The sequence below is a fragment of the Esox lucius genome, chromosome 2, assembly GCF_011004845.1.
Source record: "Esox lucius isolate fEsoLuc1 chromosome 2, fEsoLuc1.pri, whole genome shotgun sequence".
Lineage (NCBI taxonomy): Eukaryota > Metazoa > Chordata > Actinopteri > Esociformes > Esocidae > Esox > Esox lucius.
The window spans coordinates 10,893,419-11,037,597 of NC_047570.1; the positions used below are offsets into that span (position 1 = coordinate 10,893,419).

At 39.9% G+C, this 144,179-nt stretch overlaps 1 protein-coding gene across 1 annotated transcript; it reads right to left on the reverse strand.

Annotated features, from left to right (window-relative positions):
• Positions 1–14,695: 14,695 nt before the first annotated feature.
• cdh11 (cadherin 11, type 2, OB-cadherin (osteoblast)) lies at positions 14,696–76,024 on the reverse strand. The gene is made up of 12 exons (XM_010902022.5): positions 75,591–76,024; positions 30,064–30,575; positions 27,230–27,524; positions 26,339–26,458; positions 25,317–25,484; positions 23,811–23,998; positions 20,241–20,494; positions 19,205–19,341; positions 18,494–18,615; positions 18,222–18,339; positions 15,858–16,109; positions 14,696–15,427 (listed from the first exon to the last, which is right to left on the reverse strand). Exons 2-12 carry the CDS (start codon positions 30,301–30,303, stop codon positions 14,931–14,933), a joined length of 2,391 nt encoding a protein of 796 aa, XP_010900324.2. The 5' UTR covers positions 30,304–30,575; positions 75,591–76,024; the 3' UTR covers positions 14,696–14,930.
• Between the last annotated feature and the right edge of the window lie 68,155 nt (positions 76,025–144,179).

The window sequence follows — 144,179 nt, forward strand, 5'->3', positions numbered from 1 at the left end:
GGGATTTGCCACATGACTAGAATTTGAAAAGGATATACAAAGACCCAACTAATTAGGAATAGATGACTGAGTTCCAATGCAACAGGGGATGAAAGAACCGTGCTAGTCAAAGCCTCTGTATACAAATCATTTTAACCCTCAGAAGAAAAGAAGAACATATAGCAGCATTAATAAAGAAATAAGGTTGCAGACCCCTGAAATGGAAAGGGTTATTCATATATTCAGAATATGGTTGGTTGTCAAATAAAAAGGTGTGTCAACACTTTCCCTGTCACATCAATAAACAGAGATTAGCTCAATGGGCTGGTGGGCACTTTGTTTGAATCTAGCATAATGGCGTTGTGGAACTAAACCTTTTCAATTGGATTGAAATGATTTTGGATCGTTCATAGCTTACAACCAATGTCCCTTTAAAGTTGTCTTGAACTCAGAAACTGCTGGATTATACACCCAGATTGGAGGCATTTAACAATTTAGCACAGCAATAGCACGACTGCTTTCAGTTTCAACAGAAATGTCTATAATCTCCTTTGCTGTCTCGCAGCATAATATCCCTACCCCCCTTGGAGATAGGCATAACAGCTTTTCCTTCTACATGTTTTGTGAGAGAAAAAGCAGTTGGACAATGAAATGTATGGCAATGCTCAAATATGAAAAATAGCTTTTCACAAATGGGACTCATTTTCACCATGTCATTCAACAGCTTTGTTTAAGTCATTAGCACCTGGGTCAGATGAGGTAGCCTGAAATCAATCATGCCGTGTTTTAATTCTGCATATTTTATCAATGATGGATGATTTAGTTCACCTAATGGTTATAAATGCATTGCCAGCTCTAACCACCAACACACTCCGTTATTCCTTTGCTAGTTATAAAGTTAGTCATCCATATACTTACACATACCTATAGAACGTTTCTAAATTAGGGATTTTCAAATAATTATTCTGATTCAGCTAATTAGTAGTAGAGGACTGATTATAGTTGGGTTACAACAAAAGTCTGAACCAGTAACTCAAAGCCAAAACTATGACAAAGTAGGGTCAAGTGAAATGAAAATAGAACTCTCTTTCCACAACAGATTATTTGGTGTTAACATGAAAGCATAATCTTTTCAAAAGGTACATTTCTTCTTTTTTGGCTGGTCATACTAAATAATTTCTAATATCTTGTTTTTGTTTGCAAATGTAATTCCACCTAAGCTCATTGTAGACTCCAGATTAATTTTAGTTTTTAGGACTAGACATGAATAATAATGAAAGAGCTGTGGCGGCGTAATCACTGGGGCTTTACATATAGTGGATTACCCTGATGGGTACAGTACATTGGGAAATATATTGATAGAAAACGAAACATAACTCTCCAAGGGACTGTTTTCCTGGGGTTGGTTGAGGACAAAAGGTTATTTCTGGTTAAAGACCCAGCGCAGTGCTCAGACATAAAACACTGAATGTTTGCAGAGATCTGCTGTCACATCTGATAATGAACCTTTATGGTTTCACGTTATCTCAAAACTGTGACGGATCTCAGCCAGGGTAGATGCGTATTGGATCTGTGTGTGGAACAACGATATTACAGTTCCCTGTTTACGTGCATACTGTATGTTCACATTTTGACAGGAAGTGCCACCGCTAGGTGTAGTAGTACAACACATGCAGCTTTGAGTGAAGTCAAGTTTTTCTAGGGATTCATGGTTGGGAATGATGGCGTGGTGAAAACAGCACTGACTTGGACCCCAATGTTTTCCAGTTTGAATCACTGTATACTGCTGTGCGCAGTATAATTTTTTCTAACCTTACCCCTAACCTTCTCTCCTGAATGTAATCCTAACCTTAACCACACTAAAAGCGTTATCAAACCTGAACCCTTAGAGGAAAGGTTCGATATTTTTGATTCGGGGACCTTTTTTCTGATTATCTAGCCTAATCCTGGACTGCAGGAATAGTATGGGGAGGTACTGAAATTCTTACTACTACGGAGCATTGGCACGATTTTCATACTGTTGGGAATCGCCATGTCCGTTTTTTTCCCTGACTGATTATTACATCCTGATATGACAGCCTGTCTTCTAGACAATTTGCTAGATTTCATTTTATTAACACAGAAGTGGACTAAACATTCTCTAAACATTTTGCTAAATGTCCGTAAATTGTGCTTGTTGCTAGCTAGTAAACTTCAATGATGTCACCACCACAGTTCAGCTGTTTTGAAACAGCACTGTGCTGTTAGCTTGAGTGCGGAAGTTTACAGATGCTGTGAGGTAGTGCATTGTTTACAAAAAATAGTTTGCTTTCACGTAGAATATAACCATTGATACAAAGCTCGATTTGGCACAGAAAAATTCAGGAGAACATTTGGAGACATACTGTATATCAATACACCGGGTGGCCTTCCCATTTAATAACACAGAATGTATCATATATTCTCAAATGCTGCATCGGCCCTGTTCAGTTCCAATTTAGCCTAGAGAGAAAAATCGTAAACTCTCAAAACTGTATTAATTCCAAAAAATGATGTCTCCATCGTCCAGGATTAAGCTAGATAACTCGAAAACAAGCCCCAGGATCAAAAATAGCAAATCTTTCCTTTAAGCATTGTTTCTAGTGCAGCACTTCTCTCTGTGTACATCCACGTTTGGGAGTTGACGTCACCAATTCTGATGGAGTCTCCATATAGAACTTAAGTATGTGAACCTGAACACCTGACTGGGCAGTCCATACTATTGTGCATAGATGAACATTTCAATTAAAGAGACTGTCGGTCTCAGCATTAGCCTGGGCCCTGATCGATGTGCAAAATATTTCAAGAGCAGCTTAAATCCATCTCCGCAACATTTGCTTCCTTCACTAGTCAGACTGCTGGATCTGCCTATTGAACTGTGTTTCTGTGGAATGATCGGTTAACCTTTGTTAGAAATCCAGAATCCGTCTGGGGTGTGAAGGTAAAACAGCAAGGCACTGCACTGACACAACACCTTTGCTGTCTCAGTTGGGCAGGCCTCCCTCTGTCCAGTAAAATTCGGGGGAGTCACAGGGTTGGTCGTTTTCCCCTGGGTGTCATTGATGGGCTCTTTCTTTCCAGTTTTGCACCTCCTGGAGCTTATGCGGCTATACACTGGACTATTCTGTGTGTGGCAATACTCGGCCTTGAGTTGTGCGTTTACGGTGAGTGGTGTGTTTACGTCACTTTGGTGGTTTGGATCAAGGCTTGATAGTGGGGCTATTTCTTACCAGGTTGAGACAAATCCTGTCTCAGTCCAAGTATGTGCACTGCTTCAGTCCCGTTCATCCTATCTTATATCTTTGACTCACACAAATTCTCACTCCAACTAATCTGAGATCCAGGAGAATGTTTTTGGGTTGACCTGGCCCAACGACACCTATCCGTCCCTGCCGAAGTGACCCTGGGTGTCTTCCAGAGCTAGATTCTACTGACACCTTCTGTTGTTCTAGCACAGGTCATATGCAGTCATCCTGGACCTCGGGCTGCAGCCGCTGGCTGTAGGCCACCTTGTCGTGTTGCTGTGTTGAGCTCAAACTGTTATTACTTGCCTAAAATGAAAAGCCGACTGACATTTACCTTTTCTCCCTGGAATCTGACCTGTTCGCACTCTATCACTTAGATTATTTTGAACACTTGCTTATGAAAGCCAACTAACATTTACATTTTCTCCTGAGGAGTAGGTATTCTTGACCTGCTGGGCATCAGAATATATTGAATATTTCATACAAGGTTACCTACTCTTAGAATCTTGAAACTAGGCCCAGGAAGGCATGGATTGGAATGTGTCCACTGATTAACTTCGTGGGCTAAGTGGTTGTAAAACATCCCCTAAATCCACATTTTAGGTTATTGCTCTCTTTCTGCTTTGTCCTCAGTCTCTCTGCATGCATCTTTGCTCTTGCAATCTAAAATCTCTGGAGGACTGCTATCTTTGATACTCGTAATGCAATTGTATACTTGATCTGTTACATTTACTTGATAACTGTTAAGAATTGTCTATAATACTGCTCCATATCCAGTTCCACCAACCTCCACCCGGCACAGCTAGAATGAGCAGCAAGTAGAGCTCAAACTCAGGAACCGTCTGTCGTGTTTAGAGTTCACAAGACTTCCCATCTATTGCCCTCAACCTTTTAAGTATTTTTTATGTTACTATTTTCTTTGTTATTTTCTCTTCTCTGGGCTGTATTGTAAGGGCTCACTTGTGAATAACTGTTCTCAGTGAGTTTCTCCTGCCTAAATGAGATGATAATGCTGCTGAAGCACAGCAGATATTATCAAAATAAACTTGATCGATGGATCCTTTCTCGTCTTCACGACAACTAAAATGTCTCAAAGTTTCACGTAGGAAAAGTTATCAAAGAAGTTGATGAGATTGTGATTTTACATGTGTGCACTGCACCAAAATCAGTTTTTCACATTCCGATTGGAAATGCTAATCTGCATATATACACATGAAAAAATACTTGTTAGAGTGCCTATGAATTGCAAAATATGAGTGAAACAATCTTAAGGACATTTTATTCACAGTTCCAAAACCCTGTTTAATTTGGCTCCATGCACTGATTTTGTTGTTCAGTAAATTACCTTGAGTCAGCCGTGTAATGAATGAAAACAGATAAGGGCAGCCTTAACCTTTAATGTATTGTTTACTAAATAGAAACTAATGAATTTTGGAAGAGATTGATTCATTAATCATTTATTAAACCATGTATGAAATAGGGTACTCAGAAATCTATTTGGGCAGTGATAATTGGCAGGGCACAAATATGAGTATAAAATGGGCACAGAATCGACTTTAAGAAGAAACTTTTACCAGATGTGTAAGAAAATTTGTTTTGAGTAAGGAAAAGTTTAAATGCAAAGGTTGGCCGTTCTTGAATTGAAGTTTGGTGTGTTTAATAGGAATATAGCGAAGGATGAAAAAAAAAAAAAAAGTTAAAACAATGTTTACTGTTCAAGCCCATCTTTCTTACCTGGTGGACACTATGTCCTTGTGTTCCAAGATTCAGTGAGGACATTGGATGTGTAGTCTATCTGAAACCTCAACTAACTAGTATATAGAGGAGGATGGTCTAAATGTAACATTTGTATTATATTGAATTTCTGGTAAAATGTCCATTATAAGGATGCTTCCATTCTGCTCATCCTTCTCAGTTAAACTAAGATGCTTCATCAGATTAATTAATTTAACCAAAAAAAGTGTGTCAAGAATGGTGTTTTTGTTTTTAAACACATCAGTATGTAGAACAAGAGAATCCATATAATTTATGATTTATTTGTAGAATTTAATGTGATGGACCAGGGATCACATGTGTTCCAGATAATGACAAATTGCAGCAATGGTCCTTATCAATCCATAAAAAAAAAATACAATTATTGTTCCAATGCAAGACAATAAGATGTATTCTGTGAAAAACATGTATACAAACTTGATGGTAAAAGACTTCTCAATTCGAATGCACCAAAAACAAAAGAGCCTTCTATTTGCTATATGCTTGAGTAGATCTCATTAGTTTGAATAACACATCATAATTCTATGATGAGACTGTGTTGATTGTAACTTTCTAATTAAATTTGTGGAGCATGACCATATAATAAATTACATCAGTCCATTTGTCTGAGATATTGCATCAAGGTAGAGGGGTGGAACCTGAATGCAGATGTAACTCACTATGAGTAGAGAGAAAACCCGTGGTGATTACCACAAACTGCCTGTTGTGAAGACAGAGAATGTTCTTTCAGTGAAAGGGACCTATTCCTCTCCACAAGGTTCCTGGAATCACTGTGTGGCCCCACGCTCTCACATAAGTCCCTCTTTTTCAACTTCATCTCATCATTGTTATCTACAATGGTGGGCTTAGCAAGTTTAAATGGATCTGAACAAAATAAATGATAAGGGGAAAACATGGCATACAGGATTCCTGTATCTCCACATCCTGGAGATAATACACATTGCCTCCTCTAGGTGTTGAGGATTTAAGTTGTGTTACGATGACCGCCACTGGCCAATGCCAGCTGATGAAGTCTACTCTCTTATCTCAGCTTTAAAGACGGAATCCATCTGATTAAGCAGAAAGTTTTTTTTGCGAGAGCCACATCTGCTAACAAGGTGCTGTTATATGAATACGCAGCTGAGGAAGTAAATGGTTGAGATCACTAACACATGTATTTTCATGCTTGTAGATTTCCTTGATGAACAAAGTCCAGCTGGCGCGGCACATGACATCAGACAGTAAGGAGCCAAACGGCACAGATGTTAGATGTACATGACCAGTCCTGAAATGCAGATGTTTGTCTAGTGTTTTGGCGGTATACATACATCAGCCACAATTTGATTCACTACATACAGTACATTTCTGTGCGGTGTAACTATTGTCAAACTTATTTACACAAGCTACGGAGGAAGTGGTTGTGTTGTAGTTGTGATATTTACGGTTCTAAATATAGTTTATTGTTATTTTTCCCTCTGATTTGACACAGGGGTAAGGTCTGCATGTGTTCCTTTTGATAGCCTAGACTAGTGTGTAAGGAACCAGTCAGATATGAGATATTCAGGTCACAGCTAGGTGGATGATATGATAATCTGATTGGACCTACATACGCAGAGGACCCTTTCTCTGCACCCAGACTGAATCTGGGTGCCAGGCTTCTGATGAGTTTTACCTAAGCCAGAGCTGTGAGAGCATGGTGCCAATGGGAGAGTATTCCTTTCCGCAGTCCGTACATATCGGGGCTCACATCACCGCCATAGCCCAAAATGAATTACATCACCTTTGGAACAGTTTTGACCAGCGCACAGGCTCTGATCATTATCCTCTCCTGGATCATTTATAGTGTGTTACATTATTAGGTCTGTTTACATTTTGAAGTACTCATTCTACATTTTGTTTCACAGATATACATTTATTTCCTGATCACTCTTGTTGACCTGGTTGAACATGACTCTTAATGGGTCAATAGAAAAGATCAACCAAGAAAGTCCCACCCAGTTGACTATATTAAAATGGTGGAAATTATGACTAAGGTGAAACTGCTTTTTGTTGAATAGAGATTAGATGAGATTTGACTTTATTTTCCCCAGAGGGAAATTCATTTTCACAGCGCTGAACATCACAATCAACACTATACTCCACCCAACGAACAACAGCCAGGAATACATAGGGTAAAACACAAACAACACAACAAACAACAGACAGGACAATGTATTGTGTGCAATGTATTGGAAATATAGAAAACTGCAGTTCTGAGCTCTCAGACTGAGTGGGAAAGCTTTAGACTTTCAGCACTGACCTTCTTCAATCACCCATACCTCCTCTTCAACCACCTGACTGGTATTCTGTCTTAAAACCACATTCTGCATACTGTAATAACATTTACTACATGCATACTGTTGACAGTGGCATTAAGAGATATGAAAAGTACTGGAGAGATAATTTAAAGCTCCCTTGTTGTCTTCTTGCATATATTTCTTTAACATTGCTTGACTCCTAATATATCACTGTGGGCTTGTTTGATGAAAGAAGTCAGTATATATGTTTTGCAGGAATTATTTAATTATTTGTAAGCCTCTTTTGGCAGTTAATGTAATGCTCAATCTGATCATGTGGGCATTAAGAAGAGAAAAAGGATATTTGAAATGGCAGAAGTTTCAGTCTTCTTTTAACAGCTCTTCCAAAAAAAAAGAGGGGGGTTATCATTTTTACAATTTCAGTGTAATTTCATAGTGTGGAAATATCAAGAAAATAGGGAAATTGACTGCACTAGGCCTGAAGAATTGATCTCTATCTCCTCACTCTGTTTATGAGCTTGCATTCACACCAACTCCAAGCAACATTTTCTTCTGAAAACAGGCTAAAGTACCTTTACAGACGTGACCATGTCTTACTTGATGTGATATGGCTTACACTTAAACAATGTGACTCACCACTACTTATTTTATTAAGGATTAGACAATTTTGGGACCTTTCTTGATTGGATGACTTTGAGTGATCCAATCTTGTCCACTGAGCAGAAAGTGCTGCTCTGGCCCCCCCCTTCACCCCCCACCTCAGGGTGTGATTAGATGTCGTGGTGGATAAGAGTACTTCCTGTCTGCGTCGTGTGCTCAAGCATTTGAGTGAACATTAGCGCTCTGACAGTGGGGCCTGATGGCCCGTCTCTCCACTGTCCACATGTCACGACCTGCATGCTTTAGTGCTCTCTCACAGGCAATTGACTTTGTACCAGATGCATTCTAGCACAGTGCAAGGATCCAGTTTGATCACTGTGATGGTTTTCTACACAGTTAAAGTGCGATGGCTGCCTCAGTTGTCATGCGCCGGTTGTCATGGGTATGAGAGCGGGGCAAGGGGCAGGGACTTTTTCAAATTTGATCTTGTCTATAATTCTGCTAATAATTGTGTTAGAATTGTATACATATTATTTCATATTTGATGTATTTAAAAGAGTGCATGGTTCATGACGAGTACATAACATAACAGGAAAGGATCCAGGGGTCAGGTGTCTAAATTTGAGGTTGGGTTATTTTAGTCTCACACGTACGTTGACAGGTAGAGATCATTTGTCATTTTGTCTGTCCTTGAACCACAAAGGCTGTGCCTTTGGTGTAATTGAAATAAAGAGAACGCTGTATATGTCGTATAGGTGTAGGAAATAATAGAATCTTGTTTTAATTAACCTAATTATAAGTGTTAATTTTAAAACAGCCATTTAGAAATTAGGTTAAAATTGGGACTATTGGCCAACACTTCAGAGACATTGGTTCAGTCAGGATATCTGGTGGATTAAAAGTAGATATCATCTCTAAGGTTAAACACATGGACATAACAAAGGTTGATGAATACTACTCTGAGATATCCTTGTTTTTAATCAATACATTCTGGCAGCCAGAGGCATTTACATGTTCAGAAAAATATGCAATTGTAGTTTTACACGAGACTTTAATCAATATTTGAATTAATAGCCTTATTTCACAGACTATCATACTTGATAAATGTTGTGCAATACACCATAACTAAATGCCTTTTAGCATACTGGTTGTATCAAGATAATCACAAATTCAGTTTCATCATATGAATGTAAATCATGTTTCACAACAGTCCTACACATGAAATTCTCTGTTATATTTTTTTGTGTATTGCTGCAATGACCTTACTTTTCTACCACCAGGTTAACGTGTAATCTCGATCAAAAAGGTAAGGTGTACCGTGAGGAATTAAAGAATTACATAAGTAATCATTCAAAATAATATGGAGTGTAATTAAACTCTACAATGTACACTTAAATATCTTATCGCATGAATGTCCACTAGTACATTATTACCTATTTCAAATTTTTGTGAAATCATATCTATGGAACCAGCCCCATTGCACTAGCATTCACAGTAAATCTACTTATTAAGAGTTGAAAAGATATATGTTTTAATTAGCTATACCTCTAGTGAGTTAAGCCTGTGAGACAAAAAAATGAAGTAAAATGTTAATCAAAGTGGCAAAATAATCCTAATTGTTTTTCTACAGGCTCTCCTGTGTAGGTACAAAAATAATTATCTAAAGTTCTTTTTTTTTTTTTACTAATTTTGCATACTAGGTATTAGGTTGGCCTACTTACATGCTCCCTTGCCATTTGCAGCTACACATTAAGTGGTTTTACCTGCTTTAGCCTACCGCTCCATGTTCATGTTAACTTGGAACAGAGCAAAAGTGGCTAAAATATACTGTATACCAGTTCAGCCTGAAACTTTACATCACATAGCAAAACAAACTTTACAAAATAAAAATATCAAGAGCTACTGCCCAATATGCCAATATCCCAGTATTCTAAATAACCACAGTGTTCTTTAACATATCAATAACTGTGATACAAGTGGAGATCATAAATCATCACATGCTGCGAATAATTTGATCCCATCTTGACCTTAAAAGATGAGCACAGCATGTAACTTCAGTAGCACAACAATTTACACTCACATTTTATCTGGGTATATTATGAGAATAATCTTTCATGAAACATCATTATGATTATGATTATTACTTTGTCTGGATTAAGGATCCAAAACCAGCATGAGCACTACCTGCTCTTTGAAGAGTCCCAAGAGGTTGTTAGAAACTAGAAAAAAGAGACAGTATGTACTTTCCTGTTGTCATTTATTCATGTGAGCCTGTAGCTTTTTCAGGCTCGACAGCCCATGTCTACAAACCACCCAAAGAAGTCATGGGTTATCCTCTTAAATGCAGTTTCAAGCCAAGAAAAAAAACAACTCTGAATTGAGTTATTATTGAATTAGTTAAGTATTATAACAGTACATTGGTTATTTGTGAGCACTATGTATCTGAATGTGATATATTGTGTATACAAGAAAGGGTAATTTATTGTTATGTTACATGTGATATATTCATGGTATCAAACACAGTACTATGTTTATAAAATGTATTTCATTGTGTACCAAACTAACTGAAATATTGAATGAGATATTTTTCAGTTTCTTATGCCTTCCAAAAAGGGATGGATACAGTGTGTGTTTATATATTCAAAATATAATGAATTAAATCAACATGTTGAGGTACTGCAAAGCAAATATTGTAATTACACTACTTTAAAATGATGGGGGGGGGGCTGTCTATGGGAATGAGGCATTACCAGCTGTGAACTTTAATTCATAATTTACAAAACTGGTCAATGGAACTCTGCATCAAAATGTTACAATGGTAAAATATATGATATACATTTTAATCGGTTTGCTTACATCTTTTGCACATTTCACATGGGTATTCTTTGATTAGGCTATAAACTATGTTTATGCAACCTAAAAAAAAGAATGTGCAAATGTACTATATGTTCATGCCAAATACAGTATATATCTTTATTTTATGGATGCTGGGAATGCTAATATTCTGATTAACACCTAGGGTCTGAAAGCAAAGGGACAGGACAACAGAGTTTTTCCCCCCTTGTTGAGTCAGGGATTAGAATCGACGACCTTTCTTATACTGGTTCACTATAGTAGCATTGCAAACATTACAGTTAGATAGCATTTCGAAATGAAGATACTTGGGCTGATATTTGCAGAAAACAGCAGTTGGCTGAGAAATCAAATACACTTGTATGATGTTGTTTGCAAAATTATTGTCTTGTTTGTTGCACTTGGATGTGTTTGCTTGATTACAGCATGTGTCAAACTCACCCAAGTTGGTGTGCATAAATAAAAATTTACCTCCTATTCACCCTCTCTAGTTTATTAACAGTCAATAACTATAGCCAGTCAGCATCAAACATTCCTAAATTATGTGATACACCAATATAAATATAATAAATATTAAGGAAAAAGTCTTGATTTAAAGTGCAGCTCTCCAGAACTTGGTGAAAATGTTTGACTGGTTTAAAGTCATGAAAAGTGTTTTTTTCCAGTATGACTTACTATAGTGAAGTACACATTTAAAAATGACTTAGTATATTGCACACATTTAAACATGATTCTATTAGAATACTATTATGAAATAAAAATGTGTGGTGAAAAACACTTGAGAACTTCAGTGCAGACATGAACTGTACAAAAAATAATGGCTTATGATTGCTTCAAAATGTGAGTCATTATGCCGAACACAATGGAGCTGAATATAGAGAGGGGCTTGCTCAAGCACTCCCGATGCTCAAAAAATATAATCACATGATTATTGCATTATGTAACGGCAAATCAACACAGGGATGAAATGAATGAAGAAAGATTAAATAAATCTGCTGACTGTCAATGTTACATTCCTTTTCTGAGGTTACTCAAGTATAGCACAATACATCACTATCTATGAACAATTCATTCACAGCCATTTGCCATGATCAGATTTCATGTTGCTGTCATGTTGGTCATCCATAATTTATTACTCTCATCTGCTGACAACAGTAAAGATGATGAGTTAGCGTTGCATTTGTAGTTAGTACTGATAAAACCTCTAAATAAAAAACTTCCATGATTTCCCACATAATATGCCATTTATAGAAGGTAATCCTGGACCCCTGGAATCGCAGAATTCACCATATCTTTATCAATTTGGAGGATCAATTAAGAGCAGCTTTTTCTGAATTGCATTCAGTTGAAAATGTCTGTTGTGTACATATACACACGTACACCCACACACACACGCACACACGCACGGTGGCTGTGCTGAACAAGTGCATACTAAAAGCCTAGATAAATATTACATACTCTAGCTATTGTCCGAACTCACTCCCTCATTCCTCCGTCCCCAAGTGGTGTTTGGGAGCGGACCGCAGTGGCAGCCATGTCAGAAAGGAACTATTGATGCATGGTAACGGGAGAAGAATTGGATACATCTTTAAGGGTCAGATGAGAGACAACCCTGCTGCGTGCCGGACCACATCATCTCTTCGCCCTTCAGCACACGGTGGAGACAGAGAGGGCAAAGGTGCTGCCCAATCCCTAAGAGGGGAATTAGAGAGGACCTCGGGGGGCACGGGGGCGCCAGATAATCACCTCGGTGGCTGGGCTAATGGAAGGAGAGTTCAGCCAGAGGCTCTCCCCAGTCTGGGGAGAAGGGAGCGTGGGGGGGAGGGCCACCCACAGACTTTTGATAGGTATTGTTAAGACCAGCTGCCCACATCGATGCAACAAGGCACCTGCTCCACACACCTCTCCCTCATGCCGCACATCACATGAAGATTATGGGCTCTGTAGTGACACGTCATGAATACACTGCGTTGGTGATCCGGGGGGCAGCGTTGTGCGGACTCGAAGGCTGTTTTACATGGAGGCTTTTCTTTCGGTTTAACATTCCCAGGTACAACGACGTTTCGGCCCGAGGACACGAAAGAGGATTAAAATCAGTCTCTTTCCTGGAAGGCGATCACATTAGAGGGATAAAAACAAGAAAATGATCGACATTCATCTGAGGGCCAGAAGTACAAACATTGTAATTTCATTGAAGATAGCATCAGTTAACCAGGGACGCTGCCTCATGCCGCTTGTACATTTCAGATTACTCTCGTGTTATCATCCGCTCTGACAAGACGACTGTGCTTTAAGCCTTAAAGCAAACATGACAAAAGCAATATCAGCCTGATTAAATGTGCTCCATTGCTGTCTTCATTCTGGCTACAGCTTGATATGCTGGACTTGTTTTTGCTCGAAAGATAAAATGGGTCAAACGTAATCTTGCACACTCAAGATTAGAATGCATAGCCCAATGTCAATGGTAAGACTGGGGAAATACATACATAAACAACCATGATATTGAAGTACGCACCTTAGACTATCTGAGTTCAGTCATTTCAAGGTCAAAAGGCTCTCACAGTGATTTTCGAGTTCACTCTAGCAAGGCCCATGTGAGAATAACTGAGTGTTTCTCAGTGTCCCCAAATCAGATGCTGATTCCCAGGCACACTCAAGAATCCGGTAGGGGATGGCTGTGAGCTTGAGAGTCAGGAAGGGGATGGTTCTGAGGTTTAAAAGGAGGTTGAGTGTCCTTCTATTTACCTCCAGGTACCTCCCAAGGGAAATAGTGGAAAGTCTTATTGAGGTGGAGTGTATGTAGTTTGTCTGAGTGTGTGTGTGTGTGTGTGTGTGTGTGTGTGTGCGCACGTGTAGAGTTTAAGTTTTTTCCAGAATCATCCAGTACACACTGAACAACATCATAATAGATATGATCACCAGGGAGAGAACAGTATTCTCTTTTGCTCTTACAGATTTATCAACGCCATCAATCATTTTATAAAAAGCATTTATTTCAAAGTTTTTCGCTTCTTAGATTGAAGCACATAATAAAGCAACAGTACAATGTTCATAAAATATAAGTGTGATGCTGAAACATTTTCTTACATGTTGAAATACTGATATCTGCATGTATACTAAAATAAGAACTTTTAAAATTTTACAAATAGGTACCATAAAATCGACATAGAAATTAGGCGTCATTCACTGCGACAGGACAGATTGCTATTTTCTCAACCAGGGAGAATAACATACGGCAAACAAAATGAGAAATGAAAAGAACAAAATAATAATAATAATAATAATAATAATAATCATATTAACAATATAATAAAAAAAGATTTACAAGAACCAATTGGCGCAAGTTTGATCCTCAAGAGACATATTTGCACATTGTACTGTACATACGTTATATGGACTTTAGCTTGCTTTAGGATATATTTTTCAAGTTACAAAAAATGCACTGCGATGCAAGAGTGTCCATTATTTAAGGCGATTTTTGAGCTCACAGGTCTTTCATTGTGATTAATCATTGGTGATATTGGGTTGGAAGTGGGGATTTTTCTCTGGATTTGTGAAAAAAACACTGTCTCTTTTTATGTTGAATCCATCTTCCTCAGGACATAAAAAACAGCATCTATTTACGAAAGATACTCCGTCTACAAGATGGAGGTGCTACAGGAGCAACCAGTCTCAGTTTGTTGTTATTGTTTTCTCATAGTTTTTTCATAGATATAAGGCAACCATTTTTTCTTCTCCTTTGTGAGCTCATTCACAGTATCAACAATTCCATGTCTCTCTGTGAGCCACATTCCTATCCCAAACCTGTAGTAACCTACAAAATGACAAAAAGTGAAATACCGAGTGTTATTTGATTTCTCACCACAAACATTACGCATGTCTTAATTTTCCATACACACCAGTATATTCCACAGAGGTGTCTTTTTTATTATGTTTTCTTTTTTTTATCTTTCTCTCTCTCTCTCTTCTGGCTCCCCCTCCTCAATACCCTCTCTCCTTCCTTACCCAACATCCTCAACAGATTTCTGGTATACCGCAAGTATACTTTAACCGTACAAACAACAAAGTTTACTATAACTAGAAATACTTGTGGTAAACTTATAGTAAACCTCAAATACCACGCAAAGTCAGTGGAAGGTCAGAGGGCACAAGGAGCTGAAGAGGTGCTCGGGGAAATTAGTGAATGTTAAGAGTTGTCATCGGCAGAGTCTTTCGTGCCGTAAAGGTCGGCCAGCTTCTTGAAGCGCGGGCCCCAGCTTTGGAGGTAGTCGTAGTCCAGATCGGAATCTGTGGTCACCGACTCCAGGGAGCTGAGGGATCCGGCAATGGAGCCCCGGCCCTCGTAGCCGTAGATCTGGATGGAGTCATATGGAGGGGCCGTGGGGTCGTTGTCGGCGTCTGTGATGCGGGTCTTGATGAAATCGTCCACATCCACACTGTTGGCCACGGGTCGCCCGCCGGGCCTCATGGGGTACTGGAACTCCGGCTTGATGTCCTTACGCGGCAGGAAGCCGTTGGCGCCGTCGGGGTTCTGTAGCGTAGCGATGTCGAAGGCCTCCGTGTCCTCTTCTCCGCCGCCTTCGTCGTCGTAGGTGATGATGTTCTCACGGATGTCCTCCTCCTCGAAGACAATGAGCGGCTCCTTCTTCTGGCGGCGCAAGGCCACGAACAGCACCACAATGGCTGCCAAAAGGGAAACAAACAGCTGTCAGTGATTCAAAGAGAACCGTTAGCTCTCAACGCGCTTAAAATACCTTAATAACTATTTAACATTCCCTCATTGGTTAAGCTTTTACAGATGAGTGTCAGAGCTGTGCATGAAGTAATTTGAATAAGACCTACAAAAATACACAGTATGTTGAATTACAGGTGGTACATTTTTAAACAGTATTAATTGCAAGTAATCCATTCCGAGTCTACGCAAGAAATGACACACACACACATACACGCACACACACGCACACACACACGTTATTAATATTCCATCAAGCATCTGGTCTATAAATACTTAGAGCTAATCTGGAAACACTAAGGTCGAACCACATCAAACATTTGTTAAACGTTAAATCAACATCGGATTCAGCGCGATGCGATGTCTCCTTCCAGGTCTTACCTAAGAGAATGACGATGCATGCCAGGATGGCGATCAGGGCTCCGGTGCTCAGGCCTGCCGGCAGGATGTACGGCTCCACGTTGCAGGACAGGATGGTGTCCTTACTGTCGCAGCTACACACCCGGATGGTCAGCGTGCTGGTGCTGCTCATGGGGGGGACGCCGTTGTCGTTGATCTCGATGGGGAGGAAGTAGACGTCCTGGGTCATACGGCTGAAGCCCCTCCGCGTCACATAGATGCTGGCCGTGCTGTCTGCGGGGCGAAAGAACGAGACCGAGAATCGTTTTTTTCGCTGTTGTTTTTTTTCCTCCACCGGGCGGGGAATATTTCAGGGAGTGTCCGGACTGCTTAGTACAATCATGGCTATAACTAGAATTTTTACTTTGCCAAAGAGTTGAGAAGGCAGGAGAACAGACGTATAGCCGCGGAGGAAAAGCAATGAGGTGCGAATTTCCAGATATTAAATTCATGTTTAATATTGTGAACATTTATCAGCTTTTGGAAGTGTAATCAAAGCTCCAGTGGAGGTAGCTGCTGTATCGGTTTTATTAGAGGCTAGGAGAGGGTGGAAGGATGCCAAGTGCACTCTCTTGACTCAGTGCAAGGTCGCACTCGGAACAGGGATGGAGTGAGTTCATTTAGGTCCGTGTGGCTTAGTCATTTTCCATCCTTCTCTTGGAGCGGTGTCCTCAGCCCACCATACCTCTGTCAGGGATAGCTTTTAATGACAGAGCCACGGTGCATATACAGAATGGATGGGTGGACGGACACCATCAATCCTGCCCTATTCATTATAGGCCTGTTAGAGTATCTCTTTTGGTCTGGGGACGAGTACAGATTGAGGCTGTGAGTACTTGGAAATAACCTATATGATATGAACGAGGCGGTAGGGCCGAAACCCTTTACAGGAAGCTGCTTTTAATGAAAATGTCCCTCTTCATATTGAACTTAGTAAGTCTCCGTACGTCGGTGTAAAATGTGCAAAGTAAGAATGAAAACCAAAAGGCGAAACGTAATAATTAGTAGGCTATCCACAGAGCAGTAACTTACGATAATAGCCTGTGCTGCAACAGACAGACGCAAACTCCGAAAATCACAAGGAAATACATTGATAAATGAAGATTGGAAAACTGTCCATTTGAAAGCATGTTTGGCACCAGATAAACCGCACAAATTGGACGGGCTATAATCTGTTCTGCTCATATTCTGGGCTTTCAGAAATGACTGTTGAAAACCACTCATTTTGACTCCCATTAAAGCAGATCAAGCGGGTGGAGAGCCATCTCTCTCCATGCTGGCTGTTCAACAGTCACTGCAGCATGGCTTGGAACAGTCTGATAGGACTTTATTTGGGGATAAGAATTTCCCATTAAACTGCAATTAACACATTCATTGCCCCTCCGTCACAGAAACAGATATGCTTGGAAGTGTTGGTGATTACAATGCAGCCGGGGACAAGCATTAAAGCAGTGGCGGGGATAAAAAAAAAAAGAGCTTAAGTTGGCTTAAGTTTAAAAGAACACTATTGATGGATGCATGTCGTTACGAGAAGTGTCATGTAATTGCTTGTCTCGCCGATGACAATGCTGTCTGAACCACTCGCAGCAGCTGCTGAATGTCTCAATCACAGTCATTACGATAACGGTGTCACGTGGCTCCCAGCAATCTCTACCGGCATGCAAATCTCATCCGCCACTTTTACACAGTCGGTACTCCATGATTAACTGTTGCTTCTCATTTTCTTCGATACAGGCCTGTGAGTTCGGCCAGCGAGGTGGATGTCATCGGTCATCACGCGGCAGTCATCCGTGTGACGACACCCCCCGGGGGATATATAACATCGTACCTCGTCTATTTAAAACAGAACGGGCCTCTTTCCGACCAGATCCACTAACCGGCCGCTCCATAACTTTGACTGGCAGCCAGGATGGGGCTTTGGGATTAAGGATTTGATGAGTCGCCAGGCAGCCAGGAGCCCCAAAACACAGTAGGGACACAGAGAAGTCTCCCTCTCCCACCTCTCCAGTCCCACGGTCAATTAGAGAGAGAGTGATTTAGGGATAACTAATGAAATTGCAAGCTCTACTAACTGATCCAACAGGCTCTCTCTCTACAGCATACGACGGTTCAGAAAGGCAGAGAGACACGGGAGTAATTAATGGGTGGGTAGAGACACTATCGGTTCAAGCTTCAAATCAAGCCTTAGCCTGCAAACACCTACTGTATCACATTAGATACATATGCCTCCTGAATCCGGGTCTGATTTTATGTGGGACAGCGCCTTTAGCCACTATAAAGACAATTAAAGTGTCCAAATAGAACTTGGTTTTCACGGATGGAAATAGAATGTTTGAGCCCACCCACCTCTGTTGTCTTTGAGGGAGAAGTTCTGGTTGTTGACAGCCTCTGGGGCAATGCTGAAGTGAAAGTACTGTCGGTGGCCAATCTCATCCTTGTCAACTGCACTCACTGTCCCTATGAGCTGAGGGGAAAAAAAGCACACACAGGGGTTAGTACAGGCCAAACAAGTCCAAAAAATACCCACAAAACATGTCTTTGTATGCGGTGGAAATTATAAATGAAGTATTTCTTTAATGTGACTTAGTAAGATATACATTTGGTGTAATTAGACATACTTTGCCAGGGGAGACATTTTCACAAACGAGGACCTCATAATGGGTTGCAAACTCAGGGGCGTTGTCATTCACATCTTTGACTTTGATGTTGACACGTACTTTGGTATCTTGGTGATGTCCCCCTGTGCAGATTGACATAATGAATAACAAACAAATTATGAATTCAGTGCTCATGCATGGGGCTCGGCTAGTGAGAAAACAAAATATTCTCCATCTGAAAAACACCGCAAACACCATAAAGATACAAAACAGTATGAACCCATTTTTTGTACAAGAAACAATGTAAGCTGTTGAATGCTTAGTAATGATGCTGTCAGAAAAGTGTATCATGCATAATACATTGGACCTGTTTCCCCTATAAAGCTTCAGAAATACATTTCTAATGTATCATATTATACCAGATAGAAGGAAAATATTTGAAACAGATTTATTTCAAAACCAGATTGAATCACGTGGAATGGATTCACACAGAGTAAAGCGACTTGGATGTTTGTTTCTGATTTCAGGGATGTGGATGTTTTGCAGTAAGTCTAGCTACTCATTTTACTCATTGAAAGGAACTGTGTGGTCATCTTCTCTAAAAACATCTTGGCGGCTGGCGACTCTAAAACCACATAAGAGCAGGGTGGGAACACGACAGTTCCCGGATTGGGAGAAATGGCATTCACAGCTCCTCTGTAATTTTCCAGCCACGGTGGAGGGTTGGCCTACCAATCTCAGTGGCGCTGACAGAGATGTTGTGCCAGGGTTGTGTCTCACGGTCCAGTGGTCTGGTGGTCCTGATGATGCCATCCTCTGGGCCGACACTGAAGAACTGTTCCACGTCGGTGTAGCGGGGAATCATGTACCTGCAGTCACAGGGGGGGAAAGTAAACGAGTATTCAATTAGGGCCGGGTTCCTATGAATAAAACAAAATACTAATTAGTCTTGTTCCGTAGGATGGCAATCTAGCCCGGTATAGATTGATGTGTTCAATGGAACAATGTTTGATATGGTAACAAAGTGTGAACAAAGAAACACGACTCCATGTGAATTTAAATACGTGCAGCCGCAGAACAAGAAAGCAGGCTATTTATTTCCCGTACTAGTTGAATAGGACCCTGCAGTATTTCATGGAGCGATGAGGGCTTGGAAACTGAAATCATCTTCTATATATCAACATAACACTGGCAATTCCTAACAGACAGAATGGATTATTACACAACGGGCCTGGGTGAGGTTGATAATCAGACAGCTGTTCTAAGAAACCAAAACAAATAAGTAACATAGGGACTGAAAATGTGTTGTCTACCAGACAGGGATGACAGTGTGTTATAAGTAGTCTACCAGACAGGGATGACAGTGTGTAATAAGTAGTCTACCAGACAGGGATGACAGTGTGTAATAAGTAGTCTACCAGACAGGGATGACAGTGTGTAATAAGTAGTCTACCAGACAGGGATGACAGTGTGTAATAAGTAGTCTACCAGACAGGGATGACAGTGTGTTATAAGAAGTCTACCAGACAGGGTTGACACTGTGTTATAAATAGTATACCTGACAGGGTTGACACTGTTTTATAAATATTCTACCTGACAGGGTTGACACTGTGTTATAAATAGTATACCTGACAGGGTTGACACTGTGTTATAAATAGTATACCTGACAGGGTTGACACTGTGTTATAAATATTCTACCTGACAGGGTTGACACTGTGTTATAAATAGTATACCTGACAGGGTTGACACTGTGTTATAAATAGTATACCTGACAGGGTTGCCGGCTCCATCAGTGTCTTTAGCATGTACACGACCCACCACGGTCCCATTAGGGGCATTTTCCTCCACCTCAAAGTTGTAGCTGGTTGCAATGAAGGCAGGCGGCTCGTCCGCATCCTCCACCGTGACCTTTACCGTGGCGGTGTCTTTATAGGGGCCCCAGGCGATGAAGCGAGGGTCCACGTGTGTGTTGGACGCTTCCACTCTCAGGGTGTACGCCTTTTTAGTCTCATAGTCCACAGGCTGGAAAGAGGAAGCAGGGAGGATTTAGTAATAACCCATTTAAATGGTCTTCCCTAAAATGACAGGACATATTTGGGGTTTTAAATGGTCATCTGAAGCCAACTATGTCTCTTATATAATTATTGCATCACCCAAAATGACTGACTGTATAATCAAATATCAGTATGGCCTTGAGATGCTAGCTAGAGGGCGCTGTTGCAAAGGGAAATGGTGGTCAACGTCAGCCTGAGCCTGCTACAATACATTCTTTACTCAGACCATATCTAAGTCATAGACTCATTCACCACCAGTTAATTTAATTGCAAGAAAATGGAAAGACATCAAACAAATTGCGCTCCGATATAGTAAATAGTACCATCCTACATCTTTCACACATGCGCCTGTTTTCTTATTAACCTGTGTCACCCGTCAGCGCTCGCCCCCACAAACATTACCATTTGAGACTTTTAGGGACCTGAGTTGAGGGGGTGGCATGTAAGAATGCTCTCACACATGCACCCATCAGCCCAACTCCTCGCCTGCCCACATCCCCATACACACACACACACACACACACACACCAGCTGACAAACACACACCCTTTATCTCCCTCTGCCTTTATGGTGATTGATTTGAAGTTGTTTTCCTATCTCTGCTTTCGTTCATTCCTTCAGTCTTTCTTGCATGTCTTTAATGAAGCTGCCAATTGTGGAGACAAACGTGACCCAGTTCTTTTCCCTAGCAGGTTGGAGACTGTTCCTCTCTGACATTGTCTCCCGATGTTATGGTCTCCCAGCTCTCTAACTCCTTCCCTCCACCTCTATATCTCCCTCTTCGTCTTTCTTCCCCTGTGTCTCCTTTCCTCTCTTTTCTTTTTTTTTCCTCCTGCTCTCTCTCCTGTCTCTCATCCTCCCTGCTCTCTCTCCCTTTTGCGCTCTCTTTCTCTCTCGGTTCCTTTATTTTGGCGCTCAATAATTTGCTGGCTGAAACTAATCAGGGGTAGATAATATTCACAATAACGCCAGACCTCCACTTAGCATTCAGCTTGCGCCTGTTAGCACGCAGTTGAAACAGAATACTTGATTAAAACCCTGGCAATTCTGTCAGTAATTTCGACTTTAATTTTCAACATGCTTTGAAGAGCAAAAGGTGATGATTTCCCGAGAGGTGTATCAGGGAGGCATTATGTTATTGAGAAGAGCAGGGCTGAATCCATTGTTGCCGGCATTCTGTATTGTCTCTTCAACCCCCGCCCCCCCCAACACACACCTCCACACCCAGCCTCATCAGCAGGCAGAATAGGCTTATTTGGGGAGCTGGATCGTTGTATTTCAGTGAGTAGAACAGTGTTAACAATTACAATGCCACCCCCACCCCCCCACACACACACACAAACAAACACACACACACCGCCGCCCTCTCTACTCAAACCATCAAACAATTATCCCTTCTGATTCAATCCTTTACATTTCCCCAGCCATTTTTATTATCTGGCAGTCATAACACTTATTACGATTGTTGTGGGGGCTCTCTGTTATGGAAATAAGAGAATATGCAATCGGTGGGCACGTCTGATCCCGCTTGGATTCAAGCGGCCATAGAGGAGATTGTTCACACGGCCATTTTCAGCGTTTCAATGGCACCAGTTGTGGCTTCTGCAGGCATGATTAACGGCAACTGTAGCGTTTTTCAGGACTCAGAGTAAACAGCGGTACTCACACTCCGCTGAACTGTGATGCCAAAATTACCCAGTGTACGTAAACCCTCGAGGAAATCTGATTACTTCTCTGACACAGATGCTAAAGTCCTCCCTCTTCATAGTTTGGTTCTTTTTTGTCGTTGTTATTGAGAAAAGCAGAGAGGGATGAGATTGTCGTTGGTCTCTGAGTGTCAGGCGAGACTGTTACAGGCAGCTGAGACCTTGAATGATAAAACCCCACCAGGTGGCAGTGGTACATCTAGGCAGCTGATGACGTGTTGAGACTGGGGACGGAAGAAGCATCAATCTGTCTCCTCTGGAGGCCTGGCTGAGGTCCTCTTCACATTTACTAGATATTTCCGTGGCGAATGGTCAATTTACATGACATTTACCTCGCATGTGAGTAAACTTTTCAATTTACACTGCGACGGGATTGAGTTGAGGATTCATATGACGTTCTTACCTCCCAGCTGTAAAGTACCGTAAATGTCACAGTAGCCAGTAGCTAGGAGCTTATGAATTATATTGACAAGTATTCACAAAGAATTGTACAGCTCCACCAAGATGGCTCACAAGCTGTTGTTTCCAACAGGAGGCTACTGAAGCAGAGTGGGCAGAGCTATTGAGATTCTATTTGGCAATATTGGCACGTTCTTGCATGTTTCAGTTAGGAAACACCTGCTCTCTGAAGTGTGCATGTACAATAAATCAATTCTCTCAGCAACAACACCATTTTTTCTAAACATTGGCAAAGGAGGAAGAAAAAAAGGATAGCTAAAAGCAAGTTGCCACTGAAAACATTGGTACATAAGTAAAATCACTGTCTGTGACAAGCTGCTTTATATTAAAGCCTCATCACCCCAAATCATTTCAAAACTACTCTAAGATATTAGCAAAACGTCTACAGCTACGAGCCGTTTCAAAAACATTGCTCTTCTATTGTAATTCCTACCGTAGGTGTGCTGGGCTTAACGTGACAGTTCTGTGTACCTGGCCCTGCTTCGAAGGGGCGAAACGTTTAGGACAGTATCTGCAGGCAACTGATGAGTCGCCGCCAGATTGCATGTTTAAATTAAAGGAAAAGGCCTATCCGAGAGAATTCTGCTGAAACCTTGAGTGAATTTCTCTTAGTGTGAATCGGCCTTAAGCATAACCAAGGCAGACTGGCTGCTCCAGACACAATGGTGCCAGGGAGCACCCAGAGGCAGCCCAAGCATCGTGCAGTGCAGGGACTGACCTCTCCGGGTCTGTAAATGTCGGCATAATCCCAGCCCTGGAGCACAGCGGGGCAGTAGCGCCGCGTTAGCGGTCAGCCCGCAGTCAGGCTGCTCAGATGAGATGCCTCGGCCAGAGAGCCAGCCATGAAAGTCAGTGCTCATCCCCCGACATAATAAGAAAGTGAGGCGGTGTCATTGCAATCACAAACTGGAACGGTGAAAAATCACTCCTCTCCTTCCACCCCTCTCGTCGCTCCTCGACGTGGTGAGCTGACTGGCAACGAATAAGGCAATGTAATGCTGTTCCGGAAGACCTTGTTCCATACACTCTCCTTTCACTCCCTGACAATACCTTGACCTTGATGCTGCCAGACCTTGTGATAAAATAGTCATTTTCACTCCACCTTTGCTCCCTTCTCACCTTCCTGAGTTTGATAACTCCTTCGCGGGTGTCGGTGTCAGTGGTAATCTCAAACACAGTCATCCCATCACCATCGACGAAACGATACGACACCAACCCGTTCTCCGCCAGGTCTGGATCTTTGGCCTTCAGGCGGCCCACCTCCTCACCAGGGACCTTGTCCTCCGAAACCGTCATGGCGTATACACCTGCACGGAGAAACCAAAGAAAGAATGACTAACTCAGACAATAGAATTAACGATATGGCAATACCTTACGTCTGGTTTTGACTACTTAGATGACAGGTTTTGTGTGTGTGTGTGTGTGTGTGTATGGGGTGGTGGTGGTGAGAAGTGCATGCACTGGTCTGTTTGTGTCTACAGGGGTACAGACACCTGCTGGAGGCCGGAAGGGCAGTAGGACCATATGGCTTTCCGCCCTCTCTGTTCCTCCTCCTGAAGTGTTCAGAGCCAAACGCTTTATATGCATTTATAAATAACTCTGGTATGAAAAGGGGCCTCGGAAAAAAAGGCCTAATGATATAAAAGCCGGCAACTTCAATAAGACTACATCAAAATAGGGGATTTTTTTTCAAAGACATTGTTATTGCATCCTCCAGTCGACACTGGCTCGGACAATTAAATATTAATGCGTTATAAATGAACACGATATAAGAGGCTGCACAACGACTCAATAAAACCTCAATTAAAAATGAAGATGGGTGGCCTAGGTGGGTCCAGTGATCTAAGCCTCTGCCTCCAGTATGGTGGATGGGTTCAATTCGGGCCTTCAGCAAAAATATCTATATTTTTTTGTGTTAATGGAAAGAGAGAATTGTCCATCTGATAATAAAATAAATTTAAATAATTAAAATAATAAACATTGTCTTACATAATGAGACAATTCTCACATTCTAGAGTTTAACGCATAGATGTAGCTACGTTTCCATCCAAGAGCCACTGCCGACACTGCTACATCCAAACATCAATCCTTGTAGTAAGGAAAAATAGGCAGGGCTCTTTGGGAACAACTTCAGGCTCTGCACTCAAGTAGTTGGTGTAAATGGGGTTTAGAGCTACATAAATAACCACACACACATACACACACTTCCCCTCTCTGTCAAGCACAAACACAGACAAAAACACTGTAAATATTTAAGAAATCTTCATTGCGCTTAAGAGACTTTGTGCCATCACATTTACTATGAGTGCAGTAAAAACTTTTAATAATGCAGTTTTAATATTTCCTTATATCCTCTATGAAAAGCCTTTCTCATTGTGTCTGGAGCCAGCAGCGATCCATATTCTGAAGTGTCAATGCTAATATACAAGCTGAGTCGTGAGGAGCTGAGCGAGTGCTAGACTGGCTAAAAGCAGGCCTGTCAGAGACAGAAAAAGAAATAGAAGGACACATAGGGAATGAAAGAGATGACGGGAACCTCTGGGTCCAAGATCCCTTCAGAAAACAGAAAAAGAAAGAGAAAATTGAGGAAAAGTGATCAAACAGGAGATGGGGCTCTTCACTTACTCTGAGGAAACTTTGGTGGGTTGTCGTTGACGTCCGTCAGGGTGATTTTCACTTCCGTTGTCCCTGACAGCCCCCCCATGTGACCCCCCATGTCCTTGGCCTGGATGACCACGTCATATTCCTGCCGCGCTTCCCTGTCCATGTTGGGCAGAGCAGTCCGGATTATCCCTGGGGACCAGCAAGGAGGAAAAAAGGTTTTAATTCAAGAGGGATCTGCCCGTGACCTTTCGGTCACCTACCATTTTAAGGCCAACAGGGAGGTGGCTGGGAATGATGGGTCATCACTGACACACTAGATTAAAGTGTTACGAATACCATTACCACCTCAGTCCTCAGGCTCCTGCTATTATATTGGGATAATTAGCTTGATATTAAAAAAAAGTATTTGTTTCAAAGGAAACTGCAGAGTACTACAGATAAGCAAGCGCACATGCTCTTGATAGAGCTGATTAAAAAAAAAACGTGTTGAAGTTTTTTTTTTTTTTTTACCACAGTTTGTTCTTTTTTTTCTGTGAGCAAACTGGCACTACTCGCGTCGCGGGAGAATATGATGGGATGGTTGTTCTCTGGTGATATTTAGCTGAGCCTGTGCATGGAACGTAGATAAGCCCAAAACAAATTAGAAATGTGAGCATTGGACAGGATCCAGTGAAATATCCAGCTTTGGTTTATTAGCAGGATTTTCTTTACCCGATCTCTCTCTCTCACTCTGAGCTTTCCCTGTATAGCTGGGGTACTCCCAGGATGCTTACAGTTGAACCAGGATATTGGTTGCCTAATCTGTCCGCAAGTTAATTCGGTTTGGCAAAGGACAGGTACACTCAAGCTCTGCTTAGAAAACTCCCAAAGCATGACAGGCTAACGCTTATAACAACCCTTAAAAAAACGACAGAATTGCTGTTTAATTAATCATAAGACACATGTAAATGCAGTGCATTACAGTTTGGCTACAGGAAACACGTCAGCGCATTATCTGTTTCGTGGCTGTGTGAGAAACGATGCAGGAAAGAGAGAACGGTTACCTGTTTGTGATTCCACAGAGAAGTAGGGCTGGCCCTGAAGAATGCTGTACACCAGCCTGGCACTGTTCCCGTAGGTGGGGTCGTCCGCATCTGTGGCTGTCACCTGCATCACTGATGTGCCTGAACGACACGAGAAACAGCAGGTATTACTGCCGGTGTGCGGTGGATGTGGTAGGTGATTTACACTGCCCTGATTATTTTTAACACCATTTGGCCGGCGTAATAGCAGCTCTGCAATGAGGATGTAATTATGATATTTAGCAAGAGCCGATTGCACTTCTCTACAATGGAATACCTGCTGTACAGCGCCTGATACACGGCGGGCCATTCAAGGGATGTACTATTCTTCAGTGTAAAGGAGGTGCAGTTAGCAACCCCCCCCCCCCCACCCCCCCCACCCCCAACCCGTGGCTATAATGTCCTTAAGTGCTCATGGTTATGGGAATCAAAGCCTAGCTGTTTCATCTGTATTTTAAATACCTCTCCCTGCCAAAGGAATGTATAGGTATTTTAGGGCTGGCCAGTCCAGAGTCAATAGTATGAGCCCCTGATGCACCATTCGTGTTGTCAGCAGGTGGAATCGCAGGTTATTAACAAAACGTTCCTCTGTGACAGGGCAGCATTAAGGACGACGAATTAGAGGGAGTAAAACCCCCCCGAAACCAGCTCACACTTGCAATCACAACAGTAAACCTCCCGGGGAAGAAGTACACACCAAAAGCTGTTTACAACAACAGCCAAAACACTTCAGACTCAGTCTCCTCTGGTCCGATTTCAGTCATTTTGAATAATGCATGGCAAACAAGCTGCTCAATGGCAAACAGTCAGCGCGAGGCAGAAGTCGACAAAGGATCGGGAGCCCTTCACGGTCTATTCCCCGGACAAACTCACCAACGTTGGACATCTCCGGCACCCTGGCGTAGTACGGTCCATGTAGGAACTCAGGCGGGTTATCGTTGATGTCCTGGACCTTGACAATGAACTCAGAAGGAGGCTCCAGAGGCTTGTTGGTGTCACGGTCCACAGCCTGGGCAGTGAGGGTGTACTGAGCCTGCTCTTCCCTGTCCAGGGTCTTGGTGGCATGGATATTGCCTGTCTTGTCATCAATGACGAAAATGGTGCCAGCACCCTCGCCTGAGAGAATGTACCTACAACTGCCATCTCCAGCATCAACATCTGAGTGGAGCTGGAAACCAAAGGGATAGGTGAAAATGTCAGCAGTGTACACCAGTGCTAGTCAGGGCTTTTATTTCTGATGGGGCAGGACAGGCGTACCATGGCAAAACATGTACAATAAAAGGATTACTTTTGAATCGCCAGCCCTCAGAAATAAAAAAAAGAAATTGCACATAATACTTGGAGGTTCATAATATTTGGATGTCCTTTTAAAAATCAAACATACTGTTACAACATATCATAAACTGCAAAACAAAAGAGAAAAACTTCAGCTGAGAAAGAAATGCTCAAATTAGGCTTAGCAAGAGGCTGGTTGCCTAAGCTTAGCAAGAGCAAGAGTTGCATGTACCGAGACAGGAAATTCACAAAACAAGCTAAGAAGTCTAAATCAGAGGCTATGACAAATCTGAACGTCTGATATTCCTATTTTCAGACTTTAAAAATCTTATTGTCTTATTCAAAAATCCACTAGGTGCAGAATTTGATTATACATTGAATTTGTATTTTGCTGTTTTGTTCCTTGATTCAAGCATTTTATTTGTCATTAAATGTTTTTTGTTTGTTTATTGGTTTGTTTGTTTTTGAAGGACTTTCAAGAAAGTATTTCTTGCAGTCTGTAGAGTGAACCAATAGGGACATGGATAATGAAAAGCACATTTATTCCAGGCAATCATGTAAATGTGTTTACATTTAAAAGAAATTAGCTCAGGCCAACAGAAAACTGCTATGAAATTATTATTCTTCAACACAGAAAATCAATGTACAGTATATTTACAGTACTTGATAAAGATTAGGTGAAACACAGCACAGTTACAATTAGTCAATTATCAGGTGGTTAGCCACAAATTCCTGTGTCACTGTACCTCCAAATTCACACTGTTGTCACACCTTTGGAGGTCTGAGGAATATTAGATGAACTAAAACGGCTTGAATGTGAGATTTCTCCCAGTAGTAATATCTCTATTGGAAGTGACATTTCAAGTACCCTCCCCTGAACAAACTGTCTCCTACATGCCCTTCGACATTATGATATTTTTACCGTAATTAGATGAAAACCTTGAGGAAAAACTGAATTCTGTCTTGACAGAGGTACGCTCCATATACAATAATGACATGCATCATCATATTTTGATGAGGTTTAAATCAGCTGCCGTCTTTCTGTTCAATTAGTTGGAGCTCCGCCCAGACAAGACAATTGATTGGTTTAACATGCCAGGTGTTACTGATATACAGTGGGATCCCTCCTATATTAAAAAAAAACATTCTTCAGTGGAATATCTCAGGCTTCCCCTTTAGTGAGTAATGATTTTCAAAAAGGCTTGTCACATAGCTGATATGTTCATTTGTACAACTGAAAACATGCAAACCTTCAATACATTTCCACACGCTAATACAGCCAAATAAACTAGTGAGATTAAGGCAAGAGTAATTTCATGTAGTCTATTCTGCTTACAAAAAGCCTCCATTTAACTGTTTGTAATTATTCTTTTATTACCATTATCCAGATTCAAAGAATGAAGTTGGCCTATCAGATGTCAAATAACCTAATTATACCAACATCACTGGTAAAAAAAGGGACAATAAAAGTACAAGGAACAGCAGGGGTTTATACTGAGATAAGAAAACAAATTAATCCATATTCTAGCCCCTTTGCAAGGCATATGAATTGTTAGAACTGATACCAGCTATTGCTAAAGTTATACAGACAATGAAATGGCTTGTTTTTCGGTCTTGACAACCAACCCTGATTATATTTCAATATATCTTTTGTCCTCTCACCAGAATCATTTACACATCTGTGCTTTCTGTGCTTAAAATCAAACCAGGTGAAAAATGAAGTTAGTGGAGAACAACTGTGACTGTGCCGTCTGCCCTGGCTGCACTGCACTCTTCCTTGGGGGCGTAGCTTTATAAAACTCACATTCAATCACCTTAGTCCTTAACCTGAAGTAAACCAAAAACAAGTTGTCACATTGCACAGCATGGTGGTGGGAAAATAATGTTTCCCCCAGAAGAAATTGCAGTTTCAAAATGCTTTGGAGGCCCAATTGAAAGGTAAACAAAGTGAATCTACACAGGGTTCATTTGAAAATAAAGGCATTTTCTTATAACGTGTGAGAACATCGCGATGTGGCACATGGCCGTCACAGGTGTGTATCACGCCTCAATGCATGTGAGCTGATAGGCCTGAATATCAATCCATTAATAACCATAAGGTACCATATCGTCACTGCTGGAATTAGAGAGGCAAATTTACTGTAGGTCCCCATTTGTAATCATAATTTCTACGGACCCATAAATCGCCCGTTTCCCAGACGTCATTGTCTTTGGGGAATGCTTTGTTATTAAAAAGGAAATCCAATTTATAACCTTTAATCAAGTGGGCCACTGATTGCTTTTGTGTAACAAATTGAAGATTTTGCAAGGTCCCCGCTGGTAATGGAAACCCTTGTGACTCAACAGCGGTCAACAGATAGGGAGGGGGAAGTAGTAGGATGGAAAAAGAAAAGTTGGGAGGTGACGAGACATTTTAAAACAGTAACCCTTACCCTGCCCACTAACACTGGATCCGGCCCTGTGTACTCCTCAATGACAAAGAACTGGTTCCAGACCCAGCCTCTCTTGGAGCGGTGTAGGACCTGCCCCTCCTTGCCTGCCCTCTCCCGGTGCCTGTGGAGGGAGAGGTGGCGTCGATGGCCGCGTTCCAGCGGTGCCGAGGACGCCGCAGCGCTGCACAGCACAGCGCCCAAGCTCACAAGGAACACCTGCAGTCCCAGTCCCTCCCACATCCTGCTGCCCGTTGCCTGCCCGACCCGCGCTGCCCTGCCTTCCGGCTCGTGTGCCTGTGTTCCCAGAGAGGCACGATCCAAGGGTAATCCCGGGGAAAAGCTTCCTCTGAGATCCTTTCTGGATGGTGGCTTCACTCCGCTTACTCTGTAGCCTGGGGACTTGGACCCTAAACCTCACCGGATCCTTTGGTTTTGTTTCATGCAGTTACTCATCACAACCCCCTTTCTTTTTCTTCCCTCTCTTTCTCCTTCTTGTCCTCCCGACGTAGGCCCTGAAATGAAAGAAAAATACAAGTAAATCACCAGAGACCAAGCAGAGTTCTGTACAGCAGTAGTTATCGACAGCCCACGCTTCAACCGAAGTAGTAATTGACTCCTCTCTAAATCTCAAAGTATTAATTCATTCTGTGCCTCTGTATCTTTCTCTAATTAAGTGACAGAGGTTGTAAACATATTGCTCTTATTTAATTAGACATCAAGCCACTGGTGTTCCAGTATTAAAACGTTCCCTGAGTTTTGTCCCTTGTAGCATTGCGTTAGGTGAATATGAAAAACTGGTTCCATCGAGACTCAGATTTGTTACAGCATCACTTCATTTTACATTCACTGCCCATACATTTATGGTCAACAAAGGGACAATATGGGTTAGGACAGGGAACAGTGTAGGGCTGATTTCCTAAGTCACAACTGCAAAGAAAGCATGCTTTATCACATGTCAGTAGATTATGTTACACATCCAACAATTAGCCAGATGAGGTGCCGTCGTCAGGCCCATGATTGGCTTTCATCACTTCCTGCTTGGTTGCTCATGGACAGACGGAGGAATAAGTGGACTCGTGGGGGATTTTCTCATCCAGTGAGCTGCAAACAACCTTCAGACTCAGCAGTTCAGCAATGACACTAGCGGGAAGCCCGACCGCCACGATAATGCTTAACACTGCTTAAAGACGCCTTTCACTAGAGCCGGCTAAACACGGGGTCCAGGAGGAAAGATGGGGGGGATGGGGGAGAAAACAAATGTTCAGCTTGTGTGGCAGAGTCCATAAATAAAGTCCAAATAAAATGCACCCACCAGTGAAGTAGGGAAATGGGTACCCTAACTCAGTCGGACCTCTCCTCTGTCAGCCCCCATAATGAACGCCTGATAACGCTTCATGCTTTCCAGTGTCGCGACGGTAAATTGGCAGCTACTCCGGAAAAAATAAGACATTTTACGCTCCCTTTTGTTATTGACTGGCCACCAAAATATCAGGAAACTGTAGGTGCAGGAGGAGTTTTATTGCTTCCTAAGCATCATAATTCCGTTTGGGTTTCCCTTTTAAATGCCTCAAGAATCACAAGCATTAATTCCTGTCCAGAAATTCCAAGATGGCTCCTACAGGCCCACTCTGCAGGGGAACATTTAGAAAAGAACAGCTAATGCTCTCATGCTGACATGGCAGAACTTCCTAGACCAAATCGGTTATTTTAAATCTGTGTCAACTCAAATGGAAGGAGTTAAGGTTCAAGCAGCAGATGCAGTATTAGACAAAAGGCTATTCTTGTTTAACAATGAAATTATGTGACTAGCATCTGCTCAATATTGGATGGACTCGCACATATTTCAAGTCTACATTGGTTCAAATGAAACGCACGCCATGTTTGTTATTCTGTTTAGAAGATCTTTTTTTTGTTTTGTTTTTATTGCTGGAGTATTTTTTTTTGTCATGCTGTATCCTCCAAAGAGTACCACCCCTATAGGTAAATGGGGCATGCCACCAAAACCTAGATTTGGAAAAACACTGAATAAACAACACACGACGCAAGCATAATATTGCTTTAATATTGCCAATAGAATTATTTATTTTTTTGTTCTTTCACTGACATTTGTCATCATGCCCATTCGGTGTTCTCTGCCTGGTTGTACTAATTACAAACAAATGCAAACAATTGAGTGATCTCGCCGCTTGGAATATCAACCCACATGAAGTCAAGTATCAAAGCATCCACATCTGAACTCAGCAATGCCTATTCACCAAGACGAATTCAAGAGAGTTCTAACACATGATTCACCTAAAGATCGATCTCTATTTGCTTCCTTCTTGGCCTAGACAGATGTGCTGAATAAGTGGTCTAGTCTAAAGTCACTCATGGATGGTGATTCACCAGCGATGCTAAATCCTCATCTGTTACTGTAATTCAGTGATTGTGAGTCACTTATTAGCGGACGGCTAGACAGTTAAGTACTGCTCTGGTGTGGGATGGTGAGAGACACATCAGCGCATAAGTGAATAAGGAATATATATCAGCAGCATCTTGAATATTTAAGATTATTTTATTTTTGTCACATTATCTAGCAAGCTAACTTAATAACTTCAAGTAACTAGGCTATGCAGACATTTGGAGGACATAGGGAGGACTGAAACACAAAAGGATGCATGCGGAAGATCAGTGTAAACTTCAAGAAAATTAGTAGGCCAAGAGGCCTACTGTAACAGCCAGCCATGGCCTTTGCCGTGTCGGTCATTCTGTTTCTATGTTCTGTGTGATTCAGTTCTGGTGTATCTGTCTCTATGTTCAGTTTAGCGTCCCTTAGTTTATTGGTTTCACCTGTGTTTGCCTCTCACCTGTGTCCTGTTTCCTCGTTACTCTGCATATTTAGTTCAGTCCTCTGTGGATCATTGTTATATGTCGTGCTCCTGTCTGTCCGGTGGTTTTGGCCTTTGTGGTGCAGCCTATCGGTTCTGTATTTTTCCAGCACAGAGTTGCTCGTTTTGTTTGAATTATAGTAAACCTCCTCAGTTAATCCTGTGCTTGCTTCCACCTCCCTCCATTAAACGTGTCACCTACTTAACCTTAGGAGCAATAATAGCTGTATGTTAAAGTGACATTTGTGTGTTTATGGTCAAAATGCTCAATATATTTTCTTCCCTACATTTCAACCATTGGTAGCTGTAACTCATTGCACTGCTGTCAACACAAATAACTACAGAAAAAAGTAGACTAATCACAATAGGTCTTTTCATGGTTTGAAAGCCCTAAAGCATCTACAAAATATTGTCAAAAGGTGGATAAGTCATAGCTGCAGGCGCTGATTTATAAGTGGAGGTGTAACATAATCACGCTCAACTTGAATAGGGAAATAAAGGTTACATTTTGCGTTACTTAATGAGTGGTAAGGAAATGCCGCAGCTAAAGGGGAAAATTACTTTCAGAGATACCAGAAATACCAGCTACAAATATCCTTGGCCTTAATTTTGTGCATGACTCCGGCTCCACTGTTCAACGGCAGCCATGGCCAGTGGTGGAGGGGGGTGTCTGATGAGAAATGCAGTGACCTGACAGTAAGGGACAATTAAAACAATCCCTCCAGTCTGTTCTAAAAGGAGCCAGTGACTTCACACTATCACAGCCATGAAGAGAGATCAGGAGTGAGGCACCGGGCAGAGGAAACGTCTCTTTGACAAACAAGCATCTTCGGCATCCAATTTAGGAGTGCCGTAACAGCACAAGTCACTATTTTAAATCGGAAAAAGGGGGAAATGGAAAAAGGGAGTTATTAGTTCCACACTGATGCTTAATATTGTACACCAACACACCATTATGACCGTAAAAGGCGTACAATTCTTCATCGTTTGATTGAGCAGCCACTTTCAGTTGGGTTGTTATTGTTACATTCACCGTAACTCAAACCAGTAGTCAAAATAAATATCATTAGGCAGTGCATACCAGCTCTTTCAACGCAGGGCTAGATAAGGATTCTGAAAATAATCCTGTTTCGGAGGATTTTCCCACAGTAGAAAAGGGAAGTGTGGGGGCCAGTCCAACGGTCTAAATAAGTGAAGAATATCTTCAACCTCTGAAGGTGCATGTGGTGCTCAGGGTTGGCTTTTATAGCTGGGAGATTTGTTCTTTGCGGTGCAATTTATTCATAAAGCAAGAAACGCAATGACTCCCCCGTGGTTATCGGAGGAAGACAGGACAATGTTGAGGGCTGACACAGAGGAAGGTATGGAACTGCGCTCCAACCTGAAGGTCCCTGTGCAGAGACATTCATCTTATTTACGACTCAAATTGTATTGCTTTCTTACGAGGACATCTACATAGTACATATTTCAGGATGTTGTGTATCCCCGGCAGGTTTGTTTCTTCACGCGTCTTGTTGTGGAGGCAGGTTTACTCCAGGAAATACATTATGTGATTGGTCGCATGCTCAGAAGGATCTCTGACCAAGGTTAGTGCTTGTCTCTATCATTAAACCTAACCTTGACCCCGACCCTTAACCCAACCTTTACCATAAACCTAACCTCAACCCAGAGGCGTCGCTAGGATCATAATACATTCGGGGCTTAGTGCCCCCCCCCCCCCCACGCCCCCCCCCCTTGTGACAGAAAGTACAGGGTTTTGAATGTAAATGCGGAAAATTTCGATGTACACGCTAGTGATGTCTACATTGCCATAAAGCGCGATCAGAATTACAGATTTATAGATTAATAGATTTTATTTTTTTGGTCCATTTGAGGTCCGGGGCTATTCATAAAAGATCCGGGGCTATAGCACCGGACACCCAGGCCTAACGACGCCACTGCCTCAACCATTATCTTAACTTCTAATAGTCAATTTGGTATTACTTACGTAACCACAACTCCTGCTATATTCAATTAATCACATTAGTTTGGCCAGCTTCTTTTGCGTTCGTGAACACTGGTCATTATGTCTGTTCTGTCACTGAAAGAATGGACTTTATTTATATGACTCATCGTACAAATAGTATGCATACAACTATCATGAGGTATAGTGGGCATTTGCTCAACTTAATAATATTGAGAAAAGGCCCGGGAAACAAAGAGTGGCTAAAATAAGCCTTTGGCTCAACGTATTGCACTGCCTCCTATACAAGAGCCTCTTAGGAAATGAGCAAGGGGCCCCTCTTACCCTGCACAGCAGAAATGTATTTTATTTATGTTTCTTTCCCTCTCTGTCATATTCTATCGTGGCGGTTACATTCTTAAAGTCCAGTCACACATAGGTCTAGATGGAATTGGTCTAAAGCAATAAAGGTGATTCATGTCTGAGTAGATGTGATATATGCCCTTGTCTTCCAGGACCGTGGAAGTTTCACCATAAGGTCCTATCACTGTGGCGTGCCCATGTATTGATGGTGTGAACGGTGTCTGCAAACTGTTTTTTTATTTCATTTCGTTTTTTAGGGTGCAGTCATTACACAATGAGTATCCTATGCAGTGTGGGTAAAGGAAATAGAGAGGAAAAAGTGTGTGTGAGGGGGGGGGGCACCAAGAGACGAAGAGACGACCAGAGTCTATAGTGTTACAGATGGGGTTGCTGAGAGGGATGGAGCAGCTTTGGAATTAATTCTCCATGTGCTGCCTGCATCCTGGCCTTCCCATTTCATGACCAGCTTTGAAGATGGAGCAGAGTGGAGGGGAGTTTTAATGCTTGGTTTACAGTGTGGCTTCAGGGGACGTAAAAGATTGGAGTTATTTCTCCTCTAAGACTGGCATGTGTGTCAACCTTGGACTATTTGAATGGGCCTCTGTAGGATCCCATGGCATAATTACCTAATCTACATGGAATGAGACGCCATTTAAACATGTTACTGCCATGAATAAGACAGCAACTCTAAGCAGTAGGCGATGTTACCTTCACAGACGTAAGCGTTGTTCTATGCAGATTAGGCCATGTTTGCTATCAGCACACCATATTGCTAGACAGACTAGGTAATAATGAAAAGAACCACCCCACGCAGTTCTCCACATGCGCCACTTTCATGAGGAAAAATAAAACAGGTGTGCTGCAGTCTGTGTGCTGTGCAACAGGCGAGTGGTTTCCTCATCTAACGCTATCTTTTTTAGTATGACCTCTGTCTCCACCTGAGGGCTTGTTCTATTACTAGGAATCCGGCCTTATATAAAAAAACAAAAAACATGTGGAAAACCTTAGTAACACAGACCTTCTTACAGCGTTGAAAGAAAGTGGTCAGGGTCAAGTGATCAGGAAAGATGGTTTGTGTAGCTCTGTGATCTACTAACACCGCAGGCAAGAGATGGGAAGGCTCTTTGGTTATCTTTCATTCAGCTTCAATATTAAGGCGGCCCGACCGTGAAGAAAACACCTGCTAGAGTCATCACAGATGACAAGGTTATCCACATTGTCCAACGACTTTGAAAATCCCATCCTCCGATTACCTATTAAGGCGATAAAGCTTCTGCAATTAAATACCTTAGAACCAAGTAGTACATCACTGCGTTGACAGCCTAAAATCTTTGAAAGCAGACATAAGAGAAGGTGAAACAAACAGTCTACATGATACAACTCCATGGAAAGTGTCTTTCAATTTTGGAGAGGTTTCTGGTTACCGTGGGTTGTTTCCTGTGGCCTTAAATAGCTAAAAAAAACTGAAAAGAAAACAACGTTTGTGCTACCAGGACGTAACCTGACTCTTAATTGCCATTCAATTACAGAGACTAATCGGTGTAGGTGTTTCACAAACAAAATACCCAGTCTGGCTTTCTGCACTGCAGAGCATGAGCATTTGTATTCTAACAGGTGAGTGATGCCCACACTTTTTTTTCTCCCCCGGAGCTGCCGGAGTCATAAATAATATGCTAATGGATTCATCCGCGATGAGAAACACAGCTACAGGTGAAGGAAGAGTGCATGTACTGGAGTAACCGTTACCGCTGCTGCCAAAGCCTTGGCATGCCGTTGTTCATGTTTCCGGGGGTTGCCTTTGCTCACAGGGACAGCGAGAATCCATGAAAAACAGCCGATTACATGGAAAGCAGCAAGTAATTTGCCCTAAGACGAAATAAGGGAAAGCAACTGATAAATAGAGCGAGGCGAAGGTTGCAGAAGACGCAGCTGAGCTCCAAGCGCCTGTAAGAGTCTCGTAACTGAGGAGGCCGGCTGAGGGACAGAGATGGCGGAGGAGGTGGGTATCACAGAGGAGCTGCACTCAAAGTGATGATATTCCAGAATATCCCTAGGCTCCTCGCCTCCTCTCCGGTGCGCTCAGGAAGGCAGCGTATGCCCTTGGAGTTGAAAGGTTTATGAACGAGTATCAGTTTACCGTGTCAAACAAGGCTCAGCACTCCGGTTCAGTTACCTTGCCTTGAACTATCTGAAGGTCAGAGGCCCTGCACAAGTCAACCACACTGGTTCTTTTGCGTACCTGGCTACTGGGTTGTTGGGGTGGGGGGGTGCATTGAGAGGGAAATGTATAGGTAGGATGCCCCTATCAGTCTGCAAAACGTTGTAAGGGAAACCAGATGAAGAGGAAGATTATATTGGAAAGCCATTTGTTTTTGTTAAATTAGGAGATTTATCTTTGGCCAAAATAAAGCCAAAGGAAGATACAGCCTAAATTGTACGGTACATATTGGTTAAAAAAATGCAGGGTGGTTTAGATGTTTATGTGGAAAACTTGATTGTCAACTCTTCTAAATATTTTAGGGGTTGCAAAGACAACGCTGTACAACTGGATAGGCTGAGAAAAATAGAAAAACAGAGGAGAAGAAAAACTATTAAAATACTAAAAACAGTAATGAACAACAGGCAAAGGGCAGAATAAGGTTCAGTGAGGCAAACACAAAGTAAAGCAAAGAGAAAATCTATTTCTGTAAATTGCTAAACTTGTAGGATACAAACAAAGTTAATCCATCTACATTTTCAACATTTACTATAATCAACTAAACTTTATGGATGTTGCAATTACACAATATTTTCATTAACATAAGAGTTTGCATCATAAAATGCTAAAAAAATGTCAGCTTGGAATCCAGCTTTCTAAACTGCTGAACAGAAACTATTAACAAAAAGCATTTGAAACGGAAATTGACTAATTGCAAGCACCCATCACAGATCTTACATTTATTGTGAACCTAAACGGAATGTACTCTGTAAAAGTCTCAGCTACTAACCACAAGCAGTCATCAGGAGGTAATTTCACTATATGCTTTGTTAGCACCTGCAATTAGTAAGATGTAGGATTTCTCCTTTTGAGTCACATCAATAACATCATAATTAGGTATTTGGTTTTTACCACGTCCAATTACTAATATGCCATGTTGCTGTGTACCCAAGAATGTTCAGGACTGGATATATATTTTAAGAAATTCATTGAAGACATCTGCATATCCTCATCTATTAAATCACCCACAAGACACTTCAAACATATCTTTAATCTGTTAGGTTCATAAATTCAGTCTCTTCCTTTTTGTCGAGCCATGAGATACTCGTTTTTATAAGAAAACAAAAAAAAATAGAAAGTGGCAGCATACCTCTTTGATATAGCTGCACCCAATCTATGAAACAATCAAACAGTTCTTTTCCAAAGCCCCAAATTCCCCAGCCTTTTCCTATTCTTGGAAATGAAGGAGTAGCTGGAGTTTCAGAAGGCTCAGTCCAGTCAGCCAGCCAAGAATCTAGGGAGCAGGAAACTGCGGTGTCTGGACTTGATTTGAGGCAAAGGGAACATAACATTCTTTGGATTCTTAAGGTTAGGGGACAGGAGACAAACGGCCACAGATCCCGACCATTATGGGTTGAAGATGACACACGAGACGAAAGGCTCAAAGTGAGACACTGAAATAGACCGTCTGGGGTTGGTGTTAGTTAATTCGGTCTTGAAATGCCCAGAAGGAAAATGGAGACCAATTTTTTAAGTAGTATACACAACAGCCAGGCAATGAATGCAGGGAAAAAATACCAACTTATTTTTGGGGGAGATCCCCTTTCACTCAGTAGCAAAGACAGTCCTTTCGATCATTTCATACCTAAACTTCATCTTTTTTTTTCATACAAATAGTCAATACATACAGTGAATAACTGCCATCCCTCACAGCAAATAAAAGCTCAATTGTTTTACAGTATAACTGTATCTGTGCAATGTATTGCTGGAAAAATTTATCGAAAGCTTTTCTATTTGAACTGTCTATATTTACTGAATAGCAAAAATTGAATTAATGGGTAAATCTGCAGTTGAAAAAGTATTTTTTCCTGACACGGTTGGCCTGAGCTGTAGAAGAGCTAGGGATATTGAATGATATCAACATTACAGTTTTAACCATGTATGGAACATATGCAGAGTTTCTTCACATTTACGTTTTTAACATTTTTAAATAAGTGTACATTTAGGGAACTGGTGGGTTTCAAGAATCTAACACAGGCATCTGTGGGTACATATCGTACTAATGTACCAGCAAAAAATAAAATTAAATGTGCCTTAACAATTGCACATTGACGCTTGCATTTTCAATAGGTTTTTGACAACTTGTTTGCTCTTGGGAAATCCTAATTAATTGGTTAGTTTAACACTGAAATTATACCTAACACTAAACACAGACTAATAATTCAGACATAGCCATCTCCAATGCCGACAGTCGGGCATTGTTAAGTCATTTTAGCCGACGCTAAAAGTAACTAATACGTCTGTGGTAATGAATCTGCCAGGTTGAATAATGACATAGAAGACAAGAACCGTCTACAATGTGGCTTATGTAGCAGTATAGTGTATCAGCACAATCCATAAAGGATCTCATAAACCCCTTGGTAACACTACAATGTTTGGAACCCACAAATTACAAGGAACAAGAGGATACACCCCCCCCCCCCCCATTGCTATGCATGGTTTGGTGTTTGATGGTGAACTACCATAAAGGCTCAGTCATGCAAATCACCTTTGTGGTTTTGACTTGTACTGTACACCGCCTTTGCAGCACTAGATTCAATTTTTTTATAAATACATGCTAAACTGAAAATTTCACAGCCACTGAACTGGTTTCTATCACGGCCAAGAGCAACAGACCTGAAACTGTCTCCATGGTGGCTAGACAAACACAGGGGATGTCAAGGTGATGAGCGACACAGATAAAGGAGAGAGTGAAAATAAACACGATGAGCAAAGAGAAAACCCAGAATGTCCATGGCAGCTTCGGTGTTTCACATTTCCCCATAATCCACGAGGAAGAAAACAATGCCCATTCACAGAAAAAGCTTTGTGGATGTAATGCATAACATACGTTTGCAGATCAGTGTTTAGTTGAACCACGATACACTTTGTTAGCTGGCAGCTACTACCTGGGCTCACGGGATACTTTGTGTCATCATTATGAGGAAAATTAAACACACTCAATGTGATGGCTGAAACAAAATATTCATGAATCACATTAATAATTCGGTGTCGAAAATGTGTAGTCTATTCATCCAAATGTTATACCATTAAAAAACCATCAAAATTATGTAATGGATTCTACCTCCAAAACACAACCATGCCAATTATCTGTGCAAATAGAGATGGGACTGCCCCAGTCGTAACCGACCATATCCGCCTTGAGGAACATTATTATGATGACAGCAGCTGATAGGGTTAACCCCTTTGAGGGAATCAACACGTGCCGAGTGGCTAGTGGGAGAAATAAACAAAGGGAAGAAATATATAAACAAAGACTTAATCCCACTTGTTAGCAATCTTACCAGGTCTTGGCATTTAAGGCAGGCCACCATTAATTAGCAATACTTCACGTCTATTCGCAAGTAAGAACCCCATATATCATCTATTCCACAGACGCAGGTTAATGAGTCATATTCCAAAGTCAATTACTGTATAACTCAAGCCTGTGGGAGTCACCATTGAGGAAATTACCCATCACACTCTCCTCTCACAGCACATTATTGTGGGGACTAATTGGAGAGAAAATGAATGATGGCGTGTTGCTACCTGTCTCTAAAGATCCTGTAAAGATCGAACAATGGTAGGAAATATGCAAATTTTTTAAATGAGATATTGACAGAGATTTTCAACTCCATCAAAGTCCTCAAAAGATCATTATATCAATTCAGTAGTGAGGTATGAAAAGGGGGTATTTAAACGACGCCACATAGACCAATAACGGATGAGGGCCCCACATAATCTACAGATCAGCACGATGTGCTTTGCCTAAATCAACACACAGACTCTGCGTCTCAACGTGACAGAGAGAGGGGAAAGCAAATCTATACTACACACTACAGTGCGCTACAAAAACCTAAAGCACGAATGGACACATTGATAACACAACAATGGGGAATATTTGTATGCACCCTAAACCTCAGTCTCTGAAGGAGTCTACCATGGTTATTACTGACATAATGAAAACATTCACAGTTCTGTGCAGCCTGTGACAACATTAACCTTTGGCAGTGTTTTGAGGCGGCAGGCGATCTAGCGTTATCATAGGGTCTGTCTCCTGGAGCCCCAGAGCCCGAGGCAAGGTATTATCTGGGTCTAATCCAACATTTAATGCAGCATTACTGGAGCCGTATCTCGGCCATGGCTTTATCCGTCCCCCTTTATATGAAGTGATCTTTTTTTTCTGCAGTGAAAGGACGGAAAGGGGGGAAAACATGCCTGACAGGGCATTCACCCTCCACACAAAATCCGCCATTTCAGGAACTGCACAAAGGAGACAAAAAAATAATATATAGACCTTTCTTGCTTTGACCACAGCAATCTAGGCCCCCATGCACAGGGCTATGCTTTTTCCCATAAATTGCTCAACTTAATAAGATATTAGTATGACAGATATCAAAGAAAGAAGGGAAATCCTATTTTTCATTCTTGAAAGTAGAGAAATTATATTGTTAATCCTCCACGGCTTACATTTGTTTTCGGTATCTGAGTTTGATTCCTTTGGGATTTATGAACCATGGTAATCCCACACAAAGTGAGTTTAGCTCTTTTTTTCCTCCCCATTGCAGGGACAGCATCAATACTGTGTTGAGCCATGTCACCGGAGCCTGGCAAACATTTGTGGAGTTTCTGGGTTTGATTTGGGCAGCCAGAGAGAATGACAATTATTCCAGGTGGCCTCAATGCACTGTCGACCAGAGTATCAAGACATAATTTCACTGTTTGACCTTGCTGTCAGGTTTGGATTTAGATGATGGATTGTTACAAGTATTGCAATGCCCTAAGTCCCAAGAAATACAGAAACCCATAATGAATTGGAGCACTTTGAGGAAAATTACTAAAGAACAATGGCTATTGCAAAACGAATCACATCAGTCTGCTACATGCTCAGCTATTCAGAATAATTTGCACAAATTGACAAACTGTTACTTGACAAACTAAACCATGTGTATTGATTTGTTACTTTTCTAGCCATCATTTTATCATACTTCCAGGTGAAAATAAATACTGCTTCTGGGTATAAAGATCTCAGCAAATAAAATCCCAGTTAATCCCCTTTTTGCAGTTCCTCTCGATTGATTGAGCACCTTTGTACAAGCAGAATTCACATTTTCAAAAAAGTTAACCTGCAGGTCCAAACTGAAAAACTGTTGGCCAAAATGTCTAATTCATAATAGAAAAAATGCACAAAACATGCAAAACATTATGTAAATGACCAAAAAGTACTTACATCAAAACATATTCAACTGTTGCACAATGGCTCAATAAAATTATGGCTCAATAAATAACTACAACAATACATTATACCCTAGGTTAACCCTCTTTTATATGTGTACCATTTGTTGATAATATAATTATAGTATGTACCATAACATATTTACTGTTTGGCAAAAATGTGCTTAGCAATGACAGTGTGTGTGTGAATGCAATGAGAAATCTGTTTAGCAAAAAAAAAAAAGAGAATACTTTTGTGCTAATTGATGTTGGTTATCCTCAAGATCCAGTTTAATCACAGTTTTTCTCAATTGACTTCACATTTCTCCAAACTAAGGTTTGTGTACTCAAAACAGTTAACATGGCCATTTAAATTAATTATGAAAAACTGCCCAATTCCATTGTGGAATGGAGTGCTGCCTTTTCAGATTAAATATTTATATAAAAAAAAGTATTTTCATCAAAGCGACAGAATTGTCATCTATTGATTAGCTAATGTGCTTTGGCATAGCCACACAGGAATGCAAATGGTAAAACACTTTATCAGAAAGTTCCACAATCCTTTATAAACGGATTCTATGAAGTTCTTTCAATGTGTTTAAGGGTTTTTCTTAACTGTCAGCAAAATGTTTCTAAACATTTGTGTTATACTCCAAGAACGTAGACGTATTGATTTCTTTCTTTAAAAATAAATCACAAAAGGTTTATTGTTGTAACCAATTAATGAATTAATCAAACCTTTCATATCTGTCAGGCCATTGTATTTAGTCATAATCACAATGTCTGTTTTCTTGAGCCCTGCACTGAGGGAAAAAACAGTGTGAATGTTATATCCACCACTGGCTTGACTTTTCTGTGTCTCCATGTCATTTGGGTTGAAGTCATACACCTACCATCTGCAGGAGGAAAACAAATCCTGGGTTCAGAAATTGAGACTATGGTAGCTGTAACACCATAAAAAATCTTGGTTGCTTTCAAACCAATCACGCACTAGTGTTTAATGGTGGAATCGGACATAGTCCCGAAGCACCACAAAACTGTATCCGTTCTGGTTGTTCCAGGCCTTGTTCTTCTTGTAGAATGAGTGTATCGTTGAGGGGATAAAAAAAAGAAACGTACTATTTTGTTTGGCCCCAAGACAACATGGTGGATCACTACACCCCATTCAGTGAGATTGTTGCACAGATGGTAACGTTGCATTCACGTTGACCAGGGACATTGATCTAGGCACACTGACCAATCAAATTCCTCCCTCTCCTCTGATTTTCTGTGAGATTAAAGTCACTGTAATTAATATAAATCCATTCAAAATGCGTTGGGCTAACTCCACAATCCTCCTAAGACGAAATAGCAATGAGGAGACAATATGTGATGAGCAGACTTGGAATTTCATAATTTTAGTGGTCAGGCCATTTGGCCTTCAGTGACACAAAAAATGTTTAGGGCACAAACGCCACATGTCAGGGCACGAAGGCCAGTGATTGAAATAAGAGGATATGGAGCATAAAAATAAACAAAAATTTCTTCTAAGAAAACAAACAAACATCCATGACATCAAATTGACAGTTAAGTAACCCAAAGGTTAAAATAACCTGAGTTACACAAAGTAAACTGCAAAGTACCCTTTAACATCACAATAACCTGTGTTAATGAGTACTGCCTAAATAAACAAATAGAGTGACTTATTTGTGCACAGAGTAACAGTTTTTTTATATTTCACCACAAATGTTGCGATGTAGAGTTACAGTGGATATAAAAAGTCTACACACTACTGTTAAAATGCCAAAGATAAATCATGTCAGAACTTTTTCCACCTTTAATGTGACCTATATAACGTGAACAATTGAATTAAAAAACAAACTGAAATCTTTGAGGGGGAAGAATTTACATTTAAAAACTCACTATAATCTGGTTGCATACGTGTGCACAACCTTAAACTAATACTTTGTTGAAGCACCTTTTGATTTTATTACAGCACTCAGTCTTTTTGGGTAGGAGTCTATTAGCATGTCACATCTTGACATGGCAAAATTTGCCCGCTCATCTTTGCAAAAGCGCTCCAAATCTGTCAGATTGCGAGGACATCTCCTGTGCACAGCACTCTTCAGATCACCCCACAGATGTTCAATTAGAATCAGGTCTGGGCTCTGGCTGGGCCATTCCAAAACGTTAATCTTCTTCTGATTAAGCCATGCTTTTATGGATTTGGATGTGTGCTTTGGGTCGTTGTCATGCTGAAAGGTGAACTTCTTCTTCATCTTCAGCTTTCTAACATACACCTGAAGGTTTGATGCCAAAATTGCCTGGCATTTGGAACTGTTCATAATTCCCTCCACCCTGACTAAGGCCCCAGTTCCAGCTGGAAAAAAACAGTCCCAAAGCATGATGCTGCCACCACCATGCTTCACTGTGGGTATGGTGTTGTTTGGGTGATGTGCAGTGTTGTTTTTGTGCCAAACATACCTTTTGGAAATATGGCCAAAAAGTTCAACCTTGGTTTCATCAGACCATAACACATTTTCCCACGTGCTTTTGGGGGACTTCAGCCAGGCTTGGATGTTTTTCTTTGTAAGAAAAGGCTTCTGTCTTGTCACCTTACCCCATATCCTATTCTTATGAAGAATACAGGAAATTGTTGTCACATGTAGCACACAACCAGTACTTGCCAGAAATTTCTGCAGTTCCTTTAATGTTGCTGTAGGTGTCTTGGAAGCCTCCCTGACCAGTTTTCTTCTCGCATTTTCATAAATTTTGGAGGGACGTCCTTGGTAATGTCTCTGTTGTCCCATATTTTCTCCACTTGATGATGACTGTCTTCACTATGTTCCATGGTATATCTAATGCTTTGGAAATTATTTTGTACCCTTCTCCTGACTAATATCTTTCAACAATGAGATCCCTCTGATGCTTTGGAAGCTCTCTGCAGACAATGGCTTTTGCTCTGAGATGCAACTAAGAAAATGTCAGGAAAACCCTACTAGAACAGCTGAACTTCATTTGTGATTAATCAGAGTCACTTTAAATGATGGCAGGTGTGTAATGACTTTCATTTAACATGAGTTTGAATGTGATTGGTTAATTCTGAACAGTTATAAGAGGGTGTGCACACTTATGCAACCAGGTTATTGTAAGGTTTTCATTTTTCCCCCTCGAAGATTTCAGTTGGTTTTTCATCTGAATTGTTCACATTATAGGTCACATTAAAAGTGGAAAAAGTTCGGACGTGATTTATTTTTGTCTCATTCTATTACATCACAAAAACCTGGCATGTTGTGTAGACTTTTTATATCCACTGTATGTCTAACCTAACGTAACTGCTCTGATCTCTCAAAAAGCTTTCAGGTGTATTCTCCCACTCAGAGTTCGGAACTTTCCCACTTCCCAGTTGCTCATGAACGCACCTTCGTAAACAGAGAGGTTTGATCCAGTTAAGCACTAAATAAGTCAACTATCTATCAATCAATAACTAGCTAGTTTCCTTGCTGATATGCATGTAGTCCGTTCTTGTGGCTGCTGTCCGTTGCGCTCCTGCTAGTGGCTTTGAATGATGCAATGTGTGACGCTGCTTCCAAAATAATCAGGTAGTGATATTGATTGGTTGTCCATGCTGAAATCATCATTCTGTGCAAACTACAATGTAACTTTTAAGTTCAGTTTAAGTTTCCACCCAAACTTACAAAAAAACAGACCGACTGCTGACCACGAGACTTTGACAATAACGGGCACAACGACCCTGGCTGTTGTGGCCATCATCAAATTCCTACCATGGTGATGAGTGATCTAAACTGTGCTCCCTGCTAGACAGAGCATGTGTTTATATAGGACTAGGCAAAGGGTGGCTTCTATTTTTGCTTCTTAACATTACAATATGTATTGGCTCAATGCCCGAGGAAGTCTGCCACCAGGTTCAGAGGCACTACTCTCTCTGTAGGAAAACAATGGCTCAGCTGGCGCAAAGGAGTTGTTGCCAGGAATCATGTGTTGTCAGCTTCATTACAATTGTAATACAGTTATTTCATGGAACACACCATACGTGAATGCAGACAAACTGGAATCGGAACTCCTTCACTCTTATCGGGGTTCCTCTCAAAGGGCACTCGGTACACCTGCTTCATGCAATGGCATTTCTCTTAAGGACACGATCAGTTGTCACCGCACCGCATCGCTGAATGTTATGAAAGACTTGATCGTCTGGGATTCTTCTTTGCTGTATTTCATTGAGACAGACGGTGAGACAGTCTATATCATCATATTCCCACGTCTCAGAGAAAAGCAGCAGTGTTGTCCACTCCAAGGCGGTCTCTGTTCCATTAAGAACAATGTATGGGAAAAATACATTTAGCAACTAGTATAACTCGCCCTGCCTCATATAGTCTATGTACAAGTAGGAACTGACACTGGGTACAGTAATGCAACGTCCACAGTGCACTTACCTGTTCACTCTCAGGAATTTTCGAACGATCGAAGCTAAAGCAGACCTGCTCATGTTAGGCTGAACTGTCCAGACACTCTGAAGCTGAGATCATGGCTGATGAAATAGTCAACTTGAGTGGTTCTCAACCCATGAGATTATTTTGTGCGCCCTCTTCCTCTCCACCCTCCCTCCTCCCTCTTGTGTTCTCCTCTCTCCTTTTCCTATCTGCTCACTTCTCCCTCTCTCGTCAGCTCTTTCTACCAGTTTCCCTCTTCCTCTTTCACCTCCTCCCCCTCTTCCTCTCTCCTATCCTCCTCTATTTGAAATCTCTCTCTGGGTTCTTCGATTGTTTGTTATACATAGGCATGTGCTGATTGCTGTGTGAACAAGTTTCACTTCCTGTTTTGTGTGCTTTACTAAACCAAATGACAACAATTGGATGGCAGTTGAGCGCATGCCATGTAAATATGACAAGGTGGCTGTTTCTGTTTGTTGTGTTCGGAAAAAAATAGTAAGTGCATTGTTGTGTTTTGTGTGTATCAATCAATCAAAATGTTACCATCAGTTTTGTTAACGTTCATAAGGGTTTAGGTGTCTCAGTTAACTGTTGGGAAAACATGGACATTTGTTTGGGTGTTTTGGGTGAAATCAATGAAAATGTACAAGGATTCTTTGCTATACTGTCAAGGGTTCAAATGGCTCTGTTAACTGTTGAGAGCATGAACCTAAGTTTAGAGAAATGTGTCACCAATGAGAAAACCTTTGATGTATCCCAGTAATCAAGAAGATTTAGTAGGGTTGTAACGACAGATATAACTCATACCCAACACATGTTTCCTAATTAAAACACTAGGCCTACATACGCTACGGATACACTGCAATCTTAAAACAACTAAATCCTACACACTTTAACGTGTAATCAAAATGAAAATCTTAATTTAGGTATTTGTCCATTTGCGAGGAAAAGCAACGGACACAGCTGGCAACTAATTGTGTACAAAGATGTTATGAAGTGGTCTGGTTGACAAACCTGAATTGGAGGATCCTCCATCATCATTTAAATCCAAGTATAATCTATGTATAGCCTAGGCAGCTGCCAAAACACCACAGAGCCTCCCATCTGCACGCAAGCAGCCATGGGCATTTCATTCTGACTGGCCAAATAAATTACAAAGATAAAATACCTTGAAATATATATATTATGAATATCCCTGTTGCAGTGTTATGAATATCCCTGTTGCAATGTTACAAAAATCCCTGCTGCAAATGTTATGAATATCCCTGTCGCAATGTTATGAAAATCCTGTTGCAATGTTACCAACATCTCTGTTGAAATGTTATGAAAATCCCTGTTGCAATGTTACGAAAATCCCTGTTGCAACGTTATGAATATCCCTGTTGCAATGTTATGAAAACCCTGTTGCAATGTTACCAAAATCTCTGTTGAAATGTTATGAAAATCCCTGTTGCAATGTTACGAAAATCCCTGTTGCAACGTTATGAATATCCCTGTTGCAATGTTATGAAAACCCTGTTGCAATGTTACCAAAATCTCTGTTGAAATGTTATGAAAATCCCTTTTGAAATGTTATGAAAATCCCTGTTGCAATGTTACGAAAATCCCTGTTGCAACGTTATGAATATCCCTGTTGCAATGTTATGAAAACCCTGTTGCAATGTTACCAAAATCTCTGTTGAAATGTTATGAAAATCCCTTTTGAAATGTTATGAAAATCCCCGTTGCAATGTTATGAAAACCCTGTTGCAATGTTACAAAAATCCTTGTTGAAATGTTACAAAAATCCCTGTTGCAGTGTTACGAATATCCCTGTTTCAGTGTCATTAATATTCCTGCTGCAGTGTTACGAATATCCCTGTTGCAGTGTTAGGAATATCTCTGCTGGAATGTTACGAATATCCCTGTTGCAGTGTTATTAATATCCCTGCTGCAGTGTTACGAATGTCCCTGCTGCAATGTTACGAATATCCCTGTTTCAGTGTCATTAATATCCCTGCAGCAGTGTCACGAATATCCCTGCTGGAATGTTACGAATATCCCTGTTGCAGTGTTATTAATATCCCTGTTGCAGTGTTACGAATATCCCTGTTGCAGTGTTACAAATATCCCTGTTGTAGTGTTATGAATGTTCCTCCATTTCAGCAGATTTCCAACAGATAGCACCAGCACTTTATAAGGAAGCCAAAGTTGCAGTTTTCAATGAATTGGCTCCCTGTGTTGCACTCATCAGGTAAAGGTCATCACATTACCCCGGAGTAGGAGATGAATAGTAACCTACCATGCAACAGACACACTCCCTTTATAGTCACAAGTGAGCCTCTCACAGACACAGGCTGTATCCTGGGGCATTTGTAACCAAGTGAGCATCTCACAGACACAGACTGTGTCCTTGTGCATTTGTAACCAAGTGAGCATCTCACAGACACAGGCTGTATCCTGGTGCATTTGTAACCAAGTGAGCCTCTCACAGACACAGGCTGTATCCTGGTGCATTTGTAACCAAGTGAGCCTCTCAAAGACACAGGCTGTATCCTGGTGCATTTGTAACCAAGTGAGCATCTCACAGACACAGGCTGTGTCCTGGTGCATTTGTAACGAAGTGAGCATTTCACAGACAAAGGCTGTGTCCTGGTGCATTCGTAACCAAGTGGGAAGATAACTCGAACAGCCTTCCAACTATTAATTACTAGCGAAAACCTGGATCATCCTCAGCTCCCACTTGTCCCCACATGGTGATCAGATTTTCAGCTACTAGGGAAATTACCTATATAACAGCAGTTCTGATGGTTTGATGCAACAAAACATAATTTATAAAAAGCAATTCATATATATATATATATATATATATATATATAATCTTCACCCTATAAAATGTTTGCAAGCATGATAACTGTACTTATTGTTTAAGGCTAACGCTGTTATTTGGCTATTGGCTATTACCATTTCTCAACAAGTTCAAAGCACATGAACGCATACAACAGGTTCAACTCCACAACTGGTAAAACCCCACATGGTTAAAAAGGCAGCACCAGACTAGAAACTTGAGAGGCCCAAAATGACAATTCTGTAATAACAGACAATGCCAGGAACATTGTGACTGGCATTTAATTTTCTTGCTGTACCGAAACCGAACTGAACCATGACCCATACCATATGGTTTGATGAGCAGGTTTTGTGAGCCGTAACGCCTCTAATACTAATGGCAGTCAGACAAGGTCTCAAGACAGTGAATTTAATCAATCTAGTGATGAACTAAAAACGAGCCAATAGAAAATCTAGTCATTGCAAAGCTATGAGTAAACCAGTAATTTGCATCTGAAAACTCTTACGTTAAGTGCCTTTGTCCCCATTTTCTTCACCCATCAGTTAGGCATCTTTGAAGAATAGAAGTAATCTGCATATTTTAAGGAGCTAGGGCTGTAATAAATGTCCCCATATCTGTGATGCATCTGGCTTTAGGACCACGGGTCAAGAGGTGAAGCTAAGACGGGAGGCCTTCTGTGGGGGTCATTAGCATAAAACTACCTTAGCTTGGAGTAAAACAGCCTCCATTAGTATATTTCTCTCTGCAGGACTTGCTAGGATTATAGACACTGATGCTCTGACATCAATTCACCCGGAATACAATGATAACAAATAGAAAAAAAATTATAAATCTTAACTGTAAGGCATTTACATCTATAATTGTTTCAACTTGATATAGCTGAGCAAAAATGTTATAAAACAAGTCATCAAAATTCTGAGTTATGTAGTGTGCTAATTATTATTTTTTTAACTAATAAAAGAGGGAGATATGAGAAAATGTTAAACAGATCTTAGAGCATTCCTGTGTACATAACCTTAGATCCTTGATATCCTTTGTCTGCTGTTATGGGCTAATTAATTCAATTGGAATAAAAGGTTTCAATCAGGGGTTCAAGTCTGGAGACTGACATGGCCACAACATGGCCCAATACTGGAAAGAACTGACAATCCAAATAGTGTAATGATGTCAAATGAATTATTTTGTAGTATAAGTGCACTGAAGCATGGTATGCTCTCTCTAAACAAACCAAAATAATCTGCATAGTAAAAATGTTCCTTTAATTGAGTACAATTGCATTCTCTAGTCTACACAGTATATTGGGCTTGAATTATACCAGCTTTCAGGATAATTTTACAGCCACAGCTTTGTGGCATTGAAGGGGGCAATGATGCCAATGTTTCAAAGTTAATTACACACACGACCAATATGGCTAAACGGGGCCAAAATTGCACCCCCCTCTCCCCAAAATGGCAGAGTAGAACGACTGAGTTAATCTATTCTGCAAGTCAGATTAAAATGACTGTCACACAATGCCATGAAGAGATGCAAAAAGGACAAAGCTAATTCCTGAGGCACAACGTTCAGTCTTTCCCCCAGATAACCATTTCCAAAGTCCTCTACATTTGATGTGACTAATTCTAGTCACACACACGCACCCACGCACATATACGCAAACACACACACACACACACACCAGCACATATACACACGCACAAATACACAAGTTAGCATCTCAGGACACATTCCTAGATTACTCACTTAAACTATTATCAAATGCCCTTGTACTTCGTCCACAATAGCATAATCAATCACCAGATTCTTATGGTAAACCCACTGCAAGAAGCCCGCAGAAATATCCTAATGATGGCTTGTTGAACACAAGCAGATATTTGTGTACACCTGCCCACATGATCTGTTCTGCGAGCGAGAATTTGAATGTAGACAGAATAAATAAATAAATATGGAAGACATTGCCAAAGTCAATATAACATCAAAGTAAGACAACAATAACCGTCTTTAAAGAAACCCGGCTCTGCAAACGTGCTGCAATTCCCTGGAGACGTGTGCATGATGCCATCACTGACAGCTCCGTATGGGCTTGATTTCCCCCACTTCAAATGAAACGTGTGAGAACAAAATGAATGAATAAGCAACCACTAACAGCGTGTGCCTCCATACATAACAAGAGCAGAAGGTAATAGAGTGGAATGTGAGTAAATCCCCACAGAAGAGACTTTATCCTTGACACATTGATTTGGGGAACCAAAAACAACAACCCAAAACCTTCCAACAAGCCACCTGACGTGAAAGACTATCGAGTGGGGAGGGACATAGGCGTTCTTCGATTCAGAATCAAAATAAACAGTTTACAATCTCTGCTATGCATTTCTGGACCAGGAATATGGTGGCGTGAAACAGGTTTAATGATATCCAGCAATCAGAGCAGATCAGCGTAATATCAGTCCCCGGCAGAAAACTATTTTCCTGTTGCCCTCTCTCCTAGAGAGGGAGCAAAAATAAGGTCATCGGAGAGAAAATCAGAACGTCAGCTTTGACAAGCATCATTCACCTACTCTTCCTTTCAGAACCACAGGGCCTTTTGATAACAGACTACCCATTGTGTAGCTTCTATTTAACACACCCCTTGAGCTTTTGATAACACCAAATTAAATCATCAAGTAATCTGTTCTGTCACTGTTCAGAAGCTGTTTTCATTCCTGTTCCTTAAAAAACACTCAATATGTGAGAGGGAGGGTAAACCCACCTCAAACCCACCTATCCCTTAACAACACCCTGGCTGCTTTCCTTTTCTTTTCTTTTTTCTTTTTTTTTGTAGATGAATCCTACCACCACAAATACACACACACACACACATACACATTGGTAATGAGTAATGAGTTCCTGTGCCATTTCTTTGACCCCTCTCCATCTTTATCGAAGATACTCAGCGTTTTACCATGGGTGAACAGAAGATCACCCAGCCGATGTAAGTGAGTTTGAGTGTGTAATAACAATGGGAGAGTCAGAGTGGAATTGCACAGGTAATACATTTGGAGTTCAGAGGAACACGAGTGAGAGTAAAGAGAATGGGATGAGCTAGGACTGGATGAATGGGGGGGAGGGGGGTCCACAGAGCCTGCATCTTTTCCTTTGCATGTTGACATTCAGAGCATTGCTGCAGATGATGTTTATGGATCAGCTCTTGAATATGTATTTTTCAGATTATGGGCCTTTTCCACCAAACCGCTGTCCTTTATTTCTTTGGATAGAGGTCACTGGCCTTCTTGGTGGACGATCACCCTACTTGTGCCCAAATGAAATCTCTCCACTTTGCCTCCTTGACTGGCAATTCATTCTGAAGGAGACACTCACACTGCATCGTATTACCTGTGGAGAAAACTCGCAATTGAGGGGAATTCAATATGCTTTTAACATACATTTAGCCTCAGCAGAGCGGGTGTCCGATTCAAAAACAATGTTTCACCAAGGAGAAAAAAATAAACATCAAATCATTTAGGTCCATCTTTAATTTCGGGGGGAAAGAAAAAAAAAACATACTATTTAGTTTCAAGAGTCAGAGCCCATGATTTGGTCTCTCGCCAGTGCTGACTAATAGGATTTGTAACGCCAGATATTAGATTGCATCTATCTATCTTCATAAATCTTGAAACTCCATTGGGGTAGAGTCGCCTACACACTGTGGAAAGGATCAACGACTATTTAGATGTTGGTACTTGTGTGTTTATGATTTTACAGCTCTCTCAGTGGGAGAGATGCATCCTGGGATATAATTGAAAGCCATGCGATTGGCTGCATATGCATCTGATAGACAGGCGGATAAGCAGTGTAGTGGAGGACGCTTGAAGAACGTGCCCTATTTAAGATAAAGGAACTGCATTTAATGAGATAAGCCCTTGGGTAATCTGGCATACTCGAAATTCCTGAACTTTGCCATACACCATTTCAGTATTCAATATACATGTTGAGCTTACATGATTTGCATTCATATTTTCACCATTTTCTCCAGATGTAAGATGCCTGTATCTAAAGCCAGTCTTGAGCCATTGGTCCTAAAGACATCTTCTTTTGATGATAAGGAAGTGCAATTTATCTTCTTTGCTTTTTTGTTGTCATTGGTAAGTGACCTATAGTATCCCTCCTTTTTATGTGTCTCAGTACTCAAAGGAGCTGGGCTACTGAATGGTTATCTTGATAAGAGTAAGCCCTGAGCTAGATGCACAGAGACAGCCTCCAATGAATATCAAGTGACATGAGTCAGAGAGAAAGCAGCGGCGAGACTCTTCCATTAGAGTCGCATTCTCCATTTAAACAACCATTACTTCACAGCATAGTGGCCAGAGGTGAGGTGGGGGGTTACTGACATACACACGCTGTCTCATGCCAAATTAAAAGAGGCTCCGGCCTTTCTTTGGTGAATACTAAACACCGCTTGGCGTGCTCTCTATGCCATTGATTCATTCCCTCCGATTGGACTTTCAAAATTTGCCCGCACACGGCAAACTCCCCACAAACCCTGTTACATGGGTGAGAAAAAACAAAATCGATAACCTTGAGTCATTTGATAAATAAGGCTTTGGCAGGGGTTTATCTACAGGTATTAAGAGTCATTGGTGCGGACGAACCTGGATGCAGACAGCGTCTCCCTCCCTCTCATTCATCACTGCTGGCTGCTTGCCTCCCACCACATGCGCCCACTCACTGAGGGGACCGGGAGATGTAAGTTTGTAAGTTCTGCTCTGCCACTAATGACTAAATCCGTCATTTTCAACCTTATGAGGATTTCTGTGCATTCTGCCTACAACTCCATCATGGCTGATTAGTTCCGGTGTGCTAGATCCAGTGTGAAATAAGCTCCTCGCTTTCAGACTCGACCTCCCTCACTCCCTGTCCCCTCTCCCTTCCTTTTCAGGCTCAATAACTCACTTGCATACGTTCTCACTTTTCATGTCTCACTCCTTTTTCATGGCCTCTTGATTATTTCACAGACGACAATGTGAAATAATTCATAACATAATGAAAATGGTTTGAGCCAGCCAGCGCGACTCCTCCTCACTATTTTAATAATGCATCATTCAATAATTTTCATTCAACGTTCCCTGCTCTCCAGCTTCTAATGGTTAATAATCGTTGCATATCAAACTTCTTTTATTCAGCAAAATAGGATAAGTTAAATTGGATAACTTCTGAAGTAAACATTTTATTATCTGTATGAAAAAAGTTATAAATGGTTCAATAAGGGCACAGGTTTGTGTTATTAGTACAGAATATCATGACTGTGTGGACCCCCCTTAAAGAGTAAAAATATTGACTCTCACTCAAAGCCCACACCAGCATACATTACATTTCTCATTCAGAGAAAACAAAGGTCATGTAGTACAACGATTAAGGAGGTAAGTCATTATTTTTAGTCAAAGCATTTGGCCTTGAAATGACAAATCTGAATGTGTCACTTCAGATGTTTAAGTGAAATCACTTCTATTACATGGATTAGTGAACATTATTTTCAGCTTAAATTTGGGGGTTCGTTTTTTTATTTAAAATGTTGCCACCAGCAAGTTGGGCTTAAAAAAAAAAAGCCAGGAATATGGAGCCAGAATGTAAATTGTGGAATTCCCACCCATATGTAGTACAAAGTTAGCTAGCTAGAACGCCAAGATAGCTACATGTGAGTTATATACTAACACTAATCACTGGAAGTCTGTTTTCTGTTTAGTGGTTAGACAGTAATCTGCTAAGGCTATTTAGCAGTGTAAATGCATTGTTCCTGCTATTACCCTTGTAGAAACAAAAGGGCAGACATTCAATTTCTCCAGAACGATTTGATCTCTTTGGATGTGCATACATTCTCATTGTGTATAAGAAATAGTCCAGGCCGCACCAATCTATCACAAAGCAGTTCACACAATGCTTAATCAAATAATAATTAATTGGCAAAATAAAAATAAATTACTTAATTGGTTTCAATGTAAATTCCCCTTGGTAATCGGTTGGAATCAATAAAAATAATTCTGACCTTAAGGGTCAAGACAATCAATTAAGCAGTTATCTTTGACTTACAAGCCTCTCCAAACTTTCTATATCTTTATTTTCTTATCAATCATTCCTGACATCCAGAACTGCCACTAGCCAGACATTCAGTAATCTGTTACTTCCCCCCTGAAACCATGTACAATTATTTTAGCTTTCAAATGAATTTTCCAGGCTGCTTTGGCGTATGTCATAGCTTTCGTCAAGAGCCTTTCCCCCGCACTTCTACTATGTAATTGACAAGCCATTTACGTGGGTCAGGGGGCGGACTGGCTGCGTTTGCTGCATTCTTAGGGCTGGAGAAAATGGGCCTTGTGCCTCTCTGGTCAACTTGATTCAACATATTATAAAAGCAGGGGCTCGCAAAACCCAGGTACCACCTTAACCCAGCAGGCCCAGAACATACGCCTCCGTATCAGCCAGAGCAAGATCAAGTATAAAGTGCATTTCTTTTAATGGGCTTTTTTGAAAAATGCCAGGTGCAGAGGAAAAATGATGCCAGTTTAGTATCAATGTCATATCTGTGCAAATCCATTCAGAAATCTCAGTCGGGGCCAAGCAGTTTCACTTTCTAATGGCTTTAGCAGACATCCACATTCCTGTCTGACCCAACTCTCACTCTTTCCAGCCCCCCCACCCTATTCCTCCATTTCTTGTTCTTTCTTTACCTCAGTCTTTCACCCTCCTGTGGACCCAGGTGCTGCTTTGCTTGCAGAGCAAAGGCTGGTGATAAATGGCCACATCGGTTGCCACATGCAGCTCCAGCTTCGGTCCCTAATGCTGCCACACACAGAACCACAGGTACACCGCTGTCCTAATCAACACATACAAAAACCCAGGAGACTCAAATAAATTCCCACAACTAAGACCTCGACTTCAAGTGAGACAAAACTGCTCATGCTGTATAAAGTGCCAGTGGTCCAAGAGCAGTGCTGTTTCATGGCTATTGAACAGGGATGTCCATGTGTTCTCCTGACAAAAACAACTGATATTTTATACTAATTTTTTATTGCTGCTGTACACCTGGCATATTTATAGTTCCAATAGGTGAGACTCTCATTTTCTGCATATTTCCAGTATGTGATGATGGCTTTGCCTAAACAGCTCCCAGAAGGCTTGGGAGAGTACAAAATGGAGATGTGTTCTCTGACGCACATCTCGCCAAGCTGATCTGCTTGTAATCACAAGCTGCTCGTCCAACCAGTAACTGTTGCAAACTACAAGCCCAATGGACGACTACGATCAAGCCAGAAAGCACCCGACCTGCCATAAGGAGTCGCTAGAGCGCAACGTGCCAAGAAAATCCTACCCGACATCCGCCCCACCAACCCTGGATGGTGTTGAACCAATTTCTACCTCCAGGCTTCTGGGATGCAGTGACAGGATTCAAACCCTGTTCACAATGACGCACCTGTACTGTGAGGCAATGAATTTACCACTGCGCCATTCAACAGCCCTGGACTGGTGAATCTTTACATTGTTTATGGAGTTGTGTCTCACTCTGCCCTTCTGCTATTTCTATGGCAACCTCCATAGCCCTGAGCTGAAGATGGGAGCAGATAAAGGCACCAAGGACGAGGGAATAAGAAACATCAGCATTTCTGGCGAACACAAATCTAAGTGTGAAGCATCCATGTAACCCCTCCTCCCATCCTTCAAAGTCTTGTCGGCAGGTCGTTTCTGAAATGGTTTATTCGTACTGAGACCAAGGCTGCTGCATCTCTCTTGAAAAACAGAAGCAACTGACTCTAGTGTGGATGGAATTAAGGTTTACAAACAAGCATCACCTACACCAACTACACCAAAAAGTGGTATTTTAAATATGGTGCAGCAGGACAAAATGTATTAAAGCATTGGTAGAGTTTAAAGTGAACACATGCATTATAATATCCATTTGCAACATAAAGGGAACCAGTCATAAAAATCTATGTTTGGGAAATATTAGAGTATTTTTAATTGGTTTGTATTTGGTCTAGTCCAAACATCTGTAGATGGGGAAATCAAAGCCATTGCCAAAGGTCCCACTTTCAACTTCTTGTCAGTCAGCATCGGATGGTGTTCATTGGGTATCGAGTAATGAGCTATGAGCTAAGATTATAAGTGTATGATAACAAAACATGTATTTAATTATTTGAATAGATGGTCGACACGACTGAAATGTATGCAGATATCTTTTCTCGGCTTTCTAAAAAGTGGGTAGAACTTTTGCCACATTTCGTCAGCACTACATCAGTGTTTGTAGTACACAGGATTGCACGCATTGGTTTAGGCTGAAACGAAAGATACGAAATGAGCCTATTAGCAAAAGGTGTGTTGATGTGGTTGATGTGGAAAAGTCAATAGCTGTTGTTACACATGCAGTAAGTGTGCTTTTAATCACCTAATTTCTAGTGATACTGCGATCCAAATTTATCACACATAATGTATCTAACTATCAATTATGCTTCCAAACATTGATGAACCACTGCAGCAAGAGATGAAAATAATAGTCAGTAACCCCAACGGGTAAGAGTTCTGGACTAGTAATCATAATTAACCAAGTCCAATATCCTCATCGTGATCCCCCTTTCCAATAGTGCCCCAACCAGATTGGGATGTACCAAAAAAGACTCCAAATACCAAAATGCACCATGTACATGTGTGGAATAGGACAAACACAGGCACCCACCTAATTATTACAACCTTTTGACATCTCAAGTCATAACTCTCCCAGAGTGAAAGGAACACAGTCCAACACTAAGTCTAAGAGGTTTACCAACATAGACCAATCCCCACTGTTTGCCTTTAACTTCAGAGTGACATTATAGTCATCATGAAAGCCATGGAATGAACGAGAGCTCTGTGGTAACTAAGGAGAGTAGTTCAAATGGAAACAGCTGTCAGGCCTGCAATAATGCATCTGGGTCTTCAAAAGCAAGCTCCCTTCCAGTGTTAAGGAAATAAAAGGTAAATGGTTCTTTGTCTGTAAAGGAGGGTTTAGTAATGGGAACCAGCCTTTTGGGCAGCACATGAAAAGACTACAGTTTTACATGACAGAAAATAGAAGCCGGGGCTTGTTTGCTCTCTCGAGTGTTTTGGAGGGAGTGTCAGGCATGACAGCATTACAGTACGGGCCCTGGTGGAGGGTTTGGCGGAAGACATCCCCTCCCATCCCCCCGCACTCCCGCCCTCTATTACGACCAGGCCCTCGTTTACTACACCCATCCTAGTGTCATGTTAATGACAGCCCTCCTGGACATTATAGCCCCAATGTACTTGTGGGAGTGACAGGAATTTTTCAAACCACAGCTGTTTCCAGTGAGCATGCCATTATATTGCCGGTCCTCCACTGGTTGTTCTCCTAATGCTCAACTGCCTCAATTATAAAGAGAAACAACTCATTTCCTTAATGGGCACCTACCACTTGGCCACCCACAATGTCAGCTACTTAGCCCACATAGTAATCATTTATACCGTACTCTAATACTCATCCTAAGGAAGAAAAGCCATGTACAAATTGCCCAACTGCTTTCAATTACTTATAATACGTCTCGATAGTTTAAAAGCTATTCTCAGAAGAAGGAATTTTAACGCTATGAAGAAAACCCTTCATAGACGTCGGATATCAGCTGAAACTTGGCGTCATACCAATCAGTGGGGTATAAAATACTTGTATGCACTTTCCGAACATGCAGAATAAGAAATTAGCTATAGGTGCCATCTCATTGGAGGCAGACAAACAGCTCTGGGACAAAATTCAAAATGGCTTCCCCACAGACACAGCAGACGAGCGCTGGTGGGATCTTATACTGCAGGTGCCAATTCCAGAGCCGTGAATGGGTTCACTGATGCAAAGCTACCCTGACAGTTTGAAACAACCCAAGCAAACAATAATAGATGCGAGAGGAACACTTTTTTTCCTCTTTACTCTCTTTTTCCCTTCTCAGTTTTTTTTTTTTTGCATTGCATGCCGTATTTACAATGGAGTCAAATCAGAATTGACAACACAGGCTACTTTCAGACAATGTCCACCGGCAAAGTGTGGTCAGCATTGACCATTCCCCCTCCATGTGACCTGAATTAAGGGGTCTCACTCAGGAGAAAAGAAAAGAAGTGTATGTTGGGGGGGTGCTCAATCCTTCATTGTTACTGCCTGATAAAGAGATTAGGGCACTGTGAAAAGAGCCAGGACTGAATCTCTCAGAATCTGAGACGCTTGGATGAAAGGGCCATTGTGGCAGCGGTACACATCCTGCCTTCCCTGAGCACTTGACAACCAAAACAGTGGACAACAGAATTCCTGTGTCAGACAAAACGCTCCTTGTTTGAACCAAAGGTTTATCAGCCTCATTTACAAATGTATGCTTTAGTAACCCCCATAAAAAATATTTGAAAAGTTACAAGACGCAGAACTAAATGATTTTTTTCACAGATTCTGTGGTCCTAATGGTTACATAAAAAAATAGAAAACTTCATAACCCCATGACTGAGTGCCCTCGAACCAACAGATGTCAATCAGAAAGAGCCACAGCATCAGTTTCAAAACATATGGTGGCAATTCTTGTTTCCTGCCTTTGTATGTAGCTGTATTCCAGTGGTGTGTGTGGTTAGAATCGGCACGTCAGAAGCAGAGGAACCATTTGAGCGGGCCACCAGATGTTCCATTGCCACTTGGTTCACATGCATATGGCCTCTCCTCCCTTTCCTTTATATTACTCACTCTATTGATTCCCATACAATTTCCCCTGGAGGAAATGAGAACTTTGGATGTGCAAAATTGAATAAACAAATGTAATCAATGACACTTCGTTTCCTATTATAATGACTGAAAATATCTAAAAAGGAGGAAAGAGGAAATCATTTGCATACCTATAAAATGTTAATGCACCCGGGATGGAAGCAAAGACCACATTATACCACAGTATATAGCCTGCATCCTTCTCCCACAAGAAGTAAACACGCTCCTGCTGATCATCCGTGGGCTTTAGTTCTGTTCCATATAAGACAGCTTTCCATGAGTAATTCCAAGGCTAGGAAGATTGCTATGACAAAGTTGTGAATGCCAAAGACCACATAAAGGTTTTGAATGAATGAACAGAGTGAGTGCATCTGGTCTTCTTGTTTAACTCCTTGTTTCACTTCTTACATCATCTAGAGTGTAAGCTGACTGCACTTATCCGTACTGTGCATGTGTGATACAAAATAATACTCTTATACTCATCAATTCAAAGGCCTGTCTCACCAACTCTTCTCTAAATCATGGGCTCACTCTTTTGGAAATCAAAGACCATATGAAGAAGTTACAAAAAAACCTGCAAATGTGAAACATCTGCGTGTTTTTACTTTAGAATGAATTTTAATTGTCCCTTGCTGTATGTAAAATGTATGGCTGTTATTAAACATTGAAGAAGAACAAGAACATTGAACATTGAAGGTTTTGGTTCTAAGGATAGTTCCACTTTTTAAGGACAGTTTAAAGGACAGTTCTAACTTAGATGGTTTCTCGCCCTGAAAGTCTATGGGCAAAGAAACCTAGCAATCCATGGTTTAGTTTTCTATAATCAGCAACAGCCATTGCAAACTAATGGGAGCATAGGAGCAGGTTTGTCGTTTCAATGGTCATATAACCAATAAGTTACATTAAACCAAAGATGTAGTCCATTTCAGATGTGTTTAAGAGTTTTTGTAAGACATGCTCTCATGCTCCCATTACATTCATTCAATTTCAGCTAGTGTTGGCTAAAAAGTGAATCTTTAAAGGAAACTTCTCTTGGACCTTAAACTTTATTTCCCTTCGTATATAATGAAACATCTAACATTAAGTTGTAAGACATTATATTATCCTTTAATAACTGTTTGAACCCAAAATTCACTATGTATCTTTTGGTTGCTGGAATGTAATGGTTGTATCCAGTACATTTGACTGTGATATATCGTTCTCATCTAGACATTTAAAGACAAATGCACAAACTGGTAGACTCATAAATAAGAGCATCAACTAAATGACAAAAAATTTAAAGATTTTACATACAGATCTGAAATGACAGGAATTAAAAAATATTTAATTTGGATGTCTCTAATGTAAAAATTTAGCATATATACAAATTCTTATATGTATATTCATAATCTTGCGATATATCTTCAATATGAATTTCTCTTTACTTTCTCAAATACATATCCCTTTACTTGCTGAAACTATGTCCATAAAATGATAGCACATCTTTTTCATACGATGTTTTCAAATAATGTTGATTTCCCAAACCTCAAAAAAGAAATCTGAACTAAGTTTTAGGTTATTTTTTTCTAATCACTTCTGTCAATATACTTTTTTTTTTTTGCATTCTCCTAATTGGTATATGGTTAGAAGCCTTTATTTTGACTTTGGTAGAGTGCGTTCCTTTTGTACTTTGCATTGACATTGTGAACCCCTCTGAGCGAGAGCGTGGCCAGAAGACTGAGACGACTGGGAGTACACCCTGATTATTCACGGCCCGTTGGACTGTCTAAAGACAGGACTCAAAGTACTATTACAATGCATTACCAAAGCTTTCAAGAGGACACATATACCAATTATAGCATGGAGGCTGAGGCATCTTCCCCGACTGTGACAAGATGACGCCTGGTCTGGTGTAGCTTGTGTTTGGACTATCACCGTTTCCTAAAGAAGACAGGCCTATGTCACACAGACAGACCAAATCATGTTGTGTTTTTCTGTCTTTCTTTTTTCCCCCCAGTGAAAGGTACCGAGGGGAGAGCCTGGCTGACTGGCAGGGAGCTAACAGACCAGTGTGGGGTAATATAAAGACAAGGAGCTACAGCTCAGACAGAACTCACTGATAGAGCTGCTGCTGAGCTCAGAGAGGAGAAGCCTGAGAGGAATTCTGACAGAAGTTTGCAGAGAGGGAGTGGTAGTGAGTCAGTAGCTGATCAACACTAAGGAGGGCCAGACAGCCTAAGATAGATAGGGTGGAATTTCACAATCTTTTATTACGTAATGTGACATTTACTTTCCTACCCTAAGTGGGAAAAAACCTGACGCAGCCCTTGACCTTCACATCATTACAAGCAACACCTCCATTATATTCTGTATGTACATATTTAAGGAGGATTGCAGCTGGGTTTTTACAAATCACAATGAGAGTAAGGACCATTTATTAAAGAAGGCCTATTACAAATTGGTGTTGTCAATCTATCTTGCTTCAAATTTAATTTAAATTGTTGTATTCCCTCTTCCCTCAAAGATAATAAACAAATAAATAAATAACACCTAAACTTAAAACTCTTATGGCAGCAGAAAGACAGGGTGGAATTATGTTTCTTGAAACTGGGAGAATCCTTCTAAAGCCTACAAGTTGTTGACTGTTAACATCTAATTTGAAATTACAAATGTCACAAACGCAAAATAACCAGACACTCTTAAACACTTACAGTGGTGAGAACAAGTATTTGATACACTGCTGATTTTGCAGGTTTTCCCACTTACAAAGCATGTAGAAGTCTGTAATGTTTATCATAGGTACTCTTCAACTGTGAGTGACAGAATCTAAAACAAAAATCCAGAAAATCACATTGTATGATTTTTAAGTAATTAATTAGCATTTTATTGCATGACATAAGTATTTGATACATCAGAAAAGCGATCAAAAGAGATCATACGTTTCCTGTAGTTCTTGACCAGGTTTGCACACACTGAAGCAGGGATTTTGGCCCACTCCTCCATACAGACCTTCAGGTTTCAGCTCCCTCAAAGATTTTCTATTGGGTTCAGGTCTGGAGACTGTCTAGGCCACTCCAGGACATTGAGAAGTTTCTTACAGAGCCACTCCTTAGTTGCCATGGCTGGGTGTTTCGGGTCGTTGTCATGCTGGAAGACCCATCCACAACCCATCTTCAATGCTCATATAGAGGGAAGGAGGTTGTTGGCCAAGATATTGCGATACATGGCCCCATCCATCCTCCCCACAATACGGTGCAGTCGTCCTGTCCCCTTGCAGAAAAGCATCCCCAAAGAATGATGTTTCCACCTCAATGCTTCAAGATTGGGTTGGTGTTCTTGGGGTTGTACTCATCCTTCTTCTTCCACCAAACACGGCAAGTGGAGTTTAGACCAAAACGCTCTATTTTTGTCTCATCAGACCACATGACCTTCTCCCATTCCTCCTCTGGATCATCGGCAAACTTCAGACGGGCCTGGACATGCGCTGGCTTGAGCAGGGGGACCTTACGTGCGCTGCAAGATTTTAATCCATGACGGCGTAGTGTGTTACCAATGGTTTTCTTTGAGACTGTGGTCTCAGCTCTCTTCAGGTCATTGACCAGGTCCTGCTGTGTAGTTCTGGGCTGATCCCTCACCTTCCTCATGATCATTGATGCCCCACAAGGTGAGATCTAGCATGGAGCCCCAGACCGAGGGAGATTGACGTCATCTTGAACTTCTTCCATTTTTTAATAATTGCGCCAACAATTGTTGCCTTCTCACCAAGCTGCTTGCCTGTTGTCCTGTAGCCCATCCCAGCCTTGTTCAGGTATACAATTTTATCCCTGATGTCCTTACACAGCTCTCTGGTCTTGGCCATTGTGGAGAGGTTGGAGTCTGTTTGATTGAGTGTGTGGACAAGTGTTTTTTATACAGGTAACAAGTTCAAACAGGTGCAGTTAATACAGGTAATGAGTGGAGAACAGGAGGGATTCTTAAAGAAATACTAACAGGTCTGTGAGAGACCTCTACATGCTTTGTAAGTAGGAAAACCTGGAAAATCGGCAGTGTATCAAATACTTGTTCTCCCCACTGTATTTCTGCCCGCTGTTCTCAGTAACTTTGCCAAATTCAAACAACTTCACAGGCTGTTTAAGCAACAGATGGAATCAAAGATGAGATTTGCATATGCTATTTCGATTGGCTTCTTCTATCTACAGACAACTCCCAAGTAGCTATACAAACATTGGAACAAAAAGAAGGTTGTGATTCTGTTTCTTCTTTATCCTCCAATATGCACTAGGGTTTTGGAGTCATTTCAGACGGTATGTGTGATAATTGTGCTCAAGCCATAACAAAAAAATGTATTTACTTATTATGTCATCCAATTGTATATTACATCACTTGTTGGTAATGATAAAACCTTTGTTTTTCTGGTGCAATTCTTATGATATTTAACAAATGAAATCTCACACAAACTTGGTTCGCTTAAAATCCTGGAATGCATCTTTAATACAACATTGAGTACACATCTCTGAAACATTTAATTGCACTCTAACACCGCCAATAGGCAGAGCAATGGATAAAAGGAGGAGAGAAAGAGTAAGCATTAGCTGATTATGCAAATGTATCATGCCAGCAGATAATGAATGAACCTGGTGCATTTAGCACACTGATTGCAGACTACGGGTGATTTATAAATCAAAAAGATGTTAGCTTAGCCTTAGAGCATGGGGGCGGATGGGCTGCACAGTTTATGACCGTATGTACTATCTGAGCGTTTAGCTGATTGTCTGTTGTTGACTAGGCTGGTGTGGTGGAAACCAACAATTAGGGCTATTGCACATGTAGAGTGGGTGTAATGGAGCCTGTCATTGCTAATCAATTCCTCCTCTACCCCTTACAATACTAAAAATGAAACTAAGTGTCGAGGTTGATTACAAGGTTAATTTTATAGGCCCACAGCAGTAGAAATATTTTTTCTTCACCCGAAAGACGATGGCCTGAGATAAGTTCACCCTAAGATATTGTGAAACGATTTACATCAATATGTCATCATTTTGGTCAAAATATAATAGAATTGGCCTTCAAGTGCAAAATCTGAATGTTTTTTTTTTTTTTACTGTAGCCTAACACTTCGCCGTCTTTCCATGAAGCTAATTAAAATAGGGGGTGTAAAAGTACTGTATAGGTTTGCACTACCAATGGTAACTACGGTTACCATTAAAATATCTTACTCCATTGCACTTTTCTTTTTGCAATTTTTCACTTATTTTTTCAGCTTGTCTGCATTAAGGAATGATATATGACAGTTTATAAATTATAAAATGACATGATATGATTGCATTTTAGGACCCCGCTCCCACAGTTGCCCAAAGATTAATGGCTTTGACCACTAACATTTTAAGCAAATTCTCTTTGCATGGCCATGTGCCCGATATGAGCAGGGTTTTCAAATTTAAAGACAAATTCACCTACCCGGAGCCCCGGACCATATAAAATGAACTACTTACTATGAATTGTTAAATATTATAACTATCCAAGTTAATTATTAAGTTCATCTCAAGAACAGGAATAACTTGAAATAAGTATCAGCTTCCTTTTAGGTGTACCTTTAAGATTGTTTTCAATCCTGTGGCTGTACTTAAACATTGGTATGTGGTTAACACAAAAGGGGTTATTCTGTGTAATTTTAGTTGTCAGCGTTTCCATAGCAAATGAAGACCATAATAACATATGGCTATGCTGCATTAATTAAATCCTCGGTGTAATATTATCTTATTATAAAAGGTCAAAACCAGCATTGTTCAGCTTGCTCATCTATTTATCCCCTCTCTCTCCCCCTCCTCTTAGTGCCCTTGCTTATTTAACCTAAAATGACATTCGATTTAAAGAGCAAAGTGCTGTCAGAAATATTCATGATGTGTCTGACAATGACATCGAGCATTGCAGTAAAGTTCCACACAGTGCATGATAGTCGTTTGGCAAGAAAACTTTAAAAACATGTACCCCACAAAAAACATATACATTTCTTCTTCTTCTTTGAAATGGAAAATACATGCTATTTACAGCCACCTGTGTTCTCCTTTCAGAAAAGCAGGGCTAAAGTCTCCTAACAGCTAGAAGTAAACTCAACCATATTACCATACAGTACAGTATATTGAAGCCAAGTCCCTTGTGGAGTTTGTTTTTCTTTTCTTTAAAGGTCAGCTTGGCCATAGCTCTTATCAAAGCAGCATCTCTAGATGAAAATGGCACTATCACAATGAATTAATCTAGAAATCGGATTAGCAGATAAAATCCCAGATTTATTATTTAATGTTATTCATGGACTAGTATTTGTACGAAAGCATATATGAGAGAATAATTGTCAATTGCTATTGTCTGTTTCTTTGGAAGGCAAAAACATTAAGGGCTGGTGGATTAAGCTGCTGTACAATTGTATTCAAGGATACTGTATGTAGGTTAGAGAAGATCTTTGCCATCATGTGCAGGCTCATATGCAACAACAAGCCTTGAATTCACATTACTTCTGTACTTAAATGAAAGAGGGATGAGACAATAAGCTTCAAAGAAAGTTAAAAGAAACGCAGATGATAAGCAGCAAAAGCTGAATCGCTATGTCAGTATCATTAGCCTATCAACTCTTTGCCAACAGATAAGAATGCATGACACAAAGCTATAGGTAACAAAAGATTCAAAGAGCAAATGTACTTTATGAAAAAATTAACATTCTTGCAAAATAAGTAATCGTATTTGTATGTGTGTGTATTTGTGTTTTTGTGTTTTTTTACCGCTTAAAAATTGCATTGATATACAACTAAGTTGTAAACTGTGATTACGTTCGCTATCAACATAACTCCAGTGCTATTGGTCCTTAATGTCTTTTTATTATGTTGCTTAACTTTTCACTATTATGTTGGTCCTTAAAATAATGAAAAAAACATATTTTCGTATTTTAGGCAATGTTCAGTTGCATGCAATTCCAAAAGGTTTACAAAATAAAAGGTTCAGATGAGGAAACGGGGTAGTTCAAGCAGCAAGCTTCCAGAAAAACAATATGATAATCCACCCTTTAATCATATGTGGATTTGAAATCAGAGGATGCCTATGCAAGGTGCTGCCAGATGCTGAATCCAGTGTCTCCAGGAAATATACCTCCAAGAAACAGCAGAAGGTTAATAAAAACATTTAAAAATGTTCCTAAGAGACCTGTTTAAATGAGGGTTTAATTCAGACTACAACACTGGTACATGATTGAGCATGTGGCTAAATATCCTCCCTCACATGCTAATGCTAAGTTCAAACACACAGCTTGTGCACAGCTTCAGGGTTGATCATTAGCAATAAAGTACCGCATATTTCTGTACATTTTCAAAAACAATACCCTTTTACACACAAGCACAAGAAAGTATCAGAACCTATCCAATATGTAAATATGAAGTGAACTATTTAAATGCCTTGTTAGAAAGCAAATATGTCCGTATTTGCATGCAAATGTTTTTGGCACCCCTGGACAAATTTTGTTTTGTTCATTTTATAAGTGAAAATAAGTTTACACAACCTCTGCAGTGAACAAACTTAAACTTGACATATGTTTGCATATTTTAATGCACAGCTATTTATAGTTTCTTATTAAATTCACAGTTTGAAAAAAAAATAAAAGAGTAAATGCGGCATGTACAAATGTTTGGTCACCCTATCAGTGAGTACTAAGTAACACTCCCTTTGGCAGAAATGACAGCATCTAAACATTTCTTTTAAACAGCTAAGAGTCTTTCCATTCTTTCTTTAGACATTTTCTCCCAGTCTTCCTTGCAGAACACTTCTAGTTCAGAAATACTGCCCAACTATTTTGAGTTTGTCACGAACTGTGGGACATAAGACTCCAAGATTTGGTGATACTTAGTAGGTCCCTTTCTTCCCTCTACTCACCCAATAATTCCTGTGCCACTGGCTGCCACACAATACCAACGCATAACAATAATAATAGATCCACCCCTATGCTTAACACTTGACAAAGAGTCAATTTCTTCAAATACTTGTCAAATTTACTTTTGATGATTTTGGCCAGAGTTACATATTAACTTCATAAGACTTGGTCATCGGCAAACTTTGTAACTTCATAAGCGTTCCAAAACGCTTCTGTCTTAGTGTTCTGTTGCATTCCTGAGATGTTGACTTGCATACCTGAGATGATGACATCACATGTAATGTTTCCTTCTGGTGACTCCTCCATGCCGATCATGTTTGTGCAAAGGTGCACAGTGGCCCGATGCATCACTACGCCTAGGCCAGCTAAACCCTCCAGCAGGTCCTTTACTGTGATCTGGAGTTTTTGCTTTGCATTCCTTAATAGTCAATGGGCAATTATATTTGAGATTTGTCATGGTCTACCAGATCTTGTCTTGACTTCAACAGATCCCCTTCCGTTTGTTAAAGACATTTCGGGCAGTGAAAATTGCCAGCAGGAAGCATTTAGATACATTTTGTTCATCCCTTCCCCTGCTTTAGGAGCCAATCATCTTCATATCCTCACTCAATGCAGCCCATGATGGTTGAGTGTTGTGTGAGTCTCAGTAACTCACAATGTTGTGTGAGTTCCTGAGAGGTTTAAAAAGTCAGATAATGTATTAAGTTCCAGAATTGTCATCCCCGACTAGGATTAAAGCCTACTGAGTCATTTAAGTTCTGAGACTTCACAAAAAATAAGACTAGTGTATCAACTCGAAGAGTACTCATACTTTTGCACATGCCGCATTTTTTTTATTTTTTTACTAAATTAAATTCAGCAAATACATAGTAACTGTGCATTACAGTTTGCAGAAATAAGTTAACATTCCATAACCGTTACCATTGGTTATTGTGCCGTCCTAGAACGTAGATATCGTGTTTGGTTCCTGAGGATTCAGCTTTAATACAACTGGAACAAGGAATGTTAATTTGCAAATTCACCTGCTGACGTTACTAACGCTTGATAATTACACATTATATTGTTACATATTTTGCGCATGTTAAGAAGTAATGATAACAGCTTATAGCACAATGCGACCTTACTCCTACGACATCCACATAAACAGACTAAGACCTGAGAACAACATTTGTAACAAATCACACCTTGCCCTCAACTGCCAGCCATTTTCAATTTTCTGGGGAAAGAGTGACAAAATAATGATTACATATCAACCTAAAATAATCGCTTTTCGAATGCAATGTTGTACACTAAAGTTGACATGGAAGAAACATGATGTTCTGGCCTTCGACTACTTTTTCACACTCAAGTCGGACAGTGCTCCTGTTTCTCTTACATAATAATGTCATAATCAAACTGAAGAATGGTCATGTTATTTACTTCTGACATGGGTTAGGATAATGATTGTCTTAGACTGCAGCATAAAGGATATGTGGGAAAAATGACTAATGTTTATATTGCTTGAACATGAAATTATTAACAATGTTCAGTGTCAACTGCTGCTTCTGACAGTGTCAGTGTTCTCACGTAGTGGTTTATCCAGAAATCTGCAGAGTACAGCAATAAGGCAGCTTTGAATAAACTGAGCCATGGTCCTTTTTCATCAGTGTCAAACAGTATTGGCTATTGTTCTGCATAATTTGCAACTATTTATTAAATCTAAAATATGTCCACCCGCTATGAATGGTGAATGAAAATCAATATTAAAAACACTATTTTTGTCATGAAATAATTGAATGACACTGTGATTAGTCTTTTAACAGACGATTATCCTCCTTCGTCTTCAAAGTCACGCTAAATGTCCATTTAAAAAAAGGCCAAGGCTAATATTGAACCAGAAATGCTGTAATAGACTACCTTTCCTTTATGTCCCATTGATTTTGAGATAGCCTAGATGCTGTTGGTACAACACAGAGATGTCTAATAACCACCTTCCCTTCCTTTAGCCAAAAAATTGCCAACATTGTTCAACCCAACATTGAAATGGCAAAAATACACATTGTACTTTCAAACAATAACTACTTGTCTTTCAATAACCTGCTGCAAGACATATACATTGTATCTATTTTCATCACACATTTATAAACAAATTGTATCTTTCAAAACAGACACTTATGTTTTAAACAAATTACTGATATAAAATATGATATATTTCATGCATAGTCACCAGAAGTCCCATTCATGCAGAAATATGTGTTTTTGCTGAAGGAAAATTGGATGAGGCAAAATGCATCTGATTTTTAAACACAAATCTAAAGTTCTCTCAACTCAGAGGATGAATCATTGCTCTCATCTTTAAACCAATCATGCCTTCACAACCTGTTTTACAGCAGCAGATTGCACATTTCTCTGTGTCAGTTTTGAAGCCAGTTAAATTTTAAGCAGAACACTAAGAAAGGTTGCACCCATTCAATGAAAAACATAGAAAATGTCATCATGCATTGTCTGTGTAGGGTAATTTCCTGCTAGCCAAATAGCATTGTATTTTCTGTTGTAATCTGATGAAACTCAAGCTACTTTTGATGACTGTTTTCCATTCATTTATCTTGTGTAATATTGTATATAATGAAAAACAAAAGTGGTACACCTCAGCACTACTAAAACATGAAGAAACTGCAGTCCTTCAACATGAAATGAAGGTGAAACGCAAGGGGTACATACACTACCGTTCAACAGTTAGGGGTCACTTAGAAATCCCTTTGTTTTCCATGAAAACATACATAAAAAGAGTCATATAGTCATTGACAAGGTTAGAAATAATTTAACTGAATTAATAATTGTGTCCTTCAAACTTAGCTTTCGTCAAAGAATCCTCCATTTGCAGCAATTACAGCCTTGCATACTTACGGCATTCTAGTTGTCAATTTGTTGAGATAATCTGAAGAGATTTCACCCCATGCTTCCTGAAGCACTTCCCACAAGTTGGATTGGATTGATGGGCTTTTCTTACATATCATATGGTCAAGCTGCTCCCACGACAGCTCAATATGGTTGAGATCTGGTGACTGGGCTGGCCACTCCATTATAGACAGAATACCAGCTGACTGCTTCTTCCTAAATAGTTATTGGATAGTTTAGAGCTGTGCTTTGGGTCATTGTCCTGTTGTAAGAGGAAACTGGCTCTAATCAAGCAATGTCCACAGGTTATGGCATGGTGTTGCAAAATGGACTGATAGCCTTCCTTCTTATAGATCTCTTTTACTGTGTACAAATCTCCCACTTTACCACTACCAAAGCACCCCCTGACCATCACATTGCCTCCACCATGCTTGACAGTTGGTGTCACGCACTCCACCAGCATCTTGTCATTGTTCTGGGTCTCACAAATACTCTTCTTGGTCATCCGAAACACCTCAATTTTTTTCCAGTCTTCCTCTGTCCTGTGTCAGTGTCATCTTTTTATTGGTCAATCTGAGATATGTCTTTTGATTTAGAGTCGCCTCTTCACTCTTGACATTGAGAACGAGTTCTCTTGAATGGAGCTACCAGTTGACAACCTGTGAGTTGTCTGTTTCTTAAACTAGACACTCTAATGAATTTGTCTGCTTTCTCAGTAGTGCACCGAGCCTCACACTCAGAAACAAAGAAGAAAGTTATTTGTTTTGTGCCATTTTGAGCCTATAATCAAACCTTCAAATGCTGATGCTCCAGATAATCAACTAGCCTAAAGGAGGACAGTTTTATTGCTTCTTTAAACAGTACAACAATTTACAGTGGTGCTAACATAATTGAAAACATTTTTTTTTTAATGATCAATGAAAATGATAAACTTGGATAAGCAAACACAATGTGCCACTGGAACACTGGAGTTATAGTTGCTGATAATGGGCTTCTGTATGCCTGTGTAGATGTTCCATTGAAAGTCAGCCATTTCCGGTACAATACTCATTTCCAAAATTAACAATTTCTACACTGTATTTCAGATCAATCTGATCTTATTAAAAATGTACAATGTTTTTCCTTTTTTCAAAAACAATGACAATTCTAAGTGTTCCCAAACTTTTGAATGGTAGTGTACATTTGTACCAAATACCATTCCATGCTTTTCTCATAGGCTTTTTTTGTATATATTGAACACTCCTTTTTAGCTTAAAACTAGAATACAAATGTATTGTTACTTTTCAGTCCTCTATAGTAATACATAATTCATTATTACTTGGTAAGTAGCTGACTGACAAAGTCAAAACATTTAAAAGGCATAGAAAATATGACATTTTTAAGCGATTGATCCATGTTAACCCTTTTGAGGTTAATGTCTATCACATAAATAAATAATGAAAAGAAAAGAATACAAAATAAATGGGAACATACAGGGAATGAAAAGAAGCCAACAGTGGACACAGAATATCTATTGACTTTGATTCTGAAAGGATGGGGTAGACTATATCCTAATCTAGTTCCTGTGACATGAGGATAATGATTAAATCCAATCTGTCACCCCACTAGCTGCTGGTGGATGGACCAAGACCATGTCCATAGTCCATATTTAGAATACTGTTGAACATTCAAAAAACATGGAAGTGTGTTAAGAATACGTTACACAGTTTCAGATAAACTGAAGCCTTAATTAGGTTGCCATGCACCCTTCAGAAGTTCCAGGTCTAGGTCACATCCTCTAATTACCCAGGTACTGTGTGCTTAAAAGCTGTCATATTTCTTGATAGGTTGTTACCTTATTGTTAGGAAAATCCATGCTTAAGCACACAGGGTAGACAAGGACTACTTGCTTTACTGCCATAATCTTTGACAATATTCCAACGTTTATTCAGCTCAAGGTTGGCAAGCTCAGCATGAGCCCACAAGGCAAACTAAAACACAAAGCAAACAGGAAAACTTTTAAGTCACTGTTTTTTTTTTTTCTCTCCAAAGTAAAAGCACTCATTGAAAAGCTGGAGCTGGCAGTCAAAATAACAAATGCCTTTATTTGTTCAGAATGATGGAGTCTCTTCCTTTATCGACCCACAGTAATGTGGAATTGGAATAGCACAGCATGGAGCAGAGCAGGAAACCGGTGCCTCATTTTTTCCCCCGCCCCAGAACTCCAAGGTGGTAACGTGACACCGAAGGTAACAGAAGCCACTGACTAGAAAGATGTTAATCCTGACAAAGTGCCACAGCATTAGCCAGAGCCTCTGTTAGATTGAATTCTCCGTCCCCTGGGACCATGGGCAACACCGGCGGTGGCGCTCCATCTTTTTGAGTGCTCCTTAGAGACTAGCGCCGAGGTAAGCAAACAGGACAAGCGCTCCACAGAACAACAGCACCCTCTATTGATTCCTTGAATACATTCATTTTCATTCTCTTCTGGGGGGTTTTCAAGACTGGTGTCTGTAGTTGTAATTATAAAGGTATGTTAAGATGTTCCATTTAGCTATTCACGTCTTGCCAGTTGAACACGAGACAATGATTCTGAAATGTTAGCTGTGGTTTTTGCTCAAATGGGATGAGAAATTGTTTCATGGATTCTTCCTATGTCTCAAATGTATTTAAATTGTGATTGGATTGATTCCCTAGGGTGAGTAATTTACTTCTGGTTATGTTGCTCAAACATTTTCAGCATCTAGCCTAACACATTCCTAAGTGTAAATACTAGCAGTTAACAAAGCACTGGGAACTAATTTAAGGGATTAGAACCCTGTTAAATACATTTTGTTCAGTGATAACAATCTTGATTTTCTTTCTCAATGCCCAATTTGGGCATAACACAAATATATAATATCAACACATGTTTAATTTTAAAGGAGCATAGGATAGGTGGTACCCATCCGGCAAGAGCACATGTGGAAAAGCAGAAGCAGACATTTCGCTGAGCAACAGTGTGGTGGGGGTATAGAGGGTTAAAAGGGGATATTATTTCCAGCTTGAAAGCAGAAGTCTTGAGCAGTGGACATGAATACTGAGGGGTCTGTGAATAGGCTAGTCTATGCATTGGACAAGCTAGGCAAACTGTTTTATTTAGGCTACCTTGTCCTTAACATTGAAACATAATGAAACCTATTTCACAATAGCTGCGCATGACAACATTGTTATCCAATGTGAATTATAGCCAAATGTAGCCTAAGAAGACCACGATCAATTTAAAGAAAATACGCACTTAAATTGACTGCCTATGATGACAGATAGGCTACCGGGGGATATAACAGCCTATAGATTTACTGAATTATGTTTGTATTCAGAATATAATACACCAACCTGTTATCACTATACAACTACACGTAGATGTAAGCTAAGATTCAAACAACTTCAATCAAATCTCAATAAATTTGCCAAAATATCACAATTCAATTAATGCAAACCGGCCTTTAAAATATAACACAATATTAGTTTTTACATATCGTTTGTAATTTTGCGCATTACAATGCACAACAAAATGATATCATCTGGCTGTCCATACCCTTTCAGTTCAATTTGATATTTGGCTACAAACTCTTGCAAGGAAATTAATCTCCGTATCGCCTACACTTGGAGAGAAAGTTGCTCTGTAGCACGTTATTCGTCCCTAAAACCAGAAAATGCCTTGTTCGGCACATATTGCCTATGCAGACTATAACCTTAACGGTGTGTCAAACTAGACGTGCCTAGTCAATCTGCAATTGTACGGAAAGGTTTAAGATTTGAATCGAAGAATGAAAAGGTGAGTGACAAGATATCATTTGATGGGTTATTTTCTCACTGTCCTGATGATAATCCAACACCAAAAATAAGTATATTCTGTTAAAAGTAATTAACTGCATTGAAAGTCCTGCAATTAATATACACAGTGACGATTTTGTACTCAGAAACTGAGGAAATCTTGAATATGGTGTAATCTAAAATGTAGCTTTTAGTAGCCTCTGGATTTTATCAATTGTATCACATGTCAGTCAAATCCTAAAACTACACAGCTGTCAATTTGCCAGTTCAAAATACTTAAAATTGGAAAACAAAATGTACTAAAATGAATAGGCCAAACTATAGGCTAAATCCCATACCTGTCTTGGAGTAAAACCACACTGAATGTTGTCAGTCTACTGCTTGTCCCATTAGCAGCTCCAGCCTATGACCACTTCTTTATGACAGGCTATGAACATCCAACGCGACAAGTCCTAGCGTTATCACTTTTGGTCCAAGCACTTCTGCGCTTTCCGCTGGATAACGGGAATACCGTGGATGGATTGAAACGACAGTGGAACTACTCGCCTAAGGCGAGAATCAAGAGGAAAGGAGAGTGTGTGAATAAAGCCGTAGCATCCCCAACGATCAATCCGGTGCAGCCGCTTTAGGAACCCAAGTCCTCTCCAGCTTTCCAGTGAAACGAAATGAGTCTCAGAGACCTTAGTAGCAATGTAAGCAAGATGTGTCTTGCCGAGGGGCGGCTAAGTAGAATCACCCCCCGATACCAGATGGAAGCAGTTTCTCATCTGTCGCACGTTCCCAGAACCAACCAGTGCAAGAGAACGGCGCGAATGGCTACACAAGGTTTAGAAATCGTCGACCAATCAAAACAGGCGGATGGTGGTAAAGCCCTCCCTGGGGACCGCGCACACAAGGGAGATGGAGACACAGCTCATCTTCGAAGTAACGTACACTGAAAATAACTTTTCGAATGAGTAAAGTGAAATCGCTTTAACGTATAGATGACCAAGCTTTTTCCCCACCAATTACAAGTCAGCTTTTCAACCAATAGACCAATGTTCAACTATATTTTTTTCAGTCTGGAATAGGTTACATATTCCCTTTGTGCTGCAAAGAAAAAACATACAGTTTGGACTCAATGTGGTTGCTCAAGAATTGCTTCTGTATTCCATAATAATCAAGTGGAAAGCAGTATGGCCTCTCTTTGTATACCAGTGTACATTTGTTTTAACCAGTCATATCCATGGGATAGAGGCGTTTAAAGCTAGATATATAGTTTATTTGTACTGTAACTACAGAGAAACCCTTTGGTGCTACAGTATACTGTAGAATCCTTTTTGAAGGTTGAGAAAAGAATCATGTTCATAAGAATCAAAATAGAACATGTTGCATACAGGCTGGGAAATAACCATATCCTAATATTCTATAAATAAACATGAAAAATATACATAACTGAAAAATAGATTGCCATGGCCACCACCCTTTTTGGAGATATGCAGAACTTGTTTATTATATTTTCAGAGGTTGGCTCTATAAAGAGTAATGTATAATATGTAATGGCATAACACAACAGCTTAAATAAACTGGAATGACACTCATATGGTTGCACAAAAATAGCTCTGAGCAAACCACCCACCAACATATTCTATTTAGCTTCCTCTGCTCACTCAAAAAGGAAAAAAAAAAAGGTTCCATAAGAGTTCTTTGGCTGTCCCTGTTGGGATTTTTTTTTTATTGGTTCCAGGGAGAACCCTTTTGGGTAACTATTTTTGGTTCCAGGGAGAACCCTTTTGGGTAACTATTTCCGGTTCCAGTTATAATCACTTTGGGGCCCTGGATAGAACCCAGCTAGGGTACATTCTCACAAAAAAGAGAGAATGTAAGAGAATGAAAATATTTTTATTTAGATGACCCTGCAGGGGAGAAATTATTTGTAGGTTTTCTTTTCAACCCTAAACTAATTCAGTAGCGTTTAATATTTAGCTGGATAAAAAGCTAAATCAGGTTATTCACAACTGGGTTTGCAGAGCTGAAAAATATTAAGGATTTTTTTTTTTCAAAGACTGCAAAAACAACTGCACCCACCAGAAAACAATGGATTTAGTCTTTGTCTGTCAAAAGATTAAAATAATGAATGAAAATGTATCACATAATTTTCAGTACGATCTTAACTCTGTTACATACTGCATTAAAGGCCCATAGCAGAACAACTCACTTCTGTTTTTTTTCTGGATTCCATAGACTATTTAAAGCATGACAAAGTTTTACAGGAAGTGTGACATCATGAATGACTCCGCCAGCCAGCCTGTTACCTACAATGTAAACACAGACAGAAAATAACTAGAATTTAAACCAAGTTGTGTTTGCAAACTACTATACATGCAATTATTTTATGAATTTACTATTACAAGTCATTCTGATCTTTCTGTTTTGGTAAACGGCCCAACTTTGAAGACTCCAAAAAACTACCTAGCTAATCTGTCTAAAGTGAATTCCAAATCCAAAGTAGGAAAATTTCAACCATTTCTTCTATCTCATTATTCAATTTCCTCAGCCCTCTGCCTTACCCCTTTCCCCCCATGAGTGAATAACAGCAACTCTATCAACAAGTTATCATCAACACATTTTAGGCCTGGTGACTACCAACTATGAGTCAGCCTACATCGAAAAGGTAAGAAAACTGGCATTTGGTGCCTGGCTAACAACCTCTCTGTCAACCTCTTCAGTAAAATAAAGGTAATTCTTGCTGACTTTCGGGAAGCAGAGGGGACATGCAAAAACCATATCTTTGGAGCTGCAGTAAAGGGACTCAAGGTCCCTTTGCATCACAGTCGAGAATGTCTCATTGACAATCAATGTCACCAGTGTGGTTGAGAGGGGACAACACTGACTCTTCTCCAAAAGTATAAATTCAGCACTGTGCTCTGAAGTAGTGTTGCTGCATTACAGAGAGCATCCCAACTGGCTGCAACATGGTCTGGCAATGGAACTTCTTCACACACGCTTCAGGGACCCATATGTATTTCGAAGACCATTTTTACAATACAGCTAAATTACATTTAAAATAGCACATAAGATGTCACCAAACCATGACTAATTATCCAATAGCCATTCCTGCATCTCCAGCATTACACAGTTCCTGCTGTTCTTTACACAGTTCAAAATTAGTCCATTATACATCACATTTTGGTTCACTTTTAAATATTTTCATATGAAAGTGTGTTATTTTGCCAACATGAGAAGTAATAAGATATGTTCTCACAGTTCAAGGTCATAATTTAGCCTCTCAGGCTAACACATTTTCATTGTGGTGTGTGTATGATTTGAGTTGTGAGTGCAGTCAGGTACAAGTTTGGCCTAGAATCCTCTTAACAATAAAACAAACATGCTGCTTCTGTTCAGGAAAATCTAGGGTATGACCCGATGTCATCTTGTAACTTTACACAAATACATAGTGACCATAGATGCTGGCACGATGACATTAGTTTCAATGGTATTTAAATTTGAAGGGCACATTAAGGAATCATGGGTGTTTGAATTGCTTGTATGACATTAAGCCAGTTTTTATCATAATTCTCAGTGTCATCTTTCAAAATACATGACAGTCTCTAAATCTGCAGTCATTTTCTCATTTAGACAACAACAAATGTGCAGATGTTGCCCAATTAGCTGGAGGGATTTCATGACCTCTTCACATACAAAGTGTTCAAGTTCAGAAAGGCTGTCAATAAAAATCCATAAAGCGCAGTGAAGCGGAGGCCTTGACGTCATGAAAAGCTTGCTACTCTACATTCATTGTGCTCCAATTTAGGTCATTATTCATCTGTCTGAATCTGAAAATTGTATATAGGGACTATGTGTTTTTCTTTGTCTTTAAGACTGTAACACGGAAGGCACCATTCATGTAGAATGACGCAATGTTAATATACTCATCACAGTCAGGAAGAAATTTATTGTATTTCCTGCATGCAAGCATGTATGAATAATGTAATATGTAACTTTATATTGGACAATTTGAAATAACCCAATCAAACAATCGGTTTCATCGGTCTTGAACTTTCTCAGATTAGAAAATGACCACTCTGGTCAGTAAAAGCTTATTTTCAGCCACAGGTATCCATTCCTATCCTCAAAGCAGGAAATCTCAGAAAGGATGTTCCCTGCATTGGCCATTTGTCTGCGAATATAGTGAACAATCAATTCAGTCAGATTATTAGCCTGTCTAATAATTGAATTGTGCTGTCACTGAGGTAATGGATTCACTGCTCACAAAGCCACATTTAGCGGAGTGTCTTAAAGCAGGGAGAGAGAGGGAATGAAAAACAGATACCATGTCTGAGGTGACACTAGTGGATGGTATAACAAGCAATGAGTTTGCCAGGTTTTAATCCATTCAAAGGCTCAAATTAGGCATTGGGTCAAATACCTACCATCTCTTATTTTATTGGCTTGTGATGTGATACAGCATTTTGTTTGTCTTTTGAATGTAGTAAGAACTAGGCCAACGATCTAAGTAAACTACTACACGAGAGACATGGCCCTATATATATAACAAATTAACATTTCAATTAAAAGGTATTTGGAAAATGTTGACCAATGTGTATAACTGCCAATGAAAATGCTACTTATTTTTTGTTTAAAAAATACACTTTTTGTTAATGTCTGATTGATTAATACAGTAGATGTCTGATTACTTGAGTAGCAATGGATTATGTAGGCTAATTATCTGTGTGACTCCAAAAGATCAGGAACCAAATATAACTGAATGACCTACAAATCCAAATCATGTAGATTCTACCAATCCCCACCATGTTGTCTATATTTTATTTATAGTGGCGTCAGAACCAACAATTTCGGGATTTTCAGTTCGCCAGACAAAAAGACCTGGAGGTTCCTGAACCTTCTGCACATTGTTGGATCACTGTTGTGCTGCCTATTGCCACTAGGCAACACACAATCTGCTCTCAAATGACTTAACTGTACATCATTTAGAACACCACTGTAGGCCACTTTGAAACATTGTACAACTCAAGTGCACATGGTTATTATGTAGAATGAAGATGCATGGATGAATCACCAGTAAAATATTATCAATTATCACTCATGATTGATTGTGGTGGTTTTTTGTCTAACAGTACAGTACAGTATTAGAATTATTGGTTATTTGAAGAAACACGGAGATAGAGGCCTTGGATGTTCTCGTGGAATTATTGACTAGCAAATATAGCAAAAACTAGCATGTTTGCAGCTTTGGTCATTTGAGTGGTTCTTGAAGAAATCTTTGTTCAATGAAGCAACTGGTTCCTGCAGGATCCCTGGGGTAGATTGGCTTGTTAAGGAGCAATTTTGATATATTTAATTGTTTTGCCTCCCAATACAGTAAATTTAATTGCTATTAATATGTTCTACTGTATATTAAGGTTTAACAATGAAAACAGTTTTCCTTCAGTGAAGCTTACAGAGGTGTATGAGTTTCCCAATAGCCAGTGCAAATCACAAAGTTGGGATAATTCACACTTCACTAAATGTAATCACCAATGCTAATTCTATACTTTATTAAGAGTATGCAAGAGGGATTAATATTCATAAACAGTTTACTCTGCAAAATACAAACATAACAAGATGAACAGCAATTACATTTATAATGTTTGGCCACAGTGGCTAAACCTTTCCAGCTCAAAAACCTTTTTTGAAGAACCCCTCTGAAAGGTTTAGTCAAAGAACCTCAACATGAAGCATGATTTTCTGACAATTATTTTGGCCAGCTGTTAGCGAAAATCTAATTCCATTCATTATATTTAGTTCTGTTTCTACTCTGGGAATTAAAATCAACCTTGAATATGTTTATAGGGCTGATAAATGTAATGTACTAACAATGCATGAACGGTTGGGCGGTCAAATGCAATTCAATTAATAGTGCATTTGCGTTAACATGTTACATTCTGAATGCCATTAAAAGTAATTCTGACTTTAATCATATGGACCCCTTTTCAAAGTGGACATGTTTCTGTACAAACACTAATAAGTGTAGCACACATCACTGTGCACTCGGACCGAGTGATTTTTTGGCCGCTGTGCTATCTAGCGCTCTTTGGCAGCTATGCTATCTAGATAGCTAGTGCTCTATGTCTCTTTTGTGATCTTGTAATATCCACAACTTTGAACAACAAAATAATTGTAACAATTTACACTTACTGAGGAGTAGAAAAATGCCAATGCTAGATAGCTAGTTTTAGGAGCTGTGATTACAGTGAAAATGTGCAAGAAAAAACATCATAACCTTTTAAGTATGTTTTCCATTGTTTGTCTTGGACAGAGGGGAGCATTGACTGGGTTAAGCAGGCGCTGTCCTCCTGTAGGGGTGGGATAGTCATCAGACCAGAGGTGGCAGAAGTAAAAAAGCTTGTGTAGGGATTTAGGGTATGAGCATAGCTTAAAGGTATCTACAGTTTGAAGCCAGTTGAGTGTGCGGAGGAAGTTGGGACATCGGAGAGCACCAGGGCAGCAGCATTCTGGATAAGTTGCAGGGGTCTGATGGCACAAACAGTGAGCCCCACCAACAAAAAGGTGTAGTTTTTCAGACATGAGATGATTTGCCAAATCTCCAGACACAACTTACAAGAATAACAGTTTTGAAAGTATACCATTGTAATTAATGGCATGGCATTACTTCTTGCCCATTTGGCCTTGCCACCATCTCCTATATTTTAGGTCAATTGGTAACAAAATGGTGCTTGTCATGACTGGGTTCTGGGATTGATTCTCACGGCAATTCGGTTTGCACTCACTAATGTAAATCACTATGGAAGTCTGCTTTTAATGACTTCAATGAAAATGTGTTATAGCAAGAAGTTAGCTTTTCAGTTGACTAGCTAGCTGAAGAGACATTCTGAAAGGTAGATCTTCTTATCATCTTAAGTTTTAAAACTATACTAACACTTTGATTTTGACATCCAAAATGACTATGTTGGTCAGCATAAACTTATGGTGAATTCTGCCATAAACCAAAACAAACCCTATTGATATTTCAGATGACACATTTCATCTTTTGGTAGTAAAAAAAACATTTTTTCATCAACAGCTTTCTGCACCCAGCTAATAAGCAAAATATAACTGCATCACATTTCCCAACCATAGGCAGTTCAACAGCATGGTTTGCATCTTCAACACCACAATGAAATGCAAGCCAGTCACAACAAACAATATATACCTCCCCTGCTTGACTTGACATTCTGTGAATAACATGCAACTTGTTGACGTTTGGTAAAAAACAACAACAAAAAAAACAATCACCAGAGTATATTTTTCTCTATGGGTAGAGCAGAGATTGTTTTGAGACAGAACACTTGTTAATTGGCTAATGTGCAGGAGCTTCCTGAAAGATTTCATAGTGCCATTTTTATTATTACACACATATGGTGTTTAGTCATTCTAAGTCTGACTTTAAAGTCTTCATATGGAAACACTGTCCGCTGCAATGTCAGAGGCATTAGAAGGCAGACCACAGAGCATGATAATGTGTTGATGCTGTGGGAGTTCAAACTGAACAGAAACAAAGCAGTTCCTATCATATGGAGGGAGCAAGATATCCGACACTTTATCAGTCAGTCACCAGTGCATGGCCTGTTTGTTCTCACTGAGATAGAGAGAAAGTGAGGATGAGAGAGAGTGGCAATAGACAACTCAAGGTTCCCCACTGCTTCCAGACAGTAAAAAACACAAACGGCACCCCATCATTGACCTAATCACTCCAGGATGTAATTCTAAAGATTTGGGGCTTACACAGATAGACATAATATTAGCAGAATGTGGTTTGTTTGAATGCCAGCTAATTAGACATTCTTGTTTGATTATTTGGTATTTGTTAGCGGTTTTAGCAGCTTTGTTAATTTATTCATAAAGCCATGCCTTTCCATAAGAACCCCAAGTGTTGATGAAAACTGGAAAAAAAAATATCAAATTGAACATTAGCTGGTCTTGCCCTGATGCTGACGATGATGTTGTAATTATTCAAATAAAGTGAATGCACAGACTGTATTCTCCTAGAAATGATAGAAATTAATGTATCTAATGATTTTACTTTCACAATGATTTAAGTAATTTTTCAGAGGAATACTGTAAAGTTAATGCAACCAAAATTTACTTTTGAAATGCATATCAAGAGACTACCTCAGGAACCCATTTTAGAGAAAGCCAAGGGCGTGCAAAGCTTAAATCTAGGTTACGGGTGGCAACTTTGAAGAGTCTAAAATATTATTTTGATTGGTTTAACTTTTTGGGGGTCAACACGTGATTCCAAATGTGTCATTTCAAAGTGTTGATAGAAACTGAAGAGAATAGTAAACTGAAGAAATACCCTTGAATTAGTAGGTGTCCAAACATTTGACTGTTATATTTTTTTTTATTTAATACAGCAACATAAAATACTTAGAAATAAAAATCCTGTTTGATTATAATGACTAGAGCAACATCAGTGTTACATTTGAGTAAAAAGTAAGTTCTGGTCGTAACAGTTCTTTTGTATCTTGTTCTCCTTCCTCTTTATTCTTCTAGGTGACAGATTCTAAATTTGAATGGGGATACTCAGTGGTGCCATGGACAGTTGGCTTGATAAGGCAGCGGCGATTGATGGTCTGGCTGGCAGTGCAGTGCTGGGGAGCAGGGGAGCCATTGGCAGGTACAGCGGATGTAATTGAATGAACGTGGGCGTCTGTCGTGCCAGCTAATGGAAAGGAAACAAGCTGCTGGGCAGAAATGAGAATCTTGCAGGGCATACAGGGGGTGGAGGGCGGTCGGGAGGTGGGGGGAGAGCTGCTGCGTTGGTGATATCCAGTAAATAGGATAGAGCCCTGCAGGGATCTGCATGCTGGATAACGGACTTGCCCCTTAGATGTACCTTTTAGTGAAACCTATCCAGGCCCATGAAGCATCTATCTATATCTCCTCCCCCTTTTGACACGTGTCCTGCTGATTCGATCCCCTGTGGTGATCAAAAAACAGAACCTCGGTATTGACTGAGAAGGACGGTCACTGAAATGTATTCAGTGCTGTAGTTTGTACGATTATTTGTTATTGCTTAGCTCAAATTATATGTGCCCTGTGAATGCTGTATGTTTGAGTCAGTGAGCTGTCTGTCTATACCACATTTGTTTATTAAACACATAATAAAAACACAAGCATCATTTGCATTCTCACCTCTCTTTGAACCCGTGATAAAAGACAAGCTTTTCACACTTCAGTAACCAAAGTTTTGAAGCATCTCAAGCAAGGGACAAACAAAACAGCAGACATTATCCATTTTAGCTAGTGACAAATCTTATTTAGCATTATGAAATCAGGAATGTAAACCTAGATTTGCAGCTTAAACACAATAAAGCCATATTGAAAGCTGATCTGGTCTCCCACACAGCTTTATCACTCATGTGGTTGAGTATCAAGGACAAATTAATTAATTAATCCATTCATTCATACAGGTGTATGAGATTGGATGTAGTGTATTCAACCAGGAGACTGCTTCATAGATTTCAGGTAAGTTCCCCTTTTGTTAAAATGCTACATAGCTATACCCTATGTGTAAAACTTGTGTACTGCTGTTACGTAAGAGCAACATTTATATGCTAAGTAAAACATACAATCCATCAAGCTCTGTAGGTGAGCAAACTCTAAAGTCTTTCCATGTTTTTTTTCAAATAATGCAAACCTTTCGGGCTCTGCTGGAAGCCATCTGTCAGTCAGCCCAAACACCACCTGGGCCATACCTGTCAATCACTGTTACCGTGTTTAGACAGAGAGGCAAAGGCATTGTTCTGTCCCAGTTGGGTACGCTGGCCTGGACCACATTAGACCTTGCCATTGCCCCCCACCCTTTTCCATCCATCACATTCATAGTAATGTGCCACACATATTGCAACACGTTACATCCTCACTTTGTTACAAGAACAAATCCTCCTCCAGACCTCACAACAAACAGACGTTTTCTTTCTAATTCAGATCCAACCAGGATAAGTAATCTCATGTATCCATCATGACCTCTTCAGCTATGTATAATATAAACCTCTCTGGACAGTGTCCAAGCCTCAATGCATCATTAAGGTCACTGTAAATATTTACACTGCGATTTCTCAATACTTTTCACAGTGGATTCACTGCTGTGTTGTCATGGGGTATTGTTTATACATTTGATGGGGTAACATGGGGTTTGATGGAAAATCACAATAGTTTCCTTTTTCTTATTTCACTGCCTTTTAGTTTGTGTATTTTAACCATAACACATCCTCGTAAGTAAATTGAAATCCCAACCTAGTGTTCTTGGCTGTCTCCTGCCAGCTGGCTAACCATGAAACCTGTCTTTTCTGGTAGAGTGGGCAGAGCATCGCACAAGCAACAATGTATGGCTTCCATGGCAAAGCATTGTGCCACATGGAATAATAGCTGAAAGTCAACCACAACACTGCCATTTCTTATACCCAGGAGAAGCTTTTCAGACAACTGTGCTCTAGTCCCCTGTAATTAATTGATTGTACACTCTCAGTTGATGACTCAGAGTTTGCAAAACAAATAACATCGCTCTGGTCCTATCAAATCGGTTAAGACTGAATTTGCTATATAGCATTTTGGTTTTTACATTAGACTTGAGTCTATGCAACAGTAATACTAGATTGGCATGTATCACTTATCTTTGGTGAGATGGGGACAAGGTGAAGATGGACCCTTTAAAATGTCAAGCCCAAAGGAATTCGATATTGAAACGGACCACACTCTTCTCTGCACAGCATATATTAATGTGGGTGTTGTAGGATTTTGTGGACCAGCTATGAGAAAAAATAATTATATATATATATATATATATATATATATATGTCAGAAACAATGTGCTTGTAAAGAAATATGACATTCAGTTATGCATGAAACATACTTTTGACCTGACAAAGATCCATGTTGGATCAAAACATTGTCCAATAAAGGTCGTAAATTGGAAGCTTATACAGTGTGTGGCCCTCTGTTATTTTTCATGCATGAAATATTCCCCTCACAAGAAAGCTGGAATGGATACAAAAAAGAGAATGATACGGGCTGTTTAAGCCTTCCTATTAGCTTCAAGACAATGATGCTATACAGATAATTTTTTTACGGATGATGAAATGTGGACAATTGCCAAGTACTGTATTTCAGTGCACATAATCAGGACAATTATTTAATAATTCATAGATGAATACCATTGCCTGCAAGCTATGAAGGAGTCTGATAACAGAAGACTGTTTAGAAGGGTCATGGTAAAATAATTTGGCGAACACATTTGGAGGATGAAAAACATGATTTTACTAATGATAAATGGGGAAAAGGCCAACACTTGTTGAAGGATAGCCTTTTTATGGATTAAAGTAGTGAAACAACATCCAAGATATGATGGTCATAGCCATATTTCTGCCCTAGTCTGAATGGAAAGATGTTCTGTATTTGAGGTTAGTGTGTATGGTGTTTTTGATGTGCATTATATAAACAATGAATCAAATCTCATCTTTTATCTCAAATTGTCCCTTCTCAATCCTTCTATCTTTGTGTCCTCTCAGCAGTCTGTGATACCACCTTCCTTGTGCTCTTAACATCAATTGTTGCTGGCCTTGGCAGAATATGCATCCTACTGAACTATGCTTTTATTGTTGGCAGTTTGAGACAGATGGGAAAAATGTAAGTCGTAACACACCAGCAAAATAACATGGGTGTTGCTGAGCTACAGTATATGTGAAGTGAAACAGACTGGATATTCTGGAATCAAAGCTTCAGCCTATGTAACTGTTCACTGGTGTAAATGACTGTTCATGTGTCTTGAGCATAGTTGTTTCATCTGCACCCTGGTTGGTTGTGTTTATTCTGATGCCAAGTTTGTCGTTAGATCATTGCATATTTTTTGAGGGGAAAGAGCAACTTGATCTTCTTACCTTCTTGCCTAATCTCTCAGTCAGCATAATTAGGGGTCTAAGATTGAAAAGTTGATTTCTGATTGCTAACAGGTATAAAATTGCTACAATAATTGTGTGTGAGTGGGGCTTTGAAGTGCGTTCCATTGCAAAATTTGCATTTAGTTTAAAAGGAAACAATGTTAGTGTTCCCAAAGATTATAAAAGGTAAATATACTAATAGACCATTTTATTTACTGAAACATCTAGTAAGGTAAGTTGCAAAGTATGTCACATCTTAAATAAGACAGCCACTGTCCATCACCTTGTAGCTGTGGCATAAACATATTCAACCCCTTTCAATAAATTCAAAGGCAGGAACATACATGCACAGTGCCCTAAGGACTTTGGTCATCTCACTGGAGAAACGACACAGATGTCACAGATGTCTGCCCGTTTGTTTGAGAAGCCAATTGAGTCTAATGGCATTACCAAGAGAAAGGTCTTTGTCTCCACGATGCTCTCTGGAGGGCTACTTATCCGCCTTCGTCACACAGGGAAGGGTCAAGTAGATGATTTCTTCAAACACAAGATCCAACGATAGACAGATAGAAAGAGCTCTGAGTTTTTCTTGTTGTAGATTGCGTGTATCATTGAAATCTCTGCAGTGGACTCCAAGGGGGGTTCATGTTTAAGTTCTGGTTTTATATAAACCACACTATGTGCCACAAATGTTTTTTGGACCCTGAGGCTGTATTTTCCACAGGATTCCCTACAAAAAGGGATAATTTAATTACTTTTGGCGACACTCAAATTAATCCAATCTATCAATGTCTCAGGACCTTGTTTAGTGCCCTTTGTGTTTAATTCTGTCTGACTGGAGTGCCAGATGACTTGAGATGTACAAGACAAGTAGAATTAACATTTGCTTCTAGCCTTTGACACTAACCGAGTATTTCAGTGTACTCGATTGAACGCAGGCAGTAAGTTCTGTGCTTTAAGGAAAATGCCTTTGTAACAAAGGGCATACAAACCTCAGACTACAACAGTCTCAAGGCTAGACAGCATAACATAATAATTTCTGTTATAAATTGCTATGTGTGTGTTTGTTCTGGATACTTCCTTTCTGTTTCTATATTTTTTTAATATATAATTCAAAATTGAATTCTTAAATGATCCAGGGTATGGCAGTCTTAAAACAGTTCCATGTATTATTTTTTGTAGAGAAAGTAGATGTCAGGATATATCTTTTTTTGGTATCACTGTCCAGAATGATAATGCAACTGTGAACGATAGACAGGAAGAACTATGAGAACAGACAAACATGTGCTTTACCAGCGGAGAGCAGAGTTCTGATTTAGAAATCTGCTGACTAAAGTTGATTACTTAGCACTTCAGAATCCACCAAGCAATAATAAGAAGTAACTGTGTACCAAACTGAGCTGTTAACATTAAACATACCATACGCTGCTTCACTTGGATGACTACACACAGGCATTACAACATTCTCACTGTGTCAAAAGGCTTAAGACAGCAATCAGTATACATGACAATAGGTTGATTTTCACCAACTGGGTTTAAGCATTTCACCTGACTAACCTAACTTGCTCAGGCCAAACTGTAGACCATGACGACCGACTATGTGCCACGCTCATGGACGTCAATTTGTTATTGCAGCGTAACATTTCAGTTTGAGTGTTCTGGCAGCGTACATGACTCGCAAAGTTAGCAAACCATGGCGAAACAAGAGCATAAAATACAGAGCTAAAAATGACTTTCAGGGGCAGCACCTTCACCGATCCTACTTCCCACAGCTATGGTTGTCAGGCAATTGACTCTGAGCAGCATATTCTATCTGGTCCAAGTAAAATCCTGAGGTCCAATCCTGCAGGACAATATCTGGTCGTAGGTTCTATCTTCTTAGATATTTATTTTACAAACATCAAGCTATGAAGTCCCATTTACATATCCATGGCTGTCTGGTCTTAATCAAAGTCAAATAATCATTTTCCATTTGCCCACTTTTTCCACCGTGCTTTAGTGAATGGACATCTCTGTAATAATTCAGAGTGTCTAGTCACCATTGTCCTATCACCGCCCTGAAGGTTCACATCATATGGATCTTTTTAGTGAGGCAGGAACTGAGGGCTGTTTTCTATTATAAGAACATTTAATTTAGGGGATGGGTCAACTATAGATCCCCCAAATAAACACACACACACACACACACACAGTCTGAATTAGTGAGGGAGAGAGAGAAAGTGAGAGAGAGCGAGAGAGAGAGCGAGAGAAGGATAGCATTACAAAAAAAGGTTACAATTGCAACCAGATACTCTGTTTACTACAGTATCACTATAATTATGTTGTGGCTGCCATTACATTGACGAGGACTACAACTCTCACCATAAGTGCTCCTTCTACAAACACCACTATAACCACTGTATTTTAGATTGATGTAACACAGACACCTTCTTCATAATTACATTTTGAAGTAAATTACAAGTCAAAACGGAAGTTACTCTTTACGTGAGGATGTCATCCTATCCCAAAACCGTTTGGAGGGTCAGTCATACATTACTGTCTCTGCCTGAGAGGCAGGTGAGCCTTGTCTCAAAAAGCAGGACACTGGTCTTCTAGACTGGCATGAGGCTGGTATGTTGACATGTTGCATTTTCACAGGACGTTTACAAGACAGACCAAACAAATTGTGAATAAGGTCAGCCTTCTACTTTATGTTAGAGACAAGGCAATTGACAGGAGTGTTTTTTGTTGTTGTTGTTGTAAGTGGCCCACTGTCAATCGTATTTAGTTAGCAGAAAAAGCACTCTTTGTGGCCCACATCACTTTGAAGCGAATGGATGGCCAATAACACATGACAGAATGTCGGAAATAGGCTGGCAGAGATGATTAGTGTTCTGCCTCAGCCTGGTTTGACCTTTCAGGCCTGCCATAATAATTTTCTGCCCAATTCATAGTGATAAAACATGCAATATGCAATGCACACTAAGAAAAACAGATAACATGGCAATGTATTTTAAGCAAATACTCCCATTCAAGGACTGGTCAAGGGTATAGAAAACCACATGATACTTACTTGCAGTGACGCCGAAGGGGGCGCGCGCAACCGCAAACGTTGTCCCGGGCCCAGGCTTGGGGGGGGGGGGGGGGGGCATTTGATTGGCTTTTAATATCATTATTAATTCAGTCAATGTTAGGATTCAGTACTATTGAGAAAGTTACGCAGTTATTAAACAAAGGAATTGCATTGATAAATGGATTCATGTTTTTCCTCTTTGCAGTTTTTTTACACTATGTTTACCAATACAATCAAAAATCAAATACTACATTAATTACTGTAGGCCATGCGTCCAATTATCTGTTACAAACATGTATTTACAATGCTACTTTCTTGATCAACTTTTCATTGAGAACTTCAAACTAACAGCTGTTGGACTGAGGGTAGGCTACTGAACTGGAAGCCAGTGGTTGTGGGTAGAACAAAGGCTCAGGTGATCATGTCATAGAAATCCGCTGTCAAACATTCGAATGAACGAGAAAAAAGAACTAGAAAAAAGAACTTGTGAAAAAGATTTGTTCACAACGAACAAATCGTTAGTGAACTGCAAATCACTAGGGGCAACACAACTGTGGTAAAGCTGCACTAGATAGGATAAAGGATACAGTAAAAATAAATAAAAAGAAGTTCAGTGCCAGTGGAACGTCAATTTATAATTTTGGGGGCATGCCGCTACTTTCCAGCCAGTTCTGTTCCAGAATCCCATTCCAGCCAATCACCTTATGTGAGGCGGGCTTTCCTCATTGGGTTATTTAGTGAATGCGCATTTTAACTGGAAGATATATACAGTATCGAATACATACGCCGTAGGGAGCGAAGTTCCCTTACTGTAAGAAACAAAAATGGCAGATAGAGACCATGACAATCATTTTCTCCCTTGTCTACAACACTACAAAAACGGCAAATAAGCGAAAGAGGACTTAGACCATGTATCTATAGCTAGCAACCAGGAACCCAAACTAACAGCACTTCGTGCTTTTTTTGGAACAGGTTGTTCAGTGTTTCCAAATTTCATTCAGAACGTCATTCTCTATCGGGCATTGGCGTGGAACCGCTTTCTGACCGGTAAGTAATTGCAAAATACAGTAATTGTTTTTTTTGCTGAAAAAAATCCTGCATATTTGTTGAAATGTAACCAACATAAATTTGTCTAAGTAGCTGTCTGGCTAAAACCACCATGCAACCAAAGCTAGGAGCACAGAAATGGAAGGACAAATCCAAATGAGAACGACGAAATATGTGTAGCAGTTAAGTGGCTGATTGTGACTGAGTAGGTTATGCATTTAAATATGTGACTTAACAATTGTTGAAAACAAAGGGATTTGAATGTGGCCTAGTTATAGATTAAAACATTAAACAATAAAGCGTTTATAACCTGTTCTCTTGGACAGTCATAACCATTTATCTCTTGGCTTGCGATTTGGGTCATGAATGTTAAATTCTGTCCCGGGGTTTTGAATTCCTGTTGGCGGCCCTGCTTATGTGGGTATACATCCTGATTGCTTTGCAGGGTCTACATGATAAATCATTATAAGAGGATTCATTACTGAGAGGTTGATTATTCTTTTGTACTTGGGTATTATCTCCTCCAGTTAACCATTTTAGGAGGGGATGAGGTCCTGGTCCACACCTGCGGAGTACCTGGTTTGGGGGGCCCATTGCTGTCCCTGTCCTTGTCCACCTGGTCATACTTTTGACCTAGTCTAAAATCAAATAGACTCTGGATTAAGCCCAGAGAAATGTATTAATTATTCCAATTGGACTCTTAATATCTCACCCGGCACAGCCAGAAGAGGACTGGTCACCCCTCTGAGCCTGGGTCCTCTCTAGGTTTCTTCCTAAAATTCGGCCTTCTTAGGGAGTTTTTCCTAGCCACTGAAATCCAACACTACTGTTGTTTGCTCCTTGGGGTTTAAGGCCGGGTGTCTCTGTAAAGCACTTTGGCTTTGTGACAACTGCTGTTGTAAAAAGGGCTTTATAAATACATTTGATTGATTGATTGATATTTGTCAATCCAAAACCAATACTTGTAACTAAACAGTTTTTATTTATAGTTGATATACATGTCCACACTTAAAATGAGTTGAGAAAGCAAATGTAGGCAGTGTAGTAACATGCTTGGAGTGGTGCTTTTAGGCCTTATAAATCAACAATTATATTCACGCAAACATTACGATAAAGCGGTAATGAATGCTATCTGGTATGCAAAAACCCCGAAAACAAACAGAAACATGTGAGGCATGTCTGTTATCACTGTGACTGTGATAAACACAGACTCGCTGCCAGCGTCCGTTTACTGAGCCCAGTGACGTGGGCCCTGATATTACTCACTCGTTCGTCGCCTCGCAGCCAGCTGCGAGCTCTGGGGAAACAGTGATTCCTCTGTGACACAAACAGCAGCTCGCTCAGTGGAAGATGGACGCTGCGGGCCTCTGCCTTTGCCAGTGTTAATTGCTTTAAATTATTCAATTGCATCTGAAGCCGAAGAGGGCACGGAGAACTCCTCCAGTGTGCGCTCGCTGGGCACACAGCTGTTAAGGAGATGTCACGTGCGCGTTGCCCTGTTCGCATTCAAAGACCAAGCGCATCCACTTCATTACACTGGGAATGGGCTTAATCTGAGATGCACGCGTGATCTGGTTCGATCAAGCAGTAGGAACGAGCATCACTCAAACATGTGAAGGTCTGTCAAAATACATTCAAGCAATTTCAGGTCTTAGGGTTATTGATTTGCTTAGCTCATGCGTTTGTCCTTGATGCTCTCGAAGCATGCATTTCCTATAGCTCAAACCCATTTATGTGAAGGAGCATGCACTGAATCTTTAGATACCATATGAGATGTCTGTGAATGAAAGGATGCAGAGAAGATATGTCAACACCTTTTGCATTGTATTTACCCTGCAAACTAGAGGAACATGAATGTCTTCTGATGAGGATGTCATATTACACAAATAGTCTATATATTTTATCAGGGAAGACATACACGCGCGCACCCACCCACTCATGAGCACTTATGAACATCTTGAAACGTAATATCTGTATCTAAAGCCATATTTCACTCTCAAACACAGAGGAATTTAGCAGGATAAAGGCAGAGGCGCTTTATAAGTAGAATATGTATGTATAAGATCATTTATAATGTATGTGATATTTTTATTCCAGCAATATCAATATGGTAAGCGAAAATGGGAAACATTTTATCACTCGTCCCATTATGTGAGCATGCTTGGAGATAGAAGCCAAGTCATACATGATTAATTGAATAGGTTTGGTGCTGAGTGTTGAGATTGTGCTGGCCCATTGTATATGATGACTTCCTCTGTTCTCTGAACATTAAAGCAACTCTTTCGCTGCTTTAATGCCACAGAAGCTGTAGTTGCCCCCACCTCCCCGACAGGCTTTCAGGATGCAGTGTAAACAGCAGCAGATCTCAACCAGTGTTAAACTGAAGGAGAAAAAACTAAGTGGAAGATAGCCATGATTTATGCTGTGTTGGAGTGGAGAACTGAGGGGATGCAGATGGTATCTATGACGGTAAAAATGTAACTGCTGATTATCATAATAAAACCTTTATCAGAAGTTCAAGAAATAACCCCCCCCCCCTCCCCACACGCACATTTTTATGCATTTGAGTAGAATTCCTTTCACAGCTTGTGACAATTGCATATTTGGCAGCTGAATCATAGGTAATGCAGAGTACAGCCAGCCTTTCAGGCTGCCAATTCCCTTGCTTCTCCCTTGCACCAGTTCACCAAGGCCTTACTTTCAGGGAAGGAACTGCTTCGTGGTTCTCAAATCTTTTCTCTCCTGCTCATCCAATTTCTCAGTTGTGCTAGGCAGCTGAGTGGAAGAGGACAGAGGGAGGCGGGGTTTCCTCCAGTGAGACTACAGACACCCGGTGTCCAGTGTGAAGTCCCCACCTCTTCACCAAGAAAAAGCTTTTTGCGGCCTGTCACCAGATATGTCACAGCTTTCCTATTCCATATTTCATATTTGTTGTTAAAAGAAACAACTCTACCACTATCTAGCATCAACATGTCATGCCTGTTGGGAGTGTACTGTTTCTCCCTGGTTTCATATACTGCGTTAATATACACATATACAATACCGGTCAAAAGTTTGGACACACTTACCCATTATACATTTATATAAATGTAGGTCTATATCAATATACTGTATGTATGTTTTTAAATGTTCACACAAACGTGTGTGCACTGATGACACGATACAATGTGACCATTCAGGTAAAGCGAATAACGTTGCTATCCTAACAACCTGACACATGTCAAGGTCTGGGTAGATAAGATGGTAAGTGAACAATCCGTTCTTTTTGTCAATGTGTTGGATGCAGGAGAAATGGGCAGGAGTAAAGACCTGAGTGACCAAATTGTTATGGCCAGACGACAGGGTCAGAGCATCTCTGAAAAGGCAAGGATTGTGGGGTGCTTCCATTCAGCAGGATGGACAAACCACAAAACACCCTGTTGGACGCCCAAGGCTCACCAATGTACGAGGGCAAAAAAGGCTGTCCCGTCTGATCTGAACCTGCAGAAGGCCTGCTGCTAACGGCCTGGTTCCACATACCACAGGACACTTTCAGGTCTTTATGGACCCCGCTTTGTCCACAGAGGCACAGATATGCTGGAACAGGAAATGGCCTTCCCCAAACTGTTGGCACAAAAGTTGGTAGCACCCAAGTGTTTTTAATATCTTTGTATCCTAAGAGGACACTTCACTGGAATTAAGGGGCCTACCCCAAACCCTGAAACACGCCCCAGACCATTATCCCTCCTCCATAGAACTTTACAGTAGGCACTATGCATTCCAGTAGGTAGCGTTCTCCTGGCATCCACCACACGTAGATTCATCAATCAGAATGCTAGATAGTGAAAGTGATTTATCACTCCTGAGAACGTTCCCACGAGTCCACTGGTGGCATGTTTTACACCACTCCTGCTGAAGCTTGGCATTGTGCATGTTGATGTGAGGTTTGGGTATAGCCGGTTGGCCATGAAAACCCATTGGGTGAAGCTCCTGACGCACAGTTCTTGTGCTGATGTTGCTTCCAGAGACAGTTTGGAACTCTGTGGGGAGTGATGCAACAGATTCTAGGCGACTGTTACGCGCTACGCTCTCCGCACTGTGAGTATACCACCTCGTGGCTGGACTGTTGTTTCTCCTAGACGCTTCCACTTCAGAATAATAGCCCTTACACCTGACTTGGGGAGATCTACTAGGGCAGAAATGTCCCAAGCTACTTTGTGGCAAAGGCAGCATCCTATGACAGCAACATGTTTAAAATCACTGAGTTCTTCTCAGTATGATCCATTGTACTGCCAATGTTTGTCTATGGAGATTTCATGGCTATGTGCTGGATTTTATGAATGCTATGAGCAATGGGCGTGGCTAAAACACCTGCACTCAATAATAAGTAGGGGTGTCAATCAATCAATCAAATGTATTTATAGTATGTCCACATACTTCTGGCCATAGAGTGGATATACATCATTGTAGGTAATGACAGTTACCAAGGTTTTAAATCGGACTGCTGTAGAACAATAATCAAAAGATCCTACGACAAATACACAATACACAATAAATTACACTCACCTAAAGGATTATTAGGAACACCTGTTCAATTTCTCTTTAATGCAATTATCTAATCAACCAATCACATGGCAGTTGCTTCAATGCATTTAGGGGTGTGGTCCTGGTCAAGATAATCTCCTAAACTCCAAACTGAATGTCAGAATGGGAAAGAAAGGTGATTTAAGCAATTTTGAGCGTAGCATGGTTGTTGGTGCCAGACGGGCCGGTCTGAGTATTTCACAATCTGCTCAGTTACTGGGATTTTCAAGGAAAACCATTTCTAGGGTTTACAAAGAATGGTGTGAAAAGGGAAAAACATCCAGAATGCGGCAGTCCTGTGGGCGAAAATGCCTTGTTGATGCTAGAGGTCAGAGGAGAATGAGCCGACTGATTCAAGCTGATAGAAGAACAACTTTGACTGAAATAACCACTCGTTACAACCGAGGTTGCAGCAAAGCATTTGTGAAGCCACAACACGCACAACCTTGAGGCGGATGAGCTACAACAGCAGAAGACCCCACCGGGTACCACTCATCTCCACTACAAATAGGAAAAAGAGGCTACAATTTGCACAAGCTCACCAAAATTGGACAGTTGAAGACTGGAAGAATGTTGCCTGGTCTGATGCGTCTCGATTTCTGTTGAGACATTCAGATGGTAGAGTCAGAATTTGGCGTAAACAGAATGAGAACATGGATCCATCATGCCTTGTTACCACTTTGCAGGCTGGTGGTGGTGGTGTAATGGTGTGGGGGATGTTTTCTTGGCACACTTTAGGCACCTTAGTGCCAATTGGGCATCGTTTAAATGCCACAGCCTACCTGAGCATTGTTTCTGACCATGTCCATCCCTTTATGAACACCATGTACCCATCCTCTGATGGCTACTTCCAGCAGGATAATGCACCATGTCACAAAGCTTGAATCATTTCAAATTGTTTTCTTGAACATGACAATGAGTTCACTGTACAGAAATGGCCCCCACAGTCACCAGATCTCAACCCAATAGAGCATCTTTAGGATGTGGTGGAACGGGTGCTTCATGCCCTGGATGTGCATTCCACAAATCTCTATCAACTGCAAAATGCTATCCTATCAATATGGGCCAACATTTCTAAAGAATGCTTTCAGAACCTTGTTGAATCAATGCCACATAGAATTATGGCAGTTCTGAAGGCGAAAGGGTCAAACACAGTATTAGTATGGTGTTCCTAATAATCCTTTAGGTGAGTGTATAACAGTGGTATGAGACATTTATTTGTCACACACTGTGTCAAGCAGCAATGTAGTGTGATGCCAATCCACAGCCTATTCTAATCCAAGAGATCTTTGAAACTTTGAATAATGGTCTTGAAACATCTCTTTTCTCTTTGTCTCATCCCATTATTCTCAGTGATAGCAATTTGCTGTGGGACAATTGGGCCAAGTCAAAGTTTCATAGAGGTGCCAAAGGTAAACATATTCTCTCATGATCCTCCCCTTGTTAGATATGCACACCTACATAAAATTGGCCAAAAAAGTATGATCACGACCCCAAATAACAATAATTCCATCAATCTTGTGTTTTCATAGTAGTGAAAAACACTTCACCCTGACTTTATAGCACGGTCAATGTCACTCAGGGTTACGAGCCAGAAGGTTGAAGGTTTGTCGATCATCACGGACAAGCTTACTCTCAATGCCTGTCTCTTTACAATAGAATCAGCTGCAAGCAGTTAAGAGCAAGGGGACATCTGATTATCAACATGTTGATTGTAGATGTATATTAATATAAAATGTATGTATGCAAAGTAAAATCCACCAACATGTTTATATGCCAATACAACACAAAACCAATAACTAACTCAACTGTGTTACTATACAACCAACTTTCAACACTTCACCATTGTGGTTTGCAATTTCAACATCACAATCAAATGAGTATGTCAAACTCAACATCCCTACGTTGAACTTTGTATTGAATTTCTAAACGTCGCTCAACATTTCTATATTTTGTACGATAACAAAAGTGGACAAACCTGTTCAGGTAGCATACATTAGACTTTTGAAATGACCTATTAAAACATTGTGACTGGTTGTGTGTATTGCATACATAAAATTTAATACAGAAGTTAAAATCATAAACATGTTTTGCCTATATTTTTTAGGGTTATGTTCTAGGTCTGAGCTCTTCAACTCCAGGAGGGTTGAAATAATCCAGTTTTTTTATTCTACCTGGTAGTTATTTAAACTTAACTGGTATCCGCAGGTCTGAATCAGCCTCTGATTACAAGCAGAAGGGTTCCTGCCCTCCAGGACTGGCGTTAAATAGCTCTGTTCTAGGTTAAGGCATAGCTGATGGGAAAGGAGGTGGAACGCATTTAACCCTTTCCAGAATTACTGGGCCTGCTGGAAGAATTACGTAGCAACACAACCAAAAATGCTTTTCTACATATAATAATAGCTTGAGAGTGGACCCACAATGGATCCAAATGGAATGTAACTTATATCAGGGCTTGTTGCACCATTATTCAAATTACATTTATATACATGGCCTGGAGTGGGACTGTACTTACAATAAATTGTAATACTTTAAAATAATAATGCAGCTACTAATTGCATTGTGGTGTCATGGTCTAGGTAGGACACCTTTGTTGTCTGTCAACATGATCAATATGGGAGCTTTTCTAGCTGCATGTCTTATATTTACACTGTTCTTTCGTAAGGATGAATGCAAACCAAGGAAAAATGGCACTACACTCCCCAAAGTAAAACCATTTTGGACCAGCCCCCAGAACACAGTGCAACTGTCCCTTAGGGTCTGGCATAAAAATGCTGGGCAAGCCTAGTTCCCCCTATAATTTGGCTGACATGGCTTGATGAAGTGATCAAAAAGGGGTGATTGTTTAGGTATGTTTGGCAGGAGCTTCAGTGACAAAGACCACGCAGCTTGCTGATGTTTATGATATGCCATAGCTATCACAGTCACTAACAAAGCCGTCGCCACACAGGAATCAGCTGGTTGTGGACGCTGATAGTATGCAATATTATGTGTGTGAAGGGTGTGTAAAATAAGTGCAAGTAGTTGACCAACCACATTATTTCTGTTCCAGTATACCAAGTAATCAATATGCAATGCATACAGTTGACGATTACTTCTTCACAAGATTGGGAAATAGCCACGTGGAGGGAAAAGGTGCAATATTTTGGCAAGTACTTTTAAAACATATTCAGCATCTACATCTGTCTTGCATCTCTCCTTGTGTAGGCTTTCAGTAAAGAAAATATTCCCAAGAAATAGTCAATACAATGTTTGCAGTACAGCTTTCCTTTGGGATCCCCCCAAGACCTAAGAAGAATAGCTGAGAGGCTACGACGATAGTTCATGTAGGCGTAAAGGGCAAAAGAACATTTTAGTGTAGAACCCATCGTGGTCATCATACAGTATACCATTCTTTAAATAACCATTCTAACGACTGTTAACTGTTTTATCAATACAAAAATAAAAAAGCAAAAAAAGTAACTATTTGTATCTAAAAAAAACTACTTACAGCTATTGTTTGAGTGCATGTTGTCATTACCACTTTTATTTTTTGTTTGTTATCAGCACTTCGTTTTGATGGGGAGTCTACCCAATTGGACACAAACGTTTTGTTATCATATTAAAGAACAACTTGTGTCATTTTAAAAGATAACTTATTAACTTGAAAATATACACTCACCTAAAGGATTATTAGGAACACCATACTAATACTGTGTTTGTACCCCCTTTCGCCTTCAGAACTGCCTTAATTTTACAAGGCATTGATTCAACAAAGTGCTGAAAGCATTCTTTGATGGAGATTTGTGGGATGCACATCCAGGGCACGAAGCTCCCGTTCCATCACATCCCAAAGATGCTCTATTGGGTTGAGATCTGGTGACTGTGGGGGCCATTTCAGTACAGTGAACTCATTGTCATGTTCAAGAAACCAGTTTGAAATGATTCGAGCTTTGTGACATGGTGCATTATCCTGCTGGAAGTAGCCATCAGAGGATGGGTACATGGTGTTCATAAAGGGATGGACATGGTCAGAAACAATGCTCAGGTAGGCCGTGGCATTTAAACGATGCCCAATTGGCACTAAGGGGCCTAAAGTGTGCCAAGAAAACATCCCCCACACCATTACACCACCGTGTTCTCATTGTGTTTACGCCAAATTCTGACTACCATCTGAATGTCTCAACAGAAATCGAGACTCATCAGACGAAGCAACATTCTTCCAGTCTTCAACTGTCCAATTTTGGTGAGCTCATGCAAATTGTAGCCTCTTTTTCCTATTTGTAGTGGAGATGAGTCAGCTTGAATCAGTCGGCCCATTCTCCTCTGACCTCTAGCATCAACAAGGCATTTTCACCCACAGGACTGCCGCATACTGGATGTTTTTCCCTTTTCACACCATTCTTTGTAAACCCTAGAAATGGTTGTGTGTGAAAATCCCAGTAACTGAGCAGATTGTGAAATACTCAGACCAGCCCGTCTGGCACAAACAACCATGCCACGCTCAAAATTGCTTAAATCACCTTTCTTTCCCATTCTGACATTCAGTTTGGAGTTCAGGAGATTGTCTTGACCAGGACCACACCCCTAAATGCATTGAAGCAACTGCCATGTGATTGGTTGATTAGATAATTGCATGAATGAGAAATTGAACAAGTGTTCCTAATAATCCTTTAGGTGAGTGTAATTTATTGTGAACATTCTGAGTAATCTACAGTTGCTTTTTTTGAATTATATTTGGTTCTGAAGGGTCAATTCATAATATTAGGCTCTTTGCTGTGAATATGTATTTATGGATATCAGGTTTCGTCACATTAATATTTTGAGGCTGATGTCCAACTGAGCATTCTGTTCACTGCATGCTCAATGAGAGCTGATTCATTTGGTTTAAATTGCATTACCGAGGCTTAAATCTAATCATAATGTTCATATCACCATATTGATTTTAGACCAATAAAATGTTAGTCCAGCAAATTTTTTGGTAGCTAACTTTATCTTGGCTAACTATTTTTGACAAACAGCGAGCAAATTTATGAAAATTGGTTTTCTACTAAATCATAGCCTACGTAAGCATTGTTGGAGTATTTTCAAGTCTCTTTATTATGATTTCGAAGAAACTAGAATCATCTCCTGTAATTAGACACTGTTCAAATTCTGGTCATCAATATGACTGTTCTGTCAGTGACCATGGCAAAGATGTGACCAAGTGACACAGGTGCAATCCATGAATAGAGAATAAAATATACAGTGAAAGAAAGTTATCAAATTATAAAAAAAAAAATTAAGGTCACAAACATGATCTTAACTTGGTTACAACAAAATTCAATGGCAAAGTGGTATCATTGTTTTCAATGAGAACCAAACTCTAATCTACAAACAATGCCCATAGCAAAAAATGTGTGCGCAGGTAATCAACAAATATTATTAGTCATTTTATTTTACAGGCGGTTATCATGAGTAGTTTTAATCAATTAATTAATTTGTATATAAACTGTTCTTTTTTATGTAACTACTGATCATGTAATATAAGTGTTGTTCTAAGGTCTTATTCAGGCACTAAAGTGAGGTATTGTCATTTGACATTTTTGGAAGATTCTGGAGAGGCTCTATAAAACGTTTTCACCACTTTCAGAATGTCTTGAGGAAGAAGGGTATCACATTTCTCTTAAATAAATACAATGTGTTTGTATTTTGTGCCAAGCTATGCCTACTTTTTTCCCCCCATACCAGTATACCTCTAATCTGAATCAGTACATACATCGATGAAGAAGAAAATATATAACTGAAATGAGACGGAATGAAAAACAGGTAATTGTGGACCCCTTACTGTCAGCTTGAATTGAGTCTTTTGGGTTGATCCGGCTTTGCTGGCATCTTGTATAGGGACTGCCACTTTCTGCCAGCCTGATAAAATGTGTTAGAGTCAGGTAACTGGGAGCCAAAGACATCTCCAACCAAAGCCTGGCAATCCTACAACAAGGTATTTGTCACTCACCAGGGACTATTTGTCATGCGTCTGAAAGCGAGAGGATACCTCTGGAAAAGCTGCTGTGGCTCATCATCAATTTGAGTTAAATAAATAGTGACAGTCAGGTATATCCAGAAAGTCACTTCAAAAAGTCAGATCTGATTCTGTCAAGCTGGAGCACTTACCCTCAGAGTGGGGGTAGTACCAGATGATCTCCTTCCTAGCTGCAGAAGACAATGATGAATTACTCGCTCCTCTAAGACTTTAGGGTTTAATAGACAAACAACTGGTAATTCCCAATGGTCCTCCGAATTATTCAGCCTGACACTTCGTGGTGTCTGTCTATGCCACACAGTGAAAAGCCTGCCTCAAGGAACCTATTTACAAAAATAAGTGAATAATATTTCAAAACCAGAAGCACAAACAGCTTTTGATTTTAAGTACGAAAAATTAATTATATATATATATATATATATATATATATATATATATATATATATATATATATACACACAGTGGGGAGAACAAGTATTTCATACACTGTTGATTTTGTAGGTTTTCCCACTTACAAAGCATGTAGAAGTCTGTATTTTTTATCATAGGTAACCTTCAACTGTGAGTGACAGAATCTAAAACAAAAATCCAGAAAACCACATTGTATGATTTTTAAGTAATTGAATAGCATTTTATTGCATGACATAAGTACTTGATACATCAGAAAAGCAGAACTTTATATTTGGTACAGAAACCTTTGTTTGCAATTACAGAGATCATACGTTTCCTGTAGTTCTTGACCAGGTTTGCACACACTGCAGCAGGGATTTTGGCCCACTCCTCCATACAGACCTTCTCCACATTCTTCAGGTCGCTGGGCAATATGGACTTTCAGCTCCCTCCAAAGATTTTCTATTGGGTTCAGGTCTGGAGACTGGCTTGGCCACTCCAGGACCTTGAGATGCTTCTTACGGAGCCACTCCTTAGTTGCCCTGGCTGTGTGTTTTGGGTCGTTGTCATGCTGGAAGACCCAGCCATGACCCATCTTCAATGCTCTTACGGAAGGAAAGAGATTGTTGACCAAAATCTCGCGATACATGGCCCCATCCATCCTCGCCACAATACGGGGCAGTCGTCCAGTCCCCTTTACAGAAAAGCATCCCCAAAGAATGATATTTCCACCTCCATGCTTCACGGTTGGGATGGTGGTCTTGGGGTTGTACTCATCCTTCTACTTCCTCCAAACACTGGGAGTGGAGTTTAGACCAAAAAGCTCTATTTTTGTCTCATCAGACCACATGACCTTCTCCCATTCCTCCTCTGGATCATCCAGATGGTCATTGGCAAACTTCAGACGGGCCTGGACATGCGCTGGCTTGAGCAGGGGGACCTTGCGTGCACTGCAGGATTTTAATCCATGACGGCGTAGTGTGTTACTAATGGTTTTCTTTGAGACTGTGGTCCCAGCTCTCTTCTGGTCATTGACCAGGTCCTGCCGTGTAGTTCTGGGCTGATCCCTCACCATCCACATGATCATTGATGCCCCACGAGGTGAGATTTTGCATGGAGCCCCAGACCCAGTGAGATTGACCGTCATCTTGAACTTCTTCCATTTTCTAATAATTGCGCCAACAGTTGTTGCCTTCTCACTGAGCTGCTTGCCTATTGTCCTGTAGCCTATCCCATCCTTGTGCAGGTCTACAATTTTATCCCTGATGCCCATACACAGCTCTCTGGTCTTGGCCATTGTGAAAAGGTTAGAGTCTGTTTGATTGAGTGCGTGGACAGGTGTCTTTTATACAGGTAACGAGTTCAAACAGATGCAGTTAATACAGGTAATGAGTGGAGAACAGGAGGGCTTCTTAAAAAAAAACTAACAGGTCTGTGAGAGCCGGAATTCTTACTGGTTGGTAGGTGATCAAACTTATGTCATGCAATAAAAGACAAAATAATCATACAATGTGATTTTCTGGATTTTTTTTCATATTCCGTCTCTCACAGTTGAAGTGTACCTATGATAAAAATGACAGACCTCTACATATTTTGTAAGTAGGAAAACCTGCAAATTCAGCAGTGTATCAAATACTTGTTCTCCCCACTGTATTTAGCTGGGGAGGGGTGTGAGTTTGATTTACTGTCAAAGAAGTGAATTGATACTCAGTATGTTGCAATTATAAGGGTTTATGAGTTTTAATTGCATTTGATATTGTCATACTATCTCATAATTGTCTATTGCCCCTTATCGCCATCAGAGTTGGAGGTTTTGGGGCAACACTGTGTGGCCATTCGCACTATTTGTTGACGTCTCTAAGCCTGTCAGAATCTCATAAGAGAAACGTTCATCATAATGGCTTTAATCACAAATGCATAGCGGATATAACATTTGATTACTGTAATATTTAAATATTAATCTTGCCATTTCTCAATGCCGCAACCCATCATTGATCAGAAGCTCCTATTCTCCAACTTATTGTATATTTCCTCTTCCCACCTCTCACTACCAATGGGGCCCAGGTGGCTAAATAATCTTAGGCTAATCTATTGATTACTGTTCTCCAATGTAAAGTGAACCACTTTTTTTCACCACAGCCAGTAGGTTGACCTTGGGGCACAGTTTAATTCAATATGGCTTGTATTGAATCTTTCTGCTGGTTGTCCTACCATTAACCTCTCCTAACTTGACCCAATTTCATTAAAAGCAGGAAAATAATACTCCAGCAATGGGAAATGGGAAATATGTGGATTATAATTAATAATTAATTGTCATGTCGGACATTTAAAAATAGACGATACATTTTTGCAGCATTCAGATACTTTATTTTAACAATTAGTTACGCTGTTACATTTTAATCAGTTGGTGACTTGCGGTAAGTGCATTCATTTTTAGATGGCTAGGTGGGAAAATCACACAAACAAAATATACTAGCTAAGTGTACCCTCTGCACCAGCAATGTAGCTATCAGCACAATCAAACTTTCAGTATGGATGTCACGAGAAGCGATACTTCAGTACATAGTCGAGGCACCAATTCTGAAAACGTGACGGTACTGATTTTTGTACAGCACCATAACCAGTGAACCAACCAGTGATAGATGGCGGCAATTGCAGCTGCAGCTCTGCCTCAACTCGTCCAAAACAAAAACAGTAAGGCCCAAACCCAATGTCCACACTCACAGACTCACAGACTTTGAAGTGCGTTCTCGGTAAGTCTGCGAGGGCTTAGGGCTGTCCCACTGGCAAATCGTCAAGTGCGCAAGGGCTCTTTTGCAGACATTTTGAGCCCTTTATGCACTCTTTTCTTAAGGCCGCCTGAGGGAATTTAAGGTTGCCTGAGGGAATTGCCCACAGTTCATAGCGTTGTGACGTGAAACACAGAGAATACCAAGGAAAGCCCGGATGAGAGAGCCATCTTAAATCCAGGTAAACCCGCTTTATAAGAGTAGAACAGTAAACTGCACAACATTAACAAGGATTTAAGATGGCACATAGAACACGTGAAATCAGAGGAATGTAATCGCATTATTACACACCTAGTATATTCAACTATTTATTTTAGTTTTTGCTTACCAATGCTGTTTTGACCAAAATTAGTACATTGATTATTGACAAATATATATTGTTATCTACAGTTACCTCTTGTCCACTCTGTAGGGAAAGAGCGTGCAAGACATAAATCAGGCAGTCGGTCTATTAAGTGTATTGGCCGTGAAGAAAGTAAAAAACATAAATTAAAAGTCCCAAACCCACAATAGTGTGCAGCATGTTTCAGCGTCATCAAGGTAACATAATAATGTCGCAAAGTGATGTCCCATGACTATTTATAGCATTTAAAGACCTTGCAGCCTCTTGCACTCAATCACTTACCAGGTGACGTCAGTTAAGTCTGTGAGGGTTTAGGGTTTAGGGGGGACATTGGGATTAGGCCTAAGAGTTGTGTATGGAAGTACTTTGTGTTCGAGGCGGATGGTCAGGGAGTAATAAATTACTCCCTGACCAGTATGCAAACGGTGCTTTAGAACATTCGAGACTAAAGGAAACACTTCCTACTAGCGAAGCACCAGTGACAAAACATCCAGATTTGTTTAAATAATTCAAATAATGGTGCGTGAGTTTCAATTTAGGTTACATTAACAACGTATCCAAAGTGTTATCCTTCTTATATTCTTATCCTGAAATACACTTCACCATTATTTTTGTTTGAGACAGCTGGTATTGCTGTGTAGCCTATCCAACTCTGTTCCATACGACATTTGCAGTGGCTAAACTCTAAAGGCTACTGTGTTAAGGCTAACATAATGTAACCATAGCTCGTAGTAGTAGGCTAACGTCCTTACTGTGTCATGTCATCAAAATATAACTAATGGTCTGTCACCGTGTCAGTAAATGTAAACTACTGTTTGCACTCTGAGTAGAGGTGTGTGTGTGTGTGTGTAGCCTCTGCAGTTTTCTTACAGTTATTGAGCTGATAACTGAAATGTCATAATTTTCCTTTCACAGTATCCGCCAGAGGCTACATGCCCCTGTTGTAGTTTTTTGTCATGTTCAAATGTTTTCATTAATGGACTGTATGTTGAAGTACATGGGATTTATTGTTTTGTTTTAGTTTTTTACGTGGTATCGAATTAGGTATCGAGAATCGTGGAATTTCAGTATCGCCTACTACATTTGTGCAATTGTGACATCCAGAGGCGGAGCTTTAATGTTTGCGATGGGTGCGCAGCAACCAAGGCAGCCAATCACAGGAGTTTTATCTTATGGTTGGGGGCTTCACGGCTAAGGTTTTCACCCATGGGAGAGAAAGCTAAGTTCCACCACAGGTGACATCCCTACGTTTCAGTACTACATCCTGGGGTGAAGGAAGATGGTTGAAGTGCTGTTGTAGTGGTTAATTGTCAGTGCTTCTTGTAGTTTCAGAAGGTCATCCCACCTGTGTTTTGGGGGGATGGCTTGCTTGGGCTGTAACAACTCTTACATTTATAGACAGTACTATGAAAGCAGAGCCTTTTCTATCAGCCAGAATGTATAGTTGGAAACATGTTTTGGGGCAATAATAATTTGTGTTTGTTTAGGTTATGCTTAGAATTATACTTAGAATGGTGTACAATAGTTACACTCTGAGCTAGTTTGGCATTTCAAAACTGTATCATTGTTTTTTATGAGTCAATGTATACTGTCAATATTTTTAATATATACCAAAACGGTATGTAGAAACTAAGCTTAACCCTTAAAAAAAGCATTTGCAACTGAGCAGGAAAATTCCTTCTTCCATAGGATAAACAAATGAAGATACAGTATCTGTATATGAATTACATCTATAATGTGTGAAGCCTTGTCTGCTGAGGTTAAGGAAACACTTTATAATCTCATCCCCCATTGCCTAACTTTGCAGTGGTCTCAGACTTTGCATTTTTTGCCTGTGTATGAGGATATCTACTGTTTCCCATTGAATGCATTTTACAGTCTACACTCATGTTCCTATTACAAAGAACACCTACTTGTGCATTCAAAGAATCTCTCTGAATAGAAGATCAGAGTGCTTACACTGCTAGCCACCCACTCTGCCTTTCATGGTGAGTGTATGTCCATAGGTGAGGGGTCTATGGGTAAGTGCCGAGAGGCAGACAGAGATGTCATGACGCACAGCAGCAGGCCGATCGGGGGGTGGGGGGGTGCAGGGGTAGAACAGAGCCGAGCAGCAGATCCCTCCAGGGCTCATGGGATCAGCAGCAGGGGACAGGAGACAAATGGAGGAGCACCCAGGCAGAACCACCACAAGGTGATCAATGGCCACGCTCGAAAGCCTCACCCTGGATGCCAAGGCAATCATGAAGTGAATACTAAGTGCCTGAGACAAAGACGACAATTAGAAGCTAAACATATTTACTTGCCGTGATTTATGGTGTAGGGTACCACCGGCTCATGTCTCAATGTCATGTAAGAAAACAGCAAAATAATCTTTGGTTAATTGGAAATGGTAACACTCTATTGAAATGAAACGATGGTAACATAAGTAAAGTTTAGAAGACGTAGGTAGGGATATTATTAGAAAAAGCGGTAGGTGATATGTTATGGGCTGCATGTCCATGTCGTGTGTCGTTAATCAAACAAGTATTGTTGTAGGAGACTTGAATTAAACAGCGTCGAGTTTCCCAATTTAGACTAAGTGAAAATGTTTGCCTTGTCTAGATCATTCTTCTACTCGAGTGTGTTCTTAAGCAGCTTGACAGCCCATGGAAATATCAGAACTCTTTCACTTTCTATCTTAACTGAAATTACATTTTCAGAATCTGTAGCCTCAGAGCACTCAGAGACAATGTAAAGCCATTTGCCTCCAATATAGCTGCTGGTTGGCAATTGTCCATGCTAAAAATGCTAGCTACTGCCCAAATATATACAGTATTGCTGGTAAGGCACTACTTTAGGAATGTTGTATTGTGAAATTGGGACTTTAGGGGATGGAAATATCTCCAAAGCAGATTGTTTTGCCGTGGTCATTTAACAGCAATCTGTTCATTTTCCCTGTAACGTATGCTGTCTAACAACATCTTCATTGTTTGAAATGGAAACCTTTTTATAAGGCTGTCAAGCTTCTGAGGAACTAAGACCCTGCCACGCAAATTCAACATGGTGTGGCACGATAGCAACGCGTTTCATCATGTAGCCAGGCCTTTGTGAAAGAGGGAGAGAGGAACAAGCTCTGGGGGCAGGAAATCAAAACAAGCGTATAATCAGAAGATTTCTACCAAGGGAAGGCTTCCTTTCAACTGCTTGTGGGGCTCCTCCTGCATCCTTGTCCACGAGTGGCTGTGCACACTTAGAAGAGTAAACATGGATGGTTGGAGATGGACTTATTCTGCACTCATCCTCTTTGGTTGGTGTTGCACTTGAAAGCAAATATCTCTTTTAAAGCATCAGATTCAATGGACCAGGGTCTCCCTAGTGTCCAGATAGTAAGAGAAATGGTTCTGGCATTTTATTCTGGAATATAAAAAATGCATGGTGAAATTTGATACTAAGCATAAGTCATATATAATCCAAACACAAATAAATAATTTGTTTTTAGGCCACTCAGAAAAGTCAATGATATAACATGCGTCATTCGGCATTGACTATTACTCAACACATGGGTCACAGAATTCTGCGTAGGTTCCCTTCTTTTCAATACTATATTACAGTAATTGCTTCTGTTTGCATTCAGTGGTTACTCAATACAATTCTGTGTATGACTCAAAGATGAATTCTTTAACATTCATGGTATCATTTCAATCCTTTTCTTTCTTTTTACTTTATTTCTCTCTCCCCCTTTTTGTCTACCTGTCTCTCTGATGTTGATACTTTTTGAAGGACAGCACTCATGTAGCTAATACAACAGACGCTCAGCAAAGCCAAATGTTTTTGTTGTTGTTAGGGCTTTGATGGAATAGAGGTGTCAGACAAAAGAACTGACTTGTTTTTAAAATCACACTCTCAGAGGTCACTGACATATTTAATTATCTGATTATCCTAAGTCCCAACAAATTCTAACTGTGTTTTCAGAATCCTAACCCATTTCTATTTAAAAAAAAAGTTCTAATATTTAGATTTATCTACTCCTGACACATCTTGTTACATTACAAGACAAACTCAAAATTGCTCACAGGAAAGGGAACTAACAACAGAAAATCACTTTGACGACAAAAACAAGCAGTTTTAAATGGTGTTCTGAATGACACTCACGGGGGTCTCCACTGAAATCTGAAAGCCAGCTAGAATTGTTCTTAAATATAACCACCGTAGATACCCACAACATGTCAAACCTCAAAAATATGAAGAGAAAACCAAAGCCTGTAACAATCTGCTGAGGTCAAATATCGGGGTCTCCACTGTTGACAAGCAACTTGATATGAGACCTAAAAGAAACAAGCAATGGATGTGTTCAATCTGCCATCACGAAATAAAAGCTTGCAACAGTTTGCTAATGTGGCCTGGGCTGGTCCAGTGGTTAAGCTGACTATGTGAGTTTGAATATAGCCTACTGCTCTTTCAGCAAAATGCTCTCTATCTGTCACCATTTTCCTGTCCAAAAAGCATAAAATGCCTGGAAAATTACAAATCTTTATCAAATCGTTTTGATAAACTCTTAACTGAAATTTAGTGTCAAATAGACTGTGCTTCTATAGTGTTGGATAATGTTTGAAGTGAAATCTTTATACCCATGTTTATGAAGTCTAAACTATTATGACCCATTTTTGAAAAGATGAGACTCTCATGTGCATCATGTGTAATCTGTTTATCCAAACCCGAGTCATTTGAAATTACGGGATAATAAGATAGTAGGTCTATTATTACTGTAGGTCTTTAATACTGTATCAAAATCATAAAGTCGTCAATAAACGGCCAACTCTGTCACTGACAAAACAAAATATTTTTGTACCTACAGCATTTAAAACAATTATTGTCAAAGCATAATGCAATGGTTTGATAAATTATTTTGGGTTCTACTTGCCCTGAATTTCCTAAAACTAAGTGGTAAAACATTGTTGGACCCTTGACTATGGATTTTTAACATATTTCAGGGACAAATTTTTCCTACCTGTCCACTTTGTTTTGTTAAATAATCAAAAACTAATCCATGCACTCACCCACACCCATAGGGGAAATACATTTTTTTGTTGTTTGGAAGTCACATAAATCAGCCGTCTTGAATAATTCACTGCAGTGGAGGAGTGATTTAATGCCCCCTTCTAGCTTTGAATGTTATCTCTGTAACCAACTGAGTTTGAAAGAATCACTCTGCCTTTAGAATATTAAGAGGGTATAATGTAGGTGATCAGAATGAACAGTGACCTTATAAATTAAATAAGCAGAAAACTTTGACGTGACAGAAATTCCAATGTCTGGCATGATGTACATTAATTGTCAATGTAGAGATTTCATAATAAACGTCACATGGTTACTCAGTCTTTCCACTTACCAGGGGTGAACTACTTGCCTCTATAATAGTGGGTCAGTCAGCAAAGGCAGATAAAGGCATGATAAATAATCTAGCAAGGCAATTCCTAGGAGGTGTTATCTTGTGCACTTTCATTATTTACCTTCAGCAATTTGCTCATAAAGTGCAGTTATTTTTCATGGCACAATGCGTGAACATCCAAAGTGGACAAAACTGTTTGCCAGAGATGGACAATTTGCTCATTGAAGGACCTAAACCAGCCCCAAAGGTGAGGTGAAGCACTTCTAAGTGCTGCTTGCCATCATACTGTACAGTACCTTCTCATTGTAACAACCTCTATCTTTGGAACTGAGTCCCAGGGAGTTATTTTTTTTATTTCCAATTTATTTTATCTGTTCGCTTTGCCCTAACATTGAAGTGTGTCAACATGTTCTGTTCAGGAAAACCAGGACTCGAAGTAGAACCCAAAGTCATTTCACGTAATTGTTGTATTCATGAGATTTATTGACAAATATCAATAAAATAATGGTTAATAAAACATTCACCTGATAAAAAAAAATATATTAATAAGAAATTTCTAAGTGTTTTCATGGTTTCTATAAATAAATATCAAACAAATCATTGACAACTGTGTGAAGATTGTATTTGGTGATGCACCAACTGTTGTTAAACTGATATCTTGATACCATGATATAGACATTATATCCTGGGATTTCATCTGGTTTTCTTTGAATTATAACTCGCTACCTTCAAACTACTTGTTCAGCATGAGAGCTTCAAGGAGCTAAACAGATTAGTACCTTACCTACCAGATTAGTTGTAATTGAGTGTCTCAGCTTTTCATATATGGGTCATAATTATCTGTTACTCAAAACATTTGGACTACACAGAATAAAAAATAAAAGATCCATCCCTGGCCCTTCTGAATACACCCTTGTTTCTCAAAAAACACTCTAGCTCAGCACCCATTCCTAACACATACGACTGGGTATCAGCAGAAGCAGAAGAAAACCAATTGTACAAAAAACTGTAGCTCAAACACACAATGTTTAGAATATGCCAATGATACAGGACTCTAGTTGTCTTTTATAAATCTATTTTGCTACCAATGACCTTATTGCTTACTGTAGTCACTGTTTATATAGCGTAGAGTATGAAGATTGACCTTTCGGATATGGTTTGTATTTTATGGATTCAGCATGGACAGACATTTGATGTTAGATGGATTCTTACCCTGCAAATAGTCTATGTGCCAAGAAAAAAATGCAATCCATGGATAGGTGTCTTTATAGGAGACAGGTGTTTGAAAAAGACTTCACAAAATAGTTTGCTATTGTCAGCATATTCACGCTCAGTAGATCTCGGGCTGCCCCAACAATGTTTACTTGTATATTTTAGACCAGTTGTTGGGTATTTCCCTCTTATCCCTGGCCCTATGTTGTTTGATATTTGCCACCCCTTCACATACAGTTGTGCTCAAAAGTTTGCATACCCTGGCAGAAATTGTGAAGTTTTGGCATTGATTTTGAAAATATACCTGATCATGCAAAAACTGTCTTTTATTTAAGGATAGTGATCATATGAAGTCATTTATTATCACATAGTTGTTTGGCTCCTTTTAAAATCATAATGATAACAGAAATCACCCAAATGGCCCTGATCTAAAGTTTACATACCTTTGAATGTTTGGCCTTGTTACAGACACACAATGTGACCCACACAGGTGGAAATGGCAATTAAAGGTGAATTTCCCACACCTGTGGCTTTTAAATTGCTACTAGTGTCTGTGTATAAATAGTCAATGAGTTGTTAGCTCTCACGTGGATGCACTGAGCAGGCTAGATACAGAGCCATGGGGAGCAGAAAAGAAGTCACAAGACCTGCGTTACCAGGTAATGGAACTTTAGAAAGATGGAAAAGGATATAAAAAAGACATCCAAAGCCTTGCAAAAGCCTGTCAGTACTGTTCAATCATTTATTAAGAAGTGGAAAATACAGGGATCTCTTGATACCAAGCCAAGTTCAGGTAGACCAAGAAAGACTTCAGCCAAAACTGCCAGAAGAATTGTTTGGGTTACAAAGAAAAACCCACAGGTAACCTCGGGAGAAATACAGGCTGATCTGGAAAAAGACGGTGTGGTTGATTCAAGGAGCACAATACTACGATACCTGATGAAAAGTTTGCTTCATGGTCGAGTTGCCAGAAAGAAACCTTTACTGTGCCAATGCCACAAAAAATTCTGGTTACAATATGCCCGACAACACGCCTCACAGCCTCTGGCACACTGTAATTTGGAGTGACGAGACCAAAATAGAGCTTTATGGTCACAACCATAAGCGCTATGTTTGGAGAGGGGTCTATAGTGAATAGAATACCATCCCCACTGTGAAGCATGCTGGTGGCTTACTGATGTTTTGAGCTCTAAAGACACAAGGAATCTTGTGAAAATGAATGGCAAGATGAATGTAGCATGTTATTAGAAAATACTGTCAGACAATTTGCATTGTTCTGCATGAAAGCTGTGCATGGGATAATCTTGGACTATCCAGCATGACAAAGACCCTCAGCAAAAAGCCACATTGACCCTCCAGTGGTTACAGCAGAAAAAGGTGGAGGTTCTGGAGTGGCCATCACAGTCTCCTGACATTAATATCATCGAGCCACTCTGGGGATGTCTCAAACGTCACTCTGGGGATGTCTTCAATCCAATATATAGGCTTTGCTTTCAAGCATTGGAGGAATACACAGCTAATATATCCCAGAAAAAGCAATAAATTACATTAATTATAGTCCCGTAATTTTTTTGTCAGTCCCAATTAGTGATATACCAGTATTGACGATAACCGTGATAATATGAAATATTGATATCATGTTAATAATACACATATGATGATATCGTATTCACAAGGTGAAAATGACTCGGTCTTAGGCCTTGTGGATCTTTTGTTTATCAGTTTATCTGGTTGCCTTTTCACTATCCATTAAGTGTAATTGATCTTCTTATATGCTTTTATACTTTTTATTTGTCCAGTTATAGTTACACACTTTCTCTCCACCTCCATACACTCGTATTTGGAGTGTTATTAATTTGCCAAAAAAGAGAGAAAACACAATAAACAAAGTTGAAGGTTCATTTGAGTGATAATAGCATACATTGCTTTCCCAAATGTTTTATAGGTACCACGATAATATCGTTATTGTGAATTATTTCGAACATGCTAATCGTGTAGTGAAAATCTAATATTGTGAAAGCCCTAGTCATAATGAACAAATCCTTAAATTTGTTGTGTCTGTGTAATGCATTACAATTAAGTCTATGGTTTTATATTTTGTAGAGCAGACAGTATAAACCGAGCAGTGATGGACAGCTAGCTAGCAAGGTCTTTAGCAATTAAAGTAGCACTTTACTATATTGTAATGTAGATTAATGCAACCTTTTATAAGCTTCCTGCTTTACACACTGATACAACTGTTTAAGGTAAATCACGTTATTTCTTCACTACTGAGTAGGTGTGGGACAATATGAGAATTTCATGCCACGATTATCCTGGACAAATTTCTCCTGATTTACGATTTTATCCTGATTAATAACAATCCCAAAAACAACTCTGGTTTCTGGCTCAAAACGGCTGATATTTTTCAATTACATAAATATTGTTCTTGTGCATTTAAAAATCCATTACAATAAAATTACATTTTTAAAGATTAAATAATACTAAAATAACATGTTAATCTCTAAATGAATATGGTTTCCAGCTTCATTGACAATAAATTGCAGAGGATGTTTAGTGGCATCTAGAATTGCCATTCGTACTGCATTTGCTTAAATTGCACATCTGTATGTCACAACAGTAACACAATATGCTTAATGCAAGAACATTTTCTGCCCTCTTCTATTTGTATGTCTGGTTAGATGCTAACAGCATATCGTTGTACTGTACTTGTACTTGATCAACTTCAATGACAATAAAGTTGAATCTAATCTTAAAAAAATATATATTGTGAGATATGTGCTCCACCAGTTAAAACAAGTAGTCACTCAAAACTTTCTTTTTCAACTTTTTGGGAAAGGAGAGAAAAAGGTGCAGTGGTCTCTTAATTTGTTTCCGGATCTGTATTTAGAGTAATGCATAGGCTATCCTATTCATATTTTCTACAATTTGCAGTTTGTTAACAGGTTTTTTTGCATGCATCTCTTGTAGCTGCGTGTCTTCTAGGTTAAATATCATTGGTTTGTTTGAGTTCAACATTGTTTCAACTGCTTTTCCATGGTAATGGAATAGCCAAGTGTTTGCAATAGCGGGAAGTGGGGACATGATCAGAAGTATTTTTTGTTGGCTACTAAGTGTAGTGGTTAGACTAGTACTGTTGTAAAGGAATTGGAATAAACGTATTCCAATTCCAATAGTTTATTCTTTATAACAATACAATACAAACCCAACTCATGACCACATTTAAGAATTTTATTTAGATTTTTATTGTAATTGACAATATTCTTCTATTTAAGTTAGTAGTGCGCTCCACTATTCAAATAAAACCAGCAGTCAGGGAAATGTCTGCAACTGGCAGAGCTTTTTCAAGTCACTCGTGAGGATTATCCCGAATATGTAATTTCATCACAATTTCATAATTGTGAGTATTTTTCATTGCAATCGGTACTAAAATTGTCTATCGTTCAATCCCTACTACTGAGAAATCTACTAAATAGTCCCCCTCTGTTGTCACTTTCAATAAAAACCACACGTTACATTGCCGTTATTGCCATGATAGTTAATGTAGCTGTTATCTGGTAAGTTTCTATGGCTACATAGAGTCACATTGTTTCTTCCACTCCCCTTGTAGACGCAAGAGAGCTCTAATTACTAATATCTTCTAACGTCATGTGGTTTGGAATTCCCATTTTCATAGCCAATCCTGCCTGCAGTGGGTATATTTAGAGCAAATGAATGCATTTTGTATGGTTGTGTTGCCAAACAGAGAGAACAATGGAAAGAAACGCTACTCAACACCACCTGGGCTGAAATATACAACAGAAAATCATTAGGGGAACACAGATTCTACTGAGCATGAATACACTGACAAACTATTGGGGAATTATTTATTGTCAAATTACTTTTGGCAATAAGATTTGAAATGTAACTTCTCTGCTTTTATATGATGAAAATCTTACAAATGGTTTGTTTAACTAATATCAAAACAAATATGTAGTGTATTTCACATAGCTAAAGCTAGCTGAGATTTATACTGGCTGTTTAAAGAAAAGTGAACTATGCATTACAGTTTCCTTTGGCTCCAGGCTTCATTCAGGGGGAGGGAACATCTAACATCAAGATAATACTATCCTTGAAGAGCTCTCTGAGAAACCAATCCAGATCTCTCTCATCCTTTAGAATGAGCGGCATGGCTAAAATTATCACTCAGATGAGTGTGACATGTGCAATGATGGACTGAGGGGAGTACACTTCCTTTGGTGAGTAAGTAAATACATTTGTAAATGTAAATGTATTCATATGGGTGACAAGAAAGTCCAACAGTCCTGTGTCATTATTTTTGTCTGCTTCTGGTGTTGCACAGGGTGACATCACTAAATCTGAGTTGTAATTGAACTAATGTGCTATGTCACATGCTATGTATGAAAAAAAAATAAGCACGCAAACCACTATTCAGTCTTCAAAGGAAGACTTTAATGCAAAACTGCCAGTTCACATACCAGACGAGGTGACGTCCCACAAATGTTAGGTTTAGTCAGACAGATGTCTTGAGTTAGCAATGATTACAGTTGTAACTGTAAAATTCAGTAGTTGACTGTTGCAATCTTGACTGGTCTCCAAACATTTCTGATTAGATTTTTTTATAAGGGTTGTAGGGCAGGATCTGTAGCTCAAGGGCCATTCTCCAATCAGGGGAATCCAGCTGGCGGCCTTCTGAACCACACCCCTAGAAACATCTCATGGACAGTGTCAGAATGTAGGGTGGCCTAATGTCAGTGTATGGACAGATTAAAACTGGGTTGTGAATACTAACCATTAATAAGATATGTACTTTATGGACAAGAGCATCCTCTCAGCTAGAAATGAAATATTTATACTGAGGAGAGAACGCCTGCAGAAAAGCGCCTCCTGAAATAAAACCCAGACCAACAGAGGCACATTAGAAGTATCAATAAATCAGGAAATAAAACGCAAGTTTCAAATAAAAAGAGGGCAGTGTATTATCTAGGCCTGTTCCCATTCTTATCCCCTGCAGGCACCCTGAGCTCTGAGGTTTGCTCAGCTACAGGCAGCGCTGTGCCTCTACACTCGGTCTCAGGTTTATAGGAGACACCTGTATGGCAGGTACATAAAGTGATGCTTGAAAGAATGTGAACCCTACAAGGATGGTAATAATATTTGTATAAAATATTAAAATTAAGGGAAAATCTAAACCCCAATTCATAATGAATGCATTCCAAATAATAGACACAAACAAAAACATCTTATATATTAATTGTTTATTTAACAGAAATAATTTATTGAAGTCATGTGTGCAGAAACACACACAATTGAACAGTTATTAAACAAGTACATGGCTTTAATTCTGCTTTCAGGTACCTGAGACTTCTGCACAGTAATGCAGCTCAGAATGAATGGTTCCCTTGATGTGGTGCAGTCCACCAGTCCCAGAGAAGGAAAAACAACCCCTTGTCTTGATATTCCCACCAACATTCTTGACTATTGCGAGGGATATTTTGGTGGTTGGCAGTGTTGTGTTTTTGCCCAAAGATTGCGGTTTTGATTGTGACCAAAAAGATAAACTTTGGACTCATCTGAATAGAATTGGCACTCTTGATTAAGTTGAATGCATAAATAAATGATAACAAACAATAATCAAATTTCTATGCTTAAACATTGAAAAAAAATGTATGGTATTATTTTATGGTAATACAATTCCTTAGAGAAGTAAAAAAAAAAGAGAGAAGTGAAAGATTATTTGAACACTCTGGCACCCTCACCTTGCCAGGTTAAAGACACATCAAAAGGCTATGATTAGATTGGATGACGTTATGTTCAAAGTTATTTACAAATCTTTTTATTTTGTATTAAGTGGCCTAGTCAATAATTAAAATTATATGCAATTTCAAATAATCAACATAAATTTCTCTAACCTCATATCTAAAACCATGTACTGACCATATCCAGGAAACTTAAACCTTATATATACGACTTTAGCCAAACTCTTTGGACTGATTTTGGACTGTTAAAATCAGTCTAAACATTGTGTCCATGAACATGGATGGATGTGTTCTGAATCAGCATGCCCCATCAACACTTTAAGAGTCCCACTCAAAAATAACTGGAAATTAAGGGTATGGACAAATCAATGTCCTATTGGTGTTGGGGCTTTTAACTTGAGGAAACTTTTCCACATGCAGTGCATTTTGCACTACAGACAATTCCTGCCCTGCTATTTTGTCTGCATTTTGCGATACCAACCAGTATGGTTGTCTTTCTTCTGAAATCTGGAACTGACTCTACTGTATACACCAATCAACCATAACATTATGACCACTGACAGTTGAAGTGAATAACACTGATAATCTCGTTATCATGGCATATGTCAGTGGGTGGGATATATTAGGCAGCAAGTGAACATTCTGTCCTCAAAGTTGATGTGTTAGAAGCAGGAAAAACGGGCAAGCATAAGGATCTGAGCGATTTTGACAAGGGCCAAATTGTGATGGCTAGGTGACTGGGTCAGAGCATCTCCAAAACTGCAGCCTTTGTGGGGTGTTCCCGGTCTGCAGTGCTCAGTACCTATCAAAAGTGGTCCAAGGAAGGAAAAGCGGTGAACTGGTGACAGGGTCATGTTCGGCCAAGTTTCATTGATGTACATGGGGAGTGAAGGCTGGCCCGTGTGGTCCGATCCAACAGAGGAGCTACTGTACTGTAGCTCAAATTGCTGAAAATGCTGGTACTGATAGAAAGGTGTCAGAACACACAGTGCATTGCAGTTTGTTATGTATCTGGCCGTGTAGCCACAGACCAGTCAGGGTGCCCATGCTGACCCCTGTCCACTGCTGAAAGCACCTACAATGGGCACGTGAGCATCAGAACTGGACCACGGAGCAATGGAAGAAGGTGGCCCGGTCTGATGAATCACGTTTTCTTTTACATCATGTGGATGGCCGGGTGCGTGTGCGTTGCTTACCTGGAGAACACATGGCACCAGGATCACTATGGGAAGAAGGCAAGCCAGCGGAGGGAGTGTGATGCTTTGGGCAATGTTCTGCTGGGAAACCTTGGGTCCTGCCATTCATGTATCGCCTATCTGAGCATTGTTGCAGACCATGTGCACCCTTTCATGGCAACGGTATTCCCTGATGGCATTGGCCTCTTTCAGTAGGATAATGCGCCCTGCCACAAAGCAAAAATGGTTTAGGAATGGTTTGAGGAACACAACAACAAGTTCAAGGTGTTGAATTGGCCTCCAAATTCCCCAGATCTCAATCCAATCGAGCATCTATGGGATGTGGATAAACCAGTCTGATCCATAGAGGCCCCACCTCGCAACTTACAGGACTTAAAGGATCTGCTGCTTACGTATAGGTGCCAGACACCACAGCACACATTCAAAGGTCTAGTGGAGTCCACGCCTCGACGGTTTAGGGCTGTTTTGGCGGCAAAAGGGGTACCTACACTATTAGGCAGGTGGTCATAATGATATGGCTGATTGGTGTATGTTACACATTCCGGTATAGGGAACAAGATTGTCTTTGGCTGGCTGCATGGCAGAATCAATAGAATACCGACTCTGCCAGAAAGGACTAAGATATGTTAGCATCAGTGATGAATCAGAATTGGGCCTAAGGCAGAGTAAAGTGTATCAAATCCTATGTGTTAGGTTTCCCCATGAACTTAACAATTAACTTAATTCAGCAGAACAATATGTTTCATTATTTACCAGCGGAGTTGTTAAAACTCACGTTTTTGGGTTTATTTTCAATACAATAAGAAGTCAAAATGAATATGAGAAATTGGAAATGCTATATTGAAAACACACTACAAAATTTGAGTTTTGATGGGGTTTATTGGACAGTGTGATACATCTGAAATGATCTGACCTGCGTTTTGTGTAGTGTTGGCATGTACTGTCTGTAGCTATCAACTGCAAAAGTCTGTTATAAAATATCACAGCTGCAATGCTGAAACAACTAAAATGTGTACCTTAATAGGACATGACACAACCTTACAGTTGTGTGAGTTTGTTACATTTATTTCCTTGGTGAATTTGCCATAAAAACATTGCAGTAGGCCAGTTTTGCTAAAGGGTAGTGACTATGTCAAAAACCAATGCCTGTCAGACTGTTAACGTTGTAATAGGTTACGTATTCAAATGAGACCAGGTGCCAACATCGCATCCATTCAATGATCACATCCATACTTACCAGACAAGGCTTGCAAATATGTTGATGTGCAGCTTACTAGAGGTGGGCTTAATCCAATGCAGTGACAAAGCTGTATTAAAGAGGCACTGTTTAAAAAACAAAAATATACTTTTTACAGCTGTTTAAAACTGGTGGATGGAAAGTGAATGTAGACATTTGAGCACAATCCTCCAGTGTTTATAAGCTGGGGAGGGATATATATTTTGGGTGAATCCTAATGTTTTTGTTATTTTACCTACCTTTCACATGGAGTAGAATTCCCATGTGTAATACTTTTAAGGCATTTATAATTGTGCAGCAATTGCAAATAATAATGACTCATTATTTGCATGTTTCCTTTTTAATGTGCTTATATTACTAATATGCAAAAGGCTGACTCTTCCTCTGGCATTTACATTAATCAGGGAAGGGAAATACAATGTGAATTCAAAGGATAGTAAACCCAAAGTCTCAGAAGAGGGTAGCATCTAAGATCGTTAAACAAAAAGGGAGAAGTAAGGCCAGGTCGGGAGCACTGTGTTTCAGGGTAATAGCCTAGTCATCACTATCAGGTGATTATCGCAGTGCCCCGTCTTCTGAAGGCAGGTATACTAGCTCTCCTGTGGTTATTTATGGTGGTCTATCTCAACTTAACCAGCTGGGGGTGAGATGCATCAACGCACCAGTGAGCTTTGAAAATTTCTCTCCTCCTTCATACTACCTCCCATCAAAATCCCCATGGGTTTTCCCTGCAGGGTTTGCCAGACACTATGCCCCCTGCTAATAGTTGGCTGTAGGCTCAATATCGACAGTTTTCTTTGCTGGACTGGGTAGGGGTGGGGACTATTCAGAACTGAAGGAACAGCCTTAGGAGACCAAAGTGATGGCCAGAGATGTCCCAATACATTTACATAGACCTGATATTCATAAAGTTTTCACTTTTGTCCATTCTCTCTTAGGTCTTCTTGAGATGAAGTGATAGGCCTGTCTTTGATTGTGGGGCACGGAGAAAGACCAGCCCACGCTGTGTCACTCAGAGCAGAGCCAAACAGGCAGTCAGCCAGGCTCTTGAGAGACATTCCTTGGCGGAGCCACCTCATGTCGTCTGACAAGCTAGAGTTTTTCTCAGCATGTAATTACTGATGCAGCCTGGGATATCATTTCTCTCCGTGTTTATAATTTCCCTTTACACTTTTAAACATAGTTCCCCTTTCTGGGCCACCATCAACGGGTGGCTGTAATTCACTCATCATATGAAAAAAAAATATCTTAAAAAATGTAATGCCAGTTACATTACAACGTTAGAATGTCAGTTTCTAAATTACATAGAAGGTCTCTATGGACCCCATACTAAACATGCAATCAAGGCGTACTACAATTCAAGACTCATAGCAATTATGCAGAAGAGGCCATTTATGTCCCAGCAGTTCCACTAGCACTATTTACAGGCTTTTTTGAAATGGCTTCTTACAGATGCACATACAAATCAAAACCTTGTTTTGTTTCATGCACATTACTGTAGGTTCAGCTACTTCCCAGAATGTCGATATCAGCTAATACAGTAGGTCCACATACTGTTTATCACTGTAATGGTTTCTTAGAGGCATCGTTTTGTCTTTCTAACCTATGAAAATACTGTTTAGGTTCCTACTGTAAATCAACCAAAGATGCACAATATAATCATTGGACATTATTGCCACATAAGTGTTGGTTGAAATGTATTAGGTGATCAACTTCATTTGAAATACCAGATACACAGATTCATACAGGGTACATTGCGGCCTTCTATCTGGGGTTTGGGCTAAGCTAAGAGCCCAGTGTTCTTCATCTAGATCATTCATACCAAATATACTCTGCTGTTGTTTCTGTCAGAGGAATCAACTGTCAGGGGAATCAATTTTAAAATTATTCTAGCCTAACTCCGACCTTTGCATGTACTTCCTGTTTTTCTGACACTGATTTAGTTACTGTTTCCTAGAATAGCAATTCTCCATGGCCCTCACGGTGCCATGTGACATGTTAGAGGACAGTGTTGAGATCTAACTAGAGTACCAAAATGTCTTCTTTATTTATCACCTCCATCTACTCCTTCAATTTAATTAGGTAGTTAAAGTTCAGGATTTTATATACAGTGGTATTTACAAGGGCGTTTGCTCATTTTACAATCAGTGGAGAATTAGTATTTATTTTGTTTGCATTGGAAACATCTTCCCTGTGTAAGTATTCACCCTTGTTATGACACTTAAGTAACCTGTGGTGCAGCCAACTGTCTTCAGAAATAACATTATTTAAGGGGAATAACTGCAAATATCTATGATATCTCTAAATTCAACTGACTTCCTAAGCACCCAGCTCTCTCCTCTAGTGTTGAGCTAGCCCGAGAGCAGCGTCAGAGGGTTATATTGGGCCCCCCGCTAAAGCGCTCAAGCATAGGCTAGAATCAGTTGTCACTTTTATTTTGTCTTCTAAACCAGTGATTTACTTTCAAGGTCAGAGTTTTCAGATGGAAAGACATTTCAGATGGATTATCATGTGACCATAGTCCACCTGTGTGAAATTAAGGTGTCCCTTAATCTCAGATGAGCATATCCAAACCACCTCACATTTAATACCAAAGAGCTTTCAAAACAAGACCGATAGAAAGCTCTGGAAAAGCTCTAAAGAATTAGATTTTAAAAATACACCACACGGCACATCTCCATGTGTCTTCTTAGTACTGGTTGTCCAACAAAGCGAAAGTGACTGTGCAAGAAGGTCTTGGTCAGAGATGCCACCAAGAGGCCAACATTAACTCTAAATGAGCTACAGAGTTTCACAACCAGGATAGGAGAAGTCAGTTATTAGCTGGGTGCTACACAAGGCTGGACTATGTGGAGGAATGATTTGGAAGGAGCGATTGCTGAAAATCTGTCACCTTCAATTTTATTTGGAAGACATACCTAAGATATGTCCAAAGGATCTTTAACCAAGGTACATTTTGTGGCCTAAATGAAAAACAGTATGCTTGGTGCAACTGCTCCACCACTCATCTCCCATGATAAAGCATGTTGGTGGCAACAAGATGGCTGGAGTCAAATATGGGAAAATCCCAAAGGAAACACAGTATCTACAAGTCATCTTAAAGTGGGGAAGAGTTTAACTTTCAGCAAGAAAAGGATACCAAAGAAATAAAAATAACAAACTGAGTTTCCTAAAATGGCCGTGTTAAAGCCCAGAGCTCAATCCAATTGAGAATATGTGGAAAGAATTGAAAGTTGCTGCTAAACAACAGTCCCCATCCAACTTCAATAATAACAATCCAGTGGAAATGACAAGGTTGTACAGATTTACTGGGGGAGAGAGAAAAGTCTGAATGAAAATGAAAAACGGATGTCTAGTATGAACATTTAAAATTTCTTGCATGAAATAATTACTATTTAAACCTTTGAGGCAACAGCACTTTATGAAATCGCTATTATATTTTTTGCTCTATCTTCAAGTAATGCGTAGAGACTTGCCAGTGCTGCAGAACATACTGGGTTTTGGGAGAATGATGAAATTTCATCTGACAAGATCTGTAATCTCTGAAATTGCAGTTCAGTCAGCTGTATGGAACATAGAGGTGTATTTGAGAGAGATTATTCCCTGATAACCTTGCAAGTGGAACGGTATATTTTAATAAAACTTGCCTTTTTGAGTGTGTATGATGCTCTGCTACACCTCTCTCCACTCAACAAGATCTCACAGTCTCATATCAGTTTCCAAATTTGTCCTGGGATGAAAACACACATTGTCATTAGTAGCAGCATTCTACAAAGGCTACAGCCATATTGATGGTCCAAAATAGAAGGAGGGCTAACAACCTTGAATGGTACCACTTTTGTTTTTTTTGTCTGTACAATGACTTTGCTAAAGTAAACCAATATTAAGTTGGAAACAACTTTTCCATCTTTAAAATGTCATCAAATTTACTTTAGAAGGATGGCAATGTTGCCATTTGCATTCAAGTCAGACAATCGCTAAGAATGTTAGTTAGCTCAAATTCAGAAGATTATCTTCCATCTTAACTAGCTAGTCAGCATTAAAGTCAAACTGCTCACATCATTCAAGCTACAATTATACAATTAAGCCAAATCTTGCACAGTGTCCATTGAATATGAGTTGAATAGAAGGCTAAAATCAAAATCATTGGATTTCAACTCACAATCTTAGGAGCCAGAATCAGCAACGACCATCCACAATGTCCAAGCAAACCGCAATTTATGTAGTAGTCTTGCCCCTAGTGGACAGTCTGAGGCCAAAATATATCCTTTCACTTGGACAAACTTCTACTGTACTGTATACATCAATTTTGTGTAAAGTGTTGATCCTTACCCGCTGTTATGAAAAACCTCTACACCTGTTCTCATATTGTTCACCTGACTGCACTCTGTCAAAACGACTTCACTCCTACACTGCCAAACATGTGTCTAAGAAATCGTCTACACTGTTAAACTTCAGTGTTTTCTTGAAATGTTGTTCCAATGCATGTTGCACTGTCAAAATACAGCAAATGTGAGTTCAAACACTATTGACAGTCTGATTGTAAAAGTGGAAAAATACTCCAAGTGGAAACATCTACCTAGGACGGAAGCTGACATATAAACAGAGCTATTTTAAAAGGGGTTAAAAGTGATAAACCAAAATGTAGTGTAATGCATGCTGAGTATCATACCACCCAAATTAAGGGGTATCTTAGCACACCATGGAATTCTAAAAATATGCTTTTATCCTCTGTCAAACGATATGCCTATCCTCTGACAAATGCTTTGCTTTGCTTCTCTGCAGGCAAAGGGCTATGTAACCCAGCATTTATTTCTGCTAGTGTTACAGCAAGATTAGAGCTGCCGCTGTAGAAAATCAGCTTCAGACAATTAACTTTCTTTGTTTTTCTTTCTTTCATAGAGTTAAGGAAGTTAAGTTATTTGATTGCATTACGGGTCACGTAATGAACAACTGTTAGAGATCCAGGGGTGTGCTGGCACCAGTAGACTTTAGAAATTCAGCAACATGAAGTCATTACCTGTATAATTTAGTTTAATGTTCTACATCCCAATGCTCTTAGAAAGCTTTTATGCTGATTAGCCTTAGAAGTCTGTAATACTTTCATTTTAATTGTCGACAGATTACAAAAAATATTTGGATTCAGTATACATATATCTCTAAACTCACCCAAAATATATCACAGAAAACCAGAAAAGGGACAAGGCAAACGATTAGAAGGGATGTATGTTGTCCCTGGCTTGTTTCAACAAGCAGACTGTGTCTTTAACCATTATGCTATTTAAACAGCGGGCATGCAACATTTACCTCAGCCGTAAAATGTTGGCTGAAATAACATGGACCACAGAACGTTTATTAACGGAACTAGGGTGGTACTCTTCTACAAAGATTACTGTTGATGGCTAGCTAATCGCTATACAGTACCTATAATGAAAACAATGACTCCAATCACTTCATGGCTGGTTCGTTTCTTTAGAATACAATAACAGTATAAAAGGGTCATGTAATACAATAATTGTTTTTATTATATGAGATTCATGGTATTACAGAGTGGATATATATCGTTGCATGACGGCTGAAAAGAAGTGGATACATATTTCTGAGAGAGAAAAACTGCAATGTCTGAGAGGGGAATTGAACTGGGGTCAAAATACTGTAGGTGAGGGATAATCCCACAAGACCAAAGTGTCTACTGGTTGTTAGCCTGCCTCTGTCTAGTCTCCATATGCAACATTTATCCCAGCCATTACAGTTTTTGCTGCTATAACGTGGGTAACAGAACATTTATTAATGGAAACCCATCCTCTTTTACTGATCTATATCACCCCAAAAAGCATCCACGGATGCGTACTTTGAAAATCCACCAAAAATAGTAGCAATATAACCATAAACTGTTTTATTTCAGGCATACTATATAACATAGCAACGGAAGCGTAAAGCTAGTGAGATTTTTGTCTATCCTGAATAAATCCTAATGCCTACTTTGTTCAGTCGGAGGCGCGGATTGAACTCTGGCCTCCCACAGGGAAGTCTGCATCTCCAACCACCACGCTATTTTACCAGGGTCGGCCAGCCAGCCAACCAGTCAGTGACTCTGTCCCTCACTCACTCAGTAAGAAACTGTCCTACGGACTAGTGTTTACATTATTTTGCAAAAGTATGCTGTAGTGATCACAAGTTGACCAATGAAATGTGACGCAAGGAGTTGCATGTGTTGAGATCACCCATCTGGCTTATACATACTTGGACTGTTATTTTCTTTTCAAACAGGCTGTCTTGTTATCTGTTTCTTAACTGTTTGCAAAACTTAACTTATACAAACAACAACCATCTCTCTATGTCTTAATCCTTATAATAGTTCCATTGTGTGTCTTTGAGACAAAAAAAAAAGTCTCTGGATTTGAGTATTGAACCCGCATCTGATGTTAACAAACCAGATTCTCCAGGGGTAGTTTAAACATGAGCTGAACTGAACCCTAATACAGGTTTCAGAACCATCATGAGGCAAGGGAAATCCTCCCAGACTTCCTGGAGGGGCGACCAAGGACCGTGTGGAGTAAATCAGTGCCATGAATGGATCTTGGAAGATGTGTTGTGGCTAAAGATTTCATGGTACTGCTTGCATCCACACCGCTCTGTTAATGACACCATGCAGCGTGGGACGGAAGTATCACCACTCATCTATCCCCGCATAGCTAGGCTGGCCGGCTGAGGTAAGCCAGACGCCATTTCCCTGACTCGCATATACCGCAGCACATTTCACGGCTGTAATTGATGCGATTGGACGCCTGTCTGTCTGTCTTAGTATGCCCTGATATGTCCTTATGCAACCCAGCCAGTTCTTTCAAAATCCCGTCCGGGAAACTGCACTATGATGATTGGGATATTGGACAAAAACATATAGTGTTCAGTATTCAGAGGCGTTAAGCTGAGAGGCGGGGAGGAGATGAAAGAGCCAGTGCTAAGGGTATCAGAGTATACATTAGAGCTGCTTAAGGCTGACTGGAGGGTGAACACAGGCCATTGCCAGCGTGAGAGATAGGGGTGGGGTTTCAATGAAGGTAGGACTGCCTACAACCATCCACTCAACTATCCTCACTCTCTCCAGCCTGTCACAGTTCCACCCAACTACTTTGCTGATAGAGTTCTTTCATCACAAATCTCATTTTCCAGGCTTCTCTGAGATGACTTGCTGTTCACTGTAATCACATCAGGACATACTGTAGCCAGCATTACATTGGAGACTGACAATGCCTTTAAAGGACATGCAAACAAAACAGTAGCGACGGGTTTTAAATGGCTCTTTACAGTGAATATGAATCTGAGGCAATGTGAGTATCGGAAAACAGGAGAGAGAAAAAGAGAATAAATCAAAGGTGAAACGAGTAGAAAGGTGAAAAGACAGGACGACAGCTGTCCATCATGAAGCCTTTGGTCTTAAAATTCCAAACTGTCCCTGAATGTTATCTGAGGAGAAGAATAATGTTGTTGTGAAACAGTGGGACATACATTCATTTATAACCCACCCTACCCGTTCACTTTGTAAACATTATACAGTATATATTGAAATGATTATTTTCATATATTATTATTATTATTATTATTTTTACACAGACCTATACATATTTGGTGTGCTGAAAAATACATCACATTTAAGATATTTTATGTAATGGAATTTTTGTTGAATCTTAAGGCATTTATATAAATATTTTATTTATATAAATATCTTAATCATTTCTGTAAAATTATATTTTTTTTACAGTGGAAACATTTTGAAAAACAATGCCAATATCTGTTGTGTATGACAATCCTGCTAATTTAAAATCTTCCAATGTTAAGAATCAAAATACATAACATTTTATTATTTATTACTGTTTTGAAAAACAGAAGATACTTTGTGGTAGCCTATTAGTGTCTATCTCCTCTTTTCATTGCTGCAATGTTATAGATTTAGAAGTGAGAAAATCTCATTATCACGTTTAATTTTCAGAATTCCTTGCATCCAGCAGGGGTCTGATTGGAATTGTTCAGACATCGACAGACAAAGCATCCAAAGGGAACTCTTGTAAATGATGGCCATTTGTTCTCATAACCCCAGTACCCTGAGGCTTATTCCTTAATGATTGGAAAGAAAAGTGATATTTTATTGGAGCCGCTTATTTAGATAATTAAAACAGGATGTCACACAGGCCACAGTTTACAATGTGTTCCCAGTAATTACTCTTTGTGACCCCTGACCCCTCGTAGCAGCTGAACATCTTATTGGGCTGGACCCTAACAAAGGCACCTTGTATATCTTGCTCGCACTGTGAAAGACGGTGAGGAAGGGGATCATCAGGTGAGTGGGGAGATCTAAATCACTACATCCTTTTCTTCCATTGAATACTCCACCGCTTCACCTGGAACCGGATTCCTGAGTATTGGTCGTGACTCTGTCAGAGTTGCAACTTCCAGACAAAAGATGGCACGGATGTGTGCGAAGGGCTGAGCAGTTCGGCCGTGGCCTGTGTGGAGGTTCAGGTTGGTGGCGTGAGGGTGAGTGCTTAGCCACACGACTGGCTCGAGCAGTCTCAACCCCCAGTGGCTCACCGGCAGATCCGGTGCCATGGAGGGGGAGTGGAGATAGTGATCCCCTGACTAATCCCCTCACGGGAGGGACGGATTAGTGCTGGAGTCCCTGGGTGGCCACATTGCCACGCTGGGCCACGTTCTGCCCAATTATCTCCTGTTTCTAGACCGACTCAGGCCAGCCATGCTCCCCTGATCTTTAGAAGCCGTGTCACAGCCACCTAGCAGTCACAGGGGGTCTGGGACTCACACCAGCAGGCAGAATGCAGAAACAGTCACACTACTACTGTTGCAGATAGACAAAACCAACCAATCTGTAAAAGAGCATGACACTGGAATATGATTTCAGTAGTGGACTATCCAGATGAAGAGGTACTGCAGATGAAGTCCTGCCCATCGATTTCCTTTTTTTTGATGAAATGTATAAAGAATGGGTCTGGCTGCTCAAAGCCTATTCAGAGCCATATTCAGACCGTCTGGATTGAAACATTGCTAGGATACTGGTGATTAGTCATCTGATAAGTATAGAAGCAATTCACGCCCTGTTTGCTTCTGCAGGGGAAACATGACATTGTGTTGATCAATGTGGTTACATTTCCAGTTATTCAACGTTTCCTGTTTTAAAACAGACATCAGTAACAAGCGGACAGTTCAAGTGTAATACCAATGTATTTACATTTTCAGAGAAATTGTTAAACGTATTAGTCTGTTAATCAGATAAATCATGTCTATTGCTTACAATTTTTACTATAAAGGACAAGCAACCCAGATGCTTGCATTTTAATGGTGACAAAATATGGAAATAAATTAACATTACTAGGCATGAATTGATGATTGGCCAAAGGTGAAGGATAGGGCTATCCCATTCATGTCTTATTTTCTGTGGGCTGCTTTATCTACATGCTGTCCATAGATTCCAAAATAAGTTGCCTGGTATGTAATATTCATAATTTTATTCACATTAAAACACTTTATAATATGAATAAGGTTTATAGCTTTACAATTATAATTCCAACCTCTTTCAAGACTCATACAAAAAAAATGATTGAATAATTATGAAAAGAACTGGGTGGTTTTAACGAAAAATATTTTTTGAACATGATTCACTACTTGAAGTTCAGAAGTGTTAATAAGTTCTGGCGGTGTCAGAATCTTCTTATTGTCTTTTGACTGATACATTTTAGGAAAACAAGGGAGGTACTGAGAATACATTTAAAATGTAATTACTCTACAAATGTGCCCCAGATATATTTCTGTGCATTTCATGACAGAAATAACAAAGGATTATAACATGCAGCAGCTGTGTTTTTCTATGTATCGATGAGACTAATTCAGTGATTAACCCAAAGCTGCATCTGTCAACAGTGATGGTAGTGAGGCAATGTTATTAGTGCTGAGACCCTGCCAGTATTCACCATCTGACCCTCTTCATCCCACAAATCCCTGGGCCTGTACAGATATGTGACCCCAGGCTTGTCCTCTGTGGTCACAGCAGTCCAACTCCAGGCAGATCTCACATTAAACTTGCCAGAAGTGGCTTTTCTACCAAACGCACAGAGCACAGGCCGTGTAGGCCCGATTAAGGGAATAATTTGAGAGGTTGAAGGTGAGTAGGAAAAAATATCTTCCAATTCTATCAGGTAGAATAATGTTGGAGAATTGCACAGTATTAATATATTTACACTGATGAGCTAAAAACATTATGACCACTTGCCTGATGTGCTGAAGGTCCTCCTCCACGTGTCGCCAAAACCGTGCTGATCCATCGAGACATGGACTCTACAAGACCCCTCAAGGTGTCCTGTGGCATTTGGCAACAAGACATTAGCAGCAGATCCTTCAAGTCCTGTAAGTTGTGAGGTGGAGCTGCCATGGAGTGAACTTGTTGGTCCAAGACATCCCACAGATTATCAATCGGATTCAGATCTGGAGAATTTTTGGGGCCAACCAACACCTTGATCTCTTCATCATGTTCCTCAAACCATTCCTGAACAATGTGTGCAGTGTGGCAGGATGTATTATCCTGCTGAAAGAGGCCACTGCCATCAGGAAATACTGTAGCCATGAAGGGGTATACCTAGTCTGCAACAATGTGTAGGTAGCTGGTACGTGTCAACTTGACATCCATGTTAATGCCCAGACCAGCAGAACATTGCCCAGAGCAACTCACTTCCTCCACCGGCTTGTCATCTTCCCATAGTGCATCCTGGTGCCATCACTTCCTCAGGTGAATGGCGCAGAGGTACACGGCCATACACATGATGTAATAGAAAACGTGACTCATCGGACCAGGCAAACTTCTTCCACTGCTCTAAGGTCCAGTTCTGCCTTGTCGTTTCAGAGATGCTCTGACCCAGTCATCCCGCCATAACAATTGTGCCCTTGTCTAAGTCACACAGGTCTTTACTCCTGCCCATTTCTTTTTCATCCAACATGTTGTCTACAATAACTGATTGTTCACTCTCCATCTAATATACTCAGACCTTGCCATGTGCCCTTGTTAGGAGATATGAAACGTTATTTGCCTCACCTGTGAGTGGTCATAATGTTTTGGCTCATCAGTGTATATGTATATTTTACGAATCACGGGCAGTGTCTTGGTAAATACTTGGCATGGCCCACTGGCTTTCCTCTTGTGCTTCAGGTAGAGGGCAGGAGGTTTGTCATTGGTGAAGCACATAACATAAACGGCTGCATTAATACACAGGCACAAAGCCTGTGGTAACCTCTCTGAAACCTCTTGTGTCTTGGACATTGGTTGTGGTCCAGTTATTTGAATGGTCTTACAAGCAGGCTGAATTTGGTGTTGGTACAAGTGACTTCCAAGGACTGCAGTGTGAAGAGCAATGTGTCCTATAGGCAAACGTATGTACAACAAATATAAGGTGACATATAAGTGGAAAAAATTCACGTTCAGTCGGTGGTCACGATTTTTAACTCCTGTGGTTGGTAAAAAAAAAATTAAGCGATATGATGTGTGCTTTTGGCAGACCCATGATAAGAATGGACTAAGTGGAAGTTGCAGATAGACCAGTTTATTCTACAAGTAACTTTTTACAAGTTTTCGACACGCCTCAATGCCTCTGGTTGGGATAGAGTTGAGGGTGATTGAGGCGGAAGAAGAGCTGGAAAATGGCAAATAGCCTACAGGTATTATTCAGCTTTGTGTAGCAAAATATGCTTTATTTAGGTTACCTTATGTATGAGTACTGATAAGGAGCTGGTCAAAATTCTGTGCGCGCACATCCTTCGTTTCAATCCCACAACCCTTTCTCAGCTCTTTTCTCGGTACATGCCAATGTGAATTGACGTAATACAAGTTACTATGTAAAATAAGGCATACTTTTGTCTTGTTTCTCTTTGTTTACCCTCTCATATTCAAAAAATGCTCTTAATAGCACTTTCTACACACTCTGTTGTTAATCCAATTCCAATCTCTTTTCCAACCACTGTTCTTTCAGTGTGTATACTATGCATGTCTTCCTTTGTAAATCACTCATCAAAGATGCTCCACAACATTGGAATACTTTTTATTTGTTCTGGAAGTTTGCAGTACACCGAATATGGGTCCCTGAAAATGGTGTACGACGTCATATATTTGCATATGTGCAGTACCTCCTTTGTTACTCTCTCGCTCCCTCACTTTCTCTGATGTATAGCACAGATTACTGTCACTCAAATAATGAAGGGCTAAAGCTAGAAGTTGCTGAAGGGATGGGTCACATGGGGAGAATGGTGTGGTACAGCTTCCTGAAAACACTTGCTTTCAAACTGGGGATTTTCTCATAATTCTGCTCGTTGCTCATGCATGCATGAACTTCACATTGACACATCCAGTCAAAATTGGGGAGGTATGAAAAAATGTGCAGTACATACTTGTTGGAGTTCCTTGTCTATAAGTCATCTTGAGGTTGAGTATTATTCCTATTTGTTATCTGTCTTTGAAGACATAATCACACCTTGACGTGGACTCATCGGATTAATCAATTACAAAATAGATCTCTCACTTTATTAAAAGCAATCAAAACAGCACAGTCACACCATTCAGTAATCCATCTTTAGAAGCATAATTCACTCGTTGGCTCCGTTGGAGTCCGTTTATTAATATCCCATTTTCAGGCAGTGATTTACCCAGGCAGGGAATTAGAAATATATTACTCTGGCATGAAGTTTTAAAGTCCTTGCCTTGACATAGATCACAGCTCTCAATCCCTAGCTGTGAAAACTGATTTGCCCATTTCTTTTTTGTCTTACTTGCTCACATACACGGAGTCCCTGTGAGAGTAAAACTGTTAATAAATCTTTCAGAAATCTGCCTTTTCAAAACTAAATACATTTTCATTATACAAGACTTCATGACAGATTTACAAATACAGTTTTCGTCATATGTTCCCAAGTGAACTGTCCTTCGTCTGGTGGAGATGTGTATTCCTGTGATCTTTTGATTACAGGTCAGTTTGATAAAAGAAGACTAGCTCAGTCCCCAAAAATATGCAACCAACATGCTTCTTAAACATATTTTGTGGTCTCTCTGGAACCAAGCAGAAACGTTATGTCTTTATTAGAAGAGAACCCAGCGGAAAGAAGGACTATGGTCAATCTGTGAACATTTTTAAGACTGACATGTCTGACTTTATTTTTATCATGCTCTTTTTTCCTTACAGAGAGCTTCACACATTGTTCCAATATCTCAGTGTGAAAAAATAAAGATGTTTGACACAAGTGTGTTAAACACAGCGACACTAGCTAATCTGTATTCATTTCCAAGAACAACTCAAAGTTATTATCACGCTAAATGAGGAGAAGATGGAACTTTTGAAGACAAAGGACACATGTAATGGGATTCAGTCTGCTATGTTTCTGAAAAAATGACCTTCAAACTTGACTGTGATAAATAATGGAGTGTCTTGAAAAAGCGCTTTTGTAGATTAGCCAGCCTCAATGGTGTCAAGTCTTGTTTTGCATTTGTTTGGCCAACAGTTCTATGATATTATGCATGCAAGCGGGTGCAGAATTGATCTAATGACTTTTTCGATCCTCACTTGAGAGTCTGCAGAATCTAACACAAACCCATTTTCCCATGTCACAGTACTGAGAAGAAACGGTGCGGAAGAACAGAAATATTTCTTTGTTAGTGCTTTACATCTGTGTTCTAGCCTAGTGTTGGGTATTTGTCCACTGAAAATACAAACATCAGCAGGATGGAGAAGTGAACCATGGAGGCTGGTGTGCCATAAAAAAAAAGAAGCTGGTTTTCAGGTGACTTGAGAACTGCAGGGTCTTGTTTTGGTTTCTTTTACTTGCTGTCATAAAATGTCTAGACGGGAGGAGTTCCTTTGGCCCATGGCCTCAGAAATAAAGTCAACATGCTGGTTTCTCAGTCAACTTGCTTCTAAAAAACAATACTTTGGAGTCTCTGGAATTGGCTGATGAGAAAAACAGTTGGTATTCAAATTAAAAAAAATCTCTGCCTAACACATGTAAATACACAAGTTCTTCAGGGTATTTTAATTATTTTTCAAAATACTCTCAAGAATAATGAAGATATAAAGATCACAAAAGCACAAAGTGGTACAGAAGATTTTTGTAAAAACATGAAATTATTAACTTTTGCTGGTTCTTTGTTTACCATCCCAAAAAATCTATTAAACACTCACTTAAATAATTTTTGGGTCCAGGTCTTCAGAGGTTCACCAGTAAGCACATAAGTGTATATTAGAATGCTTACAGATTAAACATTGGGGCAATAAAACCTACACTGTGTTCATAGCTACTGCATATTGGGAATATTCCTGGTTTAACGTTGGGTCCCTGTCCACTCCTTAAGCTGAGGAGGTAGGTAGCATAATCGAAAAGATGCTCTGCATATTGTTTCCATGGAAGTAATTAATGTACCCTGAGTGGGAATAGAGTATCGTTATTAGTTCTGGGATGTATGCATTTTCTAGACCTACTCTGGAGTCTTTGTGTTTTGTCTGCATTGTCATATTTGGAATGATGGCATAATTCTCCAATGTCTGTATTTTACTGAACTTCTGTGTTTCATCCTGTATATCAGTAGGTTAAAGTCTGAAAGAGGGCCTCAAAACATATACGGAACTGGAATAATACTGTATTGGCCACAGCAACAAATATAATCGCTGTAGGTCCAACACAGTTTGAAATGATTTTGAGAAATCATTGTTTGGGAGAACCATTATACCAATATAAAGTCAAACTAATAAAATGTTTATACGTATTGATGATTTTGAAGCATCAGCAAGGCAATTGTTTTGGTCAAAGATACATCTGGCTGTCTAGTTATGTGCACAAACCAAATACACAGCATTGGTCAGACTCACACCAGGTGTTCTGAACCATCTCCACATTCAATTTGAAAGCCCAAAATGTTTTAGAAAATGTTGATTTAGTTTTTTCCTGCAATCATCACAAAATGTGCGTTTGAGGGAAACAAAGAAGCTACTTCAGTCGTGATACATTGCCAGTGTTGTACCACTCTCTGACAAAATGAAGTAGGCAATCAACGTCATCTCATGCTTGTCTGAACAGGATGCATGGTAAAACATACTGAAATACGGAGGAAACAGTGCAGCGCTATGAACTGGCATCAACAATGTACTAGCCTTGATATCCAGGCTCTGCAGTATTTTGGGGGCCACACAAAGCTAACTGTGCACACATTTAGAAATCAGAAAAGGACAAAGCCGTGAACACATTAAGTGGTACACATGTATGATGGTAATAGTAAAAATGGCTGGGGTTTTGCATTGACATGCCTTTATAGACCTCAAATGAATATGAAAGTTGTGTAGTATATTGTAGAGAAATCTTTTTAAAATAATACTTAAGGTATAATAATAATAAAATAATACTCTAAGGTCTAACAAGAAACAAAACGAAATATGCCTTAAAATGTATTGCATTTCCCAAATGTCTCTAATACTGTATATTTCGAATAATAAATGCAAATAAAATCTGCAAGAAGAAAAAGTCTGTATTTCCTGCTACATGGGTGCGCTAAAATTACTAGAATGAAAAGGAAAACAAAATAATAGAGATTGAAGACACTTGAAAAAAATACCTATCATCACATTGACTTGGGGTGAATGTTGAACCTCTGTTTAAATGAAGCATGCATTCTTGTCAAGTCTTTGGGGAGGAGGCAATTAACTGGAAGAGTTCTCCATCATTCTGTTGGAAATAAAACCCACCTAATATGTAAGTCGACCTGGACCCCTAGGGCCACAGAGCAACAGAGTAGAGGAAACAAGAGACAAAACGTTTTTGTCTGTGCAGAAAGGAGCTTGTCCTCATAACTAAAAGGATTGCATTACAGAGTGAGACATCTACTCAGATGAGAGGACACCTCAGCGGGTCAGTATTAAAAATAGATGTTGTCATTATCATTAGTCAGGTACTGAAAGAATATGTATAAATGAGCAACAATTAAACATTGCATTATAATAATAATGATAAAGGTGTAATTGAAAATATAGCCAGGTGTATACTTACAGCGCTCTTTGAAAGTATTTGGATGCACTTACTCCAAAAATACTTTTTCAAATGTAGTCCCCATTTCTCCGGGCTAAACATGTTTTGGGTCAGACTTATGTAATGTTCAAATTAAGCAGTTAATATAATAACTAAATTAAATTAGCAACCCACTGATGCCACCCCAGACTTGCTATCTTCTCTGGCAATGCTCTACCAGGCCTCTACTGCAGCCATCATCAATTGTATTTTGTTTTGAGGTACTTGTTGCCATAAATCTCATCTTCAGCAAATGATAGGCATTGGATTTCAATCTGGAGATTGACTTGGCCGGTCAATAACCTTCTGGCTTGAAAAAACCCTTAGTTGTAATGGCAGTATGATTGGGGTCATTCTATTGGTGTTTGATGAAGCATCCTCCAATGGGTTTGGAGGCATTCCCACTACTTTAATAGAAAGATAATTATGCTGTTGTCATCACCAGTGACATCATCATCAGCCAGTTCCAGTAGCGACCCAACCATTACACACCTTTCGCCATATATCAAATATGAGAGGTTATGCTGAGTAACAACCTAACAAACGCACTCTTCTCTTCCCATCACTTTGATACAGCCTCAACTGTCCACAATACCTTCTTCCAGAGCTATACACTCTTTTAGGTACTGTAACCTGGTCATCTTTTCTGTCAGTGTAGTCTCTGTAGTTCTGCTTGTGATGTCTTCTGCAGATTTTTGTGGCTTACACATCCAAATCTACTTTCTTGATTTCTTCATATTGGTAAAGTTTCTTCCATTTTAAAGGTCTTTCTTGGCTTATCAGCCCATTTAAAATTGCTCACTAGTGCTGTCCTTTTAATCAAGTTCCACTGTTGATTTTGGCAAGCCTAATGTTTTGTTTACGTTTCTGATTCTCAGATCTTTAAGCTTCATAATGGTTTTCTTGACTTTCATTGACAACTATTTAGTCCTCATTTTAACAGGCACCAATGGCAGACTCCAAAAGCAAAAATGCAATGGCTGGAATCAAGATCAGATGTTCACAACTCTCCTATAACTGTGAATTTAATGTGACCGAACAAACGGACTAACCACCCGTCAAGTCTATTGTCCTCATATGTAAAGAAACTGTTTACATTTTTACATACAAAAACACAGACCCTCAAAAAGTGTACACATAACCTCAAATAAATGCATAGAGTGTGTTTGATTTCAAATTCAGACTTGGAAGATATACGAGAAAAAAAAATGCTTCACTGGCCCGATATTTACACACCATTGTGCTGTTTCATTAATAGCATGTCTGATATAAAAAAAAAAAAAGATTTGCATTATGTTGAAAACAAGCATGCTTTGTAATTCATTTTAATGAGGGACAGAGGATCTGGAAAAAGACAAGGAGATGTGGAACATGGAAACATTAGGAGCACATGATCATCAATGGAAGATGGAGACAGGTCATTGGTATCGTTTCTTAACAACAGTCTATAGACCATAGCCGACTCCAATATGCAACGTGCTGCGTTTTGTGAAAGGGTCCATTTTACAATATGTAGTACAGAATGTTCTCTCAAATCATCCATCATTGTTCTAATTTTTCGTAACTGCTGTTACTATGGCAAAGTGCAATGAAAGGAAAATGAATAGTAGTACATACACAAGACTGAATAAAAAACTATGGCCAGCACGGTCTACTTGTATTGTAACCTTCAGATCCCTTCATTTTGGGGTCATTAGAGGGATATTTCACCTATTTCATCCGCCTGCCATGTACTAACAGTGTGATGAATCCTCCCAAGGACCTGTTTGTGTAGATGCTGTCTGTGTAATGGCAGTGATATGACAAGTCTGTGCTTTTGACAGATTTCCTGAGATTGCTCATGACAGCCAGTGCTACGAGCTGGCCTGACGGACAGAAACTGGATCTTATCGTAGCATGGCTATCAAGGGGGCTCGACAAGCCTCTTTATCTCCCAGCAACACACTCCCTAGGCCTCGCAGGGGTGGAGAGAGAGAGAGAGAGTGAGTGTATGACTATATGTCTGGATAGATATTCAATCAAATTGGCACTGCATTAAACCTAATACAATATTTAGTCACCCTCTACACGTAAACAATTACATTTTCTGACATTCAGCCAAACAAGCATCACTAGTTACATGGATTAACATCTTCCCTCCACCACACCTCCTCCAAACAGACAGACTCTGACCCCTGTCTGTCTCCTGGAGACAAATCTAGACATGAGAGCGTCTACAGCGGCCGGGGTCTGGCCTGTGTGAGAGAGATACTCTCTCATGCAGTGCGTGGTGTGTGGTCCCTAGATAGGGAGTGAGGAGCGGAGAGCTGGTGAACGGGCTGCAGTTAAATGCTGCGCTAACCATGTCCGATGGGCTCAATTCCCTGGCCTCTCCTCCAAGTCTGTCAACCACGTACACTGATTCAGTGATTCATTTCATCTGCTCCCTCACACACCCAAACACCAACGCACACGCACACACAGACTGATTCTTACAAATCAAATCGGATGTTGTATTTAGAGTTGACAAACGCATTCTCTCATGTTTGTTTAAATCCTTGGTGGAAGGAATATTTCAGCCTGCCAACTAGACTATTTATTGTGCTTAGCAATGAGATCTTACCTCAGTTGATATTGCACAAGTTTCATCTGTGTACATTCTTGGCTCTTATTTGTTCCAGATGTTGCAACACATCCAGCTGGGAATTAGGCAAGTCTATTCCAAACTATTCTAAAATTGAGATCACTTAATTCCTCACATTGGTGTTTTCTCATATACTGTATCTGTGTTATTTCTGCGACGGCTTGTTTGCTGTTCTGCCTGATAGCAGCTATTATCCTCGCTACCATTGCAATTTGCCCAAAGAGACCAATCATATTGTCATGAACTGCAGTGTATTTTCCATTAATAACAGATACTAATATTTTTTTCCATCCATTTTATGAAAATAATATCAGATGTTCTATTAAAAGCTCATCTGGCACATTGTTCTTACTGTTTGCCATAGTGGGATTTTCAGTCAAGGAGTTTCACCAAGTGAAACCGACTACTTATCCCAGGGGGCTGATGTACTATGCTGCCATACAGATACCGCCTGACAATAAAGGTACAGTCAACTCTGGAGCAGACACTGTTTTTGTTTCTCGCTAGAACTGTCCCTCAAAGTTTTTGTCTATAATTTCCATTGAGATGACTGCACTACTTAAGTGAAGAATTAATGATTTAGATGATACTTAACAGTATTTTCAGTAAGGCCATACAAAATGCATTAATGGTTTAGCAGCTGCCCTACCCATTTACATTTATAAAATATAATGCTATTGTATTTTTAATGTGAAAAAGCTGTTAAACAGTAGTGAGAGGTATGTTAGTCCCGGGAGTTGCCTGCCTCACCACAGATACAGTGATTGATAGTGATCACGTTCTATTCTAAATATATTTCAGTGTTCAGGATATTTTCGAGACATTAGAGCAGGGCTGGCCAACCCTGTTCCTGGAGAGCCACAGTCCTGTAGGTTTTCTCTCCAACTCTTATTCAGCACACCTGATTCTAATTAGTAGTTGGATGAAAAGCACACTCAGGTTAGTCACAAATGAGGCTGAAGAGAAAACCTACAGGACTGTGGCTCTCCAGGAACAGGGTTGGACAGCCCTGCATTAGAGTATACAAAGTACTCTGAACGTTAATTTAAAGAATTTCAATCAGTAACTGTAATTATTGTAACTTTTATATTAAATTATGTTTATTTAGCCACCATTTTGCTTCCATCATTTGCAGACGCAGCTGGCCTAATCCAACTACGTTACACCTGTTGTCCAGCGTTTAAATGGATGTGTAACTACAAAGACTAGGGGCCAGTTTCGTGAACACAGATTACTTTCGACTTTGAGTTCATGTACTTTTTTGTGTTGATCATTGACAAAAATGGATAATTAAATTAATTTAGATTTTGTGTCGTAAAATACTGAGAAGTCCTCGTGGGGTGAACACTTTTGTGGGGCACTGTAGAACCTTTAAATTATTAGTTTGTTGTTGACATACGTGGTTCAGGACTCGTGTCTTTTTTTTCTGAAGTTGAAAAGACTGTTGGACTCATCAGTCAAACACTCTGTGTGCAGGTGGTTTTCATCAGAGAAATACAAGCTTCATCTAAATGTGCTACATTGAGTAATGTTGCTGTAACACAAGCAAATGTGCATGCATCTTAAAACCCTACAGACATTCATTGTTTTTGTATGAAATAGTAAAATAAACTCATAAAACCCAAGTTTGTAGTAAATACATTCCAAATAAATGACAAACTAATATTTTTTGGTTTGTTTACACAAAAACACAAATTTTACAGTGTGCAAAAATATATGAACCCCTTCATTCAATAGCTTGTGGCACCTCCATTAGCAGCGAGTACTTAATGTAAATTTATCCTAAAACCACTAATCAGTCTGACATGTACAGTATTACAGAACTCAGCCAATTGAAAGAGGTTTGAAGGGTGTCTGGCATGTACCGTCTTCTTCAGGTCCTACCACATCATCATGATTGGATTAAGGGCAGGACTTTGACTGACTAGTCAAAACAAAACACAAATAGTATTTTTTCTGAATCAATATTTGGCTTATTTGCTTGAATGCTTTCGGTTGTTTTCTTGTGGGAAAACCAATTTTCGGCCCAACTTCATTGACGGATATCCTGACATTCTGTACAATAATCTCCTGGTATACCTCAGAATTCATGGTCCCCTTGATGAAGTTGAGTCGATCATGTCCAGAGGAAAAGCAGCCCCAGATCTTGACATCCTCAACACCATATTTGACTGTTGGGGTTTCTTTACGTTGGTGTTGGGTTTTGTGTCCAGAGAAGGGACTTCCGGAAACCTTTAGGCATGTTCAGGTTGTCTCAGGTAAGACGGGCAACTTGGTTATTTTCTGACAGTAGAGGCTTCTTCCTAGCAACCCCCAAATCCCATGTTGAAGCATGAAAAGTAACCTCAGATACTGCAGTTGGATTGGAAATGTACTTGATTTATTATGTTTCTTGTGGCTCATGGGGATATTATGGAAGAATGTCCACTTCTAGGCCAAGTTGCTGTCATGTTAAATTATCTATATTATATACTCTAAATAAGTATACATGCTGTAAATTATTTGCCTCACAGTGGACTGATGGAGCTGACATTTTGGAGATTATTATATAGGCTTCCCCCGACTGATGTGCTCTCGCTACCCTCTTCCTGATGTCCTCTGAAATCTCCTTTCCTCATGGCATGATATGTTTTGCATTTACATGTATGGGTAATACTAAACTGACCAGGTTTGTTGTCTCTGTATATCCCACCCATTCCCACCAATTCTTTTCTGAAAGATCCCTCTGTTGATCAGTTAATTTGATACCCAGTTATTTACCCATCTTGATTTTACTTAATTATTTCATTTAATCCATGCAAATTCAGTGGTTCTCTTATATTCCTGTACCTATTCCTTTAAATGTATTTTTTACTACTACACACATTAATTATTGTACATCAACATGTGGAATTGATAAATATAAACCTGTTATGTCTGATAAAAATGACTTTTTCTGATTAGATAAAGATTTCATGGTGAACCAAAACAAATCTATATTTGCACAAGTGGTTCACATACCTCAAGAAGCACTGTATATGCACGACTGTCCATGCCAGAAGTGGTCAAAATGTGTCAAGACTCTGGCTTCACAGGTGATGCAGAGTTCTAAAGAGCCCTTCATAATATTGATATTGATCACCACTGTCTATTGATATTGATATTGATATTGGCATTCACTGTGCCGCTGGGGTTCACTGTGTGATGTCGGTTGATTAGTCTATTAAACCTACTATATATTTATACAGTTGTCCTCAAAAGTGTGTATACCCTTTGAGAATTGGTAATATATGTACAAATATTTATAAAGGAAACATGAGTGAGCAAGCAAAACACGTCTTTTATTTCTTATGTGATTCACATTCAACTGTAGGCCATAACAATCGCAGGGTCATAAAACAAAACATGGCAACAAAGAAAAAAAATTACTGACCCCTGTTCAAAAGTCAACATACCCTTAGTTCATAATATTTTTATTGCCTCCTTTAGCGTTAATGACAGAGTGCAGTCTATTAAGCTCTATTTTGGTGTTTTTACTTCAAATTACAGTGTGCCAGAAGCTGTGAGGCATGTCAAAGTTTTGTCAGGCTTATTGTAACCGGGCTTTTTTGTGGCATTGGAACAGTAAAGGCTTCTTTCTGGCAACTCGACCATGCAGCTAATTTTTGTTCCGTTTTCATCGTATTTTGCACCTTGAAACAACCCCCACCGTATTTTTCCAGAGCAGTTCCAGAAAAAATTAAGAGACCACTGCCAAAAAGGCAGGTTTAAAATATTTATTAGTAAAAGTCCATGACTGCATCTTTAATGTAGCTTTCAAAAAGATGGCTGAATAGTGGTAATTGATAAGGGGCTGGTCAGGTTGTTGCATACACATATAGCTTAATTCCAACCAACAACCCCCTCTGCATATCTTTTGGTATGTCAATGTAGAGTAACATGTCAAGTAACACGTCATTTACTCTCTCTCTAGTAGTGTAAAAATGCCCTAGGACTGATGATGGCAATGTGTTATCTTTGTGATTACAATGACAGATTGCCAAAAGGAAGGAGTAACAGATGCAGACCAGATGCTCCTAGGGATGGGATTCCCCATGATTTGAGTTAGAAGCACATTTTAGGATGCTTGACATTTGAAGTGTGTCTGATTTAGTTGACATGTGATCTCCAAAAACCTAAAGACCAAGTGCCTTTCAAAGCTGCATTTTAAATTAATCAAATTAATTTATCAAACCCTTTTTACATCAGCAGCTGTCACAACATGCTTATACAAAACACCCAGCCTGAAACCTCAAGGAGCAAGCAACAACAGTGCTGGTGCACAGTGGCTAGGAAAATGGTCAGCTAGAATCATCAGGTATCATCTTGATCTGCAACACAACCAGGAGGACTTTGGACAGAGACAGCTACAAGTCTATCGAGGTCTGTTCCAATAACTCATGTCCTCCTCAGTTTAAATGGAGCAGGAGACGCGTTCCTTATACTAACAAGAATGTACAGTGGAGAAGGAGAACTGATCCTACACCCCGGCACAATAATATAGCAGCATAAACCTTGGGGCTGGGACGGGGGGGTCCAGTGACAATGTAGCCCTATCCAAGGGTCCCCAGACAGGGCCCAACTGGCAGGAAGTCTATCCACTACACATTGACAAGCGTCAACCAAAGGGACATCAACCAACCACAACCATGCTGAAATCTGCATTGTTGGCTGTCCAGTGTTTAACTATGAACTGAATCCTGGCTTAACATTGATTGTGCAGACAGATGACAAAAACTGACTGAAACATACCAAGTCAATTAAGGAAAAGTAAAGGCCAGGCCTACATAGCTACATAATTAATAGACTTGATGCCGGGTGTGTAGTGCGCCAGTGTCCACGTTCAGTTTCTTAATGCTGTTAACACTGATGTTTTGAAAACCATTAGTGTGACTTTTTGGAGAAAAATCTGATATATTCTATGTCCAAATGCAAAGAGATCATGAGATTTAGCTAATCAGGTTTAATCAGTACTCCACTGCATATGAAGTGCATTTGGGAAGTATTCAGATTCATTCATTTTCTCCACATAATCTTACAGTTGATTGAATAAGTTTTCTTCAATCAATCTACACACAATGCCACAATATGACAAAGAGAAAACATTTGTGAAATCTGTGAAATTTTTTTGGAAATAAAAAATTAAAACAACTCATGTACATAAGCATACAGACCATTTGCCATAACACAACACACTGAACACAGATGCATAGTTACAGCATTTAATAGGTAAGTTCATTCTGTATATGTCTTCTGTGTTATCAAACTGTAACGAACAGCTATCTATCAACTCAAAAACGACATTAG

Excerpts from the sequence above, each read along its gene's own strand:
- cdh11 (XM_010902022.5), bottom strand. The coding sequence starts at position 30,303 with ATGTGGGAGGGACTGGGACTGCAGGTGTTCCTTGTGAGCTTGGGCGCT. Across the intron at positions 27,525-30,063 it reads ATCCAGTGTTAGTGGGCAGG|CTCCACTCAGATGTTGATGC; the intron begins GTAAGGGTTACT and ends TTTGGTTTCCAG. Across the intron at positions 20,495-23,810 it reads GAGTTATCAAACTCAGGAAG|CCTGTGGACTATGAGACTAA; the intron begins GTGAGAAGGGAG and ends TCCTCTTTCCAG.